Source organism: Anolis carolinensis, chromosome 3 (assembly GCF_035594765.1).
Source record: "Anolis carolinensis isolate JA03-04 chromosome 3, rAnoCar3.1.pri, whole genome shotgun sequence".
In the NCBI taxonomy this organism is placed as follows: Eukaryota; Metazoa; Chordata; class Lepidosauria; order Squamata; family Dactyloidae; genus Anolis; species Anolis carolinensis.
Genome location: NC_085843.1, coordinates 75098759 through 75220654, shown reverse-complemented (window position 1 = coordinate 75220654; position 121896 = coordinate 75098759). Strand labels below are relative to the sequence as shown.

Genomic DNA, 121896 nt, shown 5'->3' with positions numbered 1-121896 from the left:
ATAGAAAGAGATGCGGTCTCGAAGATAGGTTGGACCTGAAGCGTAAAGGTAATAGCCTGCACTTTGAATTGGGTCCGAAAACACATCGGCAGCCAGTGGAGCTGATTTAATAGGGCCATGGTGTACTCCCCTATAGCCACCGACTTTTGCACTAACTGCAGTTTCCGAGCTGTCTTCAAAGGCAGCCCCACGTAGAATGCATTGCAGTAGACCATTTTAGATGTAACTATGGTGTGGACCACCATCTCTCGTCTGTTGGAGGCAAGTGGGAATGTTTCAATTGATCACTAGCATTGAATAGTCTTGCAGATTCAAAGCCTGGCTGCTTCCTGACTGAGGAAATCATCTGTTGGGAGGCCTTGAGCTATAGCTGTTCGAGGAGTCTGTTTGAAGAGGTCTGTGATTCCCGAACTGTAGTCCTATAGGTGTTTTGGACTTCAACTCCCAGAAGTCTCCGCTCCCTAGCCCACTGTTCTGGGATTTGGGGAGCTGAAGTTCTCAAGGTTTTTTGAAACGTTACAATACCCCGGCTTTCGATCTTCTGTCTATCTGCTGCGGAACGAACTCTGTTCCCCACAGCTCAGCACCAGCCATGTGTTCAGATAGGAACCCTCCTCGCGTCGCAGGTTTCCGAGGGAAGAGCAAGCCGGCAGACCACTTCCGGCGAAGACGAGTCGCGTGTTCCGATGTGGACGGCTGTTTTCGCCATGGGCGCCAAGCGGAAAAGTTCGGCTGCGGCCCAGCAGCACCAGGAGCCTCCGCCGAAGCAGCGCCGGGACAATGAAGCAGCGAAAGAGGAGGAGGAAGAGCTCACCGGCGCCCGGCTCAAGGCCCTCTTGCGCTCCCCTGGCGCCGCCATCAAGGGTGAGGGGGCAGCATTTCGCCCTGTATCTGCGCCGCCTGTTTAACGCAGTTTCACACCGCTTGAACCGCTATAGCTCAAGGCTATGGAATGCTGGAATCTGCAGGTTGGCGAGGAAGCAGCACTCTTTGGCTGAGAGAGCTAAAGACCTGCCAGGATTCCATAGCACTGAGCCATGGCTTCAAAAGCGGTGCCAAACTGCATTTATTCCACAGTGTAGGTCAGTCAAGGGCAAATTTGGTTCCTCCCTTCAGGTGTTTTGGACTTCAACTCCCACCATTCCTAACAGCCCCAGGCCCTTTCGTTTTCCTCCACTCAGCCTTGTGTGGAGCATAGATTCAAGGTAAAAGCCAGATAAACGAAATCATCTTTAAATTGAGAGCCAAGTATGAATCTGTAGATGAAAAAAAACCTTTATTTATTAACCTGATAATTTTAATGAAAAAGACTTCGTTCTTCGTTTTCCAGGTTTAGAAACATTTGTATCGTCAGCTAAATGTTTACCATCAGGAGAGCGGTATGATGTCGTAGAGGGATACGTAAAAGTTTCTGTTGAGTGTGCAGAAATTTTAAAACTTCTGGATGGCGAAAGACGTCCTGAAAGTGAGGTCAGTATTTTGGTCACATACAATCAAATGTGTACTTGGGAAGTGTATTCCACTATCTATCTATCTATATATAAATATAATGTGTTTTTCCAATGGAGTAAACAACAAAACCACTGAACCAAATCACACCAAATTTGGCCACAAAAGACATAGTCATCCAATCTGATGACTATAGTCATCCAAAAAGATCTGGAAAAATAGTCCAAATTATAGAGGATGAGGAAAAGCCTTTCTCCCCCCGGCAGCCAGTCATAAAGGTAGGCCCTGCTACCTTTAGCCCCCCCCCCCCGCTGCCTTTAGGCCCCGCCCCCTTCGTATCCTAGCAACTCCCTCAGCCAAAATGGCACCAAGGCGACAGCCAGAGTGCACTTAGGCCTCATCCACACTGCCTATAAAATACAGATTATCTGATTTGAACTGGATTATATGGCAGTGTAGACTCAAGGCCCTTCCACACAGCTATATAACCCAGAATGCCAAGGCGCATAATCCACAGTATCTGTTTTGAACTCGATTATCTTAAGTCCACACTGCCATATAATCCAGTTCAGTGTGGATTTTATACAGCTGTGTAGAAGGGGCCTCGTATAATCCAGATCTAAGCAGATAATATAAGATTATAAATATAATATATAATAATTACTGTGGTATAATATAATCTCCAAACAGAACAATATAATCTCCAAAATCAGGCAGTAAGTAAAGAGCAACACTGGGGGAACTTCCAGACAGGAAACAACCAGGGCCAGCTAACATCTCCCAACAAAGAATTTCCCCAGGCTAGAAACAGCCAGGCTTTGAAGCTGCAAGGCCATTAAATGCTAATCAAGGTGCCTAATTGCAGCATTCATACCTGTCACACCAAGACTATCAAATGCTATTCAACCTGGCCAACCAAGGATTCTGCAAGGTAGAAAGCGGCCAGGCTTGCAAGAGGCAAGGCTATTCAGTGCTATTCAACCTGGCCAACCAAGATTTCCCCTAGGTAAAAGACCCCCAGGCTTTGAAGCCACAAAGCTGCTCCGTCCCATTCAACCTGGCCTAGCAAGGATGCCCTATGTAGAAAGTGGCTAGGCTTTTAAGCTGCAAGACTATTCAGTGCAATTAAAGCTGGCCAAACAAAGGAAGTAGCCAGACTTCAAAGCAGCTCTTTGATTGAGGGTGCTACTCCAGCTCGCCAAACAAGGATTCCCCTAGGTATAATACAGCCAGGCATTGAAGCTGCAAGGCTATTTAGTGCAATTTAATCAGACCAACAAAGGATTAACCTCGGTAGAAGGCAACCAGGCTCTGAAGCAGTGATATCACTCTGTACTATTGAAGCTGAAAAATGAAAAATTCCCCTAGGTAACAAGCAGCCAGGCTTTGAATTAGTGAGGATATTCATTGCAATTCTAGCAGCCCAAAAAACCATTCCCCTAGAACACAAGTACCCAGCCTTCCAAGCATTGTATTCCAGCTCACCAAACAAGGATTCCCATATGAAGAAAATGGCCTGGCTTTGAGGTTCCAAGGCTATTCATTGCTATTGTACCTGGCCAACAAAGCATTCCCATAAGCCACAGCAATATGTGGCCAGGCACAGCTTGTTTTTTTTATAAAAGAAAAAATATCTAATTTAGAATAGATTGTTGACGTTAAGAATCTGTGTGAGGCACTTGATAGTTCTTTTTAGTTCTCCTGAAATTTATATTGTTGTCTTTTGGGTATCTGTTCAGATGCTACTCATCTTTATAATCTTTTGGGGTTCTATTCAATTATTACCTAACTTTCTTTGTATTGTATACCAGTTGCAAGACTTTGGTTACATTTTCTCAACACTGGATATGCTTGTTTATAGTCGTATTCCATACAATTGCAGCCCACAGTTCTGTCCTGGATGCCAACAGGAGCTTTCATTTCCAAAAAGGTCACTTAATATTCAATGTTCTGATCTAAAGTTTAAAGGAGGGGGTGGAATCTATGTGATGCTGCATTTTTTCAACTTTGCCTAATGTTGAAGTAAAGTATATTTTATTTAGGATGGTGACACAAATCCTTTTAGTAACATTGTCCGTTTGTTCGATTTTTACTGCAAAAAGAAAAAAAATCAATATTTCAATGTTGCAGATGCTCCTAATCTTTCAAGCTCTGGAAATTATTTTGCTGCGAACAGCAAGCGATCTGTCCCATTTTCACGTTGTGGGGATGAACATTGTTAAGAAGATGCTCAATAAATACATGAGATTAATTTATGCTGCTCTGTATTCTGAAGGACATCGGTAAGTCTGCTGTAAGACAAAGGTGCAAAATCTGAAACAGATTTTCTCTAAACACCCCAAGAAACAACAGCTCCCTTACCTGTGACATGCTTCCTTAGACCTTAGAAGAGATCTTAGAAGAACACAGAAAGTATATTTGATTTAGGATGGTTGTGTTTTCAGGGTTGTTCTACTTATGAGACCTTAGCAGATCCTGCTTTGGTCAGAAGGCAAACAGATGCCAGTCTGAATAACCATTGAATTTGGTATTTTTTTCCTCCACTTCCTTTTGCATATAATTTTATTTGTGTATGTTGAAAGCTGCAAAGAGAGTAGATATGAATGGATACTTGCTTCTTAATTCTGCAGCTACAAAATTCAGAGAGAGCATTGCACATTTTGAAGGATTGCATATTGTTATGTTAAAACCATTAATAATACAAAAATCAGAAGTAGGGAAAGTATGTCTCGTTTTTGTTGGAAGTGACAATATCTCACTACTTGTTTCCTAGAAACATACTGTGTGGTCTGGTGGGGAAATGTGGGGGGTAAAAAGTGGCCCCCAATTCAGTTGCCAATCCTGGCCTAAAACAAATAGCTAGTTCCAACTAGAGAAGACCCATTCAAAGGGTGAGCTTTATATATGTGATGACATGCAGTTTATCAATTGATTCAATGAATTTTCTCTAGTTGGGGACTTAAGCTGCATTTAATGGCATCCAAACATTTGCTGCAGCGGCAGGTTGTTTCACAATATGTGATGGTGGCCACAACATTGAAATGAGCTTTGAAAATCAGAATTGAATAGAGACTTTGCCTGGAAAAGTAATTTAATGTAAAACACGTCTGCAATTTTAATCCAGTTTTCTGAAAGCAAGAATACCCAAAATACATGTCCGTCCGTCCCGTCCCCCCCCCCCCCCCCCCGTATATCTTCTGCCATAGTTCATTTAGCTGAAAGTGGCATCCATTTCCTGGTTGTCACGTCTCACTTTTTAATTTCTCTCTGGTGTGTTTGCCTGTGTATTGTTTAAACAATGTCTTCTCTCCCGCTGTATTTGTATAGACTGACTCGTCTGTGTCTCACCTTGCTGTCAGCGATGGTGACACAGGGGCCAGATGCTGCAAGGGATGTCTACACCCATTTTGATTTCAATAACAAATTCCTATCTAGTTTAGTAAAGAAAAGAGATTATAAGGTAAGAGGAAACCTACAAATTTGTAAACTGATGACTTGGTGATCATATTTTTCTCTATGTCCAATGCACACCAAGAGAATCATAGAATCATAGAATAGTAGAGTTGGAAGAGACCACATGGGCCATCCAGTCCAACCCCCTGCTAAGAAGCAGGAAATCGCATTCAAAGCACCCCCGACAGATGGCCATCCAGCCTCTGTTTAAAAGCCTCCAAAGAAGGAGCCTCCACCACGGCCCCGGGGAGAGAGTTCCACTGTCGAACAGCTCTCACAGTGAGGAAGTTCTTCCTGATGTTCAGGTGGAATCTCCTTTCCTGTAGTTTGAAGCCATTGTTCCGTGTCCTAGTCTGCAGGGCAGCAGAAAACAAGCCAGGCATCTATTTTGTTTCTGTTTGTTCTTCATCACAAAGGTCCTTAGATAGTTTTTGTCAGTATTAATTGATACTTTGTGGGAAAACATTAAGCTTCATGGGCTTTTTAAAAAATGTAGTCACCACTTCCTTGAAAATAAACACAGGCTAGAATTCTACATTGCCTCCTTTGTTATGTGTGAATAAATAGCAAGCATCTCCTGGCTTGACCTTCTCAAATCTACTTTTCCAGACAGTAGCTGGATTGGACAAAGTTCAGCTAGCAATCAGGACACTTTTATTACACCAGATGTTTTCATATATGCCCTGTTGTATAACCAACCTGACCTGGACTGTGTGACAATTTCAGATCTAAAATGAAAATGGACAAATATTCTACATTTCTTTTTGATTGATACCACAAACTTATATAGTATAATTTTCCTAAATTTATGGAGTATTTTCCTGCTTAGTACTTGGATGGGAGACCACTAATGATTACTGTAACTTGTAAGATATATTTCAGAAGAAGAATCTGGCAAAACTACCTCTGAGCATTCTTTGCCCAAGTAAATATGAATTTAATAGGTCACCAAAGTTGACAGTAGATTTGAAAGCACAACTAACTGATCATTAGTGTGCACTTTGCAGTGATGCATACTTAAATATGCCCATGGCAAAAAAACTGCTGGTACAGAAATAACATAGGCTGGAGTCAAGAAGGAACTAGTATTTTCCTTGTGTTAACTTTTTATACATATTCATATCACCACTCAGGAGACAGTGAATGGCCACTTTATTAAACATATACAAGGAATACATGAATAATTATTTGCATCAATAGACTGCTGTGATCTGTATTGATGTATTTAGGACTGCATTTTAAGACAATTATGAGTTACTAATTTTATCCTATATTGTCTCAACATTTGTGTAGGGCAAACCTGATGTCCGTATGGCATATATCCAATATGCTCTTTCTTTTTTGATTGCTGGTGATAACACAATCCTTGTCAATGTTCTGGAGCTAAAAGGTATTTTTCACTCTTTCCAGTATTCTGCTTATTTGGGACATTAAAGGTTTTAGGATTCACTGACAGAAACTTTGGGGCTGTGCAGATTCATTTGCCTGGGATTTGTCTCGGCAAAGTGTATAATGGAAGAAAATTGTTGAAGCCTTCTGAAGATTTAGTTACTATTTACATTGATAGTGAATGAAAGATGCAAGGATGAAATGCATAGGAGATATGGTGTGTAATGAATGAGACACTCTGTTGTTCATTCTGGAGAAGAACAATTCAAGAGGGCTTTCCCAATGTTCAGGCTAATTGGAAGACAGTGTAGGTTTTAGTTCATAGATGTGGGCTTTAGGAAGAGAGCAAATTTTGCCATCTTGGTGCATTCCATATACTTTATATTAAAGTATTTATTATGCTACTTGTTGATTATTCTGTATGGATATAATGGGCATTGTAATCCATTTTGGACAGTGTTATGGAAGGTTAAACTAGAGCAAGTTATAGAGGAAAAGGTTCTCCCCAGGAGTTATAGGCATTTTATAGACAATTCATTATAAAATCAGATCATAGTATTATTTTTGTATTTATGTTTATTCACTTTTAATTTCCCTTGTAGACTGCAACATATTTTAATATACCAGTGATAATGTTCAGTGAAGGAGACGTTATTTTTAAAATGCTTACTCTTTTCCAATTATGATTTTAACATTTTGAAATGGGTTAAAGATTTTATTCCAGATATTTTCAGAACTGGCTTAAAGGAAGATCGAATTTCTACAATTAGTCTTCTGCTTTCCACATTGGCTTCTAAGGTACACTCTTGAAATGGCTTTATCCGTAATGTTTTCTTTAAGTGCTTCAAATTGTTTTGTTGTGGTTTTTCAAAACAATATCCAGTTACCAATTGCTTGATGTTTTGCTTCATTTTAGTGTTTGTCAGCATTTCTACTATGGATTGTCTGATTAAAAATGCTTTAAAGACTGGAACCTAACATTTGTTTATGCTGAGTTTTTAGACAACAAAGACACTAGTGTTGCAAGCACCCACTTTTATGTAGTATTAAATATAGTATATAAACATTCTTTGCATGGTGAGGGGAAAAGAATAATGAAGGTATTGCATTTAATTGTTTATGATGTGTTTGAAAGTAAATTCTTCCATGGCCTCTCTTTAGAACTTCAAAAGAATGCATTTTCAATAAGTATAAATAATATGTTAGTCTGTTGTAGCAGAAACAGCAAATTGTTATGATAGCTTAAAAACTAAGAACATAAATGTTCATTCCACTGTTGATCTTCTAATGTGGTCAATGATGTCAGCTGCCAGCAATGTCTGTCTGTCTATTCTACAAGTAGGAAATAGTCCAGAAAAATATAAATAGATACAAATCTGTCATCAAAACAGCAGTGTTTAGAAGCTAAGATGAGAATGTTTCCCTTTCCGGAAAACATTGTTAATGTTTGCATATGCATAAATCAAAGTACAGTAAATCAAAGCTTAAAAACTTACCACAGGAGAGCAAAATAGACGTAGCCAAACAAAGATGAACCACAATATGTGTCTTTTTCATATTCTTTGAGATATTTCCTTCAATACATAAATATTATGACGCTTTTTAGTGACATAAAGTGGCTCCTGTAGCCATTCCTGAAGTGTAACTTGAGATCTTTCAGCACTTTTGTTATGCACTAGAACAAGATTTTAAAAAAAAATAAAAACCTGGTTTAAATTTTTTCTTATTCTTGAAATTTGAGCATATATTTTGTTTATTCCTAGGTTGTTCAGAATAAAAATATCAGCAAGACCCAGAAAGTACGTTTTTTTACTGCAGAAGTATTGAACCACATTGCTTCACTCTACCGCTGGAATGGAATTGCTGATGTTGACACTGAAGATGTGAAGGTATAGCAAGTCCTTTCCATCTTTTGTTTTACTCTTTTTGCAACAAATCTGACAGAGTTGTCCTTGTCTCTTAATCCAAAGAGTAAAAAAAGAATACCCAGCTAAGGCCAGCTTTATGTATTAAATTTCAAACTGATAGGTTATTACCTATGAAACCCGAAAGAGTTTGGGCCCAGACTATTTGACAAACAACATCCCCGTTTACAAACCAGCTTGGGCACTGCAGTATGCAAAGGAGGCCCTGCTCTCACTCCCACGCCTGTCTCAAGCACGACTGGTGGGAGCAAGAGAGGGGGCCTTCTCCGTGATCACCCTCCATCTTCGCCTCTGGAACTCCCTCCCCAAAGGGTAAAAATGCCTCCCACCCTCCTCGTTTAAAAAAACAGCAGAAAACACACTTACTTGCTTTAGCTTATGGAGAGGAGGAGGACTAGAACATCATGTTCAACTGGAAACAGGCTGAGTTATCCTGGTTTGTTGAGCTGCAGTCCTTATTTAATAATTTTAAAGTATTTTAGCTTTATTAGATCCTTATTATGTGGGTGTATGTTTGATTGGTTTGGATTAATTATGTTTTATTTAACTATTTGAATATCTTGCTTTGTTGTCATAAATTTTTATATTGTTTTGTTTATTGGTTGTAGTTTGGTTGTTTATTGGTTATTGTTCATCTTTGACACTGAATGTTTGCCATTTTTCTGTTAGAAACCGCCCTGAGTTCCCTTGGGGAGATAGGGCGAGTTACAAATAAAGATTATTATTATTATTATTATTATTATTATTATTATTATTATTATTATTATTATTATGTAATTGGTGCCGTATTTGGGGAAACAATGTCTGGTTTTAAGTAGTTGTGTATATTTAAGCATATGAATTCTTTTGCATATAAATACAAAAGGAACTCAGTGAGTTTTTCTCTTCTGCTTCTTTCAAAACTAGTCTCCTTGCACTTAAGAGGAGTATTTCATGACACGTTTGTTCCTCAGAGTATGATGAAATGTTAATAATAATATGATGAAATGTTTTGCCCAATTCAAGGATCTCCCAGGTGTGTTATAGTCTGAGGGCTCCATCAGTCATGCCATGACTGTTACATTCAAAGCCTTTCCATTGGGCCCATTCAAATGTTATCCAGCAGGATCTTTGTTTGTGTCTTCTATCGCCTCATTAAGAATATGGGAATTTGTCTGATATCAGCACCTGAGACACTGGGATCCATTATCTCAGACAGGGTTTTCTCACCTGTTCATTTAAATTGGAAATGCCAAGAATAGAATCAGGGACTGTGCTATAAAGCAAGTGCTCTGCCATTGACCTGTGGTCTTAACCTGTGAATGTATATATGAATGAAGCTTTATTTATACCCTGCCCCATTTGAATTAATTAGTACTAACATCCAAAGACACACCCCAGTTATAGAGCACTCTTCTCTTGGAAGCCCAATTGGTGCCAGTAATTCTGTTATTTAGGTGCCAAGTGAAAACATAGTTATTCATGAAAGGTTTGGGACTTAATTGATTTTGACAATTGAAACCTCCTGTGTACATTACTAGAATTCATTGTAGAAGAGGAGAGATCAGTAAGAAATTAAAATTATTATTATTATTATTATTATTATTATTATTATTATTAAACCATTTAAATTCTTTAAATTGTTTAATATGTTATAACTTTTAAAAATCATTATAAAATATTCATAGTGTTTTAAGGCTTGAGATTGGTTTTTATTATACATTGTCCTGAGATCTCTGAATAAAGGTGAATATAAATAATTTGACTACAGCAACAATCCCCTCTTTAAACTTTCTATTCTGTGCAGGCGTCGCAAGATCCAGAGGAAGCAGGAAAAGTGATTGTGAGAGAGCTGGTTCATAATTTTTTAATGGATCTCTGCTGCTCTCTGAAGCATGGAATTAATTTTTATGACCCAAGTCTTGGCACATCTGGAAGGTATTCAAGTTATCTGGTACTTAATCTCTTCTTTTTCTTTCCTCCTCTTCCTTCTTGTTACTATTTTCAGCTTTCTTAGATTCAAAGCAAAATTTGGTGCAGTACTGTTTTGTCTTATATTGTATTCTATATATATATATACCCTCCATAAAGAGAAAAAGCAATGATATAGTAACAAAAATAATAGTAATAATAATAATAACATAAAATAATAATAAAAACAAAACATTGCATGGAAAGTTCCTTGACAAAATTGAAGGAAAAGCTGATAAGGAGAAGACCTGGCTATAGCTCACGAATGGGACACTGAAGAAGGAGACAGAAGGCCTGATCCTTGCAGCCCAGGAGCAAGCCAACAGGACAAATGCAATTAAGGCCAAGATCGAAAAATCAGCTGATGACCCAAAATGCAGACTCTGCAAGGAAACCGACGAAACCATTGATCATATCCTCAGCTGCTATAAGAAAATCGCACAGACAGGCTACAAACAGAGGCACAACTATGTGGCCCAAATGATTCATTGGAACTTATGCCTCAAGTACCACCTCCCAGCAGTAAAGAACTGGTGGGATCACAAACCTGCAAAGGTTGTGGAAAATGAACACGCAAAGATACTGTGAGACTTCCGAATCCAGACTGACAAAGTTCTGGAACACAACACACCAGACGTCACAGTTGTGGGAAAAAAAAGGTTTGGATCATTGATGCTGCCATCCCAGGTGACAGTCGCATTGATGAAAAACAACAGGAAAAACTCAGCCGCTATCGGGACCTCAAGATTGAACTTCAAAGACTCTGGCAGAAACCAGTGCAGGTGGTCCCGGTGGTGATGGGCACACTGGGTGCCATGCCAAAAGATCTCAGACGGCATTTGGAAACAATAGACATTGACAAAATTACGATTTGCCAACTGCAAAAGTCCACCCTACTGGGATCTGCACGCATCATCCGAAAATACATCACACAGTCCTAGACACTTGGGAAGTGTTCGACTTGTGATTTTGTGATATGAAATCCAGCATGTCTATCTTGTTTGCTGTGTCATACAATATAATAATAATAATAATAATAATAATAATAATAATAATAATAATAATAATAATACTTTATTTGTAATCTACCCTATCTCTCCAAGGGGATTCAGGGTGGCTTCCAGCATAATAAAGGCAAACTTTCAATACCTTTGTAAGGTTAGTAAGGTTTTCAGAACTTTTTTGCCATTTACAAACTGAGGTCCAGGGATGGCCTGTGATCATACTCCCATCCAGTGCTTTAAAAAGGTTAATGTTTTGGATTCAGTTCTATATTGACTCTAGAATTGTAGTTCAAAAAGCAACCTTTCTAAGACCTGATCTTATCCTCAAGATATTGGATTTGGAAGCTTCCCAACTGTTCTCCCACTCCCATTCTTTCTCATTCTCTCAGCAAAGAATGGACATAAGTTCAGTAGACAAAAGTTCTACTTGCAGAGGTGCTTCTCTCAGTGGAACTGGAAGGGAGCTACTGTCTGTATGTTCTCAGGTCTCAAAAGCAGGCTTTCATATGTCACAAAGGACATCAAGACAAAATGAAGTCCTGTTGAACTAGAGACTGGGTATAGTACAGTGTTGAACAGGCTACTGGCTGGGGTCTGCATATGAAGCCAAAGCAATTTTGGGTTGTTGTATGTTTTCTGGGCTGTATGGCCATGTTCTAGAGAATTCTCTCCTGACGTTTCGCCCACATCTATGGCAGGCGGTTGTGAGGTAACCTCAGAGGTTGTGAGGTAACCTCTGAGGATGCCTGCCATAGATGTGAGTGAAACGTCAGGAGAGAATAGTTCTAGAACATGGCCATACAGCCTGGAAAACATACAACAACCCTGTGATCCCGGCCATGAAAGCCTTCGACAACACAAAGCAATTTTGTTTGCTTTGTTAGATTTGTAAAAGGGCATGGGACTCTTTGGTTTGAGTTAAAAAAATATTTTCTCAATAACTTTCGGTTAGTAAGTGAAAGCCTTACTGCTATTTTACTTATATCTTTCTGAATGTCTTCCTCTCTGTAGTTCCATCATGGTGTAATATTGTCAATTCCACCTTAAGCAATATCCCTTTATGGTTGTGTTTACTTGTTCTCCTACTGCTATATCATTTCAATCTGACATATTTAATCACTTATCCTATGCAAACTGTTATAGTTACATAAACTCTTGTGCATGTGAGGAACAGTAACAGTGTCACTGCCATAATTGCCCTTTAGTATTGTAAAGAGAAATGTAATTAAAAGTAGAACATTTTCTTGAGAGATGGATATGAAGAATTGAGTGGTTGATAAACTAACTTGAAGTGTTTATATATGCATTGCCCTTATGGGAAAAATGCTGATCAAGACCCTTGCCTCAGTACAATTGAGACATTCATCCCTCCTCAATTCGTTCTTTGTCTCAAATTGCTCCCTAGTGTTTCTGAGCTGAATTGATATGATAGCTATTTTGTTAGTGGCAATAGACCCTGCTTCATTGGGAACTTTTAGGTTTTCATTGGGCACCAGTAAAGGATATTTTAGATTTCCTGATTAGCAGGGAGTTGAGGCTATGTGACCAATAGTGTCCATTCCAACCTAGCCTAGCCCTCCACTTCTGTGATTCTGGATGTTCAGGCAGTAGCCCTCTGAGAAAGAATGATTCCTCTTTACAGAGTGACAATGTATATGTATGTGTGCATTGTAAATTGTCCTATACACACTTTTGCTCATAGAGAAAAGCTTAAAAATAGGATATCAAATAGCAAGCTGAGAAAAAAATGCATTTAGGGAATGCCTAGTTAGGCATAAAATAGTACAATATTTTATTGTACTGGGTCAGATTTGAAACAGGTATATTTCTTTCAAATCAAAAGAAACAATGTTCATTGTTTATATCTAAAGGCAGTTACTGTTTATTTTTCTTTGTAAATAGCTATTTTTTTCTTAGTTATCTGAGGTGTATATAATAGGCCCTCCTTATCTACGAATTCTGCATACACAGATCCAACTATCCACAGTTTGGAAAAATGTTAAAACCAAAATTCCAAAAAGCAGATCTTTATTCTGTCATTTTATATAAGCGATGTCCTTTTACTATGCCATTGCACATAATAATATTTAATCATCCATTGATTTTGGTTCCTGGAACCAAATCCCAGTGGATACCAAGGGCCTGCTATATGTAATCCCTTGTTGTAATGAGACATCACAAGCTGCATACATCCAAGGAAGAATTTGGACTCTGGACTATATCCAGTTGTTAATCCCAACTAGAGTAAGCCTGTCGAATTTAAGGGAACCTTGAAAGTCAGAAATTAAGTTTGTATTCCACAGGATTCAGTAACTCTCACTGGGACTAACAGTCAGGTTTAAGCCAAGGGTGAGACTTGTCCAGCCCTCTTCTGTTGCTGGACTTCAACTCCCAACATTCATCACCATGGATGGTGCTGCTGACTAGAAGTGCTGGGAGCAGTAGTCCCAACAACATCAAAAGGGCTGCACAATTCCCACCCATTATGTAGGCATCTTGTTTATCAAACTGCAATTTGCCTCATAATACGTTTCTATTGAAAGGGAGGAAAATTTGAAAAGCAGCATGTGAAACTTAAGGAGTCTGATCCTTAAAAAGTAAAACATCTTAGCACTTTAGCTCATGTGACTGCAGTAGATGCCAGCTGTTGTTATGACTCTAAACTAACTGATACTACAATAATGATTTTTCTCTCAAAATCTGCCTTTATTAGAGGAGGGAACTTAGTGCTCCTACGCTTTCTCTTGAGTCTGAAGACTGCTGTGGAGGATGAGATGGTGGCTGATCTTATGATGAACATTTTCAAAGTGTGCCCAGATTTACTGAACAGATACTTTAAGGAGTCCCAGTATTCTTTTGTTCCCAGACTAAAAACAGCATGGCTGGACAACATGAAATTATTGAGAAAGGTATGATTTTTATATAAACTGTTCTATTTGTACATAGGAAGTGCTGCTACCAACATTTCTGCTATAATTACGATCCTTATAATTAAATTAACTTACTTTATCTGAACCTTTATGTTTGCTCTTCTGTATCAGGAATGAGCAGTGTTACATATTATCCTGCTGCCCATGTATACTGATATTTAAACTACTGCATTTTGCACTAGTTGTCATTTTTGCACCGCTTTTGAAGGCAGCCCCATACAGTGATCCTCATATCAGTGGTCCAATCTCTGTTTCAGTTGTGCATGAATAAGTGAGGTGGGCACAATCCTCTCCAGAGAAGGTTCACATTGACATACTATCCTAAGCCAATTAATACCATTTATGTGGAATGTAAACATTTTGCACACTGAACAGTAATCAAGAACGTGATAGTTGAGCAATTACTTTTTTGTACCCTTTTCCTTTACTTAGTTGCTGCTATCTGCTCTGACTGCTTCAGAAAGAGTACAGTATTAAAGAAAACAGGTGATTAAATAGTGGACAGTATATTTACTGAACTCTTCCATTGCATCTGCACCAGGGCTCTCCTGTGTAGGTTGCTAAAGAAACAGTTATGTGGCTGATATGTTTTTGGACTTAATATTATCTAGCTAATATAAATTGAACTAATGGTGAGTATTGCTAGTGTCAAAAATCTGCTGCTGATATGTTTTTATTTAATCCAGTGTGAGATAAATTAGGTGAGCATTGATTTATATTCTGCCATGATCATGCATATCTTCTAATCTAGACAATGGCTTTCTCTTGATTAATTATTAAAATGAAATCCTTTTAATGAAAGAACTTTTTAAAAGGTATTTTTAAAAGAAAAAGAGATGATAGGAAAACAATGCTCCTGCTGAATTGAAGGATGCTATTGATGTATTGTATTTGTTTCTTTCCTTTGGTTATCAGAGATTATGAGACTTTATGGATGATGCTCTTAAAATCTCAAAAGTGACTGGGTGGAAATAGGGTCTAAGACAGTCAATTAACAAAAAACTTCTCTTTTTTGACAAAGATTTATAAATATTTAGTTAGGTTTGGTGAGAGTGCAGTTGATCAGAAATAGATTTTTATACTTCAACAAAGGTCTGGCAGGTTTTTTAAAAAGCCTTATAAGAAGCCTTTCCCACACATATATATATGTGTGTGTGTGTTTCAATATTTTTGCCAAATTTGGAGTATAGCTTTTGAACATAGATGTTTGTGATGTATCCCCTTTTCCAGCTGGTCCCATAGCTCCAACCCTAGGAACCTGTCAGTCATCCTCCCCTTGTTCCCACCTATTCCCTACTTGGGCCTCAGGGTGACCCCTCTTCTATGGAGCTGTATTGTTGAGATGGGTTAATTATGGTTAGAGTGTTCAGCTTTCCACCAAGCTAATGAGAACAAAGAAAGTGATACAAATAAAGAATTCCAAGTTTCTTAAGACACATGTAATTACTATATTGAACCCTGATCGCTCAATCAATCAGCATTCCTAAACCCTCAATCAGTTCTATTTCTCTAACTACCTTCTCTTCCTTATCTCTCTCAAATCAAAATGCTATTGCTTCGTTAGTGAAACAGACCTCAATGTTTGTTACATTGCTTTCCCTGACACTGCTTCTGAGTTTTGATTTGCTGGGTTCAGTCAGCCCAGATCCTCTCTTCACAGTGTTGCACAGACAGTGTGGAGCCAAATTATTGCTGAATTTGTCATTCATACACTGCTGTTCAGGTTAAAATGGGACCTGAAAGTGTCTTGTGATAAAAGTAATAAAAAATGTAATCTGAAATGTGTGCTGTCATCCTTGTAATTTTTTATTTTCCTTCTTTTCATGTTGACTTTGATGTCTAAATTATAATAATGATGTTGATACTGTTTCCAGTTGAATTGGTTATAACGTTCATAGTCTCATTTAGTCTCATTGTTTTAAAAATAGTTTCTTCCTCTAAATTTTCAGATCTACGAGGCACAGCCAGAAATTTCCAATGCTTTTAAAACTACAGAGTTTATTCCACTTCCTCGATTACTTTCTATGGTGATGGTGACAACCATTCCTGCAGTGTGCAATAAAGCTATGTTCACCCAAGGATTAAATGTAAGAACTTTTTAAAATCTAAATGTCAGGATTGGTCCTTTACTGTTTCCTTACTGTTTAGGAACTCAGTTGCTACATTTATGTCCTTTAGTATTACAAAGAGAAAGCTGTGCAAGCCTTGGACTCACATGTTCCCCCATCCTCTGGTGCAGGCATGTCAATGAGTTTGAAAGTACCGTATATACTTGAATATAAGCTGAGTTTTTCAGCCCTTTTGGGGGACTCAGCTTATATTTGAGTGAAGGCATAAGCCGGGGCGGGCCGCCACTGCTGTTACCGAGTCTTCTGCCCCGGTGAGGCAGCGGAGTCCCCGTCCTTGCCTTTGCAGCCTCCTTGTCTGTTGATTCCGCTCATTCTTCGCTCACAGTGAGGCCGAGGCCTCCATTTGCAGTAAGGCTGAGGCCTCCATTCGTGGCGAGGTTGAGGCCTCAGCTTGTGGCAAGGAGGCCTACCGCTCATTGCGGCCTGTCTGCCTGCTTGACTTCTGGGCTTCTACTGCAGTCTGGAAGTCAGGTAGGCAGGCCGTGAGCAGAGGACACAGCAGAGGAGGAGGCTGTGGAGGCAGAGGCAAGGCTGGAGACTCTGCCCCCTCACCTGAGCAGAAGTCTCGATAACAGCAGTGCTTTTGCTGCATGAAGGCAGAAGGGGGTTGAACTAGATGGCCAAGAGGTCTTTTCCAGCTGTTGTTGTTGTTGTTGTTGTTGTTGTATTGTTGAGGCTGGATGGCCATCTGTCAGGAGTGCTTTGATTATACATTTGCTGCATGAAGGCAGAAGGGGATTGGACTATGTGGTCTCTTCCAACTCTGTTGTTATTATTGTTATTGTCGAGGCTGGATGGTCATCTGTTGGGGGTGCTTTGATTGTGCTTTTGTTGCATGAAGGCAGAAGGTCCTTGGACTACATCAGTAGTTCCCAACCTTTGGGCCTCCATGTGTTTTGGACTTTAATTCCCAGAAGTCCCAGCCAGCTTACCAGCTGTTAGGAACTATGGGAGCTGAAGTCCAAAACACCCGGAGGCCCAAAGGTTGGGAACCACAGGACTAGATAGTCCCTTCCAACTTTATTATTATTATTATTATTATTATTATTATTATTATTATTATTATTATTGAAACCAATGACGTTGTATGACACAGCAAACAAGATAGGTATGCTGGATTTTGTATCACAAAATCACAAGTCGAACACTTCCCAAGTGTTTAGGACTGAGTGATGTATTTTCGGATGATGCGTGCAGATCCCAGTAAGGTGGCCTTTTGCAGTTGGCAGATCGTAATTTTGTCAATGTCTATTGTTTCCAAATGCCATCTGAGATCTTTTGGCATGGCACCCAGTGTGCCCATCACCACCGGGACCACCTGCACTGGTTTCTGCCAGAGTCTTTGAAGTTCAGTCTTGAGGTCCTGATAGCGACTGAGTTTTTCCTGTTGTTTTTCATTAATGCGACTGTCACCTGAGATGGCGACATCAATGATCCAAACTTTTTTCTTTTCCACAACTGTGTTCCAGAACTTTGTCCGTCTGAATTCGGAAGTCCCAGAGTAGCTTGACATATTCATTCTCTGTAACTTTTTCCGGCTTTTTTAATTATTATTATTATTATTATTATTATTATTATTATTATTATTATTATTTATGGCTGAATGGCCATCTGTTGGGGGTGCTTTGATTGTGCTTTCCCTGCATGAAGGCAGAATGAAGGGGGTTGGAGGAGGCTTATACTCGAGTCAATAAAATTTCTCAGTTTTTTGTGGTAAATTGGATGCCTCAGCTTATATTTGGGTCGGCTTATACTCGAGTATGTACGATATGTCTCTTTTTTATAAACCACTTTCCAATGTTAAAGTTAAACTATAGCAAACAACTTGCTTTCACTAACTATAGTTCAATTTTACCATGGTTTACAAAAGAAAGTCAGTATCTTAAAGCTTAAAGATACCTTATTTTAGTAACCATTGTTTGTTTTGTTTCAAGTGTAATACTAAGCACTCTTGAAAGATGCACAATCGACCTCTTTTTAAATACCTTCAAAGATAGAGAGTCTACCAGCCTCCATTCTTTAGGTGGAATACTATTCTTGTAATTTGAATTCAGTTTGTGCTCTTTTTCCTGAAAACAAACTTGAGCTATATAATATGTGGCATCCGTTTGTATGCTTATTTATTTATTTATTTATTTATTTATTAGACTTGTATAACGCTACTCCCAGTTTGGCTCGGAGCGGTTTACAGAAATAGATTAAAACATTACACTTAGCTTTAAAATAACAATAAAAACAACAATAAAAACAGACATAGCCCCGAGTTTTTCACCCATCGAAAGCTTGTTGGAAGAGCAAGGTTTTGCAGGCTTTCCGAAAGGCAAGTAGGTCTCGGATAGTTCAAGTTTCAACTGGCAAGGCATTCCATAAATGAGGGGCTACTGGCAAGGCATTCCGTAAATGAGGGGCTTAAAGATAGCTCTCATGTCACTTTTCAGTCTTCTCCAGAATATACGTACCTATCTCCCTAAGTTATTCCTTGCAAGGCTTAGTTTCCAGATCTTTGATCACCTTGGTCACTCCTCTCTGGACATGTTTCAGCTTGTCAGTATTTGTCAGGACCCTGGCTGCAGAGCACCAATAACCTTACACAGAGGCCAGTCTCTATCTAATCTCTTTATTAAAGAAATATATAAAATCAACTAGCTGTGCCTGGCCACGCGTTGCTGTGGCGAAGAATGGTGGTATGGGAAATAAAGTATTGAGGAATTGGTGGTAGTTAAGGTCAAGGGTAAACGTTTTCCCCTGACGTTAAGTCCAGTCATGTCTGACTCTGGGGGTTGGTGCTCATCTCCTTTTCTAAGCCGAAGAGCCGGCGTTGTCCGTAGACTCCTCCAAGGTCATGTGGGATGACTGCATGGAGCGGCGTTACCTTCCCACCGGAGCAGTACCTATTGATGCACTCACATTTACATGTTTTTGAACTTCTGGGTTGGCAGAAGCTGGGGCTAACAGTGGGGGCTCTGTCAGTTCCCCCAATTCAAACCTGCGGCCTTTCGGTCCAGAAGTTCAGCAGCTCAGCGCTTTAACATGCTGTGCCATCAGGGGATATTATTTCCTAAAGGTTGTGAATATACAATATTTCTGATTGTTTTGTTTTTTTTGTCTGTTGGAGGCAAGTATGAATGCTGCAATTAGGAAAAATAATTAGGATGTAATGGCCTTGCAGATTTAAAGCCTGGCTGTTTCCTCCCTGAGTGAATTTTTTGTTGGGAGGTGTTAGCTGGCCCTGATTGTTTCCTGTCTGGAATTACCTTGTTTTCAGAGTGGTGTTGTTTGCGATATTTTATATGCTTCTACTGTCTGTGGCCCTGAGAAAACAGAGGATTTTCCAGACTTTGATGATGGGAATCCTTTGTTGGGAGGTGTTAGCTGGCCCTGATTGTTTTCTGTGTGGAATTCCCCTATTGTCAGAGTGTTGTTCTTTATTTAGTGTTCTGATTTTAGAGATTGTATTGTTCTGTTTTATTATACCACATTAATTTTTATATATTCTGATTTTAGTGTTTTTGAATACTTGGAGCCAGATTGTATTCATTTTCACGGTTGACCGCAACACAATAATAATAATAATAATAATAGTAAGGATAGTAATGATAGTAATAATAATGACTTTGGTAATACATAGTGCTTCACTGCCTTCTCAGCTTCCTTTCTGGAAGAATCCTTTCTTGGGAGGTGTTAGCTGGCCCTGATTGTTTCCTTTGTGGAATTTCCAATTTCCTTGCTTTATTTACTTTCTTTATTTCTTTATTTCTTTATTACTGTCCTGGTTTTAGAGATTATATTGTTCTGCATTATTCTATCCTAGAAATTATTTCATATCAAAGTAGAATCTCACTTATCCAACATTCGCTTATACAATGTTCTGGATTATCCAACACAGTCTGCCTTTTCATAATCAATGTTTTTGTAGTCAGTGTTTCAAATTCATTGTGATATTTTACTGGTAAATTTGTAAATACAGTACAGTAGAGTCTCACTTATCCAACATAAGTGGGCTGGCAAAATGTTGGATAACCGAATATGTTGGATAATAAGGAGGCGTTAAGGAAAAGCCTATTAAATATCAAATTAGGTTATGATTTTACAAATGAAACACCAAAACATCATGTTAGACAACAAATTTGGCAGAAAAAGTTGTTCAATACGCAGTAATGCTATGTAGTAATTACTGTATTTATGAATTTAGCACCAAAATATCACAATATATTGAAAACATTGACTACAAAAATGCGTTGGATAATCCAGAACGTTGGATAAGCGGGTGTTGGATAAGTGAGACTCTACTGTAATTAATTACTACATAGCATTACTGCGCATGGAACTACCTTTTCTGTCAAATTTGTTGTATAATATGATGTTTTGGTGCTTAATTTGTATAACGATTACCTAATTTGATGTTTAATCAGCTTTTCCTGAATCCCTTCTTATTATCCAATATATTTACTTATCCTGCCGGCCTGTTTATGTTGGATAAGTGAGAGTCTACTGTATATTGATAATCTTAAATTATCTGCTTAGAACTGGATTATATGAGGCCCCTTCTTCACAGCTGTATAAAATGCACACTGAAGTGGATTATATGGCAGTGTGGAGTCAAGATAATCCAGTGCAAAGCAGATAATATAAGATTATAAATGGGTTATATAGCTGTGTGGAAGGGCCTTGAGTCTACACTGCCATATAATCCAGTTAAAATCTGATAATCTGTGGAAGAAGCCTAAGTAAGGCCTAAATCTGCCTGTCCCCTAACTGAAACCTGGCTGTCCCTTGGCTGGTTGCTAGGCAACCAAGTGGGCAGAGATTAGCCCTCTAAACTGGCAGCAATTGGATAAAAAAAATTATTCCTCTCCCTCTAATTAGGACTTTATTTTTCTTTTCTTTTTGTTGTATCAACCTTGAGGCGTGGATGATGGGTTGTGTTGTCAAATTTTGAGGTTGGGGGGCCTGTAGTTTTGTTGTTTTGTCCACTGCCCTGATGCCATCACTCTTTTATATATATAGATAAAAACAAGTGAAGAATATAGTTCAGAAGCAGACCTTTCAGATAAGGTCAAATATAGTCCAGAAATGTATTGTCCAATATAAGATATTAGAGTTCAAAGTTTTAATCCACTTGACCGAAACACACACTTTGCCAAGCAATAGTGTGGGGAAATAACAGAGTCTTTAAAGTCCAATGAAGCTTGACAACAAGGCTGGAAATAAACTTGATTCTCGACTAGATCCGTGACTGGAGGCAAGACGAACATGAAGCATGAAACAGAGTCCGTGGTAAAACCGTGAGACAAGGCAAGGCTTGAAGCTTGATCCGGGAAGCAAGGAACTGGGCTTACGAAGTCCACACACGATCTCTCTCCTCAAGCTGATCAATTGACTCCGCAAAGTATCCCTCGCGCCAAACACCTATATTGGGTCTCGTTTTCCCGCCAACAGAACTCTTTCCCTAGAGAACGAGAAGCGAAACCCAACTCTGTCCAGATGCATGACTCCTTAGAATTTCCCAAGGGAAGCAGACCTAATCAGCCATTTGTTGGCAGCGATTCTCAGGCTTCTGCGATTAGCCTCCCTGACTCCCCTATCTTTAGAATAATTTTCCCTCCTGGGAAACGGGGGGGAGTTCTGCCCAAGGCCTGTTTGGCTGAATTCTTGTGGGCAAACATCAACATCCTGCAGGTGAAGAGGCTCCGGCTCTTGCTGAACCGGCGAAAATCCCATGTTTTCCTCTTCGTCTGCCACAATAGTACTAGGAACAGGACTACAAGGCCCATGAGTCATCACAGTATTCATGAATTGAGTTGCCCAGAACTGGACACAGTCTTCCAGGTGAGCTCTGTCCAAAGCAGGAGAGAGTGGGACTTCTACTCCTGTTGATTTGAACACTTAAGATTTTGTTAATGCAGCCCAGAATTTCATTACATTTTTATTTGGCTGCTACAACATGCTATTGGCTCATGTTTGGCTTGTAGTCTACTAAAACCACTAGATCCTTTTAACATGTACTGCTTTCAAGCATCCTATATCTTTGCATATCATTTTTCCTGCCTAGATGTAGTATCCTTGCTAAAATTCATTTTCAGGTCTCCACTCTGCCAAGGTCCTTTTGAATTCTGATCCAGTCCTCTGGGATAGTTACCCCACAACTAATTTGATAACTTCTGCAAATTTGATAAGCATGCTTTCTTTTCCTTCACCTGCGTGATTTGTAAAGCTGTTAAACAACATCTGGCCAATGGCAAAACATTGAGTCACACCATTAGTTTATCATTAATATATATTTTATAAGTGGATATGTATAAAATTATGCTGTTATTATTTGTAGGAAGCCCTGTGCCATATTTATTTTACATTGTTGAATATATTCATTGTGATGTAATTGTGCATTGCCCTCAAATCCTGATTGGACACAGGTCTTCTTGGAGGAAATATTTCACTTAAAGCAAACAGCTTTGACTGAACAAAAATACCTTACCTTTTCAGAAAGCACAATTGGCAGGTACAGCCTCAAAATAGTTATAGAAGTGAAATAATTTGTTAGACATTACCACATTTTTGTGAATAAATATCACCATCTTCTGGGCCTTTGGAGGAATAATATCGAGGGTCCCTAAGGAAGGCACTATGCATATACTCTTTTAAAATACTTTAGCTGTAGGCCTCATTTTAGGGTTTTGCATTCTTACTTGGCATCCAATGACCTTTATACCACTCCTTTCTCTGAACTTTTTCTTGCTTATTTTCAGATTTGTTTTCTATTTTTCTCATGTTGTTGTATTTAAATTTCAGGTTACATTGATTAAATGTGGAAGAAGTGTAAGCACAATAACAGGATATTTCTTTTTTATTTTAGATAGCCAGTAAAACAGTGAAGCACACAATTTTTTCAATTATATCAATGGTTCTGAAGCGAGCATTGAAGAACATGGAGTACTGTCTGAATGAGAAGATATGGGAGAAGTCCGAAATCTATACTCCATCTGTAATGCAGGAATTTGTGCAGCAATACAGGGAGACACTTAGCAAGGTACCGAGTAAGGAAATAGAAGGGCACAGGATTTGTGGAGCATTAAATTTTTCAGAAAAAGTCCATCTTTTTCTGTATCTAAAATGTCTGAAAGAGGACAAGTTTCACCCATATTTTGATGGTTTTCTGATTATTTGTTCTTTCAATGCTTGCAAATTAAAAATTACATTAATTTGAGGAGGGGTTTGCTCTTTTATTAGTTCTTCTTGTCAAAGGGATTTTCATAGGATTGCAGTAATGCACATACATGGTGCCAAGGTTTGCCCATAGAAAGAGGGAGCACCTCCTCAAATCATTTTTACATGTATGCAAAAGCTCTTTTTTTTAAAGTGACAATATAATATGTTATTTATATTTCTCACTAAAATGCTTCTGCAAATTAAAATAACCTGGATTCCACTTTCTGATAGCGATCTGGTCCCTAACCAGTCAGTTAAGTGGGTGCTTCCTGTATTTACCTTTGTAGTGTATTGTTTGAAGTTCACTAAGTTCTGGTGTTGTAAGATGTGAATAGATGAAGGGTAGGATGTTAAAGGTTATTGTTATTTTAAGGGGTTTTGCTATGTAGCAGTGATGATTTGGGCATGAAAGCCTGAATGAAAGATTGGGCTCCAAAGAGTTAGGATAATTGTAGCTTCTTGACATTTCAGTTGTGTGCTGTGTTAGAGATAAAGAAGTTTTTTCCCATTTTCCGAAAGCTGACGCTCCATATCATTTTGAATTTCTGAAAGCTCAATAATGTTTTTAACATTTAACATTTGAATTAAACATTTTCTTCTTTAAATAGTTCATACACACACTAGGAAAGATATGCATGCATTAGTAGCTGCTGCGAAACCAATGGAAATATTGACATCAAAAAGCCTATACTTTTCATCTTGCATCTGTCCAGCTGAGAGGAGTAAAAATGAACCTTCCACAGGAAAAGCTTCTCTTGAGATTAAAAATATGTATTACTACATGTAATTATCTCCACAGATGAACCATTCAGTTAAACATCCATCTGACTAAACCATCCAACTGATTTGAACAATTAATCTTGATATTTGAGAGATTTCAGCATATCAGTTGTGATTTGTTCTTCTCTCATTGCTACTGTCTAATATCCTTTCAGGAAAACCTAAATATTTATTTTTAATAAAGGTAATAGTTGGCAACTTTTCATATGTCTTTGTAGGATAAAGTCTTTCTTTTCTATTTCTGCTTTGCAAACAATTATGCACAGACATACTGGAATGACCCTGTTGTGTAATCTTATTTATCTGCAGTTGCTGACCTTGTTTTCTCTCAAATGTAGCTTTTGCCAGATATGACGAACATAGTCGCTGTCTGGCAGTCACTTTTAAAGCAAGAGAGGGAACAAGATGGGCTGAAAGGGACGACGGAAGATGCTTCTTTTATTGTGGAGGAAATGGCTGAGGTCAAAGAAACAAATGGAGAGCATGGTAGGAAAGAATTAGTCATCTTATCTAGTATGCAAAGACTATTAATGAATCATATCTGATGAATCACAGTGGCACTGTTCTGTTTTTTAAGGCAAACTTTGCTAATGACCTCTTGTAGGAGTGATGTTTTGAACAGCATCTAATAATGTTCTAAAAATGGAGCTCCTGTTTCAAGAAATCTTTTTGAATTACTGCAGTGACAGTCAAACTTTGTTTGGCCTGTGCATATTCTGCTCACTCAGATTGCATGCAAAACTATCACTTCTTTTTCCTACTGAAGAAGTTTCCCCAATCTAAATTTAAATTAAATCAGATCCCCAAATATGGAGGTTCAATTGTATTTTGAGTACTCTTCCATTATCCTGGTGCAAGTCACAAGGGGGCGGTAGACAAAGAAAGATAGTCTATTTTACAGGGGGGAGGGGGCTTTGTAGGAATAACACCCATTTTCCTGTTATTCCCCCCACCTATTTTGCCATTGTGGAAACAACCCTTGTTTATGAAATGGGAAGTAGGGAGGGGGAATAATCAGCAAAAACAGGGGAAATGGTTTTCATCCTTTGAAACCCCCCGCCCCCCAAATAGACTTCTCTTCTCTGTCTAGTGCCTCCTTGCAGCCTCTGCCTGTATAATGAAACACTACTGTATTTTGTTATAATTTTATTAGAGATAATATTTATTATTATAATTTTATCTGTGCATTTGGTAAATTTAACAGAACAAAAGTGTAAAAAGTATTCTGTACATTTTATAGGGTCAGACGATGCAGAGACCACACTTTTGAAGGCTGTCTTACTTCATGTTATCTGCCTTTATGAGCAAGTGGTTCCCCACTTAATAGCACAGAGCAACTTTGACTTCAGCAAACTAATAAAAGGTAATTCCAGTAAGCTTAAAATTATGCTTTATTTGTTAAAATTCAGATGTATAATTTTTCACATCTCCAGCTGAAAAGATTAGTTGGCAAGTGATGTGAAACTCCAGTTGTCCCTGAAACCTTGAATCACTACTGTCAACCAGGTGTACATTGGCAGTTCTCTGACCTGGTATAAGGAAACTATCTGATGTACATTGGATCTTTGGTAGAAATTTCTTGTTGATTTTCTATCAGATCAGCTCTTGCTTAAATTCTTTTATAATATTACAGTAAAACTCTTGTCTTAGATTTAAGCAATGTCAGAAACATTATATAAATCTGTAATAGACCTGCCTTTGAAGATTTTTGGTTCTATTACACTGATAACATAGGAATTTAAAGAAACATACATTTTACTTGATAGTGTTAGATGCATGTCTTCTGAAAAACAGTGCAGTTATGTTATCTTTCAGATATTATGTAATGAGCTTATGTCAACTCTACTATTCCTTTTCAAAAGGAGTAACCAAATTTATTTCACATACAAATGCAAGTGCCTAATGTTTTGGATAACTGTTAGACCTGCTTAAGATTTATTTCATGTTTACACTGTAAACTCTAGTAGCCAGAGTGATTTCAACCTTATCACCCTTCCACCTGCAGGTAAACACATTTTTATTCAGATAGATTTTGGACTTTTAAGCTTACTTGCTTGCTAATTTATTTCAGTAGGTGCTGGCTGTTTTTTTAACTGATGTGTGTCTTAAGTTATTTTTAAATATTTTATTATAATTATACATTTAATCATTGTTACTTCCCTTTGGGATTGTTCTCCACAGGAAATGATCACAAACTAACTTTAAGATATTAGGTGAAGATCTACTTCAAAAAATTCCCAGGCTGTCTGACCCTTGTTGTGTTCTGTGCTAAATAAAAAAAACCCCTCTTCCTTGATGCATATTTGCTGTTTTAATTGGTTGTTCTATATTCTGTGCTCTATTAGAAGACATAATACAATTTCACCTGGAATAAAATGAAAATATAAAAAGATGAAATAGAAAGCAATATTGTTTTCCAATCCATAGGCATTGTCACTGAGAAGGGGCTGCGCCATGAGATCCCCCCAGTTCTGCAACATCATATTCTGATGGTGGCTCTAGAACTGCCTGCAAATAAGTTTTCCTGGTTCAAAATGCAGGTAGGCATGTGTGGCATTTGTCTTTCTATCTCTTGTTTTAAGATCAGTTGTAGGCTGTCCACATTGTTGTTATGATATTCCTATGCCTTTGCCTCATCTTAAGTGATTGGAAATAACAGGGATGAGTTCCCTTTTCCTCCAACAGTAGCCTGAGTCAAGGGAAATTGAGACTTAAAATCAGTTCAAGGGCTAGAGCCGTAAAGAAATTACCCTAAACAATATAATATGACAAAATAAGCAGGGCTGAATTTAACACCAATTACATGTGTGTGTGTGTGTATAGGAAGTTTCTAGGTCTTCCAGGGACAATTCTGTGGTAACTTGTGGCACAAGTCCTTCATTTCAATAGGATTCATGATATCCACTTTCTGTTTTTGACTATGTGTTCAGGAAAGTAAACCCTGCAGGTATAAGAGTCATATTGTACTCAGAATAATCAGAGAAGCTATGCTCAACATTTCTTACCGCTGATTGTGTTGGCTGTGCCTGCTGGGAATTGCAACACTTGGGTAACCTTATCATTCCCTTCCTGAAGCAAGTTGCTTTAAATTACACTTCAGTACAAGATTTTCAGTTTGCCCCTTAACCCTTTGAGTAGTTTAGTTTCCAGTACAGATTGTCAATTACAACACTTCATTTGTGGGGAAGGAGACCCCAGTGGCACAGTGGGTTAAACCCTTGTGCCGACAGGACTGCTGACTTGAAGGTTAGTATGCTAACCTGAAGGTTGCTGGTTTGAATCCAATCAGGGAAGAGTGTGGATAATCTCCCTCTATCAGCTCCAGCTCCATGCTGTGACATGATAGAAGCCTCCCACAAGGATGGTAAAAACTTCAAAATATCCGGGCATCCTCTTGTGGAAGGCCAATTCTTGCACACCAGAAGCGACTTGCAGTTTCTCAAGTCACTCCTGACTTTAAAAAAATGTTGAGAGATCTTGAACTATTGTGTCAAGTGTAACCAGCAAAATGTGTTCTTATAGGAGGAGACTGACAAAGTTTGCGGTGAAAGATCAGTATTTTATTTACTGTTGAAAATGTTTGTCACAAGCAACCACTTACAGCTCAAAGCATCAACAAAGAAATTGATTATTAAGGTGAGGTTTTTCATCTGTCTATTTGTGCAAATATATTTATGCGTACAGGGAAGCTGTAGAACGATATTTAAATATGCTTCAGAATATTAGGGTTTGAAATATAAATGAATGCCTGTTTCTATTCTTAATATACCACTCACTGCCTGTTTGCCCTGTTCTCAAGAAGTGAGCTAATCTACAATTTTCCTGATTATTTCTGGGGGGGGGGGGGGGGGGTGTTGGATTGGGTTGTACACTGTGAATACTTATAAATTGGTGTTAGTATTAGGAGTGGATTAGGGGTAGATTATGTTGCCTATGGAAATCCAAGTTTTAAATATTTAAGGCATATACTGCAAGCCTCATGAGAATGGAAGAGACTGCAAATGTGCGACAGCGCTTGCAAGTCTGTATTAAAAATGGCGCAGGGAAGCAACACAAATAGGCAGCAAGTGTGGAAAGGCAGGAAAATGCAGTTGAGGAAAAATGACACATAGATGGCAGCATCTTGCTGCCGGTTGCTCATGCAAAACAGAGATACGTGTGGACTGCAGCAGTATAGCCAACACTTAACCAGAGTCTCATCTTCCTGGGGAGGTGCCTCAGCCTGACTGTCGCAGCTGAGTCCTAGGCCATACCAATGCTTCTCCATCCACCTCTGAATCCTTCTCAACTCTCTCCTGATGTGCACAAGTAGCAGCTATAGGCAGAAACATCTCCATGAATGTTATGGCAGAAAATTGAGACCCATCACCTTCTCCTTGCTTAGCAGCCGTTCTACTACTGAGCAATGGAAGACTAATGGAAAACTGAGCAAGCTCTACAGAGCTGCCACCTATCCAGTGGCATCATCATCATTGTCTAGGTGAAACAGAAGCATGTAGTACACAGGAGGAGGAGGAAGAGCAACCTCTCATACTGCCACTAGGCTTGTGCACAGTTCTGTTTTTAAAATATAAAGACAAACAATCCCAGAAAGAGTGGTATCTTAACTCTGATGCTTTTAATCCAGTTCTTAATGACTGATATAGGGACAAAGGATGCCTAAAATGATGGGAAGAGGAGCCTTCAAAGTCCTGCCCCCCCACCCCCCCCCCCCCCCCCGTTGCCACCAATGAGCCGGATTGAAAATGAATCTTTCAGCTTCTCAGATCAAAAATGGATTTCTGCCCTCCCGAATTCAGGAGGCTCTCAAAAAGTGGAATGGGGCCCCCACTGAAATCCGGAACACCGAAACAGATCGCTGTTTACCCAAATTGCACAACCCTAACTGCCACAACCTCAGTTCCTCTAGCAATCTGTTTCTACTTCTCTTTCTCCTTCTCCTGCTGTGTCTCTGTTCTGCTCAGGCAACACTGACAATGCCACTGGCTGGGGTGCATGAGGCTGAAGTGGCAGTGGGACGTGCAGTCTAACAACATTTGGAAATCTACATGAGTCCCGTCACTGAATTAAATAATATTTACCTTTTTATTTGTTTGGGATTATGCCTCATGCTGTGAGGCACAGGGGTTAGGGTAGGGAAAAAACAGAGAAAGCAATTGCCATTCAGAATGAAAGCTGCCTTACTGGCTTGCGATGTAATTAGTGCAACTTTCTCACTTAGAAGGAAGGATTCTGTCTGTCTTTCCCATATGCTATATGATCAATGCAGAAGTCACAAGCTCTGAATGCATTCCTTGGTGGGACTTTTTGACAAACCCGGGCTATCATTTTGATATCTGTCAGATTAAGTTGAGCTGCATAATCTTGAAATGGGAAATTCATTAGAACAGCATTGACAGAGGGCTTTACATGTACACATTTTATGATTTTATTTGGCTTTGTGAATATGCCCCCTGCCCCTCATAGTTTTTTGTGTGTGTGGGGGGGGGGGGGGGGAGATGTGTTCCACATTCTCCGATGGGGACTATAGAAAGACCATGTCCCTAATACACCCACCATTTAGGTAGCTCACTCCCTGCAACAGTGGTGAAAAATTAAGTCAGTATTTTTGAAACATAAATTGCAGTCTTCCTGCTCTGTAGCATAACCTGCTTGAGTGTTTTTTAAATAAACTGGGTTACATCCATTTCCTCATTCCTCCTGGATAGCTGGTAGACACTATTGCATTTCATGCCGGAGTTTGCCTGCAGAGGTGCGGCTAATGAGACTGTGATGGATAACTGAATATGCAGAACCTAGTTGAGTGCTTAGCTTTCCCATCCAAGCAAGGATGCCTTTGCTGGAAAACCTAGCTAGATTGGGGTGAACAATGTTACCTCTGGATCAGTTGTAACAATGTATTTGTTCTTCATAGGATTGATAGGTAGAATCTGTGGAAGCTTCTTGTGTGATTGGTCATCTGAGTTGTTATAGGGAAATATGTAGCTTTCCAGATGTTGTAAGCTGGGGAGATGGAAGCTACAGTACTACAAGGGACATTGAGAGTTGCAGTCCAGCCACATACTAAGAGCTATATGTAAACCATTACTGGTTTAGATAAAGAAATGGAGAAACAGAATGAGTTTTTATATTCTAAGTAGGCTTTTATATAACTTTGAATTCCATTATCTAAGAAATAGAGAGCCATTAGTTAAAAGGCACCTGCGTCTTTAAACCAGGCAACTACAATGAGAGTTGCAGTACAGAAATAGCACCTGAAATCTTTATATAATGATTTTTTATTTTTTAAAAAACAGGTTCTGCATGACAGTGGAGTATTTGAGTATACCTGGAAAGAACTTGAATTGTGGCTCGAACATTTGGAGAACACAGTAGAATCGAAAAAAGAAGCAGTGATTCAGTTTTTGGAAAAGGTAATAAATGCACAAATTAGTCAGACAAATAATTCCAAGAACAGCTTTAGTGGAACTGTGTTACCATGACTGTAGAACATCATAATAATAGATGTGTTACCATTTAGTCATAATTGTTATTATAATGAATGTGCTACCTTTAATTGTTATAGAACATTAAAAAAATAAAAACTTCATGAATAAATTCTGAGAAGTAGCAACTGCTAGACAGGAAAAGGGGAATAAAGGAAATGAGATTAAAGGGAAAAGCTTTTGTTAGAGATTTCCACTATAGTGGGTAGTGTTGATAAAAGAATGAGGCTGTCTTTCACCCTCTGTTTTCTCCTGCTCTGCTATTGCAGAGGGAACAAAAAAATATGGAAAAGGAAAGCAGGTTATGTAAACTTCACTTTAATTCTGGGGAACAGTTCTAGTGTATATACAGCTTTCTTTACTTGTGGAAATAGTAATGAAGCTTAGCATGCACAGCAAACACAGCATGACCACGAAAGATGACTTCTCAGGAATTTCAATGATTATTAAGAAGAAAGTTGTTATTATTGTCAGATTCCCAGGATCACAGTATTCATACTTGGCAGAATGAGATTGGATAAAGATGATCAAACAAAATATCAATTTATTTAATTATCCATTTGTACCACTGAATACAAGCAGATCTCTCTCTGTGTGTACAAGAAAGCAAGACTTTGTCATGTAATAGCTACAGTTTAGGCTGTGGGGCATGGCATGGGTTGATACTTCCTGTTTGCTGCCAACTCACTCAGAGGATATATTTTTGTGATAAATGTAAATGAATGCAAAATTATGGCCATTCCTTTAAGGAGAGTTGCTGTAAAATGTTGCATTGCAAAGAATACTTGAAAAACAGACTATAAAAGCAGTATCCAATGACCAGTATGATTTGTACACATGGACACTTGGAAGTTTGCACCTTTGACTACAATCTTTGGTGTGTGTGTTAAAAGCTTGGGAAATAACTCACACGTGTCTTGAAATGTAGTATTCCATCCGAGCAGTTCTTCCCAGAAAAGCATGTAGATACTTTATTTCAAAATCGCCTTTTTTTAAACAAAAAAACAATTCTGTAACAAAGACATCCAAAATCCTATGTGGATTTTCTATTCAGTTTCTATGCCTTCTGTTGCATTACCACCTGTTGTATTACAGCTGTGTTGAGGAATTCACCTGAATGGGTGATTTTTCAGGTGAATTTGACTGTGGAAACACAGTGGCAACTGTAAGCCCTACTTCCCAAATATCCCCACACACACAGTAATGTTGGGGGCATTTTTAACATTTAGCTCTTTCAGATCTTAGTCCAGTTGTCCTGTCAGTGCAACTGGACTAAGATCTTAAAGAGCTAAATGTTAAATGTCCTGTCATTTTTCAAACCGTTACAATAAACAAGGAAAGGTATTAGATGCCTCCAGGTGTGTGTAGAGACATTCGGAGAGTGTAGTTTACGTGGGAACTCCATTTAACCCTCCTCTCATTCAGATGAACATGTAAACAGGGCTTACATTGAAGAACATATGATGAGCGTTCTTCCCCCCTTACAGATCTTGGTTAAACTGGTGACCAACCCTTATCCATACACAGATAAAGCAGCAGATCTTGTTCAGGAAGCCAGTGTTTTTCAAGTCAACTTATTTAAACAAGACATCGATAATATCAGCATTCCGATCTCTCACATTGATGGTATGTACTATGCACATTCTGCAGCTTTTATATTAGTGTTCTGAGGGATTTTGCAGAGGCAGAATTTTGAAAAACAGATCACTTGTTGTTAATACTGCAATCCTGTGGTTGTCAAGGTACGAGTTTAAGTTCAGTGGACATTATTTACAGTTTCCAAGTACAGGACTACTATTTAAAATCTTCATAACACTCCATTACAGAATGTTTAGGATACTTAGAAATGCCTGATGAAATTAAAATTTTTCTCAGGAAGAGCTAAAAAAAGAACATGTTATGCATACCTTGACAATGTAAAGCAACTTGTTCTGGAACCATAACGTTCCATTTTTAAGAGTGTGGCAGGATTGCCCTTAACATGTCATGAGCTAAGGATTTTTATGCATGGAATTTCTGCAGACTGTTTCGTTTTGTGTAGTGTTAAGATTTAAGAAGGCTTTAGTCTCGTTCATTTTGGCTAATGGATTATTTCTTATGTCTTTGTGTCTAGAGTGCGTGTGGCGTTCGAAGCAGAACGAATCAGACCGAACACGGCTATGCTTTTATTTAAAGGCATATGCCGCGGCAATAGAATGGTTTTTTTGCAGCTAATATTGCATCCGCAAAGAACCGTCCGACTGAGCTGTTTTGAGTTGTTAGAGGATTGTTGAATCCCATCTCTCAAGATGGGATCCCTGACAACTCGGCAGCCTGCTGTGAAGCATTTGCTCAGTTCTTTGCGGACAAAGTCGCTCTGATCCGCTCCAGCTTTGACACCATATTAACGGCAGCTTCTGAGGATGTAACACGAGCACCTGCTTGTTCTATTTTGATGGATTCATTTCAGTTAGTTGAGCTCGAGGATGTAGACAAGGTTCTTGGAGAGGCGAGGGCTACTACATGTATCCTAGACCCCTGCCCATCCTGGCTGGTGAGAGAAGCCAGAGGGGGATTGGCCGAGTGGGTGAAGGTGGTGGTGAATGCCTCCCTTCGGGAAGGCATTGTTCCAGCAAGCCTTAAATTGGCTGTGATCAAACCGCTGTTGAAGAAGCCATCACTGGACCCCACTCAATTGGACAGCTATCGGCCTATTTCCGTTTCCCCTTCTTGGGCAAAGTCCTGGAACGTGTGGTGGCTGCGCAACTCCAGGCATTCTTGGAAGATACTGATTTTCTAGATCCGGCACAGTCTGGCTTCAGTACCGAGATGGTACCGAGACAGCCTTGGTCACCTTGGTAGATGATCTACGCTGGGAACAGGACAGGGGGAGTGTGTCCCTGCTGGTTCTGCTGGACCTCTCAGCGGCCTTCGATACCGTTGACCACAGTATCCTTCTGGGACGCCTTGCCGGGATGGGTCTCGGAGGTACTGTTTTGCAGTGGCTCCGGTCCTTACTGGAGGGTCGTTCCCAGATGGTGTCATTGGGGGACACCTCCTTGACCCCTCAACCTTTGACTTGTGGGGTCCCGCAGGGTTCAGTACTGTCCCCCATGTTTAACATCTACATGAAGCTGCAGGGAGAGATCATTTGGAGTTTCGGGGTGCAGTGTCATCTGTACGCAGATGATGTCCAGCTTTGTCACTCCTTTCCACCTGTCACTAAGGAGGTTGTCCAGGTCCTGAACCGGTGTCTGGCCGCTGTGTCGGACTGGATGAGGGTCAACAAATTGAAACTGAATCCAGACAAGACAGAGGTCCTCCTGGTCATTCGCAAGGCTGAACAGGGAATAGGGTTACAGCCTGTGTTGGACGGGGTCGCACTCCCCCTGAAGACACAGGTTCGCAGTCTGGGTGTTCACCTGGACTCATCGCTGAGCCTGGAGCCCCAGGTCTCAGCGGTGGCCAGGGAGCACAACTAAGACTTGTGCGCCAGCTGCACCCGTTCCTTGGGAGGTGTGACTTGGCCACGGTGGTCCACGCTCTGGCTACATCCCATTTGTATTACTGCAGTGCGCTCTACGTGGGGCTGCCTTTGAAGACGGCCCGGACGCTCCAATTAGTACAACGGGCAGCAGCCAGATTAATAACTGGGGCAGCATACAGGGAGCGTACAACCCCCCCTGCTAAGCCAGCTCCACTGGCTGCCGATATGCTACCGAGCCCAATTTAAAGTGCTGGTTTGACTTACAAAGCCCTAAACGGTTCTGGTCCAATTTACCTGTCCGAACGCATCTCCTCCTATGAGCCCACGAGAACCTTAAGATCATCCAGAGAGGCCCTGCTCTCAATCCCACCTGCCTCACAAGTGTGGCTGGTGGGGACGAGAGACAGGGCCTTCTCCGCTGTGGAACTCCCTCCCCAGTGACATCTGGCAGGTTCCATCCCTTCTGGGGTTCAGGAAGAAGCTGAAGACCTGGCTATGCGCGCAAGCGTTTAATGAATGAACTCAGTTAGCGTCGACATGGATCAGATTAAGGCTCTTGCACAAGGTCTGATGGATGATAGGCACAAATATTCTGTGCTGCACTGTATTAAATCTTTTATATATTGTAAATTGCTATGTTATTTAACTATTTTTAACTTGGGGAGAAGGGTGGGGTAGAAATATCGGAAATAAATAATAAATAAACTAACTGTCTTCTTAAGCTAAACATTTCCCATTTTTGAATTAGATGTTTTGGATATGATTGATGTCCTTGTGGAAGGCAATGAGGACTTTAATGAAGAAATTGGAACTTCTTTAAATGAAGATATGATTGTTAGCACTTTTCCATTCAGTGCTATTGTCCCAGCTTCTTTAGAAACCAGAAATAAGTTGCTCCTGGAGAATGATGGAAACAGAGGTATTTTCTTCAGATACTTACATTTAATGTTTTAATTCTTAATACCATTAGAAATGTTTCCAAGATCCAGTTCAGAAGAATAGCTGTACACAGCATGAGAAATTATTTTGTGAAATAAGATTGGTGATGTGTTCTTTTTTTTGTTTTCTTTTTGTCTACTTGAAACAGGTGTGGTGGAAGTTCATATATTATTAATTGCAGGTATATCCCACAAGGTGGTTGTACTCCTTTCCTACTTGTACTCCTTTCTTACTTTATCCTCACAATGATCTTGTAATGAAGGTCAAACAGATGGTCAGTGATTGGGGACTTGAACCTAGACGTCCCAAGTTCCAGAGCAACATTAACCATTAAACAATTCTGATCCAAGTACAGTGCCCCATATTTGTATATTTTAAATGTGAGGGAGTTGAATCTTCTTTTTCTTCAGAATTCCTTCCTTGAAAGCCTTAAGCAAGGGAGCTTGGTAAGCAAATGAAAGACAGTGTTACTGTACAGCTAGTGAGGGGGCTATGAGCCAATCGTTGGAAAAACAAACCTGAGATTAGATTTTGGTTTGATGTCTGCCAGTGTTATCTATATTGACTTAATTTTGCGGTAGTTCTTTTGATTTTTTAGAGAGCTGCCCTAGGGAGGCATGTCTAATAATTGCAGAAATTGAACCTGACATCTTTTGAATGCAAAGCATCTCCATCCTCCCTTAATTTTTTCTTCAATCCCTGGTTGAATCACTGGTTCAATCATGTTCTGTCTACTCTTAAAGTTTGTTAGTTTGACCCAATCTTTACAGTCCAGAAATTATTATATTTCTTAAATCCTGAGACTCACTTTTTTCCTAGATAAACATATCTAAAAATTGGGTGCATCTTAGAATCGTAGGTGTATCTTATGTTGAGTGTATTGAAATAAGGGTGCATCTTGCAATTGAAGAAATATGGTAATAGGTGTCATCAGAGCTTAAGTAGTCTGTTTTTGAATTACTCAAAAGTGGAGGTGCTTTGAACTGTAGAATTATCTCTGATTTTGGGATAGTATTTTTGTTTCCTATGCCTACATTGATATTCCAGTTGTTTTCAAGTCATAATTCTGCACAGTACCAATTTTTTAAATTAGGAAGCTCTTACTCCCTCTCTGAATAGGTGATCTGGCGCTTGGTTTTTAAACATTTTAAGAAACCACAAGACCCCATCTCCCCCCTCCCTTTTTTTTCTTTGCAGGAGAAAGCATAGTGGAGTATCTCGTTGCTGTTTTCACAGACCTCCTACATTCCCAAAGAGACCCTCTAGCTCTGTGCTTAATGTTTCAGCTTTATGATAAAGAGCTCCATTCTGCCTGTGCTCAGCTTTTTGAATTCAGACGTTACTACAGTCTATGGATACCACAGGAGGCTAAGGAAGCTTTGGTGAGAAAGATAAAAATTATACCAATTGTATAAATTGTTGTTAATTCCTTTCATAGCATCACCTATAGAGAGATAATACATATCCTGAGTGTATTGTCTTCTGGTGTGTTTATAGCAGTTAGAACTTTCCTCTCATTGGCACTTTTAGGTGAAGTTACGCATTTCTGTTGTATCCACTCCAATCACTAACGATGTATTAGGACTCTATCATTTGACATGAGCCAGGTCTGATAGATGTGATCTCCAAACACAACAATTCTAGGCTGAGATCATATGTATAAACAATTATCCCTCCATATTTGCAGACTTGATTATTTGTGGATTTAATTTAAAATGCTCTTTTAAGAATCTGTAGGTTCTCCAGTTTGACTGTGGCCAACTTCCTTCACACATCTCTAGATCCTTTCTTGCAATTCTATGGTCAGCTTTCAACAGAGGTTGACTATATAATATTGCTGGAAGACCTAGAAATTCCTAGAGAGGTGTTTTCTTGGGTAAAGAAAATAGCTAGTTCTTTATTCAACGTTTTTCACCTTCAGAGGGGTTCTGTGCCTCTAACATTAGTGAATGTTGTGGGCAGGCTGTAGAACCTAGCCTAGAAAGAGCAAAATACATTTCTTAATTAGCCATAGTAGTTAAAAGACATTTTAGGGAAAGAAAAGTGGCAAAAAAGCATTACAGATCTGTTCTTTTTTTGCAATGTTAAAGCTGAGTTTTGGACAGTTGTGGAGAGTGGTTTGATGTACATCAAGGCCTCATCCTGGGCCTGAAGCAATTTAGACACAAAAAAAAGCAAGGCAAAGCGGTACATTTTTTCCTCCATTTTTAGAAACAGAGGCAATTACTTTGATATCTAGTCCGTATTCATTCAGATTGCTTAATAGGCAGAATACCCAAATCTCTTGAGATACTGCTGTACTGAAACATTTGGAAAGAAAATTAAAATAACGTGGTTTAAAATTTTTAAAAAAACACTGCAATATGAAATGAGCGACAATAAAACTACACATTTGGCATAATTAGAATAAGCAGTGATAGTCAACAAGAGGAAAATCCATTAAATTAAGAGCTATTTTAAAATGAAATGTTTTACTTAGTTTAAAAGACAGAAATCTGGTGAATTATGGGTCTACCACACACACAAAAAACAAAACCCTGAGGTGAGTGAAAGCACAAAAGTGAATTTGAGTCAGAATAAGGGACTTAGTATTATGATTTTATGCTTAGTTACCTTTGTATTAATTTATTCTGTCACCAAATCATAGATAAAACCATTCTTTTCATTATTTATTTGTAATATTGTGTTGTTTGCTAACCGGTTGCAGCAAGCCAGAAGTGAGTGTGTAGATGAAGTCTTGTCATCAGATTCCTCATTTTCCTCCCTGCTGAAGAATACATACCAGAAAAGTGCTGCCCTTCTGTTGGAAGAAGATATTACAGAAAAGCTGAATGAAGCTATTTCCAAACTCCGGTCTCAGCAACTCTTGCTGGCATCCAAGCATGTTTTGCTATACTTAAAAACTACAGTGGAGAATTTCAGCATTGTAAGAAATATCATATTCCCCTCCCTGCATATTTTGATACACAACCTTGATATTGTATTGTCAAAGGCTTTCACAGGGGTGTTGTGTGGTTTCTGGACTGTATAGCTGTGTTCTACCTGCATTTTCTCCTGATGTTTTGCTTGCATCTGTGGCTGGCATCTTCAGAAGATCCTCTGAAGATGCCAGCCACAGATGCAGGAGAAACATCAGGAGAAAATGCGGCTAGAACACAGCCATACAGCCTGGAAACCGTACAACACTCCAACCTTGATATTTGTAGTTTCACACTTGGAAACTTTCAGCCAAAATGATCTAGTTGTCCATGATGTCTGCCTGAGTGAAGCCACACATACTAGATCTCTAGGCTTGTCTACTGCTATGATGCACCTGCAGAAGCCCGAGGTCATCCCACTTCATGTATGTGAATATAACTCACAGCAGTGAGTAAATTCCCTGAACCCTGTTCTCAAACTGCCCCAGCTATTTAAAGTAGTTGTCCACCTGGTAACAAAATATGGGAACTTCAGCATCAAAAATACAGAGACATTTAAATTAAACTTAATTGTTCTATTTTTAAAAATACATACACCATGGTCCTCATACTATGAATATCAAGGGATCAGTTTGGGTATATGTACAGTTATGTACAACCTCATATAAAGCTTATCACAGTAGTCCAAATAGGATTTATCTAAAGCATGTATCACTGTGGCCACACATACATACATACATACAGACAGACAGACAGACATATATACATATATGTATAGGTGTGGCTTTTTTCTGTAGGGCAAAAATGTGGTTTCCTTGTTCACTCCTTTCCTTGAGCCTTTCTACCCTGTTCTGAAATATGTAATTATTTTCCAACAGTTTGACAAAAAAACTGGCATTTCCCTTCTTACCCTCTTTGTGGACCTGTTGAAGAAGCTACTGCATAGAGGTGATGAGACAGATTTATGTAATCAGCAGGAACAGAAACATGCCCAAACTGAATCTGATCTTTTTGTGGATGCAGACTTCCTTATGACTGCTGAGACTGAAAATAAGGTATTAATGGGGCTGAAATAAATTGGTCAGCTATTCAACGTAATTGTTTACAGGTGTAAAACTAATAGATATGAAACACTGTCTGTTTAAATTCTCTTTCTCCAGAGAAGTGAAAAGTCTCTCTTTAATGAAGTGAAATGATTTTTCACATTCTTAAAAAGTTGGTTAGGTCTGAGCATTAAAAGATGAAATTGTGTAGATTTGTGTAAACCTGGTTTCGCAGCATGGCCATGTAATTGTGATATTCTTGGTTTAATCAGTTACAAGTAACATGCTAATGTATGCTACCCTATTGCTCCCTCCCACAGCACTTAAACAAACCATGGAGTCCTTATTGGAAACACAATGAAATAAACTAAAATGGGAGAATCCAAACACAGCTACCACTCCGATTTCTTTCTGTCCCAATAAACACAAGATGTAACCCACAAAGAAATTTGAAACTGGATCCTGGTTTGTTAGGAGATAAGCCGAAGCAGTAGCTGTGCTTTGTGTGAAACTCTGTGGTTTGTTTTGCTGTTCCTGCTGCAAGCTCTTTGTCAGTGGTAGGGGAAGGACCACTGGGTCTCTCGTTTCCTATGTTTTGCAAATTCACCCATCCAGTTTCATCCAGTTTTCTTTCTGCAGCAGTGTGCTTCCTCCATTCTTGATAACCACTTCCTGGAGACTTAAGATAACATGAGCAGCTGTCTGAGCCAATTATCTGGTGATTAGAAAGTCAAGAGGCTAACTGCAGTCAGTCCCTATACATACTTCTACTTCCTCAGTTTTATTACTAAATTGCTTTATTTGCTAATTTTTAAAACTATAGATTCTTCTAGAAAATATATTTGGTGTGTAAAAATAATACACATTCATAGCATAGAACTTGACCATGGTCATAATCTAATCCATGAGGATTTGGTTCATGTCTATTGGGTAATGACTTTTGTTATAACTTCCTCTGTTACAGATACTGCAAGAGTTACTGTCTGTGATCTTCAAACATCCTTTGTTGGAGAATTGGTTTCTGGCTATGGAAAAACATTCTGTTCCACCTCACAATTTGAGTCCCCTTAAAGTGAAACTGCTCTCCGCTCGACTGAATTGTGGCATTCTTGAGTTATTGCGGTTGGGTTCCTTATTCTTGCAACCCAGTAATCAACTTGATGTCCTCTCCAAATATTTCAGTACTATCACTAGAACTGTGTTAGAAGAACTGCACACTGTTAGTAAAAAAGGGTCCCAGGTGCACCTCAGAAGATCCCAGCAGATGGAGGCGCTGCAAGAGCTGCATACTTACATGGATACATCACAGCTAAAAGAAGTTGTTTTGTCTATGCTGCAGCTTCCCAAAGAAAATTTGGTCAAGAAGAAATCTGAAACTGTTCCTGAAAAGGAAATGTATTTGAGTAGTTATGGAGAGGTTTTGATTCAGCTTCTCATGGAAAGCTACCAGAGAGGATCCCTAAAGGAAGACCAGTTCCTTTCAAGAGAACACATTGTAGGGATATGTCTTCTTTTGACCACAGCAGTCACAGAAGAGATAGAAAAGGTCTTCATGTACGCGATACAGAAGGAGCCTGTCTTTTCCCAAGCTGTTGGTGTTAATGTACTGCTCTTCTGCCTCAATCGTTCCACAGAAACTTCCCTTGCCATTGCAGCTTTATTGCTTCAGTATTGTCAGACTCACTTGTTGCAGTTTGAGTTGTGGTGTTTGAAGCGTGGTTCAGGCAAGCTTCTGAAAAAGAATCTGAGTCTTTTCCTGCCACTTGTCCGTATATACTTGGATTGTCAAGAGCAGCGATGTTTCACCCGGCTGTCAAAAGGTAACAGCTGCTGATTTACAGGTTTTGCAGGTTTAGCCATTTTTAGTTGTAATAATTTTGGTTCACTAGGAAGAGTATATTAATTTTGCAAAGCAAAGTTCAGGGTGACAGTGAAAGAATATTTGGGCTTTTGGTTCTCAGATTTTCTGTGCTGTTAACAATGGTTCAGCTCATCTTATTCATTGAAAGTTACCTTTCTAGGGTGTTCTACTTTTAAAATTTGTTTAGAAGACATTCTTCCATTTTCGGCTTGAACATGATGTGATCTAATGGAGATCATACTAGAAACTCTTAGCTAGGGCTTGTTTTCGGAGTTAAGAGGTATGAATCCCTGTAAGATTATATTTTCAAGAAGATTGTGTAGGCATCTCGTCGGAGGCTGTGATACTTGTCTCTGCAGGCAGTTTTGTTTTTTTTTACGCAAAGTCTTTCTTTGCGATACTGTATCCAATACCTTAAACTGTTAACAGGGTCTGCTGGTAAACATTTCCTCAAACTGTGCTACAGACCTGTGAAATGCATGACTCCTGAGAAAGTCAAGAGACACTGAATGCTGATCTGATTGTGTTTTCCTGCATGGCAAGGGAAACTGTGTGGTCCTTGAGGCCTCTTCCAACTCTATGAGTTAATGATTTCCCCCCCTCTTTTTCACTAATCTTTCTTGCAGTCTCTTCAGCTGTTACAACTGTCTTAAGGGACATTTTATGGCCAGAACTGCTAGATATTGTTCTGAATACAAGTGCAACATCAGAGCCATTCACTGAGGAGTGCGATGTTCTCTCCAAGTTACTGCCATCTTCCAAAACAGATACTTTCATTACTCTAATGGAAAAATTACCTGCAGTTCTTGAAAAAGAAAAAAGCCATGAACAGTAAGATTATTTATTTTCTGTCTAAGTGGGTGCTGGGGCACAAAAGCTTAGGTACTTTGAAAACTAGACATTAAACAAAACTACTTGTGTTCACCCAAGATATTGGAATATATGATTGTAATTGTGTAAACCAGGGGTGAGTAGCATGTGGCCAACAGACCTCATGTGACCCAAAGGATGGCCCAGTAAGTCAATACACTGTCAGTTTATTTCTATTAAGGTTTAACAATAGAAGAGTTGCAGTCTTATTTCACCTTACTTTTTCATTTGTTCGAGAGAGGGCAAATTCAAGCAAAATCTCAGTTCTCTTGGCACTATGAATTAGTCCTATCATCTTGCAGATCTTCTCTCCCTCATCTTACATCATTTACCAATTTACAGTTGCCTTTTTTACTTCTCAGTACTATCATCTCAGGTTGTTCCACATCTAACTGTGTAAATCCTATTTGCCTGTAAAATTTCAATAACCTAAACACATCTATTTAGTCTCCAGGATGTATATGGACTAGAGCTCCCATCACCTTTGGTTAGCAAAGCCAATAGTGAGTGATTATGGGAATTACAGTCTGGCAATCTCTGGAAATGTGAAAGTTGGCCACATCCAGCTTACAAATGGAGATTGAAAATAATGGTTTGAGCTGTATGTACAATCTTGGTTTGAATGTGAACCAACTGATTCCTGAAAATCATCATTTACTTAACTGGATGAAGTTGCAAGGTGCTATTTACCACTAAATCAAAGTTGAAAGAAGAGTCTAGAGCAGTGGTTATCAACCTAGATGTCCCTAGATGTTTTTGGCCATCAACTCCTAGAAATCCTAATAGCTGATAAACTGGTTGGGATTTCTGGGAGTTGTAGACCAAAAACATCTGGGTACCCCAGGTTGAGAACCACTGGTCTACAGCATCAGAGGGAAGCAGACAGAACAAGCACAGAACTACTTTATGTATTTTCAGACCTTTTGTGTGTTTGTGACTGATCAATTGAAAATTATTCCAGCTTCTATTCTCAATAGAACAGCCTGGTACAACAGTTATAAAAATCTGCAACTGCAGAGTCCTTAACAAACAATATTAGCATTAAATACTAGGCCAATTAGCAGTAGCATATTTTCAATGGGGAAAGTATTGTACTTTCATCCTATGCCCTTGTTCCTTAGCTACAATTTGCACTATTCCATTCCCTAGTCCTGTCTACAGTCTGACCATGTCCTACAATAGTTGTCACCAAATAAAAAATTGGTATGATTTTATTTCTTTAAAAAAAATCTCTCTAGCTGGATGATTGCTGATGCTGTATCAAGAGCCCTGGAGAGTTCTGCAGAGAAGTTGAATTCGTGGAAGAAACACCTGCTAGCTGCATGTATAAAATGGTTGATTGTTGCTTACAGCAATAACAAGACACAAGAAAAATGCTCTGAAATTGAGAACTCCATGTTGTCAAGGCTAGAGAAATTACTGGTAAGCAGTGAGGACTCCCATCCAAGTTTGTCGCACCATATCTTAGATAGTGCAATGTTGTGTTGATCTAGCTAAGGAATGCAATGAACTTCAATCATTTGTCCACTGGGGGGTGTATATGTACAGGCAGTTAGACATAAATGTGTAAACATAAAAAACAGGAGTGTAAAATGCAAGAGGAAGCAATAATCAGTGTTTTCACCCCAGTTCCCAAGGCAGGCAACACCATCCTATTTTCAGCTTAAAATTATAACTCGAAGTTACTTCTGGTTGCAGTTTCTGGATTAGTCATGACATAGGGGTGGTGGTACATATGTATAAACCAAGAAAATTACTTTTTGATTGTTTTTTCTATCAAATGATATGTATTTTTGTTAGGATTGGGTTTTGAAGGGAATTGTTGGCATAGTGGCCACATACAAAAAAAGAGAATAGAGAGAAAACAGGTCGCTAGTAGCTTGTATTTCCCATTTTCTCTCTTTTCTGCATTCATTTTCTTCCATTGTACCTTTAGATGTGAAATCAACTCTTGACAGAATAATGGGGAGGATGAATGCATTCATTAGTTATTTAAGACCATTATTCTAAACATTACTCGGGTTTCTGCCCATCAGTACATTTCTGCTTCATTACCAAATTTGCAGACGATACAACTGTGGGGGAGCTTATCTCTGAAGGGGATGAATCTGCCTATTTGGATGAGGTGGATCGGCTTCTCTCGTGGTGCAGGGACTATAATCTGGTCCTTAACATCAATAAGAAGAAGGAACTCATTGTGGATTATAGGAAGAGCAGACCAAAAATTCAGCCCTTGGTCCTAAATGGAGACCAAGTGGAGCAGGTGGCCAGTTTTAAGTTCCTGGGTGTCACTGTGAAGGTGAATCTGACTTGGGGCACCTGTATGGCAGCATTGGTTAAGAGGGTCCAGCAGAGACTGTACTACCTGAGACTCCTCTAAGGAACGACCAACCAAATGAAAAACCGCTGGTGACTTTCTACCGCAGTGCTATAGAGAGTGTCTTAAGCTACTGCATCTGCACATGGTTTGGTAACAGTGGCAGATTGTGAGCCGCCTTGAGTCCCTTCAGGTGAGAAGGGCGGCATAGAAATGATGGAAATAAATAATAAATAATAAGGTGCTCCAAAGGGTCGCCACTACTGCATATTGGTTGCCCTCTCCCCTCTTTGGAAGAACTTTATAATTCCCGCTGCCTTAAGAAAGTTCAGAGCATTCTTTGGGGATCCATCTCACCAGGTTTATTCCTTTTTTGAATTATTGCCATTTGTCAGACGGTACAGGGTGAAAAAGACAAGGACAAACAAATAGCTTTTATCCTGAGCTGTGGCTCTGTTGAACTCTGTGGTTTCACACTGATGTGGCATTGGGGGCTGTGGTGTGGAGGGATGGGTGTATTGTTTGTGGTGTGTGCGGGGGAAGGCATGTAATAATTCAGTTGTGACTTTACTTACTTACTTACTTACTTAATTACTTAGGTGATCCCTCGTAGTTCGAGGATGATTGTCTTCCACCCTGGGGGTGTGTCCGTAGATGGCTGAAGAGACCTATTCTTGATTTGCATGTTCTCCCGCAGTGAGGACATCGGTTTCCAGGTGGAAGGCGGTCCCGGTCAGGGTTGGCTTGACGTTCCTTCCTCTTGGCACGTTTCTCCCTTAAGCCCTCCATTCGTGCCTCTTTGAACTCCGCAGCACTGCTGGTCACAGCTGACCTCTAATTAGAGCACTCAAGGGCCAGGGCTTCCCAGTTCTCAGTGTCTATGCCACAGTTTTTAAGGTTGGCCTTAAGCCCATCTTTAAATCTCTTTTCCTGCCCACCAACATTACGTTTCCCGTTCTTGAGTTCGGAGTAGAGCAACTGCTTTGGGAGACGGTGATCGGGCATTCGGACAACGTGGCCAGTCCAGCGGAGTTGATGGCGTAGGAGCATTGCTTCAATGCTGGTGGTCTTTGCTTCTTCCAGCACACTGACATTTGTCCGCCTGTCTTCCCAAGAGATTTGCAGGATTTTTCTGAAGCAACGCTGATGGAAACGCTCCAGGAGTTTAGTGTGATGTCTGTAGACCATCCACATTTCGCAGGCGTACAGCAGGGTTGGGAGGACAATGGCTTTATAAACAAGCACCTTGGTATCTCTTTGGATGTCCCGATCATCAAACACTCTCTGCTTCATTCTGAAAAATGCTGCACTCGCAGAGCTCAGGCGGTGTTGTATTTCAGTGTCAATGTTGACTTTTGTGGAGAGGTGGCTGCCAAGGTAGCGGAAATGGTCAGCGTTTTCTAATGTGACACCATTAAGCTGTATTCCTGGCATTGCAGAGGGATTAGCTGGTGCCTGTTGGAAGAGCACTTTGGTTTTCTCGATGTTCAATGAGAGGCCGAGCTTCTCGTATGCTTCTGCGAAGGTGTTTAGAGTGGCTTTTAGGTCGTCTTCTGAGTGTGCACAGACTACGTTGTCATCGGCATATTGTGGTGACCTTGGTTTTGGCTCTTAGTCTGCTGAGGTTAAATAGCTTGCCATCTGTCCAATAGATGATTTCCACTCCGGTGGGAAGCTTCCCATCAACAAGGTGAAGCATCATAGCGATGAAGATGGAAAATAAGGTAGGGGCAATAACACATCCCTGCTTGACACCTGATTCCACCTTAAATGGGTCACTTTGGGAGCCGTTGCTGTCCAAGACTGTTGCCATCATGTCATCATAGAGGAGCCGCAGGATGTTCACAAATTTGTCAGGGCACCCGACAAAGAGAGCGCTGCGATTCACTGTGTCGAATGCCTTTGCAAGGTCAATGAATGCCATGTATAGAGGTTGGTTTTGTTCCCTGCATTTTTCTTGGAGCTGTCGAGCAGTGACGATCATGTCCACTGTTCCTCTGGAGGGACGGAAGCCATTCTGGGATTCTGGGAGGGTGTCTTCTGAGACAGGGAGAAAGTGGTTTGCAAGGATTCTTGTGAGGATTTTCCCAGCGGAGGTTAGAAGGGAGATACCGCGATAGTTCCCGCAATCTGTTCTATCCCCTTTCTTGAAAAGGGTGATGATGGTGGCATCCTTGAAGTCTGCTGGGATTTTCTCGGTCACCCACACCTTTTCAATGAGCTGGTGGAGTTTGTTGTATCAGCTCAGGTCTACCCGTTTCGAAGATTTCTGCAGGGTCCACTGGTTTTTTTTTTTTGGTTTTTTTTGGCTGATGGCATTGCTAACTTCTTCCAAACTAGGTAGTGCTGCAAGCTCATCTCTGGTTTGTTGTTGCGGGATTTGTGAGAGGGCCTCTTTGGCCACATTGGAGCTGCGATTCAGCAGGTTCTGGTAGTGCTCTTTCCAACGTAGTGCAATTGATGTTTTGTCCTTCAGAATTTTTGTTCCATCTGATGAGCGTAGAGGCTGTATGCCATGGTTTCTTGGTCCGTAAATGATCTTTGTGGCTTTGAAAAATCCCTGAGCATCATGGGTATCTGCAAAGTGTTGGATGTCTTCAGCTTTCTTTGTCCACCAGATGTTCTTGAGTTCTCTGGTCCTTCTTTGGACCTCAGCTTTTGCACTGGCGTAGATCTTTTTCTTGGCAGCACAGTTGGTGTCTCTCTGGCATGTTTGGAAGGTTTTCCCTTTGTTTTTGGTTATCTGTTGGATCTCTTTGTCGTTATCATCAAACCAGTCTTGATGTTTCTTAGTTTGGTATCCAATGGTTTCTTCTCAGGCTGTGATGATGGAGGTCTTCAGTTTGTTCCAATGTTCCTCAACATTTTCGAGGCGTTCTGTGGCTAGATGATCTTTGAGTGTTGTTTGGAGAAGGGCTCGTGTGGAGGGCTCCTGAAGGGCTTGGGTGTTCATTTTACGCCTTGTTTTTCTTCCTTGGAGTCTGTGTTTGGGGACGATCTTGATAGCCATCGTGCATCGGATTAACCTGTGGTCTGTCCAGCAGTCATCGGTACCTGTCATGGCTCTTGTGAGAAGCACATCGCGGCAGTCTCTGGCACATGTAATTACATAGTCCAAGAGGTGCCAGTTCTTTGACCGGGGGTGCTTCCATGATGTCTTGAGCTTGTTTTTCTGGCAGAAGAGTGTGTTGGTGATGACAAGGTTGTGCTCTCCGCATTTGATGAGAAGCAAGATGCCATTTGAGTTGCTGTTTCCGACCCCGTCTTTTCCTATGATCCCTGGCCACAGGCCGGAGTCCCGTCCGACTCTTGCATTAAAGTCCCCCAGGAGGATGATTTTGTCCTTCTTAGGTATCTCCGATAGGATAGTGTCCAGCTGACAATAAAAATTTTCCTTGATGTCTTCGTCAGCATCTAGAGTTGGTGCATAGGCACTATGATGGTTGCCTGTTGGTTTTTGGCAAGGTTAATTCGAAGGGTTGAGAGTCGTTCGTTGATGCCAGTGGGTGCTTCAGTCAGGTGCTTCACCAGGTCATTTCTAATAGCAAAGCCAACTCCGTGTATTCTACGCTCTTCTTCAGGCAGTCCCTTCCAGAAGAAGGTGTAGCCTCCTTTTTCTTCTTTCAGCTGTCCCTCTCCTGCTCTCCGGGTCTCCTGAAGGGCTGCTATGTCGATCTTAAAGTGTCCCAGCTCCCTTGCAATGATAGCAGTCCTGCGTTCGGGGCATTCACTGTCAGTGTTATCCAACAGTGTCCATACGTTCCATGTTCCAAAGTTCATTTCTCTTTTTTGGCCGCAGAGTGGTGACTCCTCTGGACGCGTCAGTCCAGTCAGGGATAAGAGAGGCAGGCTATGTTTAGGGCACCTTTTCTAGCCCCTTCCCCGTGTGGGGTGAGCAGAGCGGATCCTAAAAAGGGCTGCTCAGTCATGGATACAGCTGCCAAACTACTCAACTGCCTCGGACCTTGAGGTAGAGTGACTGAGTCCATATCCACCGCCCATGTGCCAGTCTGTGACTGGGGGCTTCCAGATTTCACAGTCCTGCCCCCGTCGCCACTCACTTATCGCCATGGGACTTTTGTAGGTTTGTTTTTATTTTTCTTGGAAGACGCCTGTGCGTGATTTTTTTTTAATGTGTGGAAGTCGGTGCATGGCCGATCAACACACAGTCTTCACAGAGTGAGGTTCCAGCAGTGGTGTGGTTAACACAACAAGAGTGGCTTCTCAGTCTGTTGCAGCCTTCACCCGCCTTCACAGCCGTTGTAACATGTACCATGTTATCCTCCGCCTGCTTTGCTGTTGAGGTCTTTGGGTCTTCGGATTGTGCATGGTCTTGAACCTCCCCTGCGGCCACTTCTGGGAGTGCATCACTCCAGTGGTTGTGCCCGCAGGTTCATCAGAACACGCAAGCCCCCTCATCACGACAAGGTGACAATCCATCAAGGGGGAAATAGCACAATGACAAATAAAGCTATTCTATTCAGAGAAAGATTATCTCATGCTCCACTGGTTTTCAGCTTTGCATACTTAACTGCTGGAAATACATTCTTCAAATGTTTCTATTAAAATTTTAGGATTACTTCATGCTTTTCAACGTTTTGTACAGAAGTTCCTTCCTCATAAGAATGTGCAGTGATAGAAGGAATTTGAAGTTGCAGAAGAGGTTCATAAGATTACAGAGTTTGGCTTTATTACTCAAAGTGACTGAAAGCAAATGGTTTCTACACTCAGCTTTACTGTTTTAATATTTATCAGCTTTAACCATCTTGACATTGTGAGGAAACATGGGATTATATTATGTTGTGGATTCAGAACCTGTTATGGATCCACCTGCAGAAGCTTGCAAATCTGCTTGGAAATTTATTTTGGGGGACCTATAAATTTTAGAATCTGCCATTAAATATTGCTATTTGCCATGTTGGCTGGTGGATTCTGGGACTTTCCATTTTTTTAACAAAACATTTCTATAGTGTGGGTTTATTTGTTTGTTTGTTTGTTTTTGGGGGGGGTTGTATGTAAAGACCTTGTTTAGTTGTCCAGACAGAATTAAGTTTAGAGGAACATTAATAACACTGAACATGTTTTTAAAAAAATAAATAAATAAAAGTCCCATTGATTGTAACTGAATTTTCTTCAAAGTAAAGATGTGATTCATATAAATTTGAAGCATGGCTGTAATTTCCAAGCCATACTTTTTGGAGGAAACTCATTCGTAAACCTGTTGTGCATCTGAGAAATATCCAAAGTGTTGTTGTTGTTTTTTAAAAAAAATAATTTTGGAGTATGTAGTTTCTAAGCTTTTATTATTATTATTATTATTATTATTATTATTATTATTAACTTCATTTCTTTCCCGCTCTTTTCACCCCGCAGGGGACTCAGAGCGGCGTACAACATAGATTTAGGCAAAATTTCAATGCATCATATACATAGCAAATAAAACATAACATAAAATCAATAGAAACAATCAACATTTAAATTCAATTTAAAACCATTAACATTAAGATATTAAAACATAAAAACAGCATCTAGATACACCCCCCCCCCCCCATCATGATCTTAAGGTCTTCTTTGGCTGTCTAGGTTGGTGCTGGGTGACTGGACTCACACCAGCATCCTCCTTTTATGCCCCAGCCTCAGGAGGCAGCAGGTGTTTCTGCTGGGCCTTGCTTCAGCCAGGCAGTCAGGGCCAGAGTCTGCAAGGAGCCAGTCACCAGGAGCTGAGGTCAAAGGCAGCCTGCAGCAGACAAACACTGCCCTTTCCTCCAAGCTCCCAGTTGTTGGTGTTCCATGGCTGTCTAGGTTGGTGCTGGGTGACTGGGCCCCCACCAGCATCCTCCTTTTATGCCCCAGCCTCAGGAGGCAGCAGGTGTTTCTGCTGGGCCTTGTTTCAGCCAGGCAGTCAGGGCCAGAGTCTGCAAGGAGCCAGTCACCAGGAGCTGAGGTCAAAGGCAGCTCTTATCCCTTGACCCACAGCCATACTTCACAACGATATATTTAAGTATTGTGCTGTTCTTTCCTTCCTATTCAGAATTCAACAACTGAAGTGGCTCCAGAAGACTGGCACAGTTTTGTGAAGATGGGGCTCAAGTAAGTCTGTTTATGTTTACACCTGCAGTAGTCCATCCATACATTTTCTGTTGTAAAGACACATACTTTGCAGTCTTTTAGTGGTTCCCTACTTGTATAGAGATTAGAATAGTTTTAATGGTACAAACAATGTTTTCTTAATCATTTCATATATATTTATGAAGCATTGCTACATAGTTTACATAGGTATGAGGACAATGTTGAATTCAGATGGCTAAGCGAATGTGCCAGTTATTGGAATATTGTTTTGGTTGTCTGGGTGCTTGTAGTCTGAAAATCACAGACAAAATGGTTCCATTTCAGTCCACTAAACAAAACAGATAATGCTAAAATTCTTGTCTTTTAATTTATGTAAGGGTTGGGTTGCTGTGAGTTTTCTGGGCTGGGTCACCATGTTCCAGAAGCATTCTCTCCTGATGTTTTGCCCACATCTATGGCAGGCATCCTCAGAGGTTGTGAGGTCTGTTGGAAACTAGGCAAGTGTGGTTTATATATCTATGGAAAGTCCAGGTTGGGAGAAAGAACTCCTGTCTGTTTGAGGCAAGTGTGAATGTTGCAAATGGCCAGCTTGATTAGCATTAAATGGCCTTGCAGATTCACAGCCTGGCTTCTTCTTGCTAGAGGGAATTCTTTGTTGGGAGGTGTTAGCTGGCCCTGATTGTTTCTTGTCTGGAATTCCCCTGTCTTCTGGGTGTTGTTCTTTATTTACTGTCCTGATTTTAGAGTTTTTTAAATACTGGTAGTCAGATTTTGTTCATTTTCATGATTTCCTCCTTTCTGTTGAAATTGTCCACATGCTTGTGGATTTCAATGGCTTCTCTCTGTAGACTGACATGGTGGTTGTTAGAGTGGTTCAGCATTTTTGTGTTCTCAAATAATATGCTGTATCCAAACTGGCTCATCAAGTGGTCTGCTATGGCTGACTTGTCTGGTTGAGTTAGTCTGCAGTGCCTTTCATGTTCCTTGATTCATGTTTGGACAATGATGCATTTGGTGGTCCCTATGTAGACTTGTCCACAGCTGCATGGTATATGGTAGCTTCCTCCAAAAGTGAGAGGATCCCTGTTGTCCTTTGCTGAATGTAGCATTTGTTGGATTATCTTAGTGTAAGGGTTTGTAAGGGTTTATTGTGAGATGTCTGGAGTATTTAAAGGGAGTCATTTGTCTCTGGCCCATAGGTCTGATTTGGCTTGTGAAGGATCTGGGTTCAGCCTATGAAGGTTCTTGGTCCAAGGCTCCACCTGGTGCTTCAGTCGGGATCTGAATGACTTGCTATGGTTTCTGACATTTTTCATCTTGTAGAACTCTATGAGTAACAACGCAGCTCCATCTCATTTCACCATCCCTGCCTTGTAATTTAGTTACAGGGAAACATTTTAAAGAATGCTTCTTTAAAAGTGTCAAATTTTGGAATTCTGGACAAAGGATACTCAAACTGCAGTTAGGTAGCCCAGAATCTAGGAAGTAATTCTTTCTTATCTGGCTTTGCAAGTAGAGTGCACTCTTTCCCTTTCAATCTCTGTCTTACAGGCACCGTTATAAAGACCAAGGCTTTCTGAAAACTCTTAATGGAACCATAAATTTGTTGTACAAGGAAGAAGTCTCTCTTAGTCAGAGATTAATCAAGCTTTCAGTACTTTACATGATGATCACGCAGCACTCCTTATTTTTGTCAATAATGTTGAGGGCACAGGAGGAAGATGACACAAATGTTCATTCAAAAGGTATGTTGCTTTTGTTTCTTTTAGTTTCCATATATCACCTAGATGTCTTTCAAACCTGTTTTTCATACTTTCAGTTAACTAGTCCACCTACATGTTTTTGGCACTGCTATATCTGAAAGTCTTAGTTTTTTAGTATCTTGTTTTTAAAATGTGGCTGTTCTCAATTGCTATTGTCTCTTTTCGCTGGATGACTTTGTCAACTCAAATGCCATCTCTAAGTATCAGAGCCGGTCCAATAATGAGGCGAATTAAGCGGTCACTTTGGGTGCCAAACATACGGGGGCGCAGTCGAGACTGGTTTTTCTGTTGATTTGTTGTAAAACATGATGTTTTGGTGCTTAATTTGTAAAAATCTTAATGTAATTTGATGTTTAATAGGCTTTTCCTTAATCCCTCCTTATTATCCAACATTTTCGCTTATCCAACGCTTTTATTTTTCCGTGATTGTTTTGGGGGGGCGCCAAAATTCTGTTCGCCTACACTTGAAAAATACCTAGGGCCGGCTCTAAGTATATATTTGTTTTTGCATTGTGTTAATGGTAGATGAACTTCGTTAAAAAAACACAGAATTAAATACTATTTGGCTGTATGTTTATTAATTTGGCAGTTTTATATAGACATTTTTGCTTTGTAGTTCAGCAAACTTGAAGTAACATACTGATTTTGGATGGTCTGTTGTGACACTAGAATATCACTGTTGGCAATTAAATCCTAATAATGTTGGGTTTCTCTCTTCTTTTAAGGAAATAATCATAACCAGAGTTATCCCATGTTACCTAGCGGTTTTGGGGAACTGAAGCATGAAAAGTAACTTTACCAAGCTTAGGCGATAAATTGATTCTTATCCCAGATACAGGAGTAGCCTAGCCATGTAAATGGATGAAAAAAAGATTCCATGACATTACTTAAGAAGGACCCAGAATTGTTTAGTTCTGACCCAGAAGCATTAATTGTCACAGGAACAGAAGCGTGAAGTTTTTATATTAACCACCTGGGAAGGGGAAGTGAACAGAAGGCCATTTCTGTCTATTTCTGCACAATAACTGAATAGGAGTGGATAATGCGTTGCACGCTGCCTTTTACCTTTTAAAATAAAAGTTCTCTTTATCCTAGAAGAACACAAGTTTTGTGAACTCAAAATACCTGCCAGCTTTAAAAAAAAACTGATAAAAGGTATTATTATGGAACGTTAGTCATAATGTGCTTTCCATGCCCCTTTCAGCAATTGCGATCTACTAGGAAGTTCCCCTGCGTGGTTTTTGAGCTGAAATTATTGGGAGCGGTACAAGAGGGCACAATAGCACTCTTGTGGCCTTCCATTCATCTCAGCAGGTCTTGTGCTAGCCCTTGGGTCCAGCCGTGTTGTTCCAGGGCAGGGCTGGAACAACTTTAATATTTTCAAATTGCTTGGCAAAAGGACAGCTAAGTAATTTGGAAGGTGAAGAAAATGTCTTTTCCTTTTTGCTTCAGAGGCATTAGTAGATGTCCTGTTGACTCTGGTGAAATGCTGCCCTGCAGTGTGTGAGAGTGGCCATTTCTCTGTGTTGCTTGGAGCTTATGGTGCAACACTGAGCATTTTAGGTAAGTGTATTTGCTCTCTTAAAGTAAATACATGTTGCATAAAATAGATTTGGCTTTTTCCCCCTTCTAAACAAAATCATAATATATAACATGAGTGGTTAAACTACTCAGTGTCCCACATTCAGCTGCAGTTCCTGAAAGTGTCCACAAGTGAACTAAAAGTGAAAGCTTTCCCTGTACATGTACACTTAGGGATTTCAGTAAAAGTAATCCTTCTCACGCCTTTTTTTATTCTCAGAAATGAGCATGAAGACAAAGAAAGGGAAAGGGGAAGTTGTGTCTTAGGCCCTGTCTACACTGTAGTTTCAACTCAGTATTGAAGACAGCAGATGATAATGCAGGAAATCCTAGAACCAGTTTGAGGCCCAGAGCACTAATGCCCATTGAGGAAGTTCTTTCATGCACTTTTGTGGGAGCTCATTGTCTCACTTTTGCAATTTGAAACTAACTTCAAACTTCATTAAATGGTCCGTGTAGATGGGGCCAATGAGGCAGTTTTGGTCAAAGGGTAGCAATTGTGGTAACTAAACAGCACCATACTGGAAAGCCCAAAGAAGATGGATATTAGGATTGTGAATCAGATAAAATAGGAACAGAGGGCCATACATGCCATGTATGCTGCAAATGTACATAGAATTCAAAATGTGATTCTTAGTTCTGATCCACAGATGCATCCCAATCACTTGCTGTTATTAGCTGAAGGTGGGCAAAGGGCAGGCCTAGCGCTTCATGAAACTCCATTGGGTTATTATTATTTTTTGTAATCTTTGAAACCTCCAGACTCCCTAGACAGCTCTTTCTGTGGTTTTTAAAAAAAGGTACATGGTGTATTGTAGAGGCATCTAAGAGTGGCAACTCATATTTTAAGCAGGCTGCAGCATGTCCCTGTATAGTTTAACATAAACAAGCAACAGGTTTTCAAGACCAGCGGTGAAATTTTCTATATTTCTGGTCATTGTCCTCCCCACAACAGTTTTGGGGATTTTTTGGCAGTTTGTGCACCTTCAGAGAGTCCTAGGATTTATTTCCAGATATGCTGCAGTTATTTATCCCTGTGTTAGATGATAGCTTGCAGCAGAATGTTTGAACTGGTTCCACTTTGAAAAGTAGTGTGTTTGAAATAGTCACATGACAAGAGTATGAGTCATGAAAGCTGTTTGAAGGACGGCTTGTGCTTAATGTTGCAGTCAAGTAATCCACATATTTGCACTGAAAACAGGAAATTTAGTTGCCTCCAATTTATGCTGATATGTTTTTCTCCTTTATTTTAGACCAGAAGATACTACTGTTACTGAAATTGTATGAAAAGAATGGTTTAAGCCTTGTAAATTTCAGGTTAGTTGATGATAATTTTGATCATTATGTCAGGTGAATAAAGTATTCATTTTGCCTTTGCTATGGATTTCTGGCCTTAGTAGTTGGATAGATAGTTGGACAGAGTGTTTTGTGTGCAGTTAAACCTGCGTATAGGAATAGGTATTTGTTAAGCATACTAATCGTGTCCAGTGAAGTGAAGGGGGGCAGCTTGACTTCTCCAGAAATCCTCTCCGAGACCCTTGCTTTGATGTAGTAGGAAGTGAAGCCTGGGATTGCTTGAGCATCCTTTAAGAATCATAAGCTGCATTGTGCTCAAGGCATATTCTTGCATTGGCATAGCAGTAAACTAATTGAGTTCTATACTCTCTGTGTCATAGATGTATGATAGTATTTCATAAATACTGAATCCTTAGTCCCATTTTTGTCCCCTGGGAATTGAAGTTCAAATCACCTGGAGGACAATAGGTTGAAGAGGCCTGGTGTAGAGAATAATATGATTTATCTAGGCTGCTATGGAATCTTCCTTTGCTTCCCATACATGAGCAAGAGCAGGCCTGCTGGTCTCACTCCTAGTCTGGATGTCAGGAAATGTGCTCCTTTCTCCCAGCATGAAGAAAAGCACTGTTGGCAGGTAGATAGCTCTAGCATTTGTTTCTCCCAGGAGCAGCCAAGATCACCAGCAGAGCCACCTACCTCCTCATGTTGTCCCAGCATGAGAACACAGTCAGGAACACACTTCCTCCAGTGGAAGAATGCAATGGAATTGATGCTTGTCAGCAGCTCTGATCACAGTGGAGTTGGTACTATTATTTCATTCCTCAGGTGCCAAGTTGATAGATAGCCAGCACCAAGAACATCAATAACCCTTGGTCCTCATTCTTGTACATTTGTCCTACGCAATGGTAATGACCATGTTTTCGTAAGAGCAAACAGTTGGGGGATCTGTCCAGACATTTGTCTTGTTCTGCTCATTTATCCTTTAGATCAGTGGTTTTCAACCTGTGAATCCCCAGGTGTTTTGGCTACAACTCTCAGAAATCCCAGCTAGTTTACCAGCTGTTAAGATTCCTGGGAGTTGAAGGCCAAAACATTTGGGGACCCACAGGTTGAGAACCACTGCTTTAGATAAGCAGCCTGGTCAGTATAATTAGATTCTAAGAAACATCCAATAAAGGATTTTCTTTCATTTGAAAAACAAAGACACTGGCAGTTAGAAAAGCTGTGTGCTGTCACTGATTCTGTTGATATGCTGTTCAGGCCTTCAAGATTTTGTGTAGAAGCCATTAAGCAGCCTTTCTCTAATTTAGAGATAGCTAAAAATGAATATATTAGAAGTGAATGTCGCTTTGTAAAACTCTTCTAAAGTGCTTTGGAAAGAGAACTAAGGTTGTCAAGGAAACACATTGTAACTTTGGGTTCTTAAGTAATAAACGAATGGAAAACAAAAGCTGAAGCGATTCTGCCATGCACAAGTCAAGTTGGTTTCTCCAACTGTTTTCTTGTCTTCATATATAAAGTTAGATGGTGGTTTACATTTTCTCCCAATGTGATTGCAGAGTCCAGTTGCTTTGGGGTCCAGCTGCTGTGGAGCATCACAAGGCATGCAAGATTTTGGGCAAGTCGTTGTGGCAGCAGCCAAGCATGGAGGAAATTCTGTGTCTGCTGGACCGAGAAAAGATGATGCGGACCATTCTCAATTTCCCCCTGCACAGGCATCTTCTGGCGCTAGAGGTGTCCTCACTTGACTGCATGTGTCTACCCTTATTGATATGCAGTAGAAACACTTTGACTTTAGCCATTCAGTCATATTTCTTGCAAGTGAGATCATGATAGTAGTAGCATCTTACGGATTTTATTTAAGATCCTTTGTCTTTCCTGCTTTTCTTTTAGCATGATGACTATACAGGTTGAATATCCCAAAATGAAAATAGTTCAAATGAGAGGCTGAAGATACTGACACTTTGCTTTCTGATGGTTTCTCTGTACCCAAACTTTGTTTCATGCACAGCATTATTTAAAAATATTGTATATAACATGTAAATTAATTTCATGTTTAAACTCAGATTCCATCTACCAGATATCTTATGTGTCTTCCAGAATCTGAAAAATAAAATCCAAAATATAGAACATTTTGTTTCCAAGCATTTTGGATAAATGATACTCGACCTGCATATATTTTGCTTTGAATTGCAAAAAATGCCTCTCACTGACTTGAAAGAGGTTTCATACTCTGAACCAACAATACAATTTATTATCATGGAATTAATCATTCACTTCCTCTGCAGAATTCACTGGCTGACTGCATTGACTCTTGATGAAACATTTTAAACACGTTTCTTGAAGAAGAAAGAAGTAGGCAGTTCAGCCAACAAAGTCTACAGAACCCAAAACCATAGCAATAGTTAACACAGAGCTTTAGCAGTCATTATCTAGGTCTTCAATGTTTAACAGTATTTATATGAGAGATTCTGCGAGGGAATAATTATAGCAACTACAGTTCTTTGAAAATCAGTAATGCATTGGTTTGTGCTCTTTGTTTTAGGAAGAACCAGAGCTCTTAAGCAAAGGCAAAAATTATATCCCTCTGAAGGATCTCTATGACCCATGTTTCCTCCTTCAGCTCTTCAGTGAACTGCTGAGACCAGGTATTGGAAGTAGTTGTCATGTCACATAGCAATGTGAATCTATAGACATTAGACTCCAGGAAAAGAATGTGCTTAGATTTCAGGGTGGTGAAAGTCTCTTGAAATGTCTGGAGCAAATACATAATTATGATAAACTCGCACTAGTGTTTTAGAGTATGTGAGTGGTTCATTCCAGAAAACCAGATAAATCACACTACTCACTTTTAGCTCAAATTTTAGATTTATTTAGAATTTATTAAAATACTTGCTTCTGCTCTGCTTCTCAGGTTGGGACTTATTTTCTTCCGCTTCCTTTGAGGAGGATAAATAATCACCTTCCTCATATGAATAATCACTGCTCTTCATGATCAAATCCATTGCCTTCCAAATGATTGGTATTGAAAATGTTAAGGATATGATACTGATCTCACATTCATTATTTGTTAACCTATTTCTCCTTTTTCTCTGTATTATCCATCTCATGATATCATGACTGGCTCTATCTGTACTTTAAAGCCAAAACAGGTAGCACAACAATGGCCACACAATAGTTGTTTTGTATGCTGTGTTTCATGGTTTTAAAGAGTTAAATTAGACCCACCCTGGTCCTAATCACACTATTGCTGGTCTTCTGGCAGTAAACAAACACATGCAATAATCATAACTCTTTCCTACCTAGCCAAAGTTATTGGGATAGTAACTGTGTGTCCAACAAATTTATAGCCATCTTTTCCTCTATAAGTGTGGAAGAAGTAGATTTCTGTTTTCCTTGGAAGCATTTGCAGTATCTGGGACAAACAGTATCGCTGTCAAAGGGTCTTTCCAGATAGGTCTGATCCCAGGTTTTCTGCTTTAAACTGGATTATATGAGTCCACACTGCCAGATAATCTGGGATAAACAGAAAACCTGGGTTCAAATCCTGGGATATAGGGCCTGTCTGGAAGGACCCAAAATCCACAGTTTTGACTCTGTTTTCTAGATTATTGCTGACAAATATGAGTTGATGTGGAAGTTTTAGATCTTCCTTCCATGTGTCTGGATTGTCAAGTGTGTTGGGTGACTCATTATCATTTGCATATTGAATCAACAGTAATTTTCCCAATCAGAATGGTTGCAGCTGCTATTACCCTTTCCGTTCTTGAGAGCAATAGATATAGACTCAAGCACTTTTAAAAATTGGTATTATTTTGGGGGGAGGGGGGGGGGGGGGAAATATGAAAGAGGTATTCACAATTAGATGTAAACTCTTTCTATCCATTTGCTTAGCCTGCACATGTGCCAAGCATATTTATAATATGTTTGAAAACCAGTGGGGCTATTCAATCTCAGCATGCTTTTCAGCTGCCCCCTTATATTGTTTTCTGGGTAAACACTACATTGTGACATCTGGTTTGTGTTTGCCCAATAGCATCGATACCTTCTAAAACAGATGGCTAACCATAACAGATAATTTCACTCATTTAAAAGGAAGTGTGAATAGTTTTAATAAGCAGAAATCAAATATGACAATGACCAGGAAAAAAGTTGGCTTTTTAAACTTTCAACATTAATGTCAATGTCAATTAATTACAGGGTTGTATGAAACCATCTCAGTGTATTTTTTTAAAATCTGCTAAGAGGAATAGGTTAATTATAAACAGGGTAGGGAAGAAGAGGGTTTTCTAAGGTGGTTGAAGAACTATCAGAGGCTGCAATCTGTTGAAGAACAAAGCCAACTTAATGCGGCATCATTACATTTTCTGTGTTGGGAGTTCATTGTAAAGGGCAACCATAATGTACCTGGGAGTTCTTGGTTTTGAATCACATCTACCTGATTTCCTCTTTTTCCCAAACAAAATTATTGCTCACAAGTGGAAAAAAGACTTCACTTACCACTATAGTGAAATCTCTTCTTCTGCTCCCCCCAAAATTTCCAAGGACTCATGTCCTATCCTGGTACTGTTCTGGGTACAGGAATCTGGAATGACTGGGTAGATTGCCATGTAAAGGTTATCATGATTGGAGGAATATTGGTTGACCGCAGGTTGATTTTGAGGGGGTGGAAGGCTCCAGGTATTGAAAAGCCTAATCCTACCATCTTTGAATTAGAAATGCTGAAGACTGAGGATAAGTATGGAGGTAAAAAGGGGCTGCTGACAAGAGATATGTCTCACAAGCTGTGTTTTGAGATAGATGCACAGCAAGCATAATTACGAAGGGAGCGTATGAGGAAAGATTGAGACACTGTGTAGTCAACACATTTGTCTGGGGCATGTGGTCCTCAAAGTAAGTGGGTTGGTAACAGTTTTAGCCCCCCAACTTAACAAGTCCATCTGGTGAGGGGGCAAGGAATTTCCATTTTTGGATTGTCAGTCTCCTCCCACCCTGTGTTTATTTTGGAAAACTTAGCTTCTTTTCCTATCCTGTTTTCATGGATGAATTTGCTTCCTCCTCTCCCCTTTATTTTAGTATTCGTTTTGAGGTGGGAAGGATAGTTGTTTTATTACTGCATCTCTGCTTTCATGTTTTGTTTCTCTTGCCCCCCCCCCCCCCCCCCAAATTCCTTTCTGGTTAGTAGCTGGGTGTTCTATGAATATGATGTGAAAACATTACTTTTCTATAGTTTAGGTTCCAGGTGTAATAATCCCATTTTCAGCCAAAGCCAAGTGTTTATCAAACTATCTTTCCTGTATTTAGTTTTTTCCAGTAATGCCATCCAAATTACAGATCTTGTTTGTTTTCCCTTTGCCTCAGTTGCTGGCCAATTTATCAGATTGCAAAAGTTTCCTCACACTCATTGTATGCCACAATGCTTACTTTTGTTTTGTAAAGATTTTTTTTTACAAAAATTATGTTCCTCTGAAAGCTTTTGACTGTAGTACAACTTCCCTCACTCTGATCACGACCTACAAAACAATCCTTAACATCCTGGGTTGTTTCAGCAGGTGGCCTTAAGGACCTCTGTTATATTTTTACTTCCTGTGTGGGTTACAGCAGCACCCTGCAGGCAAATGTTCCATAATCGCTCACCACTATGTATAAAACCTCCAAATTATACAACAAATAAGAGCAGAGTTTGGAGAGAGCCCTCTGGCAATATTTAGAATAGTTATCTCAACCGCTTTCCCCTCTGAGCTCTCCAAGGTTCTGTAAACAACTGCATGTCCAACAAATATTAAACTTTCTGCTTTGCATGGTCAGTGTTGATTTCATTTTTCAAAGACAGGTCCACGTCCTCTTGTAACTTTCCTTCCATGATCTATATTCAGATTTTCCCATTAATGATCAGCTAGTTAATTTAGGTTTTGTTCATAAACGAGAGAACAAAATTCTTTGTTTGTTGACACAATGTCCCTCTCAAAAAGGCAGAGGGATTGTAACAGAGACAGGGCTGTCAGCTGCTCTGTGCTCACAATCACTTCCTTGGATTGGAATCACTATTCCACACACAGACATGAATACAAGACCTTTCTAGTTATTTGTATTAATCATGGATAATTTATGATTTAAATATTGGACTAGGACTCTAGAGGTCACATTTTGAATCCCTACTCAGCTATGGAAACCCAGTTGATGGCTTTAAAAAAACCATTCCCTCAACCTTGAGAAAGGCAATGGCAAACCTTTTCTCAATAAAACCCTTTGAAAAGGTTGACATAAACCAGAGTTCACTTGAAGATACGTAATAAAAATAATCCCCTCATGTACAGCGGCATGTTTATAAATTATCTGTTTTCACTTCTAATAAAACACCTGGTATCATTGATTGTAGAAGGAGGAAAAAACTATACTAATGACAGTGCTGCATGTGAAGTGAGAGTACAAGATACATTAGAAATTAGGTGCAAAATAGGTTGTGTCCTTTGACTTGGGGAGTGCAGTCACTTCCATTGAAGCAGTTCAGTGTGATTTTACACTGAGTTGTGCCTTGTTCCAGAGTAATACAGAAAAGAGAACTATTTTTTACCCAGACTTTTATTACATCTGTAGAAGAGGTGCTGTAATTTTAAGGTGCATATCTACAACTTGTCTGTAAAGGTATTATCTTTTGAGTTTGCTGTTGCAAGCATCTTAAAATGATTTCCCTCCTCCTTCCCCATAGAATGTGTGGTCGCCTGCCAAAAATTTGTGGATGTCAATGCTTTGGGCCTAACAGTAGCAGCCCTTAGCAGCTATGATCCTAACATGCGAGCAGCAGCATACTATGTCCTGAATGCCTTTCGTTCTCATCTGGAAGGGGCTCGATTTCGAGAACAAAAACAGGTAAGAAGAAGTTAACATTTTCATTCTTTTAAACAATAGTAAACAAAAATGATGTCCTGCTGGGTCAGACCAAAGTCCTATCTACTCCAGCATCCTGCGTGCCAGAAATGGCAATCATGCAGCCTTCCCTATATTTGTGGACTGCAATCCCCAGCATTCCTCAGCAATTGATATGATGCCTAGCAACTGGCTGCAGGATTCCCACCAGCTGCTGTATGTAACCATTTGAATATTTGCCTAAAGCTAAATATGTTCAGAAAGTACCTCATTAGATTCTGTTTTGCTCAGTTTGACATGTGATTATACTTCTGATTTCTATTTTGTTGTATAATTTCCTTCACCCAGGAAGTCCTCCAGATTTTCAATGTATGTGTACGACATCATATGAGTGAATCTGAATACTGAATTTATTATTTCCTCCCTGTAATATGTGTTCTAAGGGGTGGTTTCTTTTATCTTACTGCAAGGTTAGAATATTTCTGTTTGAATTGAGATTGAGTTATTTCATTTTAATTTCCAAACATATGGAGGACACGATGCATTGAAGGACTTTTTTCTATAAAGAAAATCCTGATGTTTAAAAACCTCTGATTTCATTAGTGTAATTGAGCAGTTCCTGAGTTCGTGCAACCAGCTTTCTAATTGTTTCTCTCTTTTTTAATGCTGCAGTTGCTCTATCTTATGGATGTTGTACAAAATGGAATCAGACAACCAAATCTGAAATTTACTTTCCCTCTGACACTGTATATCTCTAGAGTAGCTATACAAATGCTGAATCCAGGTAATACAAAAAAAGAAGCTATGTGGTTTTCCTCTGATCTTTTCTTTACAAGGGAAGAATATTTTTGATAGCTGGTCTCCCTAATAACTTTTTCTTTCATTTTTTAAATTCATTTTTTATTTCTTTAAATGATAAGGATGGCTTTGAGGTTTAGCTAACAATTTCATCAGGGGCAGCTATGTCACTCTATTGCAGCAAAAAACAACTAAGAGTTTAGTGTTTTCTTAAATATTAGTAAATTGATTGTGGCTTAAACTTTTGTAAATGCAGTTCAATGCATCTAACAAATGATCAAGAATAAAGGTTGACCCTAATGATTTAGGAATGAATTGTTGTGGAATAGATCAACAAGAAGTTCATAGGAAAATAAGAAACATCTCAAGGTGATCTATTTGTTAATTGAAAAACCCGATGAGCACCAATCTGCAGATGCTGTTCAGTTCACTTTTTCATTTACCTAGTAAATGGTTTTGGAGCTGCTAGCCGAGAAATTTCTGCAGTTTTGATTCTAAATTATTATAGGCCTTAAAAGTACCCACAAGCCCAAAGGCATGTGGCTTTCCAACCAATAGATAGTCATTCTTTTGAACATTGTGAAACATGTCTCTTGTTTTTCTCGTAGATTTCATTGGACTTTTGCCAGTTTTTGCCTCTTGTTTTCTGACAGAAGTTCTTGCCATAATTAATGTACAGTGTTCCCTCACTACTGTGCGGTTCACTTTTCATGGATTCGCTGTTTCGTGGTTTTTCAATAAACTCTAAAAGACTATTATAAATCTTAAAAATTTACAATTAGCAGCCTAAGGAAGGGAGGAAGGAGAAGCCAAAGGGAGAGAAAAGGAGCCCAAGCGGCAACGGGAGGAGGAGGCGGCGATTTATCAACACACGATTGGTTGGTAAAGACTTAAAATAGTGTATAACTACTAAAATAATGTATAAATATTAAAATAAATATAGCACCCCTCCTTAGCGGATTTTCACTTATTGTGGGTGGTCCTGGAACCTAACCCCAGCGATAAGTGAGGGAACACTGTATTTATTAGTTGGTTGGGTGTACTTAGGCAATAACCCATGCCGTATTCTTGTGATTGTTAGCTTAGTGGAGAAGCTGTTATAACTAATAATAATCTAATGAAAATCAGATCTGTTGAGGAAAATGCAGATTATCATTAATCTCTGTATATTTATTGTTTATGTTTGAAAGTTGCCAGAAGTATGACAGGACATAGTGCTAAAATATGAATAAAAAGGCCTGGATTCTGTTGGGTCACATCACTATATCAGCATAAGCAATGACAGTGTCAACATTAGCAGTAAACGTTGAGTATCCTTATCTGAAATAATTTGGACTAGAATTCAGATAGTTTTTGGAATTTGGGGTGGGTTTTTTTTAATATCTGTATTTGCCTATAAATAGCAAATGAGCGCCCACTCCATCACTGTCAGAAATCCCTTGGGCTCCATCCAGCTCTCAATACCTTTCCCACCCTTTTAGTAAAGTAGCCAGGAAGGAAGGGGAAAATCCATTTTGGGGTATTTTGGTTTTCTATTTTTAGATAAGGTAAGGGAGATTCAGCCTCTAGGACAGTGGAAAGGTGTGGAAAGCTCTCTCTATTATTATCCAGAGAGAAAACTCATGGCTCCAATCATTGTATTTGTACAGTGCTTTCTGTTGGAGCCTTGACGCTAAAGAGAAAGTTTCCTCTCTGTGACACTACTAAACATAATGCTTCAATTGTTTCTTCAGTGCACTAGTTATAAACACAATGAATCTGCATGGTACAGTAACCATTCTGCTTTTGCCTCCCACAGAGGAACATATGTACACAAAGCTGAACAAGTTCCTGCTGTCTCACCAATTTTTAGATCTGAAGAAAGTGCCAGGATTTTTTCAACTTTTCTACAGTTTTGATTTAGAGGTAATTAGAAATGTATATTGTGTGAACTGCCAATCCTAAAGAGCAACTATTTTTTATTGCAATTTAGAGCATACAGAATATAATAAAGGTACCTCTCAGGTGTGTGTCAGAAACTCAAAGCTTTTGTATATTGATTTATTTTGCTGTAATGAACACCTCTTTATGTATGAAGTTTTCTTTATGGATGAAGGCATCACCCAGAATCTTCAGTGCTAAATACTGAGCATTGCAAAAGATCACAAATTGTTTAATTATATGGATTTTATGCTCTTCTAACAAACATTAGACAAAAATTGTCTTTTTTTCATCTTATTTTATCCTATACCATTTTGCTGCTTATTTGAAAACATAATGCAAATGGAGGGTTTAAACAAATTAAAACAAGGAAATGTGGATGATGTTGATTTGCCTCCAGCTTTGGAAATGTCCAGCACTAGATTTCTTCCCTAAGTGCCCCCCCCCCCCCCCCCCCGGCAATGCTTAGTGCAGTTCCCATGCAAACCTGCTCGGTTTTCTTTCATCAGCCATCATGGATGTACTGCGTCAGCTTTTAACATGGCTGATCTTGCCACCCAAAATAGGCCTCTTTCCAAAGCCTTTACAGACATTGCTTTGCACTCTTCATTACCATTGACTTCATGTCATTGTACCAATGGATCCCGCTAGGGCTTCATCAGAGAAGCTTAGTATTGTCAGCTTTGAGTTCAGTCCTATCGTCCTTGAAGGCATTGGGACTGTGCCAATCCATGCAGGAGCCATGCAAAGTCTGTGCTGTTTCCAAGACTGTGATTATGAATCTACTGAATTTAGAGGCCCACTGGTCCTAAAAGCCTCTCCGTCCACCACCATCTCTTATTTGTTTTGTATTTCTTGTTCCCCTAATTACTTTGTTTCCTTTTTATGTTGCAGCACAAGATGGAACGTGAATGGTCCCTAGCAATTATTAGCGAAGGACTCAGAGACAAACACTGCTATGAGCTATATGATTACCAGAGAATTTTCCATGTCATCCTGTCCTTCTTCCATAGCCCATTGTGTGATGAAGCCACCCAGGTAATAGAGAATTAATTCGGCATTAAAAGTACTCTTGTTCCGTTATATGTGAAAGCAGTCCAGTTAGCTTTAACATGTCAAGTATTCTCACTTCTGTGGCCAGCATAATATCTCGTACAGAGTATTCTGGTATTTACTGTGTATTAGAAATTAATTGTAAAATCTCTTGACATGATAAATTGATTATTATTATGAATTATATCTAGGTATGTTATGAAAGACTGCAGTTTCCTTGATTAATCTTTTTTGAGCATAATATGTTGTAAACTTGGAATGGATTTGCATAGTTTTGCTTATTATCTATGAAGGAGTGTTAATCAGCTAAACAGAAGAATGCTTTCAAGATGAACGTATCACAGTATTTTCTTAGCAAGATTTGGTCAGAGGGAGTTTTCTGTGGTTTTCCCCAGAAGCTGAGTGTGACTGCCCAAATGACTTCCCCCAGAGGCTGAACATGACTGCCAGTGACTTTTCAGAACCAAGCGAACATTTGAACCCCAGTTCTCACAAACATATGCCAATTCTAAAATCACATTTTCCAAACAGGAAATAAATAGAATCCTGTAATTTGCTTGTTGTATTGTATGTGTTATGCACTAATGGAAAACTTAAAACTCTAGAAAGCAGAGAACCATACTTTCACACAGAGTTCAGGGTTCTGTTCAAATGAAAACATAGTTAACTTGTTGAAAACATTAGATGCAAAGAGGTTGTGGTATACTTACAAAAACAACTGGAAGCATACTAGAGGTTATCAGCTGCTCTTGTAAATCTACTCTACATTACGGCATCGAGGCACTGTACTATGGAACGAGGGGGTTGACTCCTTCCACTATTTCTAAGTAATCCTTCCAAGTTGGCTCTTGAATTACCGCTGTATACTATGCTCATGTTGTATTCATTTGAAAGAAAGCTATTGAAAACAGTTCTCTGATGGTATTTTGCTGTGAAATAATTTAAAAGATTGTGCTTTTGTATCATTGGGAAATTGCTGTGCAAATGTGGAACATTCTAATTATGACAGAAAAACCTTTTATTGTGTACTTTTGAGAAAGATATGAATGAAAATGTATTTTTTTCATGATGAATTAGCATCTGCTTCTCTCTTCCCTGCTCCAATTATGATGGCAACCTGATATTTTGGTTAGAAAAAGGAGATTTATGCTATGCTTATGGTAATTACAAGGTTTGAAGCAAAATATCCTATATCTTGCCAGATATTGTGGGTTGCATTTGATTGTGTCTTTGCTCACAGAAAAGCTGGTTCCCCTTCCCTCTGCAGGCTCTTTGCCTCCTCATTCTTCTCCACTGGATTGGAATGAAGTGAGGGGAATAAAGAGGGTAATGAAGCCCACAAGAAAAAGAAGGAATTGGCAAAAGTTGCCTTCCTCCACCATTTATTCACAAAATGCTCCACTTATTTGCTTACATAGAGTGAGGAGCTTTCCTTTAGCAAAGGACACAGTTGGATACAACCTCTTACTTTTGAAACCTCAGGGTCGGATTCCAGTTTGCCACTTGTAAACAACCACTTACTTGTTAGTTTTTAAGGGAACTCTTTTATTATTTCTTGTGTAACTATCTGTTGTTTTGTCTTCCAGTATCAGATTCTACAAATACTCCAAAACGCAGCATATATCACAAAAGCAGCCTATACACTCATAAGAGATCATAGTCTTTTAACTTGGATATTATCTGTCCTAGAGAAAAGGTAGATTGAAGATACCTCATTGCTCAATAATAAATTGTTCTTTTTTTGCTCATTTTAAATGAACACACGCATGAGGTAATTTTGTTGATATATGTCATTGCTTGCAGTCAGAACAACCTTAAGCCATTTGCATACGTCTGCTATTTAGAGATTTTTACAATCTCCATAAAGAGTGATTGTTCACTTGTTGAAAATTCAGTCTATAGACATTATTCTGAAGTTGGTATTCCCATGAAGCAGTGTTACATTTTAAAATGGACCTGCACAATTATTATTAGACATTTAAGGAGTCAAGAGTAATCTGCTATGTTCGTTTATTTTGTTGAACAATTCTTAGAAGAAGCATTTTATTTTATTTATGCACATGTGTTCCATTTCCCCTGTTTACCGCAAGGGGATGATGCAACATTTAAAATGTCATTGAAATGGAATGAAATAAGATAGTAACTGAGCAACTCATTTTGAAAATATTGCATTAAAATCCTAAATGGTTTCTGGGGACAAATAAAATGCAGTATCTTTTTCTTGTCTTTCCAAAATTTTAAATTGAAAGGACCTTGTTTTCTGACTTAAAGATCAAACCAGTATCTGCTAACATCTTCCGAAAAGGTCAAATTGCTAGCGGTGGTATCTCCCATGGCAATGTCCAGCATTGCTGAAACATAGCTGTGCCATTTAGTAATTTCAGAAGACTTTATACACAAGGAGTTTTATAAATCTAAATTGAAGGAAATTGCACTCAGATGTTACCAGGCAGTTTGCAAGGATAAGATTCAGCTGGTATACCAACTACTCTCTTTGATTGTGCTTTTCCTGCATAGCAGAAGGGCGTTGGGCTAGATGACCCATGCGGTCTCTTCCAACTCTATTATTCTATGAATCTACTATAATGAAACCTTTTCCCCCTGCTGACAACAGCTTCACTTCCACTGCTACAGTTACACATATACAGGCAGCCAACTTTCTGGGCTGGCATCGTTAAAACCGTTTTCACTTATCACTTTTTGCAGCAGTAACTAGGACTTGTGGGAGTTGCAGTTCACCAACATCTGGACGACCACACAATTTCCACCCCTTCTGTCATGCTACTTAACATGATTTCTTTTTCATGACTGCTTTGCCAATTCCTAAAATACCACCTGCATGCCCTAAATTTGTGGTTAAAGCATTCCCAAGTGGAATTCCTTGTTCTCCTTCCTTCTGTACCTATTCACTCCTTCTCTTGAGGATCCTGCACCCATTAAAGCAGATTGTGGGGAGTTGTCAGAAGTTTGATTTGATAAAAGCTTAAACATCTAATTTCACAGCATCTTTTACACTATACAGCGCATTATCTAATGCTCACATGTCAAAACACAAGTCTTGCAGGCCAAATCCGACCTGCCATATCATTTTATGTAGCCCATGAGACTTTCATTGTCAGGGCAATATAGTTATATTTATATAGTCTTACAATTGCAGCCAGCCCACGTAAGGCTGATGTGGCCCTCGGTGAAAATGAGTTTGACACCCCTGCTCTAATGTAGACAATGTAAAGATTCAGATTGTAGATTCAGGGCCATAAATGTTCACTAGAATCCTGAGGTGGGTTTAAGGCTTCTTTTCATTCTAATTTCTCAATCAATTGATTAAAGTGGGGACAAAATCTTTAAAGATAAGATTTTGTGAATTTAAGCTCTGAAAGAAAAACTGGTTTTCTTTCAAAAGATCTCTTTACTATGAAATAAATGTTACATTTATTTATATTTTTACGCATGTATAGAAGTATATATATAAACAAAACGATGAGTCTGTAAATAAAAAAGTGTATCTTTTTATTTATATGCTTCCTAGGTTTTTGGAAAACAAAATGTTAAATCAGATAATCTCCTTAGTCCATAATCTTTGGTTCACAAATTTGGGAGATAAGCGAAAGGCACTTGGATCACCTCACAATAAGGAGCTACTGGTGAATCACAAATTCCTTCCCCTCCAGTTTATCAGTGAATTTCTCCACATTTCAATCACTCTTCTTAAACACATTCGGTAGGTATCTTGTTTTAAAAGGCGTCATGCAGTTGTATTGCTGTGTAACATTAAACATTTCCATACTGTCTTAAATTCTTGCAATCCCTGATAATTAACTCCTTGGTTTTCATTATGAATGTTGGCAAACCCTTTTTTCCTTCCAATTGGCTTATCTAGAAAATTGTGAAATAGTCTTGCTGAATCAACCTTATCTTTCCAAGGCCTAAGCAGTGTACTGATCTGTATTCACTGGAAGCTTGCCTTGGGTACTCCATGTTTGTTTTTGTTTCTAAATATAATCAAGATGGCCTTAGTGCTGAAACACTTTTCAGAGCAAAGGAAAAGCTCTGTTGAAGTTAATTTTTCAGTCTGTGACTTCTCAATGGAATAGGTTTTTTTAGTTCTCTGATCTTGGTCCTTGATAAATTTTCCATTAAGACAGATCTTCCTTGATTTGTTTTCTGTTTAAAATACAATATGGTCAAATTTAGACAGCAGAGACAGAGGGAATTGACCTCAGACAAAAAAGAATATGTATTGAATATGTAAGTAGTGTTGACTGAAAAGCTTACCGTTCTCACAGCAGAAAAATGGGTTTCAGAGATATGAAAATTGATTTGTTACTGGTGCACATTCAACATAGGAACTTCTGTACAGTATTCAAAAATTGTGCTATTGTGAAACTTTCACTTCGATAAGAAAGGATAAGTGAGCTCAGTAGTGTTTTTATTTTACTACTTTCCTGTGTTCCAACTGATCACCTCAAATTGTTTCCTTCCTTCCTTTCCTTTCCTCCCTCCTTCCTTCCCTTCTTTCCTTCCTTCCTTCTTTTGATCTGGGGCAGGAATGAATGCAGTGTTCATTTGCTTCATGACAAAAGTTATCTAAGCAAAAAACAGTGACTTTATATCAGTTGAATAAAGTTATATTCCCTGTATGTGTGCGCCAGCAGCACATTACTTTTTCTATACCTCCCATTTCCCAATAGTAAGCCATTTCCCTTTTTTAAAAACTAGGTCTTGAGCATTTCTAAGCCTGGGAGTTATTTTGCCTTATTTTTGGATCTAGAACCATATAATATATTTAAAAGGCTCACCTGAGCGTTCTTCTGAGGCCAGGGGTGTTGTTGGGCTACATAGGACAAGAAAACCCCCAGCAGGGAAATATGGAGGCTGTATGTAACCAAAAAACTGCATTTTGCCCACCTTTAGTTTGCATAGATAGATAAATGGTTGTCTTTTCTTTTACTAAACAGGGGCAGCTTGGATTTTCCTAACCTGATTGAGTTTTTCAGCACATTAAGTTCTGTGCTACAATACCGTACTCTGGTCATTGACGCCTTCAGAGAAATGGGCAGATTTACTGTGAACGAGCATGTCCTGTCCAACAAAGATGTCCTACTGCTCTTGCACAAATGGAGCACCATCAGCAAAAATTTGGAACTTCAAGATAATCTGCAACTAATTGCACAGCAGTACCAAATTAAAGACTTGCTTAGTAAGTTCTAAAAATGCCATTGGTTTCATATAAGCTATTGATTAATATTGAATTGTGCCTTTGAGGACAAATAATTGTGAAAATTTCTAGGAGCCAGAAACTTAAAGCAATTAGTGTTGGAAAAGAAAAATTAATAAAATTTATTTTTAAAAGTCTATGTTTTTAACACCATTGTGCATAATACAGTTAATAGGATCATGCATTTGCAGAAACAGACTTTCAGTTAATCTTTAAGGAGCTGTGACTACACAATCTCTTTGCATACTGATATTCCAGACTAACATGACTATGTCTTTGAAAAGAAATGTACATTTCATTGACTTCTGTAGAATTGTTTAGATGTTTCAAAACATTTTTATTGCAACACCTGGAAGCATTTAAATGAATTAAATTTGGATTGTGTTATGTTCAGCCTGCAGTTCCTCTCTGATGCATTTTTTTTCATTTAGTAGAACTTCTTCCTATCCATATTTTGGTTTAAACTGGCATTGGACATCATTGGGATGTACATTTGAAATAAAACAAAGCCATTGGGAATTAGATACACCAAATCACTTTCTTCTTTTTTTGAACATTAATGAGAGGATTAGATGAATTCTCATTTTGTTTTTAAGAAGTACTTGAGCAGTTTTTGCATTGGTTCTGCTATCATTGATGTAGAAAGTACAATAACATTTTATTTAATGGTACTTTTTTGAGTAACTGATGTACATTTGTTAAATTCCAGTTCCCTCAAGATAGATGTTAGCTCACATTTGAACTTTTGGTGATGAGTTTAGGTATTTATCTTGTTGAGATTTAGTCAATTTAACCTCTAAATTTTCTAGATTACAACCACAGTCCACTAGGAAGTGATTCTGTGTGTTATATTAAATCCGTTTTCTCAGCCTCACTATCAGATTTGTAATGATTAATTCAAGACCTTTCTCAAAAAAGTCCTTTTTGGTTGTCTTAATTATTTGAGGTCCCCACCCCCCTCTTTTTCCTATACAGGAAATATTAAAGAAAAAAACAAATCAGAGATGCCTTTCCGAACATCATTTCGACTTGCTCAGAAAAACAATATAATTGAAACAGAAACGGCCTTGGACTGGAAACAATTGCATTTAGATGACTTCAGATCAGTTCTAAGATCTGTGTTTGTCCACTGGGAACCTGTGTTTCTTGACACACCAGAAAAGTATTCAGAAGAGCAGAATGGATACAGCAATCTCGATATGACATATAAGATTGCTTACTTAGTATTCAAATGGCTTGTGAAGTCCCACATTGACAGCACCCTTAATGTACGAGATGTGCTTTTGACATTCAAATGGCTTAAAAAGAGTGTATTACAAAACAGCACCGTAGTAGAGATGATTCTTAAAGATGGAATTCTGAAAAACGGTATACTTAAGATTTACAACAGCATCTGGAAGGACAGTGAGGACAAGACAGTGGAATTGAGTGATCTCTCTCTGCTTAATGATATCATGCTTCAACTGCTCGATTCTCAGCAATTAAACAAAGGACATTTTCATGGAATTATGAATAAATTCTGTCTTTCTGCGATAACAAAGGAGGACACAATGAAGAAAGGTAACTTCCTTTGCTTTCAGCAAGAAATCAGTATGGGAACTAAAGATACACCTTTCTACCTATCCCATAACACTTCTTGAAATTTACCCATTATTCTAATGTAATAATATTCTCCCGCAATGGAGGATAACAGATTAATTAGTATTAGTGATATAAAACTGTCTTCTAGTGAAATAAAATTTTGAAGGAGAAAATCAATTGTCTAGGTCTGCCAAATATGGTTAAGAATGAAAGTTTCTGGTGTAACGGTTTTTAGCATTTTTTAGTCAGACAATACATCCATCAGTATTCATAAAGATGAAAAAATGGGGGTTCCTGCAGTGAAAAATCATTTACAAAAAAACATAATATGAACACTACTATGTAAAAATATGCAGTGTGTTTTAAACTCTTTTTGGTGTTTTATATATTTTTAGTTTATTTTGGTTATTTTTATTGATTTTATCTGCTTAACTTGTTCAGTTTATCTGTAAGACCCACTAAGATTTTTTGAAGTAGGGCAGGGTATAAATATTTCAAATAAACAATAAATAAAGGATGAAAAGTCAATGGCTAAAAACTAGAATTTGATTATGACTATCTTCTTTCCTAGCTGCAGGCATGTTCCTCACTTCTGTTTACATTGGAGACTGTTGGCTGGGAGCAGAGCAGCCAGATATGTTTTTAAATCATGTCAAATTAATACATGAAGCAATAGCCAGTAAACAAAACAAGGATCAAGGAATATGTGAATGTGAAGAACCAGTGGTTTCTCTGTGCAAAGACCTCTACTCATTGCCAATTTTTCACTAAACCTTTCAGTACTATAAAGTGATTGAATTATCATACTGTCTAATAGTTAAATTCTGTGGAAAACAAACTTTTGTATTTATAACCTATATTTTGTACAGAAGCAAAATTAAAATAATGGTATACCTTTTAAAGTATTTTTTAAAGTTGAAGTTGTCAAAGCTGGAGTTTTGGACTATTTTTATAATATTATGTTGTTCATGGCTGCTACAAAAACAATGTATAATGCCTGAAGTTGGAATCTTTGGATGAAAACTAAATAAATTTTGAACTGCTACAAAAGCATAGAATGAGCCACTATATTGTACTAGCCTGGAAGTTACCCGCAATTATTTGTTTATTTATTCAGTTATTTATAAATAACTTTCTTAATCCATGTCAGTGTGGTGAAAAATAATTGTAACTTAAATGTGCTTACATGGCACACCCCAAAGGGGGGAAACTGTGTTACAGGCTGCAAATTAATAAGACTATCCAACTTAAATTGCTGAGGCAATTTTTTCCAGATTTAAACTGTTTAAATTATACATAATTGATTTTAAATTTCTTTAAAGTAAATGAAATTGTATCTCTAATGTAAACATATTTGTTTGTGTACAAATAAATCACCATGAACCTACCCTACCTAGCTCGTGTTTCATTGAAGTCAGTGAGGCTACGAACTTCAGCAATATCTTTTCCTACATGGTTACAGTGTTCCCTCACTTATCACTGGGGTTAGGTTCCAGGACCACCCGCAATAAGTGAAAATCTGCGACGTAGGGACGCTATATTTATTTTAATATTTATACATTATTTTATTAGTTATACACTATTTTAAGTCTTTATCAACCAATCGTGTGTTGATAAATCGCCTCCTTCTTCTCCCGTTGCCACTTGGGCTCCTTTTCTCTCCCTTTGGCTTCTCCTTCCTCCCTTCCTTAGGCTGCAAATTGTAATTTTAAAAGATTTATAATAGTCTTTTAGAGTTTATTGAAAAACTGTGAAACAGCAAATCCACGAAAAGTTAACCGCGTAGTGAGGGAACACTGTATTTACGTCTGTTCTTGTATAGCTAGATTATTGTTGAATATAGCCAGTGCACAAAGTTACTGTTTTGATCACATTCTGGGGGCAGCTGCTGTTTGCCTTGCTTGTAGTAAGCCGGCAAAATTGGTGGCAGTAGGATTGTCTATTCCAGGGGTTCTCGAACTGTTTCAGCCGCGCAGCCCTTTTTGAAGCACAAGTTTCTTATGGAGCCCCAAGAAATGTTTATATATTATATATAATGTATATATATCAGACATGGGCAAACTTTTTGATGCATTATGTTTTAAAATTTGACATACAGGCCGGGCCAGTGGCAAATAGAGGGAAAGTATTTGTGTGAACTAATTTAAAACATGAACAAATTTCTATGCACAGTGCACATATCTTGTTTGTAGTGCAAAAAAATGATAAGAAATATTTAAAATTAAGAACAATTTTAACCAACATAAACTTAACAGTATTTCAGTAAAAGACTCCAAGGACCATCCAGTCCAACACGCTTTTACCATGCAGGAAAAGCACAAAGTATCACCAACACATGGCCATCCAGCCTTTGAAATTAATAATAATAATAATAATAATAACAATAACAATAATAATAGGAGCAATCCGAGTCCAACACTCCTTTGAGTGGTGGTGATGGTGCGGGGGGGGGGGGGGAATAGGGCTTTGGAAGCAAGGAAGGTGAGGAGGAAAGGAAAGGGAGTTGAGTGGAGTAAAAAGTGGTCTATACCTATACTATGCACCATACACATAGCCATACTTTACCATAATTTCTCTGATAAACAAAACGAATGTTCAGAACATCACATGCTCCAGCCGAGTAACATTTCATTACATTTATTTATTTCATTATATCTGAGCTGAGCTAATGTGTGATCCAAGATTATTCACAACACTTATCAAGACAGAATGCAGTTCAACTCAAGTGTAATAAAATCATTTCACCTATTAAAACAAAAGTAACTTTAAAATGGTTTAAAAGCATTTACGATATAACAAGTGAGGAAGAATGCAGCATATTCCAATAAAAATAAAATCCATATCAAAATTTTTCATTTAACGTTTTGAAAATAAATTAGTAATCAAATATTTCCAGGGTAGTCTGCCATAAACAGATTATATTATACAAAACATTGAGTAACAATGGAAGAAATTACCAATATTTGTTCTGTGGGGATTCATGAAACCGATATCACACATACCATACTTATTCTAAACCTGCTTCTGATTCGAATTGAAAAATGGTCATTTCACTGTACATTACACCTGAGGTAAGTTTGATTGTGTCATTTAAAACAAATATACTAAATGTATTACTTGTTCTAATGAAGCTCCTTCTAAGCAACTTCTATTGTAATATATTTTTGTATGGACTTTGTTGTGATGAACATTCAAACCATATTATTCAAACGATGACATGGTGACCTATTTGAGCAGATCTCTTCAATTTCTTCCACTCCATTGTCATCAGAAGTTGGTCTATTGTGGTTTGTGCCAAGATTTTGATGGATATTTTTTGAATAATTCCTTGGAAATCTTTTCTCTAGTCTTCGATTCCTGTAAATAAATATGGGAGAATAATGGTCTCCCATAAAATATATGGCAGCAGAAGGTCAGTGAACTCAAAATACTGATATGGAGTTTCCTGATCCTTACTGTTTGGAGATGGCAGGCCATATTAGCTTCTGTAAATATTAGTATGCTTATGGAAATGTCTCATATATGGGAATGTGATAGTAGGCATGTAGGCATTCTTCACTGAACAATAAAAGATTCCTGAAAGGTTGTAATTTAGAAGAACATCAGCATAATTTTTATTTCCAAAACCACTACACTTCTACATTTTGAATGACAAATCCCTGTATTAGTTAATTGCAAATCAGGGACCTGCTTGCTGTCTAAAAATTAATTTCTCAGTCCAAGTAGCTAACACTTCACAGTAAATGAAAATGGCTGAAAATAAAGCTTTTAAATATGTCTTAAGTTGCTCTCACCTAGGTTGGGAATGATATGGTCCACCAGCTAGTCAAAGCCATCACAGTAAGTGATAAGGGATGTTGTGAGTAGCAGACCAACAACATTTGGAGGACTATATGATTCCTATCCCTGATGTATTTTTCCTTCATGTTTTCATTCTATATGTCTGAATTACAATTTTTGCATTACTGAGCACATTTTCTTGTGGTTTGCTGCTTGGTTTTTCTAAGTTATTGTTTAATTTTAAAGGCCATGCTTGACATAATTCAAAATAAATGAATTTAACAGGTGACACAGAAAACATATTTAAGCCATCAGCTAATATGCATTTTATACATTATCTTAAAAGACCTTAGGAGTCTGATATGCAAAAGAATATTGTAGCATTTTTGAGAAAGAAGATGCATCTAATGTACATAATAGACATCAACAAAACTTATGCTGCACATTTCTTTCCATTAGTGCTACAATACAGATTATTGCATACTGATCCAGACGAATACTGTTATGTCTCCATTCTACTATATTTGAAGATTATCATCCCAGGATCCATAAATCATATCTAAATCAGGAACAAGCACTCCTTCCCTTATATAACCTTTTCCTAAATGTTGGGAAACAGATTAATGATCAGTGAAAACACTTACTTCCCCAGTGTAGAATCAGACCGTGACATGTAGAACAAAATGAAAAAGAGAAATGCCACAAAAGATGCCAGCCCAATCCAAAAAGCTATGATAATTGAATCTGTCAAAAAGAAATGTGACAGTTATAAATCTGATTGAACGTAAAACTATTTTAATATGTTTTTCTTCTTATACATCTTACATTTAGGCAATAGGAATTTGAGGTGGAGAGATCATGAATGCAGAGCTGTTGCGGATCCCTTTCACCCTGAAATCATCCCAAAAGAGGGCTATAGTTTTCAGTATTCATTATAATTTGTTGTCTTACTTCATCAGTTGAATGGACTCTTTAATCTTTACTGGAGTCTTTATCCCTTAGGATAAAGAAACTCTTCAATACTACCTTAAAATATAGAACCCCTCAAATGAAAATCAAAATGTAATTTACAGTGTTCAGATGGATTTAAAGGATGTTGTTATGATTGAGCCTCGTGGCTCTGTTTCTGACAGGCGTGGGCGTAAGACTCCTCGAGAGTCGGATACTCTCGAGGAGCGAGAGAGAAAAAGACTGCGAGACATATTTGCAGCACCCTCTGACGAAGAGTCTTTCGAAGGGTTCACGGAGAGAATGGAGGAAGGGCTGGTTAGCTCAGAGGAGGATGAGATGGATTGGACTCGGGTAAGGGAGGAATTGGGGGCCACTGGCCATGATGGGGCAGAAGATGAATGGGGACCTTCAGGATTAGACCCATGGCGTAGCTGGAGGGATGGGACGGGATCAACAGCTGGAGATGCTGTTGGGCGTAGTCAGAGGTGTTCCAGCTCTGACGAGGAAAGTGATGAGGAAACGCCCGGGTTAAGGAGGGCAGCTGACAGTGATGAAGATTTGTAACTGGCATAAAATGGGGCTTGGGAGCAATTGCAAATTGCGTCGGGCAAGGTAATCTGGGCAAACGCTTGGGATTCGTGTGTGTGTGTGGGACGCTTCCCTGAAGACTTGTGTGCTTTCCTGTGCTGAGACGTAAGTTGATTGGAATCCAGGGTCAGACGGCGGGAGGGATTGTGTGGGCATTTGTTTGTGCAAACCTGTGCTTACTCTTATTAGCTTGACCTTCCGTCGTCTTCCTGACGGACGCCATCTCCTGCTTTGAGAACTCGGACTGAACTGACCACGGCTTGTCTTCCCCCCTTCTTGGACTTGGAAAAACTACAAACGTCTGCTTCTGGCTTTGATCTACGGAACGGAACTGGTCTACTCTACTGCTAAAATCCCTGGCTGCGTCTGCTCGTGTTGGAGATCCTGTCTGCTGTGTGTGTGTGTGGGAGCGACGCAAGTTACTCTAAAAAACAGTGTTGGCAGCAGAGAGGAATCTGCTGCCAATTAGTTGCATTCCTTGTATCTTTTGTTTCTTGGCTTTCGTTTTGTTTTTTACCCAGGCTGAAGAAAGCAGTTTGTTTTTTACCCGGATTAAACTCCGGTTTAATCCGGTTTATCTTTTGAACATTTACTTTTGTCCCTTTTTGCTCCTAAAGGCAAAAATTGCCTGGCCCTTGTGTTTTTACGGGCATTTTTGAGTTCTGTAATCTAATAAACTCTGTTACTTTGAATCTTGTGGCGTTCTGTCCTTGACAGATGTTGTCTAAAGATTCTGTCTGAAAGCAATATTAATTAAGGATCAGATTGCTTTTTAGATAAAGTTTAAATATATTCAAATGTTCCAATAGAGTCATTAGTAAAGATAAAGATTTTCCCCTGATATTAAGTCTAGTTGTGTCTGACTCTGGGGGTTGGTTGCTCATTGCCATTTCTAAGCCAAAGAGCCGGCATTGTACATAGACACCTCCAAGGTCATTTGGCTTGCATGACTGCATGGAGGACTGTTACCTTCCCACTGGAGTGGTATCTATTGATCTACTCACATTTGCATGTTTTCGAACTGCTAGGTTGGCAGAAGCTGGGGCAAACAGCCGGAGCTCACTCCACTCCCCATATTCGAACAGCTGACCTTTCGGTCAGCAAGTTCAGCAGTTTTACCCGCTGTGCCAGTGGGGGCTCCTAATAGAGTCATTACATAATACAAATAAAAATAGTCAGTTGGAGCACTGCTTAATTATACTCTGAGTCAACCCAGTGAAATGTGAAATAGGACTAAATGAAGGATTACTTTGGTGTATTTAAGCCCAGTGCTTAACCTCATAGTTAAGACCTGTGTGGCTGTCTCTGCAGGAATTTTTCACTATTTACTATCCTGTGTAGAGTTGCTGGGAGTTCAATCCAACACAATCTGGAAAGCCACACAATTCTCAACTCTGGCTTAAGTCAACCTTTGTGTATGCTCTACTGAACTCTTAAGAGGGATCTAAATAATTGCACTGTAACTCTGGATCCAATCTGAAATTTTAAAAACAATATTCTTACAGCCCAGTAATGCGAATGCATATATGGAAATCAGTCTTACCAAATTCTACATATACCTACATAGGACCATATATTTAATTTGTTTCTAATATCAACAAACGATTGTTTAACATAAATGCAGTATCTACAAACCAAAGAAGAAATCCACATGCAGAAATAGGTGCCCATATGTGTAACAGCCACAAAGGGATATGGTAGAAGAAATAAAATCACAGCATTAATCACACAGAGTTTGTAGAGACAGCAGTCTTTGATGATATCACCTGATAGCTGATGACCAATTGGAAAAATAATTCTGGTAATGGCTTAGCCCTAGGCGATGGTGGGGATCTACCTTTTGCTGCATTCCCAATTTTCCTGAATTGAATCCATTCCTAGACACTATGCTATGCAATAATGGTTCTATCATAAAAACATGGGAAAAGTGTATTAAACTGCAAAAACTTTGTTTTTGGGAGACATCCTGCAGCACATTTTGCTATAACTTCAATTAATAACACATAGAGTCTCAACCAATTCTACATAGTTTGTGGCAGCCACAAAAACAAAGTTTTTGGAGTGTAACAACTACTTTCAAAGTAAGTACCACACAATTAAACAGGAAATAACACTTTCAAACTAGGAACAGAATAGTGTAACAATACTAATAATATGGCAGAAGGGTTTACACTTTAATTTCAGTTATAATTGTTTTACCACATCTTTTCACAGATAGAGAAAAGAAGCGTACTTACGTCTGTTTGCCTTCAGCTTGCTTGCATCAACTGGAATTGGATCTAAGTAATCCATGTAATATTCATAAGACCAAATATAATCAGATATATTAGTCCCATTAGCCATTTTGAGAAAACATCCCAGGCAGCTGAAAACTCTGCCTGACACACAAACTGTTTAAATCCTACTTGGGTTGATATAATCATGTAAATAATGTTTATTTGACAGGTCGTTAGAGGATGCCTAGATACCAGAACCACTCAGCCTGACCTTCATATCGGCTGGAAGCAACAACATCTGCCTGGTGCCAAATGACACAAGATCATCCCTTCCCAAAGTACAAGCTATGATTCCCTTTTATTCGCTATCCATAACACAGCAAGGATTAAAATACTTAATGAATGCTGTCTGCATTTTTTGCATTCCTCTGATGCTAGTTTACAATTTCCTCTCCATCATGTACATGTATATCTACTTGCTAAAATCTTACACATTTGAGGAAAATGAATGAAAGCTTATGCCAGAACATTTATTTAGTTTTTATTATGCCATCCCCCATTTGTGTTGCAACAAGCAAGGCTGTATCTTGTAGCTTTCTGCAAAAAATGAGGTCTGGGAAGGCCAGTCCAAGACATTTTGGTGCCTGAAATCAGAGCCAGCATGTAACACCCCCCCTTCAATATGTGAACAGACATAAACCGGGTGGGAACTTTAAGTGTAGCATTAAGTGACATGCAGTGTCTGCCACACTCAGCATCCAAGGGCAAGAGGCTAGTTGAAAGATCACAACAGGGAATAGCCCATCCATTGCTATTGTTGTCCCCAAAGCATGTGCCACCTGAGATAGATAACTCTCTGCATATGGCCAACAGATGACCAGTAATAGCCAATATTTTGAACATTCCTTAAGCCAATATTTTTTTAATGGAGTAAGACAGTGAAGATCCAGAGTTTAAATGTTGGACTATGACTCTGAAGACCAGGGCTTGATTCCCTGCTCAACCATGAAAACCCACCAGTTGACTTTTGGCAAGTCACACTCTCTCAGCCCAGACAAATCCATAACAGGTTCATCTTAGGTCGTCAGACATCTGAAACCATTTGAAGGCACACAGTAACGCCACTGGCGTTGTGATATACATATTGGTAACTATCCCTTTCAGAAATTATAGCCATGTAGCTTGATTCCACACACTAAATACCAGTCTGAAGGACAACTCAATAAGATTCCAAAATGTCATTTTTAGAAAAATGTCAGATTTTCTTCAGGCTGAGGGTGCCCCCATCTTCTGTTGTTCTATTATATTTTGTTATATTGTATTGTTCTGGGCATGGCCCCATGTAAGCCGCCCCGAGACCCCATTGGGGAGATGGTGGCGGGGTATAAATAAAGTTTATTATTATTATTATTATTTACTCCTAAGCAAATCCCACTGAAATCCCTAGAACCTGGTCCTCACTAAACAGAAGAGGACCCCCCAGTGGTGCGATGGGTTAAGCCCATGTGCTGGCAGAACTACTGACGGAAGGGTCGGCGGTTCAAATCAGGGGAGCAGGGTGAGCTTCCATCTGCCAGCTCTAGCCCCCATGGGGGGACATGAGAGAAGCCTCCCACAGGATGGTAAAACATCAAACATCTGGGCATCCCTTGGGCAACGTCCTTGCAGACGACCAATTCTCTAACACCAGAAGCAACTTACAGTTTCTCAAGTTGCTCCACACACACACACACACACACACACACACAAATCAGAAAGCATTTGCAGGGAAGCCCCTGGTGGCACAGTGCATTAAAGCGCTGAGCTGCTGAACTTGTGGACCAAAAGGTGCCAGATTCAAATCCCGGGAGCGGAATGAGCGCCCGCTGTTAGCCCCAGCTCCTGCCAACCTAGCAGTTCGAAAACATGCAAATGTGAGTAAATCAATAGGTACTGCTCCGGCGGGAAGGTAACAGCACTCCATGCAGTCATGCCGACCACATGACCTTGGAGGTGTCTACGGACAACGCCGGCTCTTCGGCTTAGAAATGGAGATGAGCACCAACCCCCAGAGTCGGTTACGACTGGACTTAATGTCAGAGGAAAACCTTTACCTTTACCTAACTATTTTACCTTTTACCTTTACCTTTACCTAACTATTTCATCGCTGAGCCTGGAGCCCCAGGTCTCGGCGGTGGCCAGGGGAGCCTTTGCACAACTAAGACTTGTGCGCCAGCTGCGCCCGTTCCTTGGGAGGTCTGACTTGGCCACGGTGGTCCACGCTCTGGCTACATCCCGTTTGGACTACTGCAACGCTCTCTACGTGGGGTTGCCTTTGAAGACGGCCCGGAAGCTCCAATTAGTACAACGGGCGGCAGCCAGATTAATAACTGGGGCGGCTTATAGGGAGCATACCACCTCCCTACTTAGCCAGCTCCACTGGCTGCCGATATGCTACCGAGCCCAATTCAAAGTGCTGGTTTTGACCTATAAAGCCCTAAACGGTTCTGGCCCAATCTACTTGTCCGAACGTATCTCCTCCTATGAGCCAGGAAGATCCCTAAGGTCATCTGGAGAGGCCCTGCTCTCGGTCCCGCCTGCCTCACAGGCACGGCTGGTGGGGACGAGGGACAGGGCCTTCTCGGTGGTGGCTCCCCGGCTGTGGAACACCCTCCCCAGAGAAATACGGCAAGCCCCAACCCTTTTGAGTTTTAGAAAAGCCCTGAAAACATGGCTATGTGCCCAGGCTTTTGAAGATTAAACAATAATGACGACCCGGACTGATTTACGGCTACAGCATGAGGATTTTGGAGGAATGGATTTTAATCATATGTTTTTATATTTTTTATATTGTTTTAATTGTTTTATTGGATTTTTATAGCTGTTTTAATTATGTATAGGCATCGAATTGTTGCCAATTTTGTACGCCACCCTGAGTCCCTTCGGGTGAGAAGGGCGGGATATAAATGTTGGAAATAAATAAATAAATAAATAAATTTTAGGAGACAGGAGTTTAACATTTCCGGGATTTCCAAAGGACAGTCAACATTCACGTCATGCTGGGTTGGTGGTCAAGAAATAGCTACTAAGGGCCCTTCCATACAGCCCTATATCCCAGAATATCAAGGCAGAAAATCTCACATTATCTGAGTGTGGACTCAGATAACCCAGTTCAAAACAGATATTGCGGGATTTTCTGCCTTGATATTCTGGGTTATATGATGATGTAGAAGAGCCCCCAGTGGGTTTCCATATTTCCAGGGCCCTTCCACACAGCTGTGTTGTTGTTGTTTATTCATTCATTTGCTTCCGACTCTTTCTGACCTCGTGGACCAGCCCACGCCAGATCACCCTGTCGGCTGTTGTCATTCCCAGCTCCTTCAAGGCCAAGCCAGTCACTTCAAGGATATGATATGTAGTATCCATCTTGCACTTGGTTGGCCCCTCTTCCTTTTTCCTTCCATTTTCCTCAGCATTATTACCTTCTTCAAGCTTCCCTGTCTTCTCATTATGTGGCCAAAATACTTAATCTTTGCCTCTAATATCCTTCCCTCCAGTGAGCAGTTGGGCATTATTTGGACTGGTTTGATCTTCTCACAGTCCACGGTACTCTCAGAATTTTCCTCCAACACCACAGTTCAAATGCGTCTATCTTCCTTTGCTCAGCCTTCTTCCTTATGGTCCAGCTCTAGCATCCATATGTTACTTTAACTATGCGAACCTTCGTTGCTAGTGTTGATGTCAAGCACACAAACCCTCGCACTCACATTGCTTTGACACACAGCTGATTTCTGCCAGGAGTTCCACAGGCTCACAGGAACCCTGAATTTCCCTTCCAGATGGGCTTCAGTCACACAGAAAGATTGTATCTTCCCTTCAGAATTGTTACAGTAGTTAAAAACCACAGGCAGCCTCTCTCCATTGAGGATATGTATCCTTTGCTACATATTAACCCAGAGTAATAAATTGTATCTGTTGCTTGCTTTCACCTCCCTGCCTGCAAAAGCGCTCCTTCTGCAGGCTGTTTCCACAAATCAAAAATTAGCAATAAACCCCTTTCCGAGCTGCAGATCTCAGCTGGCTTGGCCGAGGTGGTCCAGAACTGCCTTCGGAACAAGGAAATGCAGTTCTTTCAACCGCGAATGTGGAAACCCACCGGGTCCCCATATCCGCAAATCAATGGATTCACTCTGGACCAATTCCATTTCACTCTGGAACACTTTCTAAACTAAACTGCTATCTCACTTTTTGTCACAGTGGCCCTGATTCACCTCCTGACCAATGTATTGGCTCTCTTTCATGAATGAGTTTCTCCTTTAATGAATGAGCACAGGCAACACAATCTAAAATGACCCTTTGCACCTTCCTATGAACTCTTTAGGTATCAGGGACCCCTTTCCCCCTTCCTGTGCATGAATCCCATGTATCCCTTGTGCCATCTCCCAGTTCTAGGGGAAACTCAAAAAGCCCTTTTGCTTGTTGGGCTGCTGGAGAACCTCTGGGATTCCTCTCCCCCCCCTCATGAGAAACACAAAGGAGATCGAAGCCCTTTGAACACCTCATGGGACTGTGTCTGTCTCCCAACACATGGGGATGCTGGATCTCGTGTTTCTCCCTCATTGTGAATCCCACATGTGTCTCCTATCAATTTTATTTTAATTATTATACTTTATGATATCTTGTCCCTTATAAAAGAAGCACTGTGACCCTGATGTGAACTTTTGACCAGCACACCATCCTGACCCGAACACCACCACGATGCCTCTGGCTATATACTACAAGTATGGATTACCATGATCACCCTCTGGAAATAAAACAATGGACTTCTTCTCTAACCTCAGAGGGCGATGCCAGGCCATTTGAGAATGAAGCAACCTTTGGACATTCCAATCATTCACCTAAATGGCTTACCTCCTCCATGGGGAGGTAAGGGTAAGCCACAGGTGTCAAGACAAAGCCATCTCCCTTCCTTGGGTGGGAGCAGGAAATTCAAAATGCAAAAGTATAAAATGTGTATTTTTCTGTGAAATTGCATGCCAGTTCTTCTTGCAACTTATTGCTGCCATCATCCTGCTCCAGCTGGACCAGAATAAACTCGGTGACCTCTGCTTCAAACTTGGTGAGCCTTTGATTGGGAATAGGGAAATATTTATTTTGCTTCTCGCAAGTTCACCAGGTGTTGCACAACCTTCTTTCTGGGTTTGACACGGGTCTCCCTGAAGGGGCAAAGATGTAAAAGATGTAAAAATACTCCTCTTAATCCACTAGCAAAAACAGGAAGCCCCTTTTCTGTGGAGAGGGCGAGGAAAAACACCACAAAAGTTGGATCTTCAAACTGCAAAAGAACTATTTATTGCGTGGCCATAGCAATGTGACAAATACATGCATACATTCAATCAAAGGATTTGTCCGAATTTCCAAAATGGTTGCGAGGGTTTTATCACCTCACAGAAATTAGCAAGCATATCCTTATTGGCTTAAAAAGATCATTTACCCCATTTGTCTAATGTTGTCTACGTCACAAGCATCTTAACCATCATGCAATCCCATTGGTTTTCTATGTTGTAACAACATGTGATTCTTTAGACAATGGTGCTTTCATGTTACTGACCCTGACTTGTTGCAAGTATACGCTCGAAATCGTATGGGAACCGGTTCTGACTTGATGTATTGTTATTATCTGAAAGTAACTTCTTTTCTCTGGAACAACTCTTTTCCCAAACATCAGCATTTCCTCTCAAGCGCAGGCCTTCCTCAAACACAGGCCTCTTGCAACAGGTCAATCAAAACATATGGGACTTATAGCCATTGCAAGTATCTTTGAAAATTCTTTTAAAACCCACGTCTCTCTCATTCCTTTTAGAGACCCCCAAATCTTTGATCGCCTCATCATTGTGATGTCGCTATTCTTCACTATTTTACTGAGATTCGTCATTGCTCTTCTTCCAACAAGTAAATGTCTTCTGATTTTCAGCCATATAACCCAGAATATCAACGTAGAAAATCCCACAATATCTGCATTGAATTGGGTTATCGGAGTCCTTTACTTACTTACATCAGAGTCCACACTGCCATATATTCCAGTTCAAAGCAGATAATGTGGGATCTTATTCAACTGTGTGGAAGGGGCCTCAGAGTCTGCTGTGAATGGAAATTAAGACAGTCGTTTTCCCTTGTAACAGGTATGGGCAAACTTGGCCCCTCCAGGTGTTTTGGTCTTCAACTCCCACCCTTCCTAATAGCCTCAGGCCCCTTTCTTTTCCCACTTAAGCGGCTGAGGGGGCAAAGGAAGGAGCCTAAAGCTGTTAGGAATGGTGGGAGTTGAAGACCAAAACTCCTGGAGGGCCAAAGTTTACCCACGCCTCCCTCATAATGAGGGATTCCTGACAGGCATATAAGGGACATACTTCTCCGTTGAAAAATAAAGATAGGGTGTAATTTCTTCCAAATGATACTTGGTGCGCCTCTAAACTTGACAGCGAGGAAAGAAAAGGGGCGCGCTTTCCCATAAGGGTCGCCTGGCAACCCAGAGAGGAAAGCGAGTGTTAGTGCTAGAGCGGAGGCCTTGACTTCCGGCAAGAGCGCGTTGTGGCGCGCGGGCGCCTTTGACGGAGCAATGGCGGCGCTGGCGCCTGAGGAGGGTGTCTTCTTCGCCGCTGCCGGGGAGAGCCAGGCGCCCGCTGGGGAGGGAGAGCGGGAAGGCCCTGGCGGCGAGGCGGAGGAGCCGCCTATGGTGTTCTTGTGCGCCGGCTGCAAGCGGCCCGTCGGGGACAGCCTTGGCTGGGAGGCCAACGATGACGAGAGAGACTGCGTCCTCCTCAACAGTGAGCGCGAGGGCTGGGAGAGGGAGGGATCCAGCCCATTTGTCCCCTCCCTTGCATCACAATCAAGATCCCATGCCTCATCTGTATATTAACTTAGGATTCCCCCAGGCAGGAATGAAGCTTGCAAGGCCATTAATGCTAATCAAGGTGATTAATTACAACATTCACACTGCCCTCCGACAGACAAGAGTCCTTTCCCCCACCCTGAACCTTCCACAGACATATAAACCTTTCCAATATACCCCACAACCTCTGAGGATGCCTGCCATAGATGTGGGCGAAACGTCAGGAGAGAATGCTTCTGGAAATGGCCATACAGCCCGGAAAATGCACAACAACCTAACTTAGGATAGCATAGGGAAGGGTTATCACCCCTGTGGTGGTTGTTTTGCTGTCTGTGCCCCTGTCTGAGATCTCACTTCACTTTATGTTCTTGTGACAATTGGATTTTTAAAAAATAATTTGGCTTGTTGTGGAAACAAGGATTGGGGATACGCTTCAGTGGAGACACCGTTTCCCTTTTATTTATTGCAATCCCAGTTTTCTGTCAAAATCGAGACTCAAAGTGGCGAACAACATGTAAACAATGTGTTGTTGAAAGCTTTCATGGCCAGAATCACTGGGTTGCTGTGACTTTTTCAGGTTGTATGGCCATGTTCCAGAAGCATTCTCTCCTGACGTTTCACCCACATATATGGCAGGCATCCTCAGAGGTTGTGATGTCTATTGGAAACTAGGCAAGTGGGGGTTATATATCAGTGGAAGGTCCAGGGTGAGAGAAAGAACTCTTGTCTGCCTGAGGCAAGTGTGAGTATTGCAGTTGGCCACCTTGATTAGCATTAAATAGCTTTTCAGCTTCGAAGTCTGGCTGCTTCCTGCCCAAAGGGATCCTTTGCTGGGAGGTGTTCACTGACCCCAATTGTTTTCTGTCTGAAATTCCGTTTTCTGAGTGGTTTTCTTTATTTACTGTCCTGATTTTAGAGGTTTTTAAAATAATGGTAGCCATATTTTGTTCATGTTCATGGTAATACAGTAGAGTCTCACTTATCCAACACTCGCTTATCCAACGTTCTGGATTATCCAATGCATTTTTGTAGTCAATGTTTTCAATACATTATGGTATTTTGGTGCTAAATTCGTAAATACAGTAATTACTACATAGCATTGCTGTGTATTGAACTACTTTTTCTGTCAAATTTGTTGTATAACATGATGTTTTGGTGCTTAATTTGTAAAATCATAAACTAATTTGATGTTTAATAGGTTTTTCCTTAATCCCTCCTTATTATCCAACACATTCACTTATCTAATGTTCTGCCGGCCCATTTATGTTGGTTAAGTGAGACTCTACTGTAATAATAATAAAAATAAAACTTTATTTCTAGACTGCCCTCTCCCCCCAGAGGGACATACAAATGGCAAACATACCCTTCATCGTCCAACTTAAAATAATTAAAGGGCTTGAATTTTTTTTGAAAACCAACTTCTTCCAGACACACAGCAGAAAGAAAGAAAAGGACCAAAGCAGATTCAATGTTGCTAAAGGGCCTCCCACACAGCCATATAATCTAGAATACCAAGGCAGAAAAATCCCACAATATCTGCTTTGAACTGGATTATTTGAGTCCACACTGCCATATATTCCAATTCAAAGCAGATAATGTGGGCTTTTATTCAGCTGTGTGGAAGGGCCCTAGGTGAAGTGGCTGACTGTGAGACTGGGAAAGGAAGGGAGTGAAGAGGATTGGCTGTTGTTAGGTGACATGTATGAGGGCAAGGGAGGAAATAAAGAGAAAAAGAAGAGAAAGGAAAGGAGAACAAAGATAAAGAAGGGAAGAAAGAGAGAAAGAAAAATGGAAAAGAGAGATGAGTGTGAAGGTGTATGAGGGAAAGCAAGGGAAGAAGGAAAGGAAAGAAAGGAAAGAAGAGAGGAAGAAGGTGTATGATGAAAATGGAGAAAGGACAGAAAAAGCCATGCACCAAAAAATGTATATCTGGGCAATGAATGTGGCCCCATGTTTATGTACAGTCGGTTCTTGGTATCCATAGATTTAACAATCCATAGCCTCAAAATATCTCCCAAAATGCCAAAAGGTAAGCCTTGATTTTGTCATTTTGTATATGGGGCACTATTTTACTACACCACTGTATATAATGGAACCTTTAGCAGCCATAGATTTAGGTATCCACACAAGTCCTGCAACCAAACCTCAGAGAATACCAAGGGCCCGTAGTACCAACATTTTTATTATAGCAAAAACTTTTCTGGATTGTTGCTCATTTCATCAGATGCAAATACAGTGCAGGATGTATAATCAACCAGCTGTTTTAGAGAAATTAAGGTGCATTAATACCAGGGCATAAGTTCACCTCTTTCATCAGACATTTTCCCATTAAATCCCCTGGGGTCTAGAACTGTACTGTCATTTTAAAATAATAGCAGTCATGTTACAATTATTTCTCAAGTGATTCTTTTCCAGCCAAAGGAAAGCAAATGTTTTTATAAATTCAGTGTACTATACTGCAGTCTGTTTTTCATGACCCATAAGCTATGCTAATCTAGTATATTTATGAAGATAGGGTTGTTGCGTGTTTTCCAGGCTGTATAGCCATGTTCCAGAAGTATTCTCTCCTGACGTTTCGCCCACATTTATGGCAGGCATCCTCAGAGGTTGTGAGGTATGGAGAAATCATACCTTACAACTTCTGAGGATGCCTGCCATAGATGTGGGCGAATCATCATAGAATCATTGAATCATAGAGTTGGAAGAGACCTCACGGGCCATCCAGTCCAACCCCCTGCAAGAAGCAGGAAAATCTTATTCAAAGCACCCCCAACAGATGGCCATCCAGCCTCTGCTTAAAAGCCTCCAAAGAAGGAGCCTCCACCACACTTCGGGGCAGAGAGTTCCACTGCCTAACAGCTCTCACAGTGAGGAAGTTCTTCCTAATGTTCAGGTAGAATCTCCTTTCCTGTCAGGAGAGAATACTTCTGGAACATGGCCATACAGCCCAGAAAACACACAACAACCCTGTGATCCCGGCCATGAAAGCCTTTGGCAACACATTTATGAGGATAATTTCATTGTTGTTACTGATTTATATCTTTAAAAATTCAGGTGTCACCCTCAATGTCTCTGTGGACAAAGAGCAAAAACTTTCGACCCAGGCAGGTGAATATGGCTGGTAAGTAAGAGATCAATATCTTCAAACTAATTTTTCTGTTCAAGCAGGAAATAAATGATTTTAGATTAGATTTTTACTTAAACTGATTATGCAAACTAATAGAGATTGTGTTGAGACTCGTGATGGTTCTTTTGAGCCATGTTTTCTATGGCCTTTAGTCTTTAAACCATGGGTGGCTTTTGTGATTGTTTGAATTGTGTGGGCTGAAATGGATGCAGTATGTATACATTTCTGCCATTTTCCTTTAAATCTAAGTGCTTGTATTCATATATTATCTACAGTGTTAGGGCAGTGCTTTTTTTCACAGTAAGTATATAAGCTTTGTTTGTTAAATATAGATACAAAAAAATCTGTGCACCCCATCATCATTTTTATACATATTTAAGAAGAAAGAAATTATCCTCAAAATAGAAGTTAGTACGATGCAGCCACTAGAGTCTCTGATCAAAGTGTCATAATTTAACCTTTTTGGGCTACAAATACCAGAACATCCGGATAGCAAGGCCAGTGGTTATGGTGGCTGGGGGAGACTGGGAGTTGTAGTACAAAATATTAGGCTTTTATGTTGTCCCTGCTAGCAGTTAAGGGAATCCAAGGTCAAGTACCCTTCTAGCGATGGCTGAATTGAAACTGATAGCTGTTTCTTGACTTAACTTGCCTCACAGAGTTTTTATGAGAATAAAAATATATTACACTAGCTTTGCCCGGCCACGCATTGATTTGGCTTAAGGGGAATCCTTTGTTGGCCAGGTGGAATAGCAGTGAATTGCCTTGCAGCCTCAAAGCCTGGCCGTTTTCTTCCTATGGGAATCCTAGTTTGGTGAGCTGGAATACAATGAATAGTCTTGGTGCGGCAGGTATGCATGCTGGTATTAGTCATCTTGATTAGCATATAATGGCCTTGCAGCTTCAAAGCCTGGCTGCTTCCTCCCTGGGGGAATCCTTTGTTGGGAGGCATTAGCTGGCCCTGATTGTTAATGTAGACAAATATAATTTGTAAGTCAGGACAGGGACATTTTGAAAGTGCAGTTCCAGCTACACACATACACACACCCATACCCATACCCACAGCCACATATATAGCTCTGTCTATCTATCTATCTATCTATCTATGCAATAACCTGCCCTATCTCCCTAAATATGCATAATATAAAGAAATATAACGTATTTGTAAGTTTGAACAGGGACATTTTGAAAGTGTAACTCGAGCCATACACACACATTGGGGGAATTACCTGTGAATAAGGATGATGATTTCTATTTGGTTGAGGATATTTTGGTGGAAAGCAGGGGGGGGGCTCCCTTCTCCTCGCTCCCGGCACGGCTGGCGGTTCTGCCTGGGTTTCGTTGGGCCCTTCATCCCCCTCAGCCTCCTTTTCCTTCTTCTCCTTGGCCTCCTCCTCCTGCTGCCTCCTGGGGGGCTCCATGCCGCCCTCCTGTCTCCTGCTCCCTTGCCTTCTTTCTTTCGCAATTTTTTACCTCAGGAGGGAAGCCGCACCAACTGCCGCTCGCTCCCGTCACGAGGGGAAGGAGGGCAGGCCCCGGCTCGGAAAACCAATCAGGGGTGGCCTTCCTCCTCTCACAGGGCGGGAAGAGGCATGGGAGGCGGTGGCAGGGCTCCGGAGGCAAGGGGAGGGCGCAGGTGGGTCCCTCAGAAGCCCCCTTCCCTAGCCTTGGATACCCTAGGAGTCCTGGAAGCTGTAGTTCAGGCATGGGCCAACTTGGGCCCTCCCTCCAGGTGTTTTGGACTTCAACTCCCACAATTCCTAACAGCCGGTAGGTTGTTAGGAATTGTGGGAGTTGGAGTCCGAAACACCTTGAGGGAGAGCCGAATTTGGCTTATGCCTGGCCTAACGGCATTCCTTCCCCATAAAAACATGGGAAAGGCTGACTAAAATTCGGTTGGGTCTCACACGCCGCTGCGTCAGCCTCCGAGTGACTTTTTTTCATGGGGGGAGGGGGCTGCTCCGCGCGTGTGCAGAAAGCAGTATTGCGTTTTTGGGTTTTTTTCTGTTATTTCCACATTATATTGTTAGGGTTTTTTTATGTAAAAACACAGACCGGATGACTATGTCTTTTGTGGCCAAATTTGGTCTGATTTGGTCCAGTACTTTTGTTGTTTAAGTTAAGGGAAAAACGATCAGAACATTTATATAGATAGATAGATAGATAGATAGATAGATAGATAGATAGATAGATAGATGTAAAATGTAGAGAGAAAATAGTTGATTCAGCTGTTATTCCTTGATATAATTTATTTATTCAGAAATCTTTGAAGTAGAATGTATGCATGTTTTGAAATGAAAGCTAAATATTTTGTTTTACAGCATGATCCAAACCTTGTTTTGCTCTGGATGCAAGATGACACTTGGAAGCATTTACAGATGCACCCCAAGACATCTAGACTATAAACGAGATTTATTTTGCTTGAATGTTGACTCCCTAGACAGGTGAGAAAAGCAATCATTGTGTTCTAGATATTTGTACTTGCCTAGTTATCTTTTATATATTGAACTTTAGTATTGAAAATTCAACAACTCTTTCAAGCTGGTTCTCCCTTCATGAAGATTAAAAGGAAATTATGCATTCTTCCTTTCTTTAAATTAGAAGCCCCCCGTGGCGCAGTGAGTTAAACTGCTGAGCTGCTGAACTTGCTGGCCGAAAGGTCGGCGGTTCTAATCTGGGAAGCAGGGTGAGCTCCCACTGTTTGCTCCAGCTTCTGTCAACCTAGCAGTTCGAAAACATGCAAATGTGAGTAGATCAATAGGTACTGCTCCAGCAGGAAGGTAATGGCTCTCCATGCAATCATGCCGGCCACATGACCTAGGAGGTGTCTATGGACAACGCCAGCTCTTCGGCTTAGAAATGGCAATGAACACCAACCCTCAGAGTCAGACACGACTAGACTTAATATCAGGGGAAAACCCTTACCTTTTTTTTCTTTAAATTTATGGAGAATTATTCTTCAGGCTACTGCTCTTCCCAAGACACTACTTCTATTTTTATGACTAATACTAATAACAGAGGATGATACCAGAATCAGCTATAAAATAAACATCTTACATGTTGCCTTTTCTGGTATCCTTAGTGCATCTTCACCGATGATAAGTAACTAAGAATTATTTATAAAACGAGACAATACTGTGCCATGTGCTGCATTGTCTGAAGCAAATCTAGTTACCATACTTCCCTTACCAGCTATCGAAATACTTCTTAGATGTGTATTCTAAGAAACAACCAATTTTTCTGGCATTTCAGTCCTTTGTGCTGATAAAACAGGATGAGTGTTTTTATTAGAGCTAGCTATAATTCTAATAGCATGTAATAATTCTTAAAAATCTTGTTTTCTTTCTGGATGATAAAAACTAAAACATGAATAATAGGAGGGTGTATATTCATAATTATTGCACCATTAGTAAAGTCTGGGACAATTTTTGTACATTGTTCAATTACTATTAACTTTAGGCATTGTAGTTGCAAAATTCTAATCATCACCTCCAATTATAACACTGAAATTGGTGGTTCTGTACCATAGCAATTTGCTAATTCAACTCTGCATAGATAACCATTTATTCTTTGCAGGAGATGAACCTTAGTAAGTGGCAGATAGTACAAATACTCCATATTTGCTTCTAAATATTGGGAGGAGAGGGGATTAATTTGCTTTTCTGCCACATGATCATATTGATCATTTCAGCTACTGCCAGAGGTGTTACATGAAGCATAGGGAATCTAGCCACAGATATTGTTGTGCAAGTCCTGATGGAGATCTTAATTGTAGCCCAACAAAATCTAGAACAAATTCATGCAACCCTTTGGATATTACGCTGCAACTTCCATCGGATCTTATAAGCATGGCTTATAGATGAATGTTGGGAGTTATAGTGTAACAATTTCTAGAAGGCCCCCTTATTTTCACCTCTGATATAGTAGGTACACTTTCTGTATCTCTGCTAGAAATATAATTACTCTTACTGGCAAATAACTGTTCAGTTGGTTTAATCTTAAACAATAAGTTTTTATTGTATAATTGTGATACTATTGTTAACCATATCTTGCCTCAGTTACACCTTAGGGTCATCAGAACAGAAAGCTGAAATTGATGAGGAACCTCTCACCCTTGAAAGCCGAGCTAGTTTAGAAGAATCACTAGGAAGGGTAAGCTAGTGATTTATGTTTGTGTTTTTTCCCCCCATGAAATGAACTATGTAGAGCTATTTTTTTCTAAAACCTACTATTATGTAAGCAAATCATGCCAGTAGCACCTTTTAACAAAAACTGGGTAAAAATGAAATGTTCAGCTTGTGCATACATGGTCTGAAGATCTACACGTAAAAATCTAGTTCCAAACAGGTAGTTTTGTTTGCCTCAGACAGATATTGGAGCAGTGCTCATTTTACAAAACCGCAACCATTAACATGTAGACTAGGAGAAATTGAGGCTGAGCCTGTTGCTTGCTGTAAGGTAATGCCAGCATTTTGCCCAAAGGAATGTTGCCAGTGACATGTACCATAGATCAGCGCATTAACATAGTTGGAGAGTGAGTTTTCTTTCTGGTAGCTAGATTCAACTGATCTGTGGGCCCATATTGTTTCTTTTAATTGAATAAGAGATTTTCAATAATAGAGATATTGTTCATATCTGTAGACCATTCATTGAATCCCATGTCAATGAGAAATTCAAAAAGGATAAAACGAAAATGAAGCAACCCCAGAGGCTTTGAGTAATTAATGTTGAGATTTGTTTTAGTTCAAAGTAAAAACAGTAGCAGAATCTTTGTCCAAATTTCACTTGATTGCTACAGTAACATTGCTGAAAACATTCTCCTTCACAAAAACACTTTCAGTTTGTTTTGCAATTGCATTAACTTAGAACCCTTTTGGTAGTTGCAGGATATCAATTATTGGCAAGTTTTTTTGTTATTTCAAGCAAAATTGTTTGAAATGGCTCATAAATGCCATAATGAGTTTTTGTCCAAGTTGGTGTTGGAAGTTCTGGTTTTGCTTGGATGAAATGGCATTTGATGTCCATCTTAAAATCTGCAACCTTGGCAATCAGAGAGTAGATAGCTCTTCCAGTGTCCAGAATCCTGATTTTATGCCAAACTTGAATAGATTTGTTAATAGGTATCTTGCATGCTTTATTCTTTAATCTTTAGCACCCAACAATATATAATGAAATAAAACTCTTTTATTTTACTTAACAGGCAGAAACAATATTGAAAGCATTGGAGCAACGGTTGTCTGTAGTTGAATCAAGTTTTTCATCTCTTCATAACATTGGCTGAAAAAGACCGTGAACCTTACTAATGTTAATATTGTTACATAACTTTGGTATTAATGCCACTTATCCCTTGAAGTTTGTTGAATCACTGAAAGAATTAGCCACACAGAATATGGCTCTGTCTCCGGCAGGCTGCAAATATGGGTTTCCCAGTACGGAAAATACTTCTGGGGAACTGAAAAGATTCTGCAGAGATCCTAATCATAAAAAAACCCTTAGTGTTAAAAAAATCTCATTTTTCTGAATCACAGAGATCTTTTTCAGTGTTCATGTTGGCTCTCTGCTTTTGATTCTGTATATAGTTCTTGACATCCGTTTGTTAGTTTAGGGAAGAATGTGTCTACCCTCCAAGGACGCTGGTATCCCTAAGGCACGCATGGGCAAACTTTGGCCCTCCAGGTGTTTTGGACTTCAACTCCCACAATTCCTAACAGCCGGTAAGCTGTTGGGAATTGTGGGACTTGAATCCAAAACACCTGGAGGGCTGAAGTTTGCCCGTGCCTACCCTAAGAAGTCTGGTGCCTGGGAGATCGACGGTGTGGTACTTAAACCTTCTGTGTATGATGACCGCTCTTTAGTCTTCTGCTAGTTGAACATTTAGCTATAATATAGAGGGTGTCACCTGAGCCTTCATCTGTGAAGTTTTATTTACACAAGCAGAAATTGTTCAAATGATTTGTTACCTCCTTTGCTCTAGAATGCAAGAATAATGTTTAAATTTCCAGAGGAACCTGGGCGTGTCAGAAACGCTGCATTTCATCTTTTTCAAGTAATAGCTTGAGCTAAATCCAGTTCTTGTCCTAATTGCAGCTGTGTCATCAAAATGAGACTTATTAAGCAATACTGATAGATTTCTATGGGTTGTCTCCGATCAAGGGATGAAATTGGATTTAGCCATTTATCTTTGTAAATAATATGACGGAAATACTTTAGAACTTGAGCTCAGTATAGAACTTGAGCTCATATTTCATGATATAAAAGGATTTTTTTCTACTGTTATTTTGAAATCAAGAGACTTGAATAAATGGAAATACACAGCAAGGTATATGTTTCAATAAAAACAGGGATGTATAATTGAGCAAAGATATAAAACTAAATAGACTTTTTTATTGCAAGCCTTGGTGCTTATTGATAGACATCTCATCCTCCAGAATTTGAAGTTTCGTGAGGTTTGCTAAAGCTGAATAGCTTTCATGTTGCAAATAACCTGGGTGGCATTAGTCATTAGATTTCTTATTATGTTAAAGAACATTCTGTTCATTTAATTCAGATGCATCATAGGATTTCATCTTTTATTTTCTTTTTTAAAGCCAACTCCCATTCATCAAGAGAAGCCTTGCAAAATAGATTGTTGTATTAATAAGTGTCATGAAGCAGGAAGCCCAAGCAGACATTTTACCTTTTCTTTCACAAAACAAAAGGTGCTGTGGCAACTTCAAGACAACTTAACACATTTATTATAGCATTTGTAACAGTTTGTTCTCACGTTGTTTTGCTAAGATGCGCCTTGGTAGTGCGAATAAAAATTGGAAATGATGACTCAACTCATTTATTCAGCAGTTATGTAATTCCTAGACTACTTACCATACAATAATATTGAAGTGAAGCATGCAAAATAAAAATAAAAAGTTTTAAAAATCCACAGTTGGAAGGTAGGAAAGGTATTGAATCAAGCAGATGCATCTTTAGGAGACATATAAAGCACAGCATAGCCCCCTGTATGGTAGGACATTATCAATTTAGATGGTAAAGTAACCTGAGAAATGTAGGGGGCAAGTCCCTTTTTTCCTACAGCTATCTTCCTTCCACCCCAAAAAAATCCCCCATGGTCCTGTTTCATCACTAAAGCTCCAAATGGGGACTGTAAGAAGGTAGGAGGAAAATATTTATTGGTAAAGCAGTTGAATCATCCTGAGTCCTCTTGCTTATAACACAGTCAGGGGAAGAACCCATTTTGGTGAATGATTAGACTTTTTTACAAATATGTTCCTATGAGACTGCGATGTGCATAAACTTATAAAGCTGCAACAATTTTGATTTGGAAACCAGAATCTTATAAATTTTACTATGTGTTCTTTTATTTTCCTTTTGGTCAAAAATATTTGAACATGGAACTAAAACTTTAGGATCTGAATCTTATTGGATTTTTTTTCTCGCAAGTTGCTTCTTTTTATGAGTCCCTGAGTTGACTCTGACTCCCAAGTTTTCTTGCCAGCCTTTCTGCAAATGAGGTTTATCACTCCCTGAGGCTGAGAGAGTGATTTGGTTAAGGTATCTAAACTCTGGCATCCTGGAGTTCTAATCCAACACTCAGATTGCTACACCATAATGGCACTCTAGTTTATACTAGAGTAGACTAAAAATGTTGATAGGTGAGTCAATACTTCTGTAACTCATCCTAATTCAATGGGGCTACTCTAGTATTGTGAAATAACCTGCTGGAATTTACCATAGAGTAATCCTAGAAAACCTAGAAAATTCCCAGAGAAGTATGCTCTAGAATTTGCTAGGTCCTTCTAGATTTTATGAAAACTTCTAGCAGAAGTGTACCATAAAATCACCTAATGGACCTAGAAAATTCCTAGAGAGGACATAGTTAATGCATGCAGTTGAAACCAGGAGTATTGCTCCCATACATACAGGAGGTTGTATTGTAATGACTCAATAAGATTCAGGTCTTGCTCTCTAAGCCTTAATTTAAGAAAACATAGTAAAGATTGATCTAAAAATAATGGACTGATCTAAACATTTCAAAGTGGGATACTACAATAAAACAATATATACAATACACAATTTTGCCATAACGGGACACAAATATACATATGTTCCTTGTAAAAAGGAAGTCTTGTGTAAATGTTTTTAACTTATATCAAAAATTAGGAATAGGTGGGCATGCTGAATATCAAATGGAAAAGCATTCTCCAAATAAGATTCCAGAATATAAAATAACCTGTTGTGAACATTAGTCCAAACCAAATTACACTGCTACTATTGGGGTTGTGAGCTAAATTCAATATTAGTCCTACTTGGAGTAGAGCTATTGAAGTCAATAGGACTGAAGCAGTTGAGCTCTGGCGATTAAGTCACATTGATTTCAGTGGATCTACTCTTAAGTTAGACTGAGGTAATACAATCACGGTCTGCCATAATGGACCTGGGAAAAACCAGTTTTGAAACTAGTTGAGATGCAGACTGTTGAAACCAGTTCAGAACAGTATCTTTCATGAGAAGTAATTTTAATGTAAGAGTAATTTGGATTAAGTTACTTTCCAAGTTTACTTTATGTGTCCCATAAGCCACCAATGTCATCTTTGAGCATGCTGGTGTATTTGTTAGTATTGCCACCACAAGGTGGTGTAATCTGCTCTCTTTTGCTTCCACGCTTTGGACTATTATTCCTTTGTTTTAGATGGCATAGCGGACCTCGGTTTCCCAAACATACAGAAAAACCTAGAGAAAGTAATGGGAGGTATTGTTATTTATTACAGTTCATCACAGCTTAGCGTGGAATGTATGGAAAATTCTCACCAGTTTAGTGAAATCGATAGGCATCTCCAAGGGCCCTTCCACACAGCCATATAACCTAGGATATCAAGGCAGGAAATCCCACAATATCTCCTTTGAACTGGGTTATCTTGAGTCTACACTGCCATATATTCCCGTTCAAAGCAGATATTGTGGGATTTCCTGCCTTTATATTTTGGGTTATATGGCTGTGTGCAAGAGCCCTAAGTGGATGGTTTATTTTCATAAGGGACCCATTCTATATTCTTCTTTAAAAATCGTTTGGTTGTTCTATGTTGGTAAGGAATAAATAGCTGGGCAGCACTGTGGCTGAAACTGTGGAACTGTTTTTAAGGTGGAGGGGCTCAACACCAGCTGGCAGGTTGTTAATAACTGCTTACTTGCAGGAGGAAGAGCAAATTACTTTCCCCATCCATTATCATTGACATATACATAAAATGAAGACTTTCAATCATAGTGTTCCCCATATATTCAGGATAGCTTACAGTAAGTACAGTTATCAGTAAGTAGAGATAACTGATTTCCAATTCGTGGGTAAACTCAATGATCATCATTTTCTATGTATTTTTTAGTACTGGATAATTTTGATAATTTTAGAGAATGCTAAATCATAAGGGCTCAGTAGTCTAATAATGCCAAATAATGGGGTTGGGCTTGCCTCCCAGTCTAGTTTTGGGGTCTGGAAGCCCTAGCACCCATATTATGGGATCTGTGAGTACAGCCATTTTGCTATGATAACTCAGCTACAGTGAGAAGATATGTTTAAAGAAATGCCATGTAAAAAAATTTCTGAAAGATTCCCAGTATTATTTAGAAAGGGAATCAAACCTTTCACTGCAAAAAAAAAAAAAGAAAATCCAAGATTTGTCTGACTGACTGATTCAATTTATACTCTATTTTTCCCCCAAGATAGGCCATTGGAATAAAGATGTAATACCACAGCACTATATACCCATCAAACAGCAATTCCCTCAAATAACCTGGTGGTGTTTCTTAAAGAAGATTCTGAATGAAAGCATTTCCAAATGAATCATGGTATCGCCTCAGTAGCGTCCCAATACAAATATATTTTCCTGGCGCCGTTGATGCTGTTACATAATGCCACTGGGGAACCTATAAAATAGATTTAACATCCACAGAGATGTCTCTTGTATTTGAATAAACAGCCCATGACTTTAACAGCTCCTTGACAGGCAGAAAACCAATAGTTCCCATCCCTGCATTTCTATTCCTGGAAAAGCAGCACTTGTTGGATTCATGGGGTCTGCCTCCAGAACTTACTGTAATTATCCTTTCAGCCTACATCAAATTAGCATAATTGAGAGATATAATTTATTAGTTTTTAAAGGGAGCACCTGGTGGATTAAACTGCTGAGCTGCTGAACTTGCTGACTGAAAGGTCAGTGGTTCAAATTTAGGGAGTGGAGTGAGCTCCCACTGTTAGCCCCAGCTTCTGCCAACCTAGCAGTTTGAAAACATGCAAATATGAGTAGATCAATAAGTACCGCTCCGGTAGGAAGGTAATGGTGCTCCATGCAGTCATGCCGGCCACATGACCTTGGAGGTGTCTACGGCTTAGAAATGGAGATGAGCACCACCCCCCAGAGTACGACTCGACTAGACTTAATGTCAGGGTAAAACCTTTACCTTTTCCTTAAAGGGAGAAATCTTTTAATTTTTGGAGACTTGTTTATTTTGGAAATTAATGGTTTTTTTCTAAAAGGTGCAAGACCATGGGTATGTACAATTTAGTCCCTTTGTCTAGGTAACTCCATTTTAAAATAAAACAGTTAAGTTCTGATTACTTGTATTGCTCAAATATTGTTAATCTTTTGAATACGGAGTAACTGGAGCCATTCTTAAAACAAGACCCTTCAATCAACATTCCAGACTAATCAGTTCTGTGGCTTGACTTCAAAGTTACTACATAGGAAGGGAAGTAGCATTCCTTCAGAAGGCTTAAATCAGTCCCAAAGGTTGAGTAATCCTGTGGAATACATGCTACATTTCTTTCAGGGTCACCAGTCACTCTCACTGGCATACATTTAACTATCATTAACTAGTAAATTTCTTTTGCTATGGGTTTAAGCTAATCCAGTTTCCTGTAAATGGGATAGCTACACGGCTAACATTATCAGATTTCTGGGGGTTTTTTTTCCTCAAAAAGCTTGAGCCACTATATATTTGAAAAAAAATCTCCCACACTATATCATGGTTCTTAAAGGCGTGTACAAATACATTTAATGCAACAGTTGTCATGCTTTCAAATTAAAAGTGATTAAAATTAATTGAACAATTAGAAACTGCTAACAATTCAACAAGTTTAAAACAGATTAAAAGGTTTAATGACTTTAAAACCACGTGCCTGTATATTTTGGAAGGATTTAGTAATGCCTCCCTAGTTTGAATAAAAGTCATGTCCTGACTGTGCCAGAATGAAACCATAAAGGTGCCTGTGGGGCCTCAAAGTGCATCTATACTGTATTTTTGTTAAATATTTTTATTTACATACATTAACAACGTACAGTGTAAACAGAACATAAAATACAAAACAATTAAAATTTTGCAAACATCTCCACCACCAAAGCCTGAACAAGTATCATTTCCTTTGACATAAATTTATGAATCAACCAGTAAACAAATGTTACATCCAAAATTCCGGACCAACAAGGTTATATTGTTTTCCCTTATCATTATACAGTATAGAGTACATCTATACTGTAGAAGTAATACAGTTTGGCACCACTTTAACTACCATGACTCAATGCTACAGAATAATGGGATTTGTAGTTTGGGGAGGCACCAGCTCTCTTTGGCACAGAAGGCTAAAGATCTTTCATGGTTCTATAGCATTGAGCCATTGCATGGTGTCAAACTGCATTAATTCTATTTTGTAGATACACTCAGAGTCCCACAACAGAGAAGCCCTTCTCTCATATCTTCCCACAGAGTATTGCTCTCATCGAGGAGACGAAAGCAGGGCATTTCTAGCAGACCTTTGACCCTTAGTCAATTTCATTGGGCTAAAACCCCAACTAGTAGACCAATTTCAACAAGGAGGATGTGGTAAAACCACACTTATGTAAATTTCATTGATTGCAAATTGGAATTAATAACTGGATCCAGCTATTTATACCTTGTGAAATGTAAATATATATTTACCCAGTGCATCTACCTACTGTAGCCTTCGCCAACATGGCACCTTCAGCATATAAATTGGAGTACAGCTCCTACCTTGTAGCATTTATAGCATCTGGAAAAATTGGAATTGTAGTCTAACACATACTGAAGTCCTCATTTTGCAAGTTGCTGATGTTATGGTTAGTACTTTTAAAAAAGTTTTCAAGAGGTTGTTTTAGGTAACTCAACAATAAGGAAAATAAAAATTTCAATTGATTTGTCAACAGCTGTCCACAGTATACTGTGCAGCTGTGGACAAATCTAAATAGGGACCAACCAAATGCAGCGCCCAAACACAAATCAAGGAATATGAAAGGCACTGCAGACTAACTCAACCAGAGAAGCCAGCCATAGCAGAGCACCTTATGAACCAGCTTGGACACAGCATATTATTTGAGAACACAGAAATGCTGGATCACTCTAACAACCACCATGTCAGACTACACAGAGAAGCCACTGAAATCCACAAGCATGTAGACAATTTCAACAGAAAGGAGGAAACCATGAAAATGAACAACATCTGGCTACTAGTATTAAAAAACTCTAAAATTAGGACACTACATAAAGAACAACATTCAAAAAGCAGGGGAATTCCATACAAGAATAAATCATGGCCAGCTAACACCTCCCAACAAAGGATACTCCAAGGCAGCAACCAGCCAGGCCTTGAAACTACTAGGCTATTAAATGCTAATCAAGGTGGCAAATTGCAACATTCACACCTGCCTCAGGCAGACAAGAGTTCTTTCTCCCACCCTGGACCTTCCACAGATATATAAACCTCACTTACTTAGTTTCCAACAGACCCCTCAACCTCTGAGGATGATTGCCATAGCTGTGGGTGAAACTTCAGGAGAGAATGCTTCTGGAACATGGCCATACAGCCCGGAAAACTCACAGCAACCCAGTGATTCCGACCATGAAAACAGTCGACAAAAGTTTTCAGTTATTTGTAGGTACTTTATTCCTCTTCTTCCTTCTTAAAGAAGGTTCAGGCCTGACATTAAAAACATATACTAGTAGTGATGGCAAACTACTGGCTGAACTTGTCCAATTCAATAGACAGTATTAGGAAATTTAAATGACACTCCAGACAAATGCAGAGTCAGATGCTATCTAAGAGTAAGTAGGTGTCATAGACATGAAGACAAATGTGGGGATTAGATTGTAGATGTTAAGCAATTACAGAAATTCAGTTTTGGAGTGATATTCAGAAAAATTACTTTGTGGACTACAATTTTCAGAATCCTTCAATCAGTAAGAATATTGTATTATTGTAGTTAAAACAGACCCTCACAATTCCCCCGGCCACTGGTGAAGCTGGAAATTATAGTCTCTCTCCCCCCCCCCCCGCCAAAACAAACAAACAAAAAAAAAAAAACAACTCTCTGAAATATTTTTTGAACCCAGTTTTGACACTTAGAAGACATCAAAGCAATCACAGCCAAACAATGGGAGAAAGATTTAAAAACACTGGCAAATTGACAAGATATGGGAAGTCTATAATGGGCTCTGCTGGTATTTTTGTTTTTCTCCAAAATAAAATACAAATGAGCAGCCGATTCTGTTAAAGAGGTCAAGAGAGATTTAGCTCAAAATGAGCTAAGGCTTGTAAGACAGTCTAAAAATAAAACAGAGATTTTCCACTTATGGTCAGAACAAGAGGGAAAGAACAAGAAAGCAGCAGGTCTGCTGAGTGGAGAAGATAGGAAAGTGCTAACAGGTGACAAGAGGAAGCAGAATTGCTTGTCTTTTCCCCAACCGGAAAACAGCACTCAAGCCGATGAAAATAGAATATGATTCAGTGAGGAAGTTGCAACCTAAAACTTGTGAAGAGCTGATGCAGAAACACCTTGCTACTTAAAATGAATTCAGACATTGAGGGCTAGATAAACTACATCCAAGCAGCTTTCAGGCAGAATCTCAGTTGATGATCTTTGAGAATCCATGGAGAACAAGTGAGGTTCCTGTAGACTAGAGAAAGGATAGGTGTCACATCTTTAACATGGGAAGGGACTAAGGCAATTGTTTACCTACTAGTTTAACATCAATACCAGGCCAGGTTTCTTAAACAATCATATGAAACTAATTCATATTTTTATAGTTATAAGCTCTGTAGATGAAGGCAATGAAGTGAGTGTAATGTATCTTGATTTTAATAAAGCCTTTGACATGACCTTCAATGGGATTCTTACAGGTCTGTAAATTGTAGGCCTGAGTGCACCTAAAACTTTGATCCTCCCAATGTTTGGGATTTGAACTCCCAGAGTTCCTCAACATTGGCCGTGCTGGCTGCAGGGTTAAAAGACTGGGACATACTGGGGCAATACTAATATTAGTGGTTTTAGTGGAGCACACAGCAGTGGTTCCTTCTCATCCTCGTATATAGAGAGAAGTGACAAGAGAGGTTCTTTCCTAAACACAGCTTTGGTCATTACATCTTTATAAATGTAATTGATGATGGAACAGAGGTTATGCTCATCAAGCTTACAGATTGCACCTAACAGGGAAGGATAGCTAATTCATTAAAACAGTGGTTCTCCGTTTTTGGTTTTATTTATTTATTTCCAATATTTATACCCCGCTCTTCTCCCCAAGGGAACTCAGGGCGGCTGGATCACTACCAGTACATCATAGTATAATAAAATAAGAATTAAAACAGTTAAAAATAGTTAAATAACATAGCAATATACAATATATAAAAGATTTAACACAGTGCAGCACAGAATATTTGTGCCAATCATCCATCAGACCTTGTGCAAGAGCCTTAATCCGATCCATGTCGACGCTAACTGAGTTCATTCATTAAACGCATGCGCGCACAGCCAGGTCTTCAGCTTCTTCCTGAACCCCAGAAGGGATGGAGCCTGCCGGATGTCACTGGGGAGGGAGTTCCACAGCCAAGGAGCCACCACTGAGAAGGCCCTGTCTCTTGTTCCCACCAGCCTCGCTTGTGAGGCAGGTGGGATTGAGAGCAGGGCCTCTCTGGATGATCTTAAGGTTCTCGTGGGCTCATAGGAGGAGATGCGTTCGGACAGGTAAGTTGGACCAGAACCGTTTAGGGTTTTGTAGGTCAAAACTAGCACTTTGAATTGGGCTTGGTAGCATATCAGCAGCCGGTGGAGCTGGCTTAACAGGGGGGGTTGTGTGCTCCCTGCATGCTGCCCCAGTTATTAATCTAGCTGCCGCCCGTGGTACTAATTGGAGCTTCCGGGCCATCTTCAAAGGCAACCCCACGTAATCCAAACGGGATGCAGTAATCCAAACGGGATGTAACCAGATTGTGGACCACCGTGGCCAAGTCAGACCTCCCAAGGAACGGGCGCAACTGGCACACAAGTCTTAGTTGTGCAAATGCTCCCCTGGCCACCGCCGAGACCTGGGGCTCCAGGCTCAGTGATAAGTTCAGGAGCACCCTCAGACTGTGAACCTGTGTCTTCAGGGGGAGTGTGACCCCTTCCAACACAGGCTATAACCCTATACCCTGTTCAGTCTTGCGACTGACCAGGAGCTTCATCTACAAGAATGGCTTACTGGCCAGTTGTTCTGAGATTTTTGGAACTCAGTCTGGAATAGTTTGAAAATACATATTTGAGCACCACCACTTTACAAGACAAATTAGAATTCAAGATGATCACCAGATTCAAGAACTGGGCAGAAACTAACAAAATGTATTTCATCAGAAATAAATGTAACGTACTAATACATGGGTAAGAAATATAAAAGTTGTCGTGCAGCGTTTTCAGCCCTTTCTTGAGGTATCATGGAACTGAAACATCTTTTATCGGGGATGTTTCTAAACAATAGGTAAAGGTAAAGGTTTTCCTCTGATATTAAGTCTAGTTGAATTTGGGGATTGGTGCTCATCTCCATTTCTAAGCTGAAGGGCCGGTGTTATCCGTAACGACTCCAAGGTCATGTGACTGGCATGACTGCATGGAGTGCTGCTACTTTTCCGCCAAGGCAATACCTTTTGATCTAATCACATTTGCATGTTTTCGAACTACAGTACTTGGTTGGCAGAAGCTGGGGCTAACAACAGGAGCTCACCCTGTCCCGCAGATTCGAACCGCCAACCTTCTGGTCAGCAAGTTCTGCAGCTTAGTGGGTTAACCTGCTTCGCCACCACAATGTAAAGAAATCTAAATTATTTCACAATAATAACATATAAACTTGCCAAAGGCAGTTCTTTTGCTGTTGTTTTAAATGTTGTTGATTACAGAGCTCAGAGGTTATGACAAAGAAACCCAAGCAAAACATTGGCTGACAAATACCATACTTTTGTTGCAAAAGTTTTTTTTTTATTTCCGAGGTTTAAAAAACAGATTGCTCTGCTTAGGAAAGAGCAGCTGCAAGGCAGAAGCAAATGCTGGAAACCCTTGTAGGCCCTTGGAAGCTCATAAAAAGGGTTAAGTGGATCAGGACAATTATGTTAAAACCATTAAACTGTGACCAAAGGGCAAAAAAAAAAAATCCCAGTCCACAACATTCTAACATAAGAAATGTAATTAAATCTCATTGCAAATGAACATAGTTCTTGAGGATTTGTAGTTCTTTGGGGTATGTGTCTGTTCCTTTCATTGCTAAAAGAAAAGATGTTGTCTGTGAGATGGTTTCCCATAGCACAAATATCTAAAAAATAACAAAAGAAAATTTTCTGTACATTCTTTAAGATGCAGATCGGAGAAGTGAATATAGTATGATCCCCTTCTTCATGAGATATGTTCCAAGATCCCCTGTAGACACCTGAAACAATGGATAATAGGGAATCCTATATGTGGACTATACGTGGGCCAGAAGCATGCCGTTGAATTGCACTGGAAGAGTAAGGGAGCATCTACAGCATAGAATGAATGCAGGTGGACACCACTCAGCTGCCATGGCTCAATGCTATGGAATCCTTGGATTTGTAGTAGTTTGATCAGTCAAGCAGCACTCTTTGGCAGAGACGACTCAAGATCTTGCAAAACTACAAATCCAAGGATTCCATCACATTAAAATAGTGGCAAAAAGTATTAATTCTACTGTGTAGTGGCACCCTTAGAGAGGCGCAATGCTTCTACAAATGCTTCTGTGGGGTAGTTTTTGGAGCCTGGGGCCCATTCCACACAACTGAATAAAATCCCACATTATCTGCTTTGAACTGGGTTATATGGCATTGTGGACTCAGATAACCCAGTTCAAAACAGATATTGTGGGTTATTCTGCCTTGATATTCTGGGTGATATGGCTGCGTGAAAGGACCCCAGGCAGAGCCGGCCCTAGGTAGTTTTCAAGTGTAGGCAAACAGAATTTTGGCGCCCCCCCCCCCCTCCAAACCAATCACTGAAAAATAAAAGCGTTGGATAAGCGAAAATGTTGGATAATAAGGAAAGATAAAGGAAAAGCCTATTAAACATCAAATTACATTATGATTTTACAAATTAAGCACCAAAACATCATGTTTTACAACAAATCAATAGAAAAAGCAGTTCAATACATGGTTTATGTTATGTAGGAATTACTATATTTGCAAATTTAGCACTAAACATGCTGAACCAGTGCCTGGCCGCTGTGGCGGACTGGATGAGGAGGAACAAGCTGAGGATCAATCCTGACAAGACAGAGGCCCTCCTGGTCAGTCGCTCGTCAGATCGGGGTATTGGGTGGCAACCTGTGCTGGACGGGGTTGCACTCCCCCTGAAATCACAGGTCCGCAGTTTGGGGGTCCTCCTGGATTCAGCGTTGACGCTTGAAGCGCAGGTGTCGGCGGTGGCCGGGAGGGCTTTCGCACAACTCAAACTTGTGCGCCAACTGCGACCATACCTCGTGAAGTCTGACTTGACCACGGTGGTCCATGCCCTAGTTACCTCTAGACTGGACTACTGTAATGCGCTCTACGTGGGGCTTCCCTTGAAGATGGCTCGGAAATTACAACTGGTCCAACGCTCGGCTGCCAGATTAATAACTGGGGCGAATTACAGGGAGAGATCTACTCCCCTGTTTAAGGAGCTCCACTGGCTTCCGTTCATTTTCCGATCTCAATTCAAGGTGCAGACCATCATATATAAAGCCCTAAACGGTTTGGGACCCACCTACCTTCGTGACCGTATCTCCTACCATAAACCTGCCCGATCTCTGCGATCGTCAGGGGAGGCCCTCCTGTCGCCACTGCCTTTATCCCAGACCCGCCTTGTAGGAACTAGGGAGAGGGCCTTTTCTGCTGTGGCCCCCCGTTTATGGAACTCATTGCCCATTGAAATCAGGCAAGCCCCCACTCTTTCAGACTTTAGGAAAGATCTAAAAACATGGCTCTTCCGATGTGCGTTCGGAGAGTAACTGTTACATGCTTTTGTTAAGCCCCCATTATTTATCCTCTAGACTGTCTGCTATCTTTTCCTTAGTTCCCTGTGGTTTTATTCTTATCCTTTTTCTTATCCTTTTCTCACCCCGAGTTTTAACTGAGTGTCAGTGCGGCCTGCCCTGTTATACTGCTCTTTGGATTTTGTGTTGTACTGTATATGATTCTTTATTGTATTGTTGTAATTGTATTATGATATGTTGTTTTTATATTGTGTTATATTGTATTTTTCCCGGGCATGGCCCCATGTAAGCCGCCCCGAGTCCCCATTGGGGAGATGGTGGCGGGGTATAAATAAAGTTTTATTATTATTATTATTATTAAACATTGAACAGGGATATAGGGCAGTGTGGACTTAGATAACCCAGATAGCCCTCAGTATTGAAAAAACCCCCTCTAAAATCAGGACAATAAATAAAGAACAACACTCTGAAAACAGAAGAAACCCAGACAGTAAACAATCAGGGACAGCTAACTCCTCCCAAAAAAAGATTCTCCCAGGCAAGAAGAAGCCAGGCCTTGAAGCCACAGGGCCATTAAATGCTAATCAAGGTGATTAATTACAACATTCACACCTGCTTCAAAGAAAAGTTCTTTCTCCCATCCTGGACCTTCTACAGATATATAAACCCCACATACCTAGCTTCCAAGTTCCCACAGACCTCACAATCTCTGAAGACCCCAAAAGTGGGCTCGCGTGGTGCGAAGGTGGATCCGCGCTGGCCGAAAGGCCCAGCACGGGCAGAGGGAGGCCCAGCACGGCCGCCGGGAGGCCCAGCGTGGCCGCTGGAAGGCCCGAAAGAGAAGGAGGTGGAGAGTGGTGCCCTCCTCCCAGGACAATGGCGCCCCCGGGATGATGGCGCCACAGGCAAGTGCCTAGTTCGCCTTATGGTTGGACCGCCTCTGACCCCAGGTAAGTGAAACTGTGGGTATTGAATCTGTGAATAAGGGGAGCATTATATTATTATTATTATTATTATTATTATTATTATTATCATTATTATTTTATTATATGACACAGCAAACAAGATAGATATGCTGGATTTCGTTTCACAAAATCACAAGTCGAACACTTCCCAAGTGTCTAGGACTGTGTGATGTATTTTCGGATGATGCGTGCAGATCCCAGTAGGGTGGCCTTTTGCAGTTGACAGATCGTAATTTTGTCAATATTTATTGTTTCCAAATACCAGCTGAGATCTTTTGGCACGGCACCCAGTGTGCCCATCACCACCGGGACCACCTGCACTAGTTTCTGCCAGAGTCTTTGAAGTTCAATCTTGAGGTCTTGATAGTGGCTGAGTTTTTCCTGTTGTTTTTCGTCGATGCAACTGTCACCTGGGATGGCAACATCAATGAGCCAAACCTTTTTCTTTTCCACAACTGTGATGTCTGGTGTGTTGTGTTCCAAAACTTTGTCAGTCTGGATTCGGAAGTCCCACAGTATCTTTGCGTGCTCATTTTCCAATACTTTTGCAGGTTTGTGATCCCACCAGTTCTTTGCTGCTGGCAGGTGGTACTTGAGGCATAAGTTCCAATGAATCATTTGGGCCACATAGTTGTGCCTCTGTTTGTAGTCTGTCTGTGCGATTTTCTTACAGCAGCTGAGGAGATGATCAATGGTTTCGTCGGTTTCTTTGCAGAGTCTGCATTTTGGGTCATCAGCTGATTTTTCAATTATGGCTCATGCTGCAGCAAATGCAATAAGAAAGCTTAATAATAATAATAATAATAATAATAATAATAATAAATTTACTTTTATCCTGCATTTCTCCCATGAATGGGACTCAAAGTGGAAACCCATGTACAGTATTTGGTTTCCTTATAACTGAATTCTTGCCCCATTTATTTGTATGCTTTGATGGCCAGACAGCAATCAATTCTGACTTTTCCCTTGTGCTTTGATTTCCATGTAATGTATGACTTGTCTTGCTTCCTTGAGTCACCTGGCGCTGTTTTCTGAGCTGTCATCTCTTATGGTATACCTTTTGGCTGGCACTGTGTTGAAATCTCACAGCTGGAAGTTGTGCTATGCATGAGCAGTGTTTTTTATCTTTTTAAAAAAAGACCCAATGCACAATGGTTGCATCCAACTGATGGTGGCAGAAGTAGAATCGTGCATTTGGGACTGTTGAGCCAGTTTATTTTATTTTAAACCATGTGTGCTGAGTTTCCCAAGAAACAATCATCCAGATTCGTTATGAAAGACAAGCAACCATAAATATCTGGTTTATTTTTTTTCTACAAATTTCATCCAGTTTTCATTTAATTAGGATCTTCCAGTGATAACATCCCCACTGACTTCTTCTTCGCCATCCCATCAGGGCAAGAAAGACAAGGACAGAATTCCATCCTGAAAATAACGTATCCCACACAAATCCCTTCTAAGCAGAGCTCATTTTCATTTCCTCTTTGGATGCCTGTTTCTGCGGCTGTATAATCCCAGCGTACAGCTCTTTTCACAAAGAGCGTTTTATGCATTTTCTGGGAAGCAGAGGGAAGCTTTCCTCGGCCCTGACTTTAAAGGTTCATATCTATAGGCGGGAGCAGCTGGTTTAGTCAGTAAGCTAAATAAATAGCACTCATATGGAAAGAATTAGCAATCCCTGTCTAGCAGATGGGGGTGAATATAGTTTGGTGATAACCCTGCGAAGGAGAAGGGGTCTTGTGAAGGGCTTGGGAGGAGTTTCCTGGCTCCATGTTTCCAATGCATTCAGGTGAGAGAAAAGTGCTTGCTGCTTGTTTTATATCATATCCATACTGACTGCTTGAAATAAAAGGATCTTTCACCTTTCTCTATTTAACCTGTACAAACTACTGGGCACCTACACATTTTAACCTATAAACTGAATACTCATCACCACACAGTTGTTCTCAAATCTGCAGTAGAAAGTGTCTTTTCCTATCATTTCTTAATCCAACTGAGAATGAAGCAGAACTCATAAGCTGGGCTTCAGGCTACATCCCTACATTACATTTTTGTCTTTTAATTTTAGGTGTGACCCTTTTGGGAGCCTCTGATTAGCTTAATTTTCAACCCCTTGATACAGTTCCTCATGTTGTAGTGACCCCCAACCATAAAATTATTTTTGTTGCTGCTTCATAACTGTTATGTTATGAATCATAATGTAAACATCTAATATGCAGGATGTATTTTCATTCACTGGACCAATTTGCCACAAATACCCAATACACCCAAATTTGAATACTGGTGGGGTTGGGGGCAGGGAATGATGTTGTCATTTGTGAGTTGTAGTTGCTGGGATTTATAGATCACCTACAATCAAAGAACATCCTGGACTCCACCAACGATGGAACTGAACCAACCTTGGCACACAGAACTCTCATGACCAAAAGAAAATACTGGAAGAGTTTGGTGGGCATTGACCTTGAGTTTTGGAGTTGTAGTTCACCTACATCCAGAGAGCACTGTGGTTTCAAACAATAAGGGATCTTGGCCCGAATACTCAATATGCCCAGATTTTAATACTGGTGGAGTTTGGGGAAAGTAGACCTTAACATTTGGGAGTTTTAGTTGCTGGGATTTATAGTTCACATTCAATCAAAGATGAATCTACGATAGAATTCAACCAAACCTGGCACACAGAACTTCCGTGACCAATAGAAAATACTGGAAGGTGTGTTGTCGAAGGCTTTCATGGCCAGGATCACAGGGTTGTTGTGTGTCTTTCGGGCTGTGTGGCCATGTTCCAGAAGCATTCTCTCCTGACGTTTCGCCCACATCTATGGCAGGCATCCTCAGAGGTTGTGAGGTATGGAGAAAACAAGAGTCAAAGAACATGAAAGGCACTGCAGACTAATTCAACCAGAGAAATCAGCCATAGCAGAGCATTTGATGAACCAGCCTGGACACAGAATACTATTTGAGAACACAAAAATGCTGGACCATTCTAACAACTATCATGTCAGACTACACAGAGAAGCCATTGAAATCCACAAGCATGTGGACAACTTCAACAGAAAGGAAGAAACCATGAAAATGAACAAAATCTGGCTACCAGTATTAAAAAAACTCAAGAATCAGAACAGTAAATAAAAAGCAATACTATGAAAACAGAGGATTTCCAGACATGAATCAACCTAGGGCAGTTAACGACTCTAAACAAAGGATGCCCCAGAGGCAGGAAGAAGACAGCAGATAAGCTTTTCAATGCTAATTAAAGTGATTAACTACACACATTCACACTGACCTCTCTCACCCTAGACTTTCCACAGATATATATTTACCTCTTTGCTTAGTTTTCTCCATACCTCACAACCTCTGAGGATGCCTGCCATAGATGTGGGCGAAACGTCAGGAGAGAATGCTTCTGGAACATGGCCACACAGCCCGAAAGACACACAACAACCCAATACTGGAAGGGTTTGGTGGGCATTGACTTTGTGTTTTAGAGTTGTAGTTCACCTACATCCTTATGCATTTTTAATGGGAGCATTAATAAAAAACAAAGGAAAGTGTGACTTTTTTCTAATAAATAGCATTACAAATTGCCTAAGATGCTTCTGCTGCTGCTGCTCCTCCTGATGCTGCTGGGCCACTCTCAATCCCACGTTGCGCAAGGGCTTTCGCCCTGCCTTGAAGGGACTGGCTGACGCGAGCCTCCCTCCAGCCTCACGTGCTCCCTCTTGCCCATGCATGCACAGCATGCTGCCATGCGCCGAGCACGCCTGCTCTCCCCTCCCCGCTTGGAGTCTCAGAAACAGTCCCCCCCCCCCTTGGCTGAGAGGCCGGCCAATCACAGCAGGAGAAGGGCTTTTGGTGGAAGGATTCTCTGTCTGTTTCCAAAAAGGAAGAAAAGAACAGGCGGGGAGATCTTCAGCCTTTTCTGCCAAAGGGGTTCCTAGGAACATTATAAATATGTCTTTGGTCTTTATCGACCCCTCTGACACATCCCTTGCGACCCCCCCCCCCCGGGGTCCCGACCCCCAGTTTGAGAAATGTTGATCTACATTGTAGAATGAATGAAGTTTGACACTACCTTAAATATCATGGCTCAACGCTATCTAATCATGGGAGTTGTAGTATTGTGAGGTAGCAGCACTCTTTGGCATAGAAGGATAAAGACCATGTAAAGGGATTCCAACACACTGAGTTATGGGAGTTAAAGTAGTGTCAAACTACATTAATTCCACAGTGCAGTTGCTCCAACAGCTCTTACTAGCTTCTGTCCCAAAACTAAAACCACTCCTTTGTATTCTTCACACAAGGCTTACTACCACTGAGATTTTCCATAAGCCATCAGATATCTCCCTGGTGTGTGTGTGTGGGTTGACCTTTTGACAACAGAAGAGCCAAAAGTAGAGAATTAAGACTATAGATCTTGTATACACTTTGGTAGTAGATAAAATACATTTATATTCTCTAAATTGAAATGCTGGTGTCTGTTTTCAGTTTATCTGTTTCATATGTAATATCTGGAACTGGAAAGACAACTCTACTGCTATATTTCCAGGTTTAAATCTGAACATGGTTATGTGAGAGTTTAACTCATCCATATAGAAAAATGGAAGGTGGACAACAGTCTCACCCATCGGGAATGAAAAAAAGAATCAATTTCTCCCCTGTTGCTAGAAATATAATATACAAGTGGAAGAAGGAAAAGGTGAAAAGTACCACCCAGATAGGCAGTACTTGACATTTGACCTGAGCATACTCAAATTGACAACGTAAATATTTAGCTACTCCCCTACATCTGTTTATACACTGGACATATCACATAGAAAGGAGGATTAGATTTGGAGGAAAGTGTTGGGAAAATAGTGGGAAGGAACACCAGCAGATTCACAACTTCCCACACTTCACTGATGAAAATGTTGACCTGTGTAACTTTTTTGTATGGTCAAGAAGGTAAAAATATCAACGAGGAAGAAAAGGCAAGATAGAAAAGAAGCTGCAATTTGCTTTTGCTGGAGAGTAATGGAAAAGGAAAATTTCCACCTCCTCCTCTCTGGTCCCATCTGGAAATTGAAGGGGGAAAAACTGGGACATTTTAAAGGCGGCTGAAAAAGTGGGACAACAAAGGATTAATTGCAACTGTTTTTGTCGCATTGGGACAGTTGGAGGGTATGCAGTATAAGATAGGCAGATGGCACAATGTTACTAGCAGAAGATAGACTTGGAACAACGGCTGACAAAAATTAAGGAGGAAAATGCCAAAGCAGGATTTAATATTAAGAAAACAAAATGTGTTCACAGATTATTTACATAACTTTAAAGTGGGCGATGAAACACTGAAACAGTTGAAACATTGAAACTGTTAAATTTTTTCCATATCTTGGCCCCAGCCATGAATCAAAATGATTACAAGTAATCAGAAGAAAGCAAAGACTTGGAGGGGCAGCTATGAACAAACTAGATAAGCTCCTTCAAGTAAAGATATATCAGCCGGGCTGTGGGGCAGGCTGGTAAACAGCTGCTGCAATAAATCACTCTGACCATGAGGTCATGAGTTCGAGGCCAGCCCGTGGTGGGGTGAGCACCCGTCAATTAAAATAAAATAAAATATAGCCCCTGCTCGTTGCTGACCTAGCAACCCAAAAGATAGTTGCATCTATCAAGTAGGAAATAAGGTACCACTTATAAAAGTGGGGAGGCAAGTTTAACTAATTTACAACGTTGGAATGAGGAAGTGAGGAAGTGCCATCAGAGTGGATGATGAAGCAGCTGCTCCCCCCTGTGGCTAGAATCGAATATCCCCTCAGGAGAAGGTTAAATTGCCTCTGCGTCTGTCTGTCTGTTGTCTCTGTCTTGGTTCGATGTGTTTATGGGCATTGAATGTTTGCCCTATATGTACATAATGTGATCCGCCCTGAGTCCCTTTCGGGGTGAGAAGGGCGGAATATAAATACTGTAAATAAATAAAATAAATAAATAATTGAATACCAAGGTCAGGATCATCCATGCAATAGTTTTTCCAACTTCTGTATATGGCTGTGAAAGCTGGACAGTGAATAAAGCTGATTACGCATTTGAAATGTGACACTGCCAAAGAAAGAGATAAATAGGTCCAATAGTAAATTAAGCCTGAGCTTACACTTGAAGCCAAAATGACCAAAACTGAGAGCATACTTTAGACCAGGGGTCCTCAAACTTTTTAAGAAGAGGGCTGGTTCATGGTTCCATGGATAGTTGGGGGACCAAACTATAGTTTAAAAAAAAAACATGAAAAAAAATTCTATGAGCACTGCACAGATCTTATTTATAGTGCAAAAAGCCCTGAAAAAACAATACAATATTTAAAATGAAGAACACTTTTAACCAACATACTTACCAATATTTCAATGGGAAGTGTGGCCCTGTTTTTGGCAGGGGAAAGAGTCTAGGTAATTAGAATGGTTGTTGTTGGGTGCCTTCGGGTCGTTTCAGACTTGGGGCGATCCTAAGTCTAAAGTTCAGGGCTGGTGCTGGGTAAATGACATTGGAGGACTGCATCCAACCCGTGGGCCTTAGTTTGGGATCCTTGCTTTAGACATATCATGAAAGAACATGACTCATTAGAAAATATGATAATGCTTCACGAAGCAAAGACTACCAGCATTGAAGCAATGCTCCTACACCATCAACTCCGCTAGACTGGCCATGTTGTCCAAATGCCTGATCACCATCTCCCAAAGCGGTTATTATACTCTCAACTCAAGAATAGAAAATGAAATGTTGGTGGGCAGGAAAAGGAGATTTAAAGATGGGCTTAAAGCTATCCTTAAAAACTATGGCATAGACACCAAGAACTGGGAAGCCCTGGTCCTTGAGGGCTCTAGCTGGAGGTCAGCTGTGACCAGCAGTGCTGTGGAATTTGAAGAGGCACAAATGGAGGGCGAAAGGGAGAAACGTGCCAAGAGGAAGGCGCATCAAGCCAACCCTGACCGGGACCGCCTTCCACCTGGAAACCGATGTCCTCACTGCAGGTCAAGGCTAGGGCTCTACAGTCACCTCTGTATCCACCGCCAAGACATTGCACTTGGAAGGCCATCATACTCGGACAACGCGGGATAGCCTAAGTAAATAATGCTTACTAAAGAGAAAGGGGGTGTGATCAGTGGAATACCATGATCTTATGGGTAGACTGATTCAATCAAGGAATCCATAGCCCTGAGTTTGAAAGACTTGTTTATAACAGGATCTTTAAGATGTCACATGCATAGCAGAAGTCACCTTGAAAACATGTAACAAATGAGCAAACTCTTCGCAAGAATTGGTTTGGAACCTCCACTGTGAAAATTGATCTTTGATGGGAATTTTTAGTTATAGAAAAATGGGAAATATTTGGAAGTAATTCATTACCAAATCTATAACTGTTGCAGTAACTACTTCGGGAACCTTGGAAGTTTGCTTTAAAATAATTTGCCACATTATGCAAAAATCAGATTAATTTTAAAAATACTGGAGATAAGCTCTCTATAACAGCCATTTCTTTTTAGGAGTAAACCACAAACTGTAGTACTCATTCTGTCAATGAAAGAAGTGTTGCATCTTTAATTTAGCATCAGACCCGCTGGAAATTATGCAGCATTGCAGAAGATCACACAGTTTTACAATAGTGAAATGAAATAAAAACAGTAGGCATTACTAAAATTAGGGGAAAATATTCAGGAGTGATTAGAATAGAAAGGCTATTCATTAAATTTTCTTTTCAAGCTTTTTCTGTGAAAATAATACTAACATATATATGTGGGCACCAATTTTAGTTCCACAACACTTTCCTCTCTGTAGAATCAGGACATTTCTTGGTGATTCTCTGAGATTCCCATCACAATAATGTGAATCGCATGTTATTTTAGACCACTGCTTCATAAACTGTGGGTCCTGACCCCAAATGGGTTCCCCTGAGCTCAATGTTGGGGTCATGAAAAAATTGGCAACAGTGAAAGGTTTCTGGATGCCACCCATTTATGCAAATCTGCTAGCAATGTGAAGTGTTTACAGTGAGGTCTGCCAATAATACTCCCGTTGTACAAGAAGAAAAATCATCATGTTTAGCAAGCCTTACAAATGCTGATTTATTATCAATAATTGTTTGTTTTTTATACCTATTTTATATACCTATATACCTGGGATCACATAAAAATTTCTCAGGAAAGAGAGGGCCATGAAAAAGTTCTTGTGTGGATAAGGGGTCGTGATGGGGAAAGTTTAAGAAACCCTATTTTAGACCAGAAATACGGCATCTGCAGCTTTCCAGACATTCGTAGGCTGCCTGTCTTGGTAACCCTAGCCATTGTAATCAGTTATACAAATTACTAAGGGAAGTAATCTAGAATATCAGGAAGGCCACAATATTCTTATTTAGATGTGTTTGGAATTATAACTCTCAGCAATCCTCATTATTGGGTATGTTTATGTGGACTGCTGGGATTTGCAATCCAATAACATTTGGAAGGCCACCTATTTCCAACTTTGGGCTATACACAGTACTATTCTGTAAAATCCGTTTGTATAAAGCTTGTATCAATTTGGCCGTTATTTTTTTCTCTTTCTTTCTTTTTGTGGGAAGCAGAGAAATTGATTACATTTAGGGCAAAATCAAGGAGCTGTCTGTTCATGTGACAACTCTTTCTCCTCCTGTGTTTTCATTGCAGTCCTCTCTCCGCTATCTGTCCCCTTTAGTCCCTCAATGCTTTGTACTAGTTCATGAGGTTGCCTGGGGGTGGCTGGGAAGGGAGGGGTAACCCATTTCCCTCTCCACTGACGGAAACCATTCAATCAAACCTGATTTGATTGCACCTTTGGTGATGCCTAAAGTAAACCCATGACTTCTGAGTTCATAAAAAACACCAGTCCCATTGGTTCCAGTGGACCTTCTCTTACTCAGGATCCAGGTGCACATACATGTACAGAGAGCGCTCTAACATACATTTTCTGTAACACACTTCGTACTTGCTTCTGCAGTCCTCAGGTTTTATTCTCCCTCAGGTTTGATTCCCTCTGCTGCCTCATCTTATCAGCATCAGCTGGCAAATAAAATGTCTCTCTTAAACCAGCTGCTGATAAATTTGTCTGAAATTCGTAAGATATGTGAATAAATGTGACACCGTGTTACAGGCATGCAGTAAAGAAACAGACATGTTAATTCACTTGACCGAATAAGGACACAGTATGTTTGTTCAGGAGGGCATCCCAGCTTCAATTTACTTCTTTTTCTTACTGGATTTCCATGGGGGCAGCGCTGTATGAAAAAAGCCTCCTTGGGAATTAGGACAGGTCTTCTTTCCTGGCAGACATGGGGTTTCTTTTGTGTTTTCCTGGAAGGCTGTGGCATGTTATTAAATGAAGAAGCTGGGATGTTTCAAACAAAGGGTCTCCAGTCAGAGAGCACTGGGCTGGGGCAGCTGATAATCCAGAGCAATTCAGCTGGAAAAACAATTACTGTGACCTCCCGCAGGCTAGTAAACATGTTTGGTCCCAGCCCTTCCTTCTTGTTTATAGGATGGAGAGTTTATCTTCTTCTCTTTTTTAAAGGAAATAACATGCACATGGATGTATTGTTACCTTTTTGGAAATATTAAGACATCATTTTACCCTTGAAATACCAGCCTCAAATCATGCACTTTTTTCATATCAGGAGCGACTTGAGAAACCGCAAGTTGCTTCTGGTGTTAGAGAATTGGCCATCTGCAAGGACGTTGCCCAAGGGAAGTCTGGATGTTTGATGTTTTAAAATCCTGTGGGAGGCTTTTCTCATGTCCCCAAATGGGGAGCTGGAGCTGACATATGGGAGCTCACCCCGCTCCCTCAATTCAAACTGCTGACCTTTCAGTCAGCAGTCCTGCCGTTACAAAAGTTTAACCAAGCCATGGGCAAACTCTGGCCCTCTAGGTATTTTGGACTTCAACTCCTACAATTCCTAACGGCCTATTGGTTATTAGGAATTGTGGGAGTTGAAGTCCAAAACACCTGGAGGGCCAAAGTGTGCCTATGGCTGGTTTAATCCACTGCACCACCAGGGGCTCCAAATCATGTAGTGCATGTCCTCATGTACTCACTTCTTGAGTCAAGCGTGGGTGCCAGCCACACTCATAACAGAAGGCTCCCAGCCTGAGGCAACATTATTGGGTACCAAATATTCCAGGGTAAGTCTATTGTGAGCATATCGTGAACCCACTTTTGGAAAGAGCAAGTGCTGACTCTATGGAAAAATGGTCTCTGAAATGATCCGTCTGTTGTCCTGCTCCCAGTTCAACATATGACAGAGAGAGGAGCACATGAGACAGCTCTATGTAAGGTCTGCCCCGAATCCCACAAGAGGAGGCCCTCTCACAAGGTTTCTAAACTTCTGTGAGATCTCACATTTTGCTGGAGTGTGGAAGAGCTGCTCCTCTCCTGAGATTTCAGACAAGTCTTATATTATTTGTGCCAGGTGGTTTTGTCCTGCATTGGGGTCAGAAAAACTGCCAGTTTATGTACTGGAAAAAGGACCTTTCCAGATAGCTGTGATGTGAGGCTGTGAAAGATCACCTTCTCTGTTGTGTGCACTGGTTTTTGGAGCATCCTCCCTCTGCAGGTCCTATTGGCTCTAATATTAGCTTCATTCTGGCACCAAATCAAAACAGGTTTTTAAAATTAAAGACTTTTGAGCCAAACTGATTTTGACAAAACTTATACATTTGCATGCTTTTCAACTTGCTCAATTGCTTAGTGTGCTTTCTGTCTATTTAAAATTTTAATTTTTAATTATTTACATTGCTTTTATCCATATGTTGACTTGAGATCCTATGATACACAACAGAATATTTGAAGTAAATAAGGAAATAAATAAGGCGATACTTGACTCCAGTGGTGAAGTAGTCAATTTATTCTAGGCTTCAGTCCATACCAAATGGTTTCAGAATCTTCAATATTTCCATTTTAGATTTGAAATCAAAATGACATATATCAACTTGCTTTTCCAAAATCTTACAAAGTCAGTGAAAGGAACATGGCTATCCTGATACACATATCCAAAGTAGTGGTGTCATTAAGTTATTTTGTGTACAGTTTTTACACAATTTCATATCCATTATGAGTTAATCCTTCAGCATGCTATTTTAAAATGCCAATGCAATATGGTAAGATGACACAAAGTTGCTGTGGGGTCAAGGGCCACAATCTTACACTGTGCTATCCATACACTAATTGACATGCAAGATCCATTCCAACTTTGGGATATTCACCTGCTCTTTATGTGTCAAAGGCAGAGTTTGATAATTTGCTTTTCTGTGTAGGAAAGATGATAGTTGCTGGAACCTCAGAGCCAACAAAGCCATTTGCTATTCTGTTCAGAAGTCCTGGGAGCTGTAGTCTGGTGAATTTGGCCAAATATCAATCTTTGACCATCTAATTTGGAGAAATATTCAACAATTGTCTAGAAGCAATATAGGTTCCAACTGGAGGTAGGACTTTTTGGTTGCGGTACCCCACTTTCAGAATGGTCTCCTCTGGAAGACTCATCTTCTGCTAACTTTGATTTTTCTTTTGCTGCATCACATTTGTGACAATTTTATTCTTTTAGGTATTTAATTTGTAATCTTTACAAAGTATAAATTGTTGCTTTCTCCCTCCCTCCTGATTTCCTACAAATCATATATGCCTTTCTGCTATTTGCTTTTACCCCCCTTAATTTCTGTGAGCTGCTGTGGAACCATTATTTGCACTGATGGTATAAATTAGTAATAATTCAGTTTTGCTAATGCATGTTGTGGGAAAATGCTGCAGACTGTGTGGAAGAGAGCAACTGAGTTCAGAGTCAAGATGCAGAACTAAAAAGTGAGAAGATACTGCTAATGAAAGGCTTGCAAACCATTCCAAAACTTTGTTTTTTTCTGTCAGACCCCCATCCAATAACCACCAGGCTCAAAGAGCTATAACTCTCAACAGACAGCTGTATGCTACTATGTTAGCTATTCCATTTTCTTCTTTCGAAGTCTCTGTTGGCCTTTGCTATGAATACTATGCATAATTGATAATAATAGTTCTTTCTTATTAATAGTACAGTATTAAATTGTTCCATTCAGCTGTTATCAGTCAGGATGAATATATTTATCTGCCCATGAGATGATGTAGTGCATTGACATTTTAATCATATTTTTTCATTCTTCATTGCTTGAAAAATAAATTCTTTAGGGAAAAGAAGCTGAAAAGCCTGTATCAAGTTATAGGTTTGCAAATCAGGCCACCCTAAAGCAGACAAACACACAATCAACAACAAACACATACAAAGTATATATAAAAGCAAGGAAGGAGAAAACCCCACACATTCCTCTCATCCAGGAAAAGTGAAATTATTACTTCCTTTCTCATATATGTCACTTGCTTAAGTGATTCATCCAGAATTTGGCAACATCTTTGGACTAAAACTTCCAGAATGCTGATTAGGATATTCTGGAAATTGTCATTCCCCAAAACATTCATATAAATATATGGAAGTATATTCACACGGTTTCTAGATGTAGGGATTCCAGAACTAGTTTTAGTGTCATACTATGATTCTGGAGATCAGCGTTTGCATCCCTGCTTAACTATGAAACCACCAGGTGACTTTCCTAAGCCAGTCACTCTCTCAGATTTGAAGAAATGTAGTGGTAAACCTCTTATGAACAAATCTTGCCAAGAAAACCTTGTAATAGGTTCACGTTAGCGTCACCATAGGTTAGAAACTACTTGAAGGCAAGAGAATTCAGGAACAAAACCTGAAACCTGAAGTCATGACTGTTGTAGAATCATAGAATCATAGAATAGTAGAGTTGGAAGAGACCTCATCGGCCATCCAGTCCAACCCCCTGCCAAGAAG

At 39.8% G+C, this 121896-nt stretch overlaps 2 protein-coding genes, 1 long non-coding RNA gene and 1 other non-coding gene across 6 annotated transcripts; 2 read left to right on the top strand and 2 right to left on the bottom strand.

Annotated features, from left to right (window-relative positions):
• The first annotated feature begins 648 nt into the window (after positions 1-648).
• Positions 649-73647, top strand: urb1 (URB1 ribosome biogenesis homolog). 3 transcript variants are annotated; one of them, XM_008107604.3, is made up of 39 exons: positions 653-864; positions 1331-1470; positions 3580-3731; positions 4777-4909; positions 6196-6292; positions 7004-7089; positions 8055-8180; positions 10003-10133; positions 13884-14079; positions 16050-16187; positions 23083-23256; positions 24554-24701; positions 25456-25578; positions 26643-26755; positions 27738-27851; positions 30512-30628; positions 32188-32326; positions 34915-35085; positions 36303-36487; positions 37813-38031; positions 38902-39078; positions 40031-40886; positions 41554-41758; positions 43036-43219; positions 50146-50204; positions 51735-51928; positions 53399-53509; positions 54781-54844; positions 56383-56557; positions 57369-57471; positions 61533-61693; positions 62363-62474; positions 64287-64393; positions 65303-65446; positions 67048-67157; positions 68991-69182; positions 70420-70661; positions 71655-72239; positions 72832-73647. In XM_008107604.3, the coding sequence occupies exons 1-39, from the start codon at positions 687-689 to the stop codon at positions 73029-73031; spliced, it is 6861 nt and encodes a 2286-aa protein (XP_008105811.2). In that variant the 5' UTR covers positions 653-686; the 3' UTR covers positions 73032-73647. The 3 variants fall into 3 exon arrangements, 2 of the variants coding, with proteins under 2 accessions (XP_008105811.2, XP_008105812.1); XR_010004212.1 differs by lacking the exons at positions 62363-62474; positions 67048-67157; positions 68991-69182; ... (1 more) ...; positions 71655-72239; positions 72832-73647 and having other exon boundaries at positions 649-864; positions 65303-65440; XM_008107605.3 differs by lacking the exons at positions 653-864; positions 1331-1470; positions 3580-3731; ... (2 more) ...; positions 7004-7089; positions 8055-8180 and having other exon boundaries at positions 10016-10149.
• Positions 31918-32001, bottom strand: mir5451 (microRNA mir-5451). The gene has a single exon (NR_130051.1). It is a non-coding gene; the product is annotated as a microRNA mir-5451 (primary transcript).
• Positions 73648-74876: 1229 nt separating the features above from the next.
• On the bottom strand, positions 74877-80288 carry mrap (melanocortin 2 receptor accessory protein). Its single transcript, XR_505997.3, has 3 exons — positions 79817-80288; positions 76685-76784; positions 74877-75617 (listed from the first exon to the last, which is right to left on the bottom strand). It is a non-coding gene; the product is annotated as a melanocortin 2 receptor accessory protein (long non-coding RNA).
• A 6047-nt stretch (positions 80289-86335) lies between these two features.
• Positions 86336-96603, top strand: mis18a (MIS18 kinetochore protein A). The gene is made up of 5 exons (XM_008107607.3): positions 86336-86598; positions 89718-89784; positions 92112-92234; positions 93849-93942; positions 94991-96603. The coding sequence occupies exons 1-5, from the start codon at positions 86391-86393 to the stop codon at positions 95069-95071; spliced, it is 573 nt and encodes a 190-aa protein (XP_008105814.1). The 5' UTR covers positions 86336-86390; the 3' UTR covers positions 95072-96603.
• Positions 96604-121896: the final 25293 nt, after the last annotated feature.

Excerpts from the sequence above, each read along its gene's own strand:
- urb1 (XM_008107604.3), top strand. The coding sequence starts at position 687 with ATGTGGACGGCTGTTTTCGCCATGGGCGCCAAGCGGAAAAGTTCGGCT. Across the intron at positions 40,887-41,553 it reads TTTCACCCGGCTGTCAAAAG|TCTCTTCAGCTGTTACAACT; the intron begins GTAACAGCTGCT and ends TCTTTCTTGCAG. Across the intron at positions 43,220-50,145 it reads CAAGGCTAGAGAAATTACTG|AATTCAACAACTGAAGTGGC; the intron begins GTAAGCAGTGAG and ends CTTCCTATTCAG.
- mis18a (XM_008107607.3), top strand. The coding sequence starts at position 86,391 with ATGGCGGCGCTGGCGCCTGAGGAGGGTGTCTTCTTCGCCGCTGCCGGG. Across the intron at positions 86,599-89,717 it reads AGACTGCGTCCTCCTCAACA|GTGTCACCCTCAATGTCTCT; the intron begins GTGAGCGCGAGG and ends TTAAAAATTCAG. Across the intron at positions 89,785-92,111 it reads CAGGCAGGTGAATATGGCTG|CATGATCCAAACCTTGTTTT; the intron begins GTAAGTAAGAGA and ends TTTGTTTTACAG.